Source organism: Centroberyx affinis, unplaced genomic scaffold (genome assembly GCF_046629955.1).
Source record: "Centroberyx affinis isolate AG114_WGS23_722 - 3 ecotype Tasmania unplaced genomic scaffold, CSIRO-AGI_Caff_v1 ptg004358l_1, whole genome shotgun sequence".
NCBI lineage: Eukaryota > Metazoa > Chordata > Actinopteri > Beryciformes > Berycidae > Centroberyx > Centroberyx affinis.
In genome coordinates, this window is record NW_027282054.1 from 1 (window position 1) to 101,368 (window position 101,368).

The following is a 101,368-nucleotide window of genomic DNA, read 5'->3' on the forward strand; positions in this document are numbered from 1 at the left end:
CTTTCAGTCATGTAATTTATTTTTAGATTTTGTTTTGTTCTAGTCAGCAAAATCACTGGGTATTTCCATTTTTTATTTTTTTTTTATTTTTTTTGCCACGTCAGTTTCAGTCAAATTGTTTTAGTTCTCTCCTGGAATGTCTTCATTGGCTGCATTAGGCCCACTAAAATATTCCAACCAGAATCTGAAACCATGTGCTTTGTGTCTGAAGAGCAGGGCGGGGTGAAGGAGTGAGGAGAGGTGGACAGTTTATTCACGCTCTCTCAGGAAAAACACAAGCATAATCCAAGTGGAAGATGGCTTCATCACATTGAATGTCCATTGATCTCCAAATAAATGTTATTCAATTTTTAATTAAGGAAAATGTAAAATCATTTAAGCCTTGTCACTGTGCATCGAAGTTCATGGTGTCACGATTTTGCCTCGGCTTACTATGCTTACCTATTACCTCTGCTTCTAATTTGGCAAGCCTGTACCATACAAATATATATAACATTTGACAGTATTTATGGACACATGCTAAGAACAGTCAGCACAGTGACTTCTGAAAGAGTTTGTTAGCCTGAGATGTTAAGTACCAAGATATGGATTTACAACATAACATGACTTTGGTATAGGGCTACTACATGTATGAGCAACAGTTCAATTAACTGCCTCTTTGATCCTCAAATCTAAATCTTTATGTTCCCATGTTTTTTTTTGCATGGTCCATGGCTCCGCTGACTTCCTATTAGAATCTGTTCAGCATCAAATCCTGAGTTAGGACAAACCACTGCGCTCAGACGAGTCGGTGCGTGATCCCAGTAATCTAAACATCCTGTTGAAATGAAGCACGCCTTCATTTCAACGACACACGACAAAAATAGTTTCTAAATGAGGATTTTTTTTTATATCTCAGCAGACAAAACGTTTTCGGCCATGCAGGCTTCCTCATTTAGTAACTGTTTTTTTTGTCATGTGCGACCCCATCATTTCAACTACATGTCAGCATCAAATCCTGCCATAAATACATATTGAACAGCTAATCTACACACTGTCAGTAGGTATCAACAGGTCGTTTATTTCAGCTTGGTTATAGGTCTGAGACCAGCAGCACCTCAGTCAGGTGGTAAAACATGATGCACCACAGTTAAGACCTAAAACTATTTCAGTTTGTGTGTAATTATAGATTTTTTGTCACTAGCATCTGTTCAGCTACAGACAAATTACAGCAAGTTAAAACTACTAGTAGCCAACAGTGAGTGGGCTAGTGAAACCTCCATCCCACTGGCCTTCCACTGCATTTATTTCAGGCTAGTTAACTTACAAAACATTCCTCATGCTTCTGATGTGATATAAGAAACGTGATAATCAAACGTCTCTTATGCTCAATAATTTACTGCTACCTAATTGCAGAAGTCATACAGCAATTTTACATTCCTGTCATCCACCTGTATTCATTTTTGCACATACTTCTCTGTGTATATTAGTCTACATGGATTGCGTTTGGAAGCTAGGGCTGTTTTTTTTACAGTATGTGAGAGCCTGGATAACATTTGTGTACGTTCAAAAGAAATAGTGTAATGTCAGTATTAAATTCAGGGCCTAATGACGCATTGAAACATCAAGTTGTTCATGTTTGACCATTTCTAGCTGACATGAAGTCTGTTGTCATGTTGTCCACTAGGTGTCACTGTGGTTTCATACACGCCTCGTCCCCCCCCCCGTTCAGCTGCCATCCTCCTGGCTGTCCAGTGTCTCTCATGTAGTCTTGGTGTCGGTCTCTGTCATCCATCTTGTTACACCTCATTGTGCAAGAATCAAGCATTCCATATGTTCTGCTGCCATAGTCCCATCCGGTGAAATGTGATTGGCCCTGTCAGCAGCAGGCCCAAAACCGCGGCGTTTCAGTGCATGCTGGTCCGTGAGTGTCTTGTTGGTGTCGTCTTTTGTCTTCTGCTGGAGCTTCTTAAGCTTAGAGGGGCTCCAGTCTAAACCTGGTCTTGTCCACCGGTTGAAATCACTCCTCGTTGCCTCTGTCACAGTACATGGCAGAGAGGCTGAATGGCATTTATGGAACTATTTACTGGGACAATCGTGCACTTCGCCGCTGCACTGCATGGTTAGATCTCAAGCAGAAAGAAGGGAAAGGGAAAACGGGAAGTAGATCTGGATATCAAACACCTTTTTTTTCGTCTCACCGTTTTGTCTTCATCTCCTAAATTGAAATCATTTCATCTCATTTTGCCACCAGAAGATATTTCACCCATGTGTTTCCCTAAAAAAAACACTCCTGTATTTGAGCATGAACTTCCTCCTGGCCGCTCAGTCAGAGCTTCTTCATAAACTGCAACAGATATTTGTTCTTCTACTCATTTGTGTAGCAGCATTTGATTCTTCTTCCCACTGTTGCGTTCACATCAGAAAAGAGTAGGGATTGATTCAATATGCTGTCCGTTGCTGTGGCTCATGGTAACACTAGTGAACTTTTTTTATTTCAGAGTTGTTGTCTATGCCGGCAGTAAAACGATTTTCTGTGTCGTTTGCAAAGCATCCGACTAATGGTACGTCTGCTTCTTTCAAGTATATTTCCACTTCTTCACCTCCCTTTGTCTTGCATGTCTTGAAACTTTGCTTTTTGACCTTTTTTGAGTTTTATTTCACATGGTTACTGCCATGGCCCTCCAGCATTCCAGGTTTTCAGTCTGTTTCTGTTTTTTTGTTTTTTTTTTGTCTCCCCATATGCTTGGACTCTTACTTTTCTAACTACCTCACATTCTCTTTCTAACCAGGGTTCCCACTGGTCATGGAATATGAGGAATATCATTTAGAAGAATATAGTGTTCTCCAGACAGAGAATGCCAGGGAATATCAGGGGATTTTACAAACATAGGAGTACACCAGAAACTAAACTTCAGCTTCGTTCACACACAGTTATATTAGATATCGGCTTGGTATTTATCATTCTTAACATTAAATGGCTACTTCTCTACCACAAGGCTGAGTCAGGTTTACAGCGGACTCAAAATGTTTAAAATCTGGGATTGAAAGCACCGTTTATTTATTCAAAGCTGCAGGTCATCTGAAAAATAATCTCTGTAGGTAACAAGATGTTGAAGGTATCACACCGTTTTTTGTTAGTGGAGAAACTGAATAACTTCATTAATTAGTAAACCCTTTGGTTCTGTACTAGCAACCAGACCCATCATCCCTTTTAAAGCTTTAAAAAACTTCATTGTCCCTTTTTCAAACTATTTTCATCTTTAAAAAAAAAAAGCAGCATAACCATACCAGGAACTAAAATCATAGAATTTGACACTGAGCCAAGGGTGGGAACCCTGTGTAACATCCTGCATAAAGTTTGTAAATTTGTCACCATCACCCAATGATGAGTATTTTTCAGTGGATAGATGTGTGTGTGCGTGTGTGTGCGTGTGTGTGTAAAGTAATTACTTAAAATGTGCACATGTGACCATCTTTGAGGATGTGAATTGAACCCATCTGTGAAAACGCCACCAGCAGCACACCAATGTTTAACCCTTCCCCTGTTTCTTTGACCTCGGCCCCATCGATTCTCACTCAGTAATGATTTTATCACTGCTGCCTGTATTACTTGGATTTACAGAATCAATACTAATTAAACTGGGAAAGGGTTAAAGCATTGCTCATCCCATCTCCTACTGTATGTGCGTCCGTCATGACGTCTGACTGATCTTTCTTTTTGAAGGTTCACATGCCTCCCAATGTTTTCAGTGCACAAATGTGGGTGTGAGGCGCGTTCAAGACCCAAAACGAGGGCAAATGTTCAACTCGATTATTTAATGAACATTTCTGATGTTTTCTTTGGTTTTGAAAATGTCTCCTACTTTGCACATTGCTAATTTTATTGATTTTTGATCACTTAAGTATGGATGGTCAGAGGGCAGGGGGGCGTAAACAGTGGGAATTTGTATGTTACTATAGCAGCAGATCTTACATTGTCAGTGTGTATCACTCAGCTGTATGGTCTGAACTTAAAGCAACACCTTTTCTCTATTATTCTTACCCTTTTTTTGCTGGAAAACGGACTGGTTCGAATGGTTCAAATGAACAAGCGATGGTCAGTCAAGAATCTGCGTGTCGAGTCATGTCACGGTGTCTGGGTTGAATACATAACCAAGACATAGACGGTTTGCCTGCAGATACGGAAAGTTCTCTTTCTTTTGTGCATTGAACTGTTGCTTCCGCTGAATATTGTTGTGTTCGTGCAGTGTGCCGGTGGAGAGTGGCTGTGAAAGCTGTCTGTTATCAGGGAGAGTGGTGAACTGTGTGTGATACCTGCCTCGTGCTTTCATTGTCAGCTGAGTTCTCACAATTGACAGCAATCTGATGCAATTTTCTCACTGAAAACAACCAGGAGCCCTTACAAACACATGATCGTCCTGGATCGGCTGCAGTGTTTAACTCAAATTACCCGACTAAATGAATACTTAAAGAGTAACTAAACCCCAAACCCAAATCTGTGTAAAACCTGACATCTGATGGAAAAAAGCGTGCTACTGAAATTGCCGTCTGCTATTGGCCAATCTCGGAACCCATCGTCTATCGGTCTGACGACAATTAGACTCTGGGGGCGACGGCCAATATTTCGGGGTTTCCGGTGTGGCCAGTGGACATCCGGGCCAAGACTTCCTCTTCCGTGAGCCGGTCATTGTTTACAGTCCGATTAGCAACTTGAGACGAGTCGGAGTTGAGAGACGACGTCTCATATGCAGATATCTGTTTATAGAGATTAGCCGAAATGTCGTCTGGACCTAAAACACCTACAAAAAGTATCGATGTTTGTGTATTGTACTCAACTCCAACTCCATTCTCGCGTCTCAAGTTGCTAATCGGACTGTAAACAATGGGTTCCGAGATTGGTTATTGGCTGATGTTTGGTTCCAGGTGGTGTCACCTTCTGCAGAGTTCAACGGGTGGTGACATCATTTGGCACAAAAGATCAGCCAATAGCAGATGGCAATTTCAGTTTCACGCTTATTACCATTAGATGTCAGGCTTTACACAGATTTGGGGTTTAGTTCCTCTTTAAGTATAATACCATGCAAACTCGTTCAGTCCTAATTGGAATTCCACACACTATATTTAGCTCAGTATGTTTTTCTGTATATGTATCATTCACTTTAGGAACACAGGATGACACGTCTGCCATAGCAGTGTTTCCGTCTCTGTGGTGGGCGGTGACAGGTACGACAGCCCGGCGCTGCAGCTGCCTGTTTACGCCCGACATCCAACCGCATCTTCACAGAAACAAAATCGATTATCCAACGAAATCGATTATCTTAATCGATTTTAATGTGGCAACAAGCTTTCTCTGCATGTTTAACAGCTTCCACAGTGTGTTGTTCTATTATTATTTTGGCGAGCGAAACTGAATGGGTGGCTGCAAGACTGTGTTAAGTTTTTGAATTGTCATTTTGATAAACACTTTGTGGTCTTTATTGCTTATTGTAAATGTAGCTGATGATTGTCATATCACAGTTGCTCCTCCGTGGGTTCTCAGTATGAAATGGATCGATTTTTTTCGTAGTAGCAGCTTTCTTACTCAGATATTTAGACATTTTGAAGTAAGGGATTCATTGAGACTCTGCAGAGGAGCAAAGTGACGTCCCTGTTTTCAGTCTCTTGCTCTAAGCTTTGCTTGTGACGTTGGAACGGTCGAGGTTCTGCAGAGGTTCTGCAGAGGTTGTGTTGCCGTTGGATGGTTTTTAGCGTAAAATATTGCTTGAATGTGATTTGCTGCTCTTTCGCTGTCTGGTGGCCAGGATGAGCTATTGGCTGCATCTTTCATCATCCCCTCCCCCCCCCCCCCCCCAAAAAAAAAAAAAACACACACACACATACACCACCACAACCCCCTGCCTTCCCTCTCTTCTTACGTATCCCTTCCTCACTTTACCTCCCACCTTCTCATTCTCTACATCTCATCACCTCTCATTTGTATCGTACTTCTTCTGTCCTCTCATCTGTCCCTTCCTCCCAGTTTGTATTCTATCGTTTCATCTCCTCTGCACTGTCCCCCCTCCTCCTCCTCCTCCTCCTCCACTGCTCTGTCCTTCCTCGCTGTCCCTCTTCTTCCTCAGAGCCTCTGGAGGAGCACCATGTGGCCCAGTTGTTGAGGCGTTTCTCCACCGACCTCAGCCTGGGCCGGCATCTCCCTCTGGACGGGGCGCTGGCCCACCACCTCCACCAGTGCTCCTACCACCTCCGCCTCTTCCGAAACTGGCTCATCTCCGGCCAGGACCCCCTAGAGTACCTCTACGGTCAGCCCTTGGCCCCCCCGCCCTCCTCCTTACCTCGGCCCCGTCAAACCGCCGCTCACGGTTTAGTTGGGACTGTGCTTGTTCTGCAGTTGGCTCTTGTGCTTTTGCCCCTTGATGTTTCTGCATGCTTGCCTGATGCTGTGATTATGCAGATTGCCAAACTGGAGTGGTGTGAGTTGTTTCATCATTGGATTTTGGGGCATTTGTGTCGCTATAGCAACCGCTGTCCTTCGCCCTCTGCAGTGTTCTAGCTTTTTCCCCCTCACACTAATCTGTAAACCCTCACAGGAGTCGTAGCACAGAGTTTGTAATTTTGCTCATCAGATGGAGTTCGTTAAAGCTAATGAAATGAGAAACCACATTTTGTGAGTTTTCATGGAACTCGAAAACAAGTTAAGAGACAAGTCTAACTGGCCACCTGATGTCAGTGCCAAGGGCTGGTAAACTACAAAAAATTACCTGCCTAGAATATATTATACTGTCCAAAACAATTAATATAGATTTTTCATAGAAATATGTCACCCTGCCTGTTTTCAGTACTATGTTGTGAGTAGAATCAGGTGCTGTATGTTAATTTAAAACTTGCTCACTGACTTATACCACAAATCAAGTTTGTAATTCATCATGAAGTGCAGCAGAATTCACATGTAAGAGAACATTTTGAAGCGTAGTTTCAAAGTTAATTTCAGACCCTGTGTTGTGGTCCTTTGCTTTCTCTTCCTCCTTTCCCTCCCTCTTAAACACACATGTACACTCACAGAACTACATGTAACAACGCTCCATAACAATGGCTGCTGCATCGTGTGTTTACTGCAAGCTGTTCCAATACAAGACAATCTGGCACGAGTGTAGTAGCAGGTAGTAATTATGCACACAATGAAACAGCAACACAATTTTGATTACGTATTTTATGTTAAGTCAGTGACGACAAATTACCCTAGTAGGTATGAGAATATGCACAAGTGAGGCCCGTTCCTGCTCCCAGATAGGGTAAAGGAATGGGACGGGTGCTTTATTAATCCTGGTAGGAAATGGAATTGTCACCACAGCAGCAACAACATAACAATAATAGAAGCTAAAAAGAGAAGTGAATAGTATAATCGCCCTCCTCTACAATCACCTGACCTACTGACATGTCACCATACTGTATAACACAGTGATCACAAGGATTGAACGCTATTCCTATCAACATTCGACACAGTGAGAATTAAAACTATAGAAATTTTGTGTCCTTCCCCATATTCACTAGAGAAATCAAACAAAAGAAACCTATTTTATGAATCCATATGTGCATATTCCTCCATATACACAATATAAATCAAGATATTGCACATAGTGACATATTGACGCAGTGGCACCTTTACAACATGATTTATTGGTGTGACTGTATTTGAATATTGGCATTTTTACACAGCATAAAAACAGATTGCTGCCATCGGTGCGGCACCATCTCAGCATCACACTGCCTTCAGGATGATTATAAAAATGTTTAACTCGCACTAGAGATAGTGGATCCTACTGTATATGCCGATAATCCAGTATTACTAGCCTGCACACCCATGATTGTTCAATACTCATTGTGGAAAGTGGTATCAGTAATCGAGCTAACATTCAAATGTGTGGTCTGAATTTGGAATCGGTGCCCCCAACAGTTCAGTTTGAGTTTAATTTGAACTCTAACCAGCATGTGAGTTTGCCTGTATATCTGTGTTATACTCACACCCCGAGTGGCTTTGCAGTTGAACATAGTAAAAACATCTTCAGAGGTTTAGATAACCTAGACGAGGTGTGGTTTGGTGCTGCGTGACTGTAAACGGCTCTCTCCGCGATTGATGTGAAATGCGCACTGATCGTAAACTAACAGTGGATGAACTGCCTCTCAATAAATCTGTCGGACTTCTGCTGCAGTATGGACAGCTTTGACTGCTGTATGGTGCTGTTAGAGCTGCAGTGTGATGGTGTTTGGACTGACTAGAAAGGACTGCTTGACAAAAGACGAACGGTATGTTTTTCTTGAGATCTGCTTGCTTTTGTAAACGGAGTGAGGCATTAAAGACGTGTAGACCTGTCAAGTGTTTGTTGTGGTTTCATGTTGTATGGACATGTAGCATGGGTTTCTGCGACTTGCCTGTGTGGAAACGAACCGAGTAGAGGCTGGCAGGGATTCACAGTAGGTCTAGTAGTTTTTTAGCTGTTACGAACCGACGTGATTATACCTGATTTCACCAAGCGAGATCTGAAAGGTGAGATTCTAGACTGGAGCCAAGTGTATGGAGGCTTACGGGTGGCACTGGGGTGGTAGTGTTGGGTGGAAGTGGAAGTGGTTCTGCCTGCTCCCCCCCTTCTGCTGGTCCAGGCTAACTGAGGCTGACGCTCCTGTGGGCCCGGTGTCTCTCTGTGCTGCAGGTTTCGAGGGCTGCTCCATGGTGCCCTCCATCTATCCCCTGGAGACGCTGCACAACTCCCTGTCCCTCAAACAAGTCAACGAGTTCCTCACTGCCATCTGTGAGAATGCAGGGGACGCACACTCCAGGACCAGAGGTAAGAGGCGAACACGAATGTCAGAATTAGCATTCCTCGCTCATTAGCGCGCACTCTTGATCCGTGGTCCTCGCTGTATCCCCGCAGCTCTGTCCGCCATGTTTGACACCCAGAACCAGCCGTCGGTGGACTCGTACATCCCTCAGAGAGTCCTGTCTTCCTCCATCTCTCTCAGGTCTCGTTCCGACAGACCTCCTTGGTGTGAGTATCACCACGTCTCCTCGTTAACGCCCAGATTTGACACTTCTAGGTTGGCCACTCTTGGCTTGCTCGGTTGCTCAGGCCTCTGTGGATTATTTATGGAATACAAGTCGCCCATTACAGTCTCTGCTAAACCGGGTTCCCAGTTTACTCCCTGTCACTGCTTTTCTTGTCATGTTTTGTAACCCACTTCTCTGCCGATCCCAGTGAACGGAGAAGCTTGAAGACACAAAACGCTTTGGTCTTTTAATGATGTTTTTTCTTGCAAATGAAATCCCATAACTTGTTAATTATTCACTGTGTAAAGATTGTATTTTTGTCAGTGCTGAACTTAATGCCTAGAGATACTACACTACCAGTCAAAAGTTTGGACACACATGTTTTTCATTCTCTTAAAGCCATTTTGATCTAAAGGCTTATGCTTAAATGCTTGAAATTTGTTTCTTAGACAAATATAAATAGCGAAGTTGATCCTATGTATGAATTTCTTTCCAAAGCCTTTGCCTTTCCATTAAGGCAAATGGCAGCTACTTTAAAGAATCTAAAATATAAGATAGTTTTGATTTGTTTAACACTTTTTTGGTCACTGCATGATTCCGTGTAAAATATAAAAAATAAAGAAAAATGCATGTGTCCAAACTTTTGACTGTTTGACTTTTGAAGTTTGTTTGTTCTGTCTGGTCTCTGTGTTCTCATTCATTTATCCTGGTACGATGAGTTTGTTTTCTGTCCCTGCAGACAGCAGCGGTCCGTCCAGTACAGTGTCCAGCGCCGGGCCGTCTTCTCCCACCACTGCAGACACTTCCCCTCGCTTCAGCTTCAGCGACAAGGTCTCCCTCACCCCCCAGAGCAGCGAGGAAGCCCACTCCTGTCAGCACATCTCCTCCCAGGCTGCACCCGCTGTCGGCTCGCAAGCTCTCGACCCGACTTGCCCTGAGCTTTCTACTCCGACTAGCCCCACGGAAGACCCGCTGTCTCCCGGTAACGCACCAGAGGACGCTGCTGAGCGCTGTGCCGATACCAGTCACCAGTCCTTGAGTCCCGAACGCATGCAGGAGGAGCCGGATGAGGCGCCCGCTGCATCGGAAGCCTCCGGGGATGAAACTCCAGACCCCGGCCCGAGACCGCCCTGCTCCCCGCTCGCTGAACTCTCCCTGGGTCGGATGGACGGCTACTGCGTCCTGCCCGGTTCTCTCCCGGTGCTGCTGGAGCTCAGAGAGAGCAGCAGCGAGGCCGGCTCCAGCTCCCAGACGCCCCAGTCTCCCGAGGGGCCCGACGAGTTCTTCGACACCCAGGAGTCGGTGGAGTTGTGGCGGGACAGTCCGGGCGGCCTCTCCCATCCCGGGACGCCGCTGGAGGTCGGAGCCACTCACACAGCGGCAGAGCCTTAGGGGGTTTTCCTGGGGCTTGGAGAACTACAGAATAAAAGCCTACATTTCCTCAAAGCCTACACGCCTGTCAGAAACTCCTTTTGGTGACTGCTATAACTACTGTAACTTTTAGAGCGTGTTTGTTTTCGATCGTGAGCAGCGGGGCATTGTAGTGAGCTACAGCAGACTGAGCCTTTCCTCTCCTCTGGCTTGGTATTGACTGTATGTTTGGTAATTATGGATGGGCAGCTGATCCTCAGGCTTCAGGCCACAGTTATGTGTGAGCAGCTCTGTATACTAGGCTCAGTGTAGTACTGCTCAATGCCTCTGAAAATCACTGGTGACACACCGGTGGCACCACTGAGCCTCCTCTGACAGTCCATTTATCTGTTAGGCTGTAGAAAGCCACTTGTTGTAAAGTGAAGCTTTAAAGTCGTGTTTAACTTGAAAGTCTCTGTGTTGCTGTTGCTTCCATGCTGTTGCACACGTCCCTTTCTTTAAATCATGCAACGTCTGACAGTAAACTCCCTTTTGTCCTTGTTACTCATGGATTTCTGCCCCCTGAAAAGCCACAGTAGGTGAAGCCTTAACCTTGTTGTTTCCATCATGTTTCTTTTCAGATCTGCCGACACCATTAGGTGGCGGAGTTGGGGTTTGTTTTCTGGCATGGGGATAGTCTTAAAATAGTTATCCCAGCTGTATGAACCGAGACCTTCCTGTTTCCCTGTGTATGATGGGATATAGTGACTTGTATACTTGCTGCTTTAATGAAAAACACAGGCAGTGACATGCAGAATAAGTGAGAAGTGAACGTGTCAGAAATTACAATCGGTAGCTGGCTGATTGCCCTTTTCGGTTCTTTTGTTTTTAGCAAATGCCGGCGTTCGTCCTTTACTGTGCTTCTGTGGTGCTGCATGTTTAGAACCCGCCGTGGTGATTTTAATTAAAAAGCTGAAACGCAGAGTTACAGCTGTTGAATGACAGCAGCCCAAGCTCTATTACTGCCAGTAAAATAGAAGTGTTCAAATTCCAGGTCAACCATATGTGCACTGCTTACTGCCAAAGTCCTTAAGCCTCATCTAAGATTTAATATAATCATTAGGAAATCATAGAGAGAGAAAAGTATATTTATTTTGAAATTGCATCTTGGAAATGTTTGGTATTTTTTAATGCCGCTGCGTCAGATAAACAGATTTAAATTGTACCATAGCTATTGTATATTTTTGTAAAATCACCTCATTATGTAGAAAATCTGAAATCTGAAAGCTAATCTGTCATTTTATCACTGAACAAACAGGTGGGGCATTTTAGATGGTTTTCTGTGGTTTTATTGTGGCAAGCACAATACTGCAATTATGTAGCAAGGTGTGTGTGTTTGTGTGTGGGGCGGGGCGGCGGGGCAGCGGGGGGAGGCACATGCTTATGAGGCTGTACAGATAGACTAAGCTGAAATGAGATTCTGTATTTAAATTGCTGGGATTTGATGTTTTCATCATGATGTACTGTTGAGATGACATTAGTGACGCATCGTGTCAGCGGCCTGCAGCTGTACGGACAAAAACGACAATCTGATCCTGTGTCTGTAGCGTCTTGGGCTTTCTCTGTGGGCGATACTGTTTCTGCTTAAAACCTGCTTCATTTTGGTTTGGGAGATCCACCTTTTAATCAGCGAGGATGAATCAACTAACTGTGTACTTGGTAATCTAATAGAGAACTCCCTGCTGAGCTTCTGCAGCATCTCTTATGAAAGCTTTGGGAATTGAAATGCACTTAGATTTGAAAGGTCTGATGTTTCAACCTGGCCTAGAACACAACTTCAGTTCAGATGCACTATGCGTGTTTTCCTCAACTCCTAGTGTAAGTGGGTAGAACGAACTCCTGGGCTTTGCCATTTCTACAAATGCAGTTTTCTTTCTAACATAACGATGTTGTGAATAAAATGTCCTTCTGGAATGATCAGAATCATCGGTGTGTAATCGATCTTTTGGTTTTGGTTTTACGAAGATCATTAAAGGGAAAATCCACCCTAGAGACTTCAACTGTTAAAAACAGCTATGTCCATTTTGTTGTTTGGTGTAGATATTTCCAGCCGCTATAATGGAGTTCAACAGCAGAAAAACCTGCAACTGGTGTCAGTCCCTCAGAATCAAAGAGCGAGGGCTTCTTTCTAGAGCCGCCATTTTGCACCAAGAGACGTTCAACAATCATACAGGGATTTCAGGCCCGTTCTCAGGTCGTCGAAAGGCATCCTGGGAAACGTAGGAAATCACTAACTGAAGTAGAAGTTGACGAAGCAAGTGGGTTCACCAAAAAACTAAATTACAACACTTCAGAGATGATTTCTAACAGTGTAAAAGTATTGAAGGGTGGATTTTTCCTTGAAGTTTACAAATCAGCTGAGATGGATCCACAAAAGTGACAAACAGGACATCAGGTTTTCACGAGGCGATATCTCACGGTGTCTTATTTCCCACTGATTATATTACTCAGACATCAGACTCTGACAGGTTAATAACTGTAACAGTACACAAGCATTTTCTCTGAGGTCAGATAGCGTTACACTGTCCAGTGAACCTTACAGCCAGATGCCTGGAATCAGCATTATCACGCTGTGCTGCTGTTCCTGTGAAGGTCACTGTGAAGGCAGAGCGATGTTCAGCCTGATCGTACATAAAGCTTGAGACGTGAGATGTGTTTATGATTTTGATCCATACAGAGCGTGTTACATTCAGCACAGCGTCAGCCATTTATAATCCTCCTGTTCCATGTGCCATGTAGTAGAATGCCGAGAATTATTGTCTACAATTCGAATTTGCTTTGTGCACCTAAGTTTAAATAAGCATTAGATTCATGACACATAAAGTAACAACACAGAAATATCTTTAATAAGAAAAGTTGGTATTAACTAAAATATTAATTTATACATTATTTAATAGTTTATAAAGATGACTATTAAATCATGTATAAATTAATACCTTAGTTAACATGAACACCATTAGTAAATGATTACCAGACACATTAGTTAACTGTTAATTAAGACTTAACTTAACTTAGTGACCCTTATTGTAAAGTGTTACCGAAAAGTTAAAAAGGATAAAAGATCGGCTGATTAGTCAGTCAGTGGTTTCATCTCTTTGCAGTTGGGTGAATTTGGTGTGGACACATCACACCCAATATATCAGTCCAATGCAGCATCTAGCTGTTTATGTCATTGCTCTACTGTAGAAGAAAATAGATAGTAAAGGAGTAGAAGGAAAGTAAAGAATTTTGAAACGATTCATGGAAGGCTAATATGAGAGGTCTTCCCATCTTTTGAAAGCCGCAGTGCGTTTATGTGCTGACACACTGCACATTATCATAAGTGAGTGTTTTCTGGCAGATGAGAACACCATGCCGGGTTGCTGTAGTGCATTTTAAATGTTTACCAGAATCACTGACTGTAAAGTTCAATCCAGTGATTTCCCTCTAGTGCAAAACAAATAGAAAGAAAATTAAAGCATAAAACATTAAACAGCATACTGCCACACAGGTTTGATTATCTGCAGTATCTGTGTTGGCCCGGACAGAGTCTGCTGACCAAGTCAACGTTGCTTGAGTCCCAAGTCAGTCTCAAGTCTTGAGGCACAAGTCTCAAGTCAAGTCACAGGTCTAAATGTAGAACAGCAAGTCAAGTCAGAACAAATCAAGAGTCCATTACAATTTAATATCTTAAAGAAAACTAAATATCTAGGACTTTTCAATGCAATATGATTTTAATAGGATAAAAACTTGGTAAGAGCATCATGAGTTTGATTTCTATAATCAGTTTCAACTTCAACAAATTCAATCATTCCATACAAATTCAGAAAACAGAATTTAAATTCAGTCGTCTGCTGGAACAAATCTCATCACTTTCAATCTAAGTCATTTACACAAACACAAGATCTCAAGTCAAGACTTTAGAAACCTTTTCAAGTCATCAAAGTACAAGTCAAAGTCGAGCCCCAAGTCACCAGAACCCAAGTCAAGCCTTACGCAAATAAAATTGTGACTCGAGTCCAAGTCGTGTGACTCAAGTCCCCACCTCCGCATCTCATTAAAGAAAAGACAACAACAACAAAAAAACGGCAGTATAACAGAAAGAAAGGGGAAAGTGTCCCTTGGTAACATCTGTTGCTTCACCCTGCCCATGTGATGCTGGAGGTGATGTCATCGTGGCGTCCATTCAGCCGGTGCCAGCAGTGCTATTCAGCAGCCTGGTGCTCATTCAGCAGCCTCTCAAAGCGGGGATTGTACTCCCAGCATGCCTCGGGACAATCCCCGGCTCCTTTCTTCCAGCACACTATCTGCTTCACAAAGACACAACAGTGGCTGCTTTTCTCAGCTGCAAAACAAAAAGAGGAGAGTTGATGCTCCGTGAATCACGGCTGGCTCTGTTCATGTTGTTTTGCATGATAAATATGTGAAATGGCTGCAGCAGGGGCTTAGATGCTTCACTTCTGAAGCTTCCCACTCTGTGGACTTTCAAACTGTGGAAAAGAGTTTACAACCTGGCAGAACAAACCGCACACTGTTCTTCTGTCAGACTCCCTCCGGCCCTGCAGCATTACATCATGCCTGAACTCAGAGGCTTCTGGGAAGGGGAGCAGCAGTCTGTAGAGTGGTGAATGAGACTGAAGACCCACACACTTTATAGGATCCATTCTAACAAATGATAGAAGCTAAAACAAAGAATTTTAATCATTTTTCTCACATTGACACATTGGCTATATCTATACTTGAAATGTTATATCTGTACCTGTATGTTGTATTTTTTGGGGGTGTTTCTGGTATTGTCTTTGCCCTTTATGCTTTTTTTATGTTTTAAGAAAATCATTGATCTTATGTTACTTTTTTACTCTGAGACAAAAGGAAAGATGGTTGTTGCGCTCAGATGAAGGTAACGCAGGTGCAAGAATCCAAATATTGTTAACTAGAAAAATGGGAAAATAATTCTGCACACTGCAAATAAAAGGATAGAACAAAAACATTTTTTTTAGTTCAGACAAACTAATTTATTGCATAAGGTGTAAGTGAAAAAAGAATCTGTATATAATATGTACAAAAGAACTAAGGAGCAAATGTTTCAGCTACCTGCTTTCATCAGTGCTCTTCTTTTTTGTCATAGCCTTTTATTTGCCGGAAGCCAAAGTATTTTCCCGTTTTTCTACCTTTTTACACTTTAAATGCCATAAAATGCAATATAATAATCATTTTTGTATGAAAAAATATTGATCAGTGATATCATTTTAATGTTACGACATGAAAAGACAACAAAAAAGGGAGTCGTTTTCCTCAATAAATGATGTGTTTTATTGGTGTTCACCACACTTTTCCCTTTTACAATAAATCTGTTGAAGTTCAATTTTTTTCCTTTAAGCGTTTTAAAGAGAGATAGAGAAGAATATTGCACTTAAAACAAGAGATGAAAGTAGAACCATGAAGCAAAAAGGAGGGAAACGATCACAATGCTTTCTTTACAGCACAGCACAGCCAGGTTACATGTGCCTCCTCAGTACCAGACAGCTTAGCTTCTTAAATATACATCTTTTAAAATAGCATTTCTATGTAAGTCAGTTTTCTTTAACTATTACAATACAGGAGAACTCAAAATTACACATGCACATACAAGCAGGGCTCACTGGAAACCAACAGTCTTCATGATGATTTGTTTACACCAGGATTCAGACGAGTCCGAATGCCACAGACAGTTTTTTTTTTTAATCTTTTTTTTTTTTTTTTTTTTTGCACAATACGAAAATGTAACTGCTATGCGTGTTTGTATTTAGTTTTATCTGGAAAAAAGTCAGTGTGAATAATAGGAAATCCTCTAGATAAAAATGTAGTGACAGAGTGAGCTGAGTCGCTCTGTCTGGCAGTCTGGTTTTTTTGGAGTGATCTGCTCATATGTGAGTCGTGTTAATATTATTAGCCTTGAGAAGGATGCAGTATTTAGTAGGAATGCACAGATTATATTGTTCACACCGTCATTCTGGTTGAAGTGTCTGCCTGCTCAGCACAGTGGGTACACAGGCTGCACCCTCTGCTATCAGGAAAACACTAACGTCATGATGATGTTTTATCAAAGCCAGTAATGCAGCTGTGTAATTCATCAGGCAGGAAGAACCTTGACTCTAAACCCCTCTCACCTCAGTCTGACAGACACGGCTGTTTTGCCATCTTCTCTACAGATAGAAATCGTAGTGTTTGTTTGTCATCTGACTAAACTGCATCCTGCCACTCACTGACTTGTTCTCCATGATAAAATAAAGGAGCCGTGGGTTCGTCTACACACAGGCTGTGCAGGAGACGTAGATGGCAAAAGAAGAACAAAGTTTAGACTTTTTCTGCCCTGCACAGAGTTGAAATGTGTTGCAGGCTACAGTAAGGACACTGCTGTTAATGCCAGTGTACAGTAACTGATGAGTCAGTGGGATAGAGATGTACGATATGATGCGCAGTGACCAAGGCAACCAAGAGATCAAAGTCCTCCATGGAGAACGTAAAGGTAATCTGCTTCTTCACATTCAAATCAACCGGAACCACCGAGTTTCAGGTCTTTCCCCAAAACCTCTGCTCCCTCTGCTCAGCATTCACTGGAATCTGTTGTTGTCTTATTAAAGAGCCAAAGCCATTATTTACATGCATTTGTCACTAGACGTGTTGAAGAAATGCAATAATATGTAGCAGAATATTTGGATTTCCATTGCGGATCGTAAAATGGCACCAATGTGCACCAGCGAGTTGCGGCTTGTTGGTCCTGTAATTCGTTAGAAAGTTGATTTTGAACCTTGTTAAAAATCTATTAAATTACGCAAAAACCAAGAAAATATAAAATCATCAATATCAAATTAGAACACATTTACACATAACAGTAAGTTAGTAAATTGTACTGAAAATCATCCACTGAATTACCACTGAAATTAAAATTGACACTGGAAATACCAACTTAAATGGTACAATGAAAAACAATGAGGCAATGAACTGAGGTGATTGTAGCTAAAAACAACATGGGGCTCTGGTCCCACAGATAAACGCCCGAAAACCGCTATCAGGACACCATTTATCTTTTCCAGTAATTAAAAAGTAATCAATACAAAAACAGACAAAATAATAAAAATAGCGCAACTTTTCAGTGCAATTTTAGGTCACTAAATTAGCCAACAGCAAACACTGATCCTAGGTTTGAGCATTTATAACTTTTAGAATTACAAGTTGTCACACTGGTTGCTCTGTTTGGAATAGTTTGTGCTTCTTGGTGAAAAGTGGCTCCAGGGAGTCGAACACGCTGTAACTGAAATACTGAATTGATGCCAGAAAGTGCCATTTTATGCTTAATATGTACAAATTGGACCTTTGCTTTTTTTGTGTACTGATGATCTTAACTGACACGCTCACAACAACAGTGGAGACCAGCTCGCCAAAGCCTCTACCGATATACTGCACATGGATATACGTTAAGTTTCTAGGACTCTGGCGCAATAGATCTGCCAAACAAATACACATTACATTACATTACATCTCCCTTCCAGCACACCAGGACAGAAAGGCACATGTGGGTGACAGTCTAACCTCTACCGTCCACCAAACCAGCCCACATCTTGTTCATCAGGCAAACAGAAACTCAGTCGAGTCTAACTCTCCTCACAGCCACATGTTCCTATTGCTGTAGTGGAATACATTCTTCGTTCTTTTACACAGCTTTTATATAAAGGTCATATCGACGCAGCGACCGAGAAGAGGTTTTGTCTTGTGTAACAGCTTGCAACAGTCTTCTTTTCCTCAATATGAGCTTTGAACGCAATGAGGAAATGATATAAATAGGTATAATCCCAAGATCTGACGACATCATAGCCTCTGTCAACACCTCTTCTCATCTGAACTTGTATGCTGTTCTGCATCCTGCCCTTCACCACCAAAACAAAGTCCACTGCGATGATATGGTAACTTGAAGTACACTGAAAGAATACAGCTAAGACTACAGAAACAATTAGAGAGAACGCATTAGTAGAATCCACCGTAAGAAATAACAGCCACTGAGAAGGTCGTACTGTAACAATTGATTTTTCACTTTGAGATAATCGTGGAAATATCATGATTCACTACTACAATACAACTTTTGAATATGATGTACCCTATGCTACAGCAAATATATTCAAAAGACATATTGAAAAGACCGCTGGAGTCTACTTGGAACATTTTCTATGTCACTATGTCGATAGTAGGCACAAAGTTCAACAACAGGACTATCATTGTTTTAGATGACGGACGGACAGAAGTAAGTAAGAATGACCACAATTAGCGGTCTATAATGGTCATTTTAATCAGCACACGTCTTAATTTTCATCCGTTGTATTGTGACAAGCTTTACGTCTGGGCCTCAGTAGGGGAAAAATGTAATATGTTGCTGGCTTTAAGGTTACAAAGGGCAAATTTGTGCTTTGATTTAGGCCAATTAGAAGACAAGCAACCAAGCATCACCTTTTATATTGTTTCCCAAATATAAGTGATATTTTTTTTACAGCAACTGGCTGTTTCCCTCTGTTAACTAACTGTAACACAGTGAGCAAGTATTGTCTTGGCCAGTAGATAAGAGAAGTCATTGTCTCAAAGGTTTAGGAAAAAATGAGTTAAAGGACAGAAAAACTGCATTCATCCCTTTCCCAGGATAGAGTAATAATCATGGACATGGTTGTCAGAAAAGCACCTTTGTAATACAAATGGTGATGATAGCCGAGACAAGCTTATAAATAAATAAAAATCTAGAAAAAATAGAGTAGACTGGTAGCCAGATCTGCTTCGGCTTTAGGCCAAACGACCAAGTAGGTGCCCAAAGCAGAGACAGATTTGCGTATCAGGCTATAGAAAAGAGCAATTAAAAACAGATCTACACTGGGGAAGCCGGGTGTAGCATCATAGAGAGGGGGGGGGGGGAGAGAGAAAAGGGAAAGGGTCTTAAAACTCGATCTTGCAGGCGGGGAAAGACTCGTCCTGCATGACGACGGTGCTGCTGGAGGCCAGGACCATGATGTTGAGCTCCTGCTGCCTCTCATGTGTCTGCTGGTACCACTCACGGGTCACCTCAGTGTCATGGGTGGGGATCAACGTCACCTGGAGGGGGGGGGGGGGGGGGGGATGGGTGGGGAGAGGGGACGGAGAAAGAGAAAGACAAGAGTTCAGGAAATGTCAAGTCTGATACAGCTGGAAGAGAACTTCAGGAGGAAAAGATGTCAAAGTACAATAGAATAGAATGGAATAGAATAAAGAACTGTATGGTGCCTTTGTCTTTGTCAAACCAGAATACACATTGAATGCTTTAAAAAAAACAAGTGTGTGTTAGCTTTTTGGCTCACCTGCTAATACCTGCTAAAAATACCTGCTAATAATGATTTTACTGGCAAAATAATTAATATACATAATATACAATCAGGAGCGTTTTTGATACAGAGAGTTTTACTTTGATTTGATTGGCTCATGGTCATTGAGAGTGTACGTTGGCCAGGAGGGACAAATATTGAGAACAAGACCAAACACTGTATATAACCAAGGTATTCAAATGTTACTGTCTCAAAAAGTTACCGCCTTTGTCGCAGGTGACCATTATGAATCTATCTGCCATAGACGTTTTACCAGTATTTGGTGCTTACTATAGGTAATTTCAACCCTGAAAAACAACATACATAAGTAGATCATCTTAAATTAACTCTTGACTGAGTGCAAAATGATGTAGGTTCTGAAATGTTACCTGTAAGTTTGATCCCCACTGAGCCTTGCCCTCCAGAAGTGAGTCCAGGACTCCTCGGCTAGGTTCACCACTTCCTGCGTCATTCCCGCTCACGACGTAGTACGCAGAACGAATACGTTTGAAAAACTCCTGGTCCACGTTCTTGGCACTGCAGTGGTTGGGAATGTAGGCCAAGTCCACATAAATAGGAAGACCAGGGGCGACCGCTGAGCCGGACTTCTGAGAACCTGGATGGGAGACAGGAAAGAAGAGTCCATATGTTCACCATCCTGTACAAACTTTGCCGTGCAAAAATGTTAGTAAATTCTCTTTTGTTAAATGTCACTGATAGCTAAAAAGGTTTCAGGATTTCTGTGAATTTTACTCACCAGAACTGCTCTTGACACCGTTAGTCAGCCCCCTGCCTGGGTTGTAACTGGACCTGGAGAGGTCATCGTCTCTGGAGCCTTGTCCGTCCGACAGACGAGACATCCTGGAGCTCTTGTCTGCCTCCTTTTTCTTCAGTGAGGCGCTGCGAGGAGAGGATGTCTGCTTGACAGGCATGGGAGACCTCTTGCGCCTGGCTGGAGATGATGATTTGGTTTTCCCCGAGGCCTTCTTCAAGCCTTTGGGTTTCGGCTCTTTCTTAACTGAGCCCTCTTGGGCCCGAGTCTGGTCGTTGTCCAGAGAGTCGGGATCTACCATGCAAACATCTGGGTGGGGGGGATGAGGGTAAGGGTCCATGAGGGGTGCGGGAGGAGGGTCGCGGCTCCTAGAGGCAGAGTGATGGCTGCCTGCTCCCATAGCAGAGGCTTTATCTACAGGCATGTAGTCTGCATCCTCATCTGAGTCCATGTTGCCATCTCCAGTGACAGAGGGGCATTCTTCAGTGCCTGGAGGCACATCTGAGTCTGACTGAGAGGCTAGAGACTCACTGACAGAGGTTGGCGGAGTATCCTCAGTAGCCAGACCGAGCCCTGCTGACATCCCACCAGGCTGGTGCAGAGAGCTGCTCTCCTTGCTCTGGGACTGGTGATGGTGAGGCTGTTTGTGAGCCCTTCTCTTCACTGACAGGTCGTGTTCATCGCCCTCCTGTGATTGGTCGCTTCTGCGTCCTTGCTCCTCATCGTCCTCGTCGCTGGACAGGTGCTGCATGCAGGGGTTGATGAAGGAAGGTGAGAGGTCCCCTTTGCGCTGCCTGTACTCGGAGGAGGAATATCCTGGGGAGGTACGGCTGGTATAAGAGGAGGTGGCTCCCATGTGTGCATCAGCAGCGAGGTCCTGGTCGCTGTCATCATCGTCATCCCTCCCTCCTCGGCTGCACTCCTCTGTGTAGAATGGAGAGCGGAAGGATTGATCAGTTGAGGAGAGAGAGAGTGGGCGGGCAGGGCGCTCTGGTTCCATCTCACACTCCTCTTCAAATTCATCCTCGTGGCGGTAATGAGGAGGGGAGTCTCCGGGAACCATGCCCATCTGGGGCTTTGCCATCTCCCACTCATAGGAGCTCCTGTAACCAGGCCCCTCTCTGGGCTCAGCGGCCTTCGCCAGGCCCGAGGCGGCACTGCTGGCTACCGCTCCGGCAGTGACAGGGGAGCTCATGCTGACCTCTGTGGGGCCGTTGGCTGTGTCTGGCTTGCTGGCCTGGAGAGGTGAGGGCATGTAAGAGCTCAGGACATCAGGCAGTGCGGCACCTGTCTTGACACTGGTGGTAGGAGCGCTGGGTTTCTCGGAGAACGAAAGGCTCTCAGCCAGGTTGCTGGAAGGTGACCTCTTGGTCATCTCACGCATGTAACCTTCCTCATCCTCCTCTTCCTCACTGCTGTCAGTCTCCTCAAAGTAATGTTTGCCTGCTACGTCTGGGCGTGGTGAGGAAGTGATGCCAAACAGAGCTGCGCTGGCTGACTCTTTCTCCCTGGACGACTCAGAGGACTGAGAGAACGGTCCTGCTGAGGCCCCAAACCCACCAGCGGTGTCCAGCTTGGACCCCGCAGACCACTCAGGTTTATAGAAGCAGTCTGACTGAGGGCCTTTATCCATAACTCCACCTAAGGAAGTTGTATGCTCCTTCTTGTCCTCAGTCAAGGCAGTGGAAGAGAGCGAGGGGAAGGACTTGACCTCCTCGAAGGGGCTGAGGGGTGAGAAGCGGGCTAGGCTGGAGGTGGACTCAGCTGTGGTGGTGGTGGTGGTGATCTGCTTCTCAGACACTTCCAGATACTCGTCTTTTGCCCCACCGGCGCTGGAGAAGGGGGAGTCCATGACCAGCGAGTGTTCATCTTTAAAGGAGGAGTACTCAAACAGAGGCTCAGCAGTGGCAGGCGTCTCCAGCTCCTCTCCAAACTGACGGCTGGTGGAGAGAGAGCCTGAGGTGGAGGAGGAGTAGCTGTAGGCAGAGGAGGAGGAGTAAGCTGGAGTAGCAGTGGTGGTGTATTGGAAGCTTGTGTCCAGCGTCCTCTTACTCAGAAGGTCTGGTGTCTTCTGTTTCTCAAACTCAGCATCAGCTTTCTCATTCTGGAAATAACTGTCCTCTGTTGATTTCAGAGAGAAATCCTCTTTGCCTTTGTCTGTGGTCTGACTCGATATAAATGAGTCTTTCTCTTCACCTCCATATGAGTATTCAAACCCAGAGGAGTAGCCAGAGAAACCTGTAGCCCCTATATCCATAGGCTTCCCACTGAGGGATGAGGAGTCGACTTTAGCCTCTTCTGCAGCCTTTGTGAGTGGGCTAGGGCTGCTTTCTTTGGTACTTGGCTTCCCCTGGCTGTCATAGCCATAGCCGGCCATAGAAACCATAAATTCGGGCCTATTTGAGCCAAACATTTCACTGATTGGACTTTTTACTTCCTTCTCAGATTTCTCTTTGGCCCCTTTCTCAATATCTGAATCACCAGCACCTTCGTCCTCCTCCTCTTCTTCCTCTTGCTCCTCTTCATCTTCATCCTCATCATCATCATCGTCATCAACGACAACTTCATCATCATCATAGTCCTCCTCATCCCTTGCTGTTAGTTTTCGCATGTCAATCTCCAAAGATGCTCCCTTCTCAGGGTAGCTCGTGGTAGCAGGTTTGTCTGCGCCAAAAGCTGTCATTGAGGAATATGTAGGGGACTTTGTACTGTCAGTTTGGCCTTTAAAGGAGAAAGAGTCTTTTTCTGATGATAAGGTGGTGGATGAGGCCTCAGGTCTATCAGCCATGGAAGGGAATCGGGTCTCTCTGCTGCATTCAAATGTCTCCTTTTCTTTGTCATCTCTTTCAAAAGGAGGTGTAGCAGAAGTGCTCTTGGAATCGAGCCATGAGGAAGCGGAGAAATCTTTTCCATAAGAGCCGGTAAATCCCTCCTTCTCTGACATCTTGTCTGTAGCTGTGGGTGGGGAGGGAGGCTTGTGCTTCTGTGAATCCATTTCACTCTTTGCACTGTCTTTCTCCATCTTATCTAAGGACTCCTGTCTATATGAATCTGAGTCCATGGAGCTTGTTTTGCTGTCATAAATGTCACTATAAGAAAATGTTTTGCCGTGCACATAGGGGGTGTCTTGCCTCATGTCTCTTTCTGACCCCTTTGGTTTGCTCTCCCTTTCTGGGAAATTATAGAGACTGAAATGAACACTTTTCTCAGGCTCTTTAAATGCTACATGGTCTGTTTTCTCCTCTTCGTCATTTTTAAAGTCTGTTTTGCTTTGCTCCGGTGATAAGGGCTTAGATCCTACCCCACTTGGGAAATCATCTTCTTCTTCGTCTTCTTCTTCGTCATCTTCATCTGAGTACATCACTTGCGGTTTGGGTTTTTCATCTGTGCTACCAGAGACATGTGTCTTGTCTGAGGCCTTGGCTTGAGTATCCTGCACATACTTGGATCCGATGTCTTCCTCCTCTGAGAGTCCTTTGTCTTTTTCTGTCTTCAGAGACTTTGCCTCACAGGTGTAGTCATCGTCGAGGAACCTCCCCTCTTTCTCCTCCATAAGCTTAGCCTGAACAGTGGGCACCAGATCCTTTTTGACATAATAGTCATCCTCTTCCTCATCATCTTCATCAGATTCTTCAGATCCTTCAATGGTTGTCGGGTCACCAGGCAAGCCAATAATGGCGCTATTGTCTAAAATAGTGACAGATTTTTCTGTTTTGTCAGCTTTCATGTTGTTCACTGTGTCATCCTTTTCCTCTGTCTTATAGGGCTTTTCTTCCGTCGGAGAGTAACCACTGCTTGTTGGCACAGACTGCGTGGGTGAGGCCAGTTTCATGGTGCTGTCATCTGGACTTAGACATCTTTCCTCGCTCTCAAACCCAGTGGCGAAAGATGGAGGGGGTGAGAAAAGCTTCATCTCAACATCAGTCTTTGACCCCTCTTCACTAAAAAGAGCCTGGCTTTCTCTGTCAGCCTGTATGGGAGAATATTGTGTGGTAGAGAAGGGAGGAGAAGCCATGGTGGCAGAGGGAGATTTCTCCTTCTCCTGGAGCATCATGGAGGCGGCATGTTCGTAGCCTTCTTGGAGCTTACCCAGAGGAATGTCAACGTTAGGAGTTTGGTCCTCGTCCTCATCTTCCTCCTCATCTTCTTCTTCATGGACCGGTTTGACCTTTGCACCAGCCTCCATCTCAGGAACAATGGGCTGGTACTCCTCAGATGGGGGAGACTTGAAACATTTGTCTTCTTCCAGAGAGGAGGTGGGAGAGATGGTTCCTGCTGAGTGGAGATAGTCTTTCCCATGGGTGGCCTCAGTGCGGGAGGGGATGCTGTTGACGGTGTCCAGCAGGAGAGAGCTCCGCCCAGTCTCCTCAGTCTGAGGAGCCGTCACTGACGCTATGGACTGGTCCTCTGCCATGGATGTGGCGAAGGAGGACAGTTTGTCATACTCTGTGATGGATGTTGCTGAGGAGATGTGCTCTTCCTCTGCCAGAGGAGCAGCAATGATGCTAGGGTAGGCTGCAAGCACAGGGTCATGACCTCCCATGAAACCTTTGGGTTTGACATCTGCTATATCAGACATGGCTGAGCTCCTCATCTCTTTTATACCATGCATGGAGTCAAAGGTGCCGGGCACATCGGGTACAGAGATGTCGTAGGAACCCACATCGTAACGCAGCTGTGGGATCCGATCCTCTGTGTCCTCATGGATCTCCTCATCAGAGATGGTCTGCTCAGTCTCGGAGTAGCCAGGGATGGTCTCATCTTGAATGAAGGAGAACTGTTCTGAGGCAGAGGCCGCTGCAGCTTGCCCAGATGGGGATGTGGTTGATAATGGTTTGTGCTCAGTTGGCTTGGTGTCCCACTCTTTTCCAGATTTCTCCTTTTTAGCCTCCTCTGTTTTATATTTCATCTCCTCGTCATCTTCTGTTCCCTCTAGTTCGGCTTTTTCAATGACATCACCCTCCTCCTCCGAGCTCTCACTCTTCTTAGATCTGTCTTTCATGTCGTCCTTTGTGGGGTATTTGTCATATTTCTCCATTTTCTCCTCTTCATACTTCCTGTCAAAGCCATTGCTTGCTTCCTTCTGTCCCATGTCTGCAACCTGCTCTGACGCACCCTTATCTTTCTTGTTTTCTCCCTGTTCGACTGGAGATTTGGGCAAAGGAGACTTAACCTCAGTGTCTGTGGATGTGATTTTCTCATCAGGGAAAACTATGGAAGGAAGTTTAGTATCTGTGAAAACTGGATGCCCAGACATCACATCATTCTGGATGGGCTCACTCCTAAGTTTGGAGAGCTCATCTTGTTTCAGAGCCTCAAAGTCCTCTGTGAGGTCCTCAGGAGAGGACACAATGGACCTGTCTGCCAAGGCTGCTGCCGCTACCTCTTCAGTGGCAGTGGGTTTCTTCGGGACTGGCTTTTTCTCATTTGTTTGCTCTTTCACAACTTTATTTTTGTCCGTCTTGGGCTTGGCCTGAGTCTTGGCCTTATGCAGAGTTTTTCTCACTTCAGGGGTGAGAGGCTTTAGGTCAGGTTTGGTAATTTTCCTCAGCTCCGGCTTGTTTGGATCCTTCTTTTTATCCTCCTTGGCTTTACTTTCTTTTTTCTCTTCTTTTTTAATGTTGTCATCTTTCTTTACTTTTTCTTTCTTGATTTCTTTCTTCTCTTTGTCTTTCTTCTCATCCATCTTGGGTGTTTTTTCCTTCTTGGCAGTCTTTTCCTTGGAAATTTTCTTTTTCTCTAATTTGGCTGCCGCAGGTGCCACCTCGCTGTTCTTCTGTTGTTTGGTGGCTTTTGCACTGTCACTTTTGATTTTCTTTTCTTCTTTCTTTTCTACTTTGTTCTCTTTAGTCACATCACTCTTGGACTCTTCCTCCTGCCCACTGGTCTCTTTCTTGCTTGTTTTAGAGTGTGGTTTGGGTGAAGATTTGAGGCTCTCTTTGCTATCAGTTCTTGATCTCATTTTAGTTTGTTTAATGATTGGAGGCGGTGCACCGGAGGATATGTCTTTTTGGGTAGCCACTGGGTATCGCAGGAAGTCCAGGTGTTTCAGTTTCTCAAGGCCCTCAAAGATTTTGTTCTGTGGTGCATTTCCAGGGAACAGCACCCTGACTATCTTCTCCGTGGGACTATGAGGAATCCAAACAATGAGGGCTGTAACTGATGTTAAATAAGGAACAGATATTTCTCCTTCTTTTCCATTTGCCATCGTAATCCCCGTCTTGGCCTTGCTGTTTCCAGCCCATTTCTGCATTAGAAACTGCATCTCTTTGCTTTCTTTTACAGGGTTTAGAACATACATGTCTAACTTTCCGACACCAAGTTTGTGGAAAAGTGTGATAGGTTCAATGGTGTTGCTGACTACCCTGTAGAGAGGCTCTGGCTTGATACCAAGCTTGTTGAGGTACTGCAATGTAAGCGATGCCTCTTCAATGCTTCGCTTCACTTTCAGTGTAGACTCAGGCATCCGGAGCTTCTCCGGGACATTGAAAAACACGACCCCGAGCTCAGGAGAGATCAGGTTCTTCATCCAGTCACCATAGGTGTTGGAGCCAGATCCCTGGGTCTGCTCCTCCTCCTGCTCAGCAATCTTTCTCTGGAACAACCCATTGATACCAGGGAGGTTGTCTGCCCCAATATGGGTGAGCAGGACGGAGTCTATCCTGTCCAGGTGACGAACCAGCTTCCAGAAGCAGGACTTCCGCTCAGACCCTCCGTCCACCAGGATGTTGAATCCATTGACAGCGAACAGAGCCGAGTCCCCCCTGCCACCAGGGAAAATGTAGCAGCAGGGTTTGGACAGCTTCAGAAAGCCACCAGAGGTAGGGGGCTCCAGGAGGTCAAAGGGTGATGGGACATCCACTGTCTCTGAGACGTACTCAGTGAACTCTGTGACTCCGTCCATGTCGGGAAGCTTTGGGTCGGGGTTCAGGCGGTAATCCAGAAGGTTGTGGAGTGGCTGCTGCTCCTGGCTGTGGCCCAGGGAGCTCCAGCCCCCGTCTCCCTGGCAGGAAACAGTTAGCCTGGGCCGCTGCTCTGAAGACGCCCTGGACAGGACCTCTATCACCTGGGAACACAGGCACAGAAAAAAGAGTTCACCTAAGACAGGCGTATTTATGTAACCCGTACAATCGCGTTGATTTAGTAGAGTAAGTACATTGTAAGCAACTATCTGGACAGAAAGTGCACAAGGCTTACTTGAGGATGAGAGATGATGTCAGAGAAGTGTGTCCAAGTGAAGGCTCCACCTTGCAGTAGGATGTCACCTCCCTGCTCGGAGCTCTGGCCACTCAGCACCAGCAACTTATGTCCAGCAGAGTCGGTGATCAGAGAACGGATCTGGGTAGAGTAGAGAGCAGCCACTGGTTAATGCTAAGGTTAATGCTTCATATTATCAATCTTTCCATAAATCTGTGTGGAGTGTCCAAATGCAGTAGTGAAGTAGTTTAAATGCAGGTCGAGGTGATTTTGACATTTGTTAGACAGTACAATAACTTATTAAGGGTATGTCAGGAATCACATGTCTATTTCAGAGTATCATTTGCATTAAAATACAGTAATAAAAATGTCTGAATGAGATTTACAGGATGCTTCCCCAAAGAACAAAGCTGATATTATCTCTCACATGGTTGAAATTGTTTGAACTGGAGAGTTATATATGCAAGATATGGAAGAAGATCTATGGAAAATTCCTTTTGGGGAACGATTTATAGATAAAATATGAATCTAGTGGTCAAAAAATACTTTGTTCATGTCCTAAAAAGTCACTGCCATTCTACACCTGAAAGGAATTGTTTGGAAATGTAATGTAGAGTACTGCAAAATGTCCATTCAGTGATACTTTACAGGGTCTTCAGAATAGGCTGCAGTTGCTGCTGCATTACCAATGAATAATAGATACAGAATAGATATACTGTATACTGTAGTACAGTGTATGTCGAAAAAAGTAGGGCCTCACTTTAGGAGTAAAAGGTGTATTACAGCTATTCTATCTGCCTATTCTAGGACTCATATGGTACCCTAAAAAATTCTGAACAGCAAAAAACTACTGTATTTGTAAGTAGTTATTGCTTTAAAATTCTTATTTGTATTTCACCAGTTGCCAAACCTCCAAACAAACACTGACTCTTCACTCATTTTCACACTGACAGTTTGCAAGAAAATCTGTAGCACTGGAGTGGGTTTATTTATAGACAGAATATCACAGAAGTCAGTGTGTCTCACACTGTGGGGCTTCAGCTGACTAAGAGCTAACCAATGAACTACAGGCGTGACGATCACTAGTGGATTAGACTGACAGCTGCTTCTCACTGGGATTCAATGCTGAACGGTTGGTGCTGCTGTATTCTTCTGAAGTGAACCCGACTTTTTAAGAGAGACTGAACACTTTGGTGTAAAACTCCTCACGGTGAATTTTATGAAAGTACAGTACATTCCTTCTGGTCGAGTGACGCAGGGGAAAAAGTCAAAATGAAGTGTCTTGCACTAGTCGGAGCCTCTGGTGATCTCCGCCCTGCGGTGAGCTGTCTGCGTCATCCTGGTGTGACTCACCTCTGAAGCAGCGGTCTCTTCTGATGGGTTGACCAGCACCACTGTCTCTAGGACATCACTCTGGTACTGGAGGATTCGCTGACCTGCGGGAAACAGGCAACAAAATGAGCTGTGTAAATACCAAATACAGGAATCTGCCGTGTTAGGAATAGAAAACAAAATATCACATGTACAGAGGCATTCTTCTGATGCAGTGGTGTGACGTCCATAACAGCAAATGAATCAATTCATCATTCATTACATAGATCTTATTAAAGTAATAGACAACTACCGCCCATTGGGACTACATCAAGGTTATTATCGTTAATGAAAACTAATGAAATAATGAAAACTAGGCATGAAAAAACATTTTCGTTAACTGAAATAAAAATAAAAACGAGGCTTTACAAAATATAACTATAATAACTAACTGAAACTGTGTGTTTACAAAACTAACTAAAATAAACTAAAGTTATAGAGAAAATGTCTTTAGTTTTCGTCTTTGTCAATTTATTTCATACATAAGCCTAGTATTTTGAATTTTTGAATCTCGCCCCTGACAAATACCCCATATTACAAAAAAAGACTAAAACTAACACTGAAACGAATAAAAACTAAACTAAAACTAAGCATTTTCAAAAAATAAAAACTAAACTAAACTAAACTAGCAAACCCGCTTTAAAAACTAATTAAAACTAATCTGAAATTGAAAACAGAAGTCAAAACAGAAGAAAGTCAAAACGAAATAAAAATAAAAACTAATGAAAAATGCAAAACTATAATAACCTTGGACTACATAGGAGGAATACATAGATCTTATCCACCCTAAAACAACAAAATGGGTCCAGGAATGAGCTATTGGCGATGCACGTTGCATTCCTGAGCCCCGTTTGTTGTATTTTTCTTATTCCTGTGGATAACTGGCCAAACGGTGTGATGTCATGTCGAGATATTTCCAGCAGCAACAATGGAGCGTAATAGTAGAAACACTTTAAACTATCAAAAACATGAACTTCAGGTTTTAGTGTCAGTCCCTCAGAATCTAAGAGTGAGGTCTTCTTTCTAGACATTTAGAGTAAAAGGGGCGTGGCCGCGATCAAAGACATACTCATGTTCACAAACTCATTGGCGAGTTAGCTATGTATATATATGGCACCTTTGATTGAAAGCAACAAGTTCACGCCCCTTCTCTGGGGGGTTTCGAAAGGCACTATGGGAAATGTAGGAAATCAAGAAAATGGATACACCAAAAAAATTCATTATAACACTTGATCACAAAACAACTCCTGGAATGTATTGAGCATCACAAATTGATGATATCGAACAGTGTACGAGTATCTGAGGGTGGATTAAGTGTCTGTAAGATGTCTGGCAGAGATTTCCTCCAGCAGAATTATTACAGGCAGAGCCGCCTTTAAACAGCACTTGGTGATTGGTTAAATTAGACAGCTAATCCACAGGAAGAACAACAATGTTTCCCTGTATGAAAATATGACTGGAGCCAGTTACTGGCAATACAACGCCCTGTCTCCCACCATTCATCAAACACAATTACGCTGCACACATGGCTCTGCACAAGCATCCTCAACCCCCCCCCCCCACACACACACCCCCTTATTTTGCTCACTTCGCCATCTCATTTCTCCACTGGTGTTAACTAAAGCACCCCGATGACTTTAATCCTGTGACCGCACTCTCTTCCCATACAACCACAACAATAACGCGAAAATCCTTCAGCCACAGACCTCATTGGCTGTTGCCATGGGGACGCTTATCAGGCTGTTGCCGGCAGCCGAGTTACACTGACCCAGTCTTGGCTGAGGGAGACGCATTGCAGCATTTCTGAGAGAGGGAGGGGAGCGGGGCAGAGACGAGGCTCATGCTGCATGAGAGTATATGCACACAGCATCGCGCCGGAGGTGAAGGCGAGTGCCACGGCAGCAGCAGCAGCATTACGAGCATGCAGGCGCTTCATCAGGGGAATCTATATTTAGCATGAAAGATCTTATTGGCTCTCTCCCCCCCCCCCCCCCCGCCTCAGAAATGCGAGAGGGCCATCGCAGGGTGTTTCTCCCTCTCCCGTCCCCGCTGGAAGAGAGGAGCAAGGGCATCGAGGGGAAAAACTAAAGTACCCAGAAGGAAGACGACATGCCTCAGCATCCGGCGGGGTTACATGTTGGGTCAGAGGATGTACGGGGCGCCCTGACATGGGTGGCACTTAACATTGTAATAGCTTTTCCAGCATCTGGGGGCTTGTGTCAGCCAACAGCTCAGAATCATAAGCCAATTTGTGCATACAAACGACTAAAATTAGATCAGCAGCATATGTTTAGTGAGTAAACATAGCGTGGCCTAGTTTAAAGGCGTAGTTGTAGTTGTATTGTCACATTCTCTTCTGAAATAGGTTAACAATTTGACTTTGTTCAGCTTCTGAGAAAACAAATAGAGTGGAATTGATTGGGTTGCTTTTTTTTTTAACCCAAGAGACTGAGTGAATGTAAGAATAACAATACCAGAGCAAAGGCCAGTTGCAGTATGCACATTGTATCTTTAATGACTAGTGCTGGGAGAAAAAACAAAACAAAGCCAATATTGACATTCTGGCTTTTCATGCTATGAATGATAAATCCTTTTCAGCATGTTAATGAGTCACACTTAAGCTAACTGTGATGGCATCATGGACTCTGCACCCTTTTGTTCTTTGGATACCGGTTCATAATGCAGTGGAAGACATCTTATATTCTGATTATTCTGATATTATGATCTGAACGAAAAGTAGGGCTGGGAAACGAAGGTCGGTACTACCGACTAATTTTTTTTAAAACATTCAGTGCCAAATGTCTGTGTAGATTTATCTCAGTCATCCAGGTAGCAAGATGTTTAAAAGAAAATAAAAAAAATCCACTGGACTTAAAATTGAGTTGAAGCAACTCTTCAATAAAAAAAATAAATAATAAAAATAAATAATAAAAAAATATATATATATAAAAATGTAAATTAAAAACTAAATCTACTGGACTTAACTCTTAAATTTTAAGTCCAGTGGATTTTGTTTTCAGTGCCAAAGTTCGGTGCTTTAATGGTTCATCTTCCATCGTCTTCCATCCAATCACCAGGCCTGTTCTAAAACCTAAATGACTGCTGATTGGCTCGATCGGCAGCGACTCAAACTTCACTTTCATGTCTCGCTTCGCTCACAGTAAGAACACAATGTGGCAGAAACGGTCCGGCTGTTTAAAACGGACGGCGACAGCATGCGGTGTCAAGACAGTAAACTGCCAAGTCCAGCGACACCTCGAACCTGATGACTCACTTCACACACAGTGCAGACCAGAGGCCAGAGAGCTGGACCCTGTTGGACTGCAAGAGAAAAAATGAATTTTAAACCGGATTAAAGGGCATTTTACATAAATGCATAGAAAATTTACTAGCACTTGATTCTGATGAACAAGTTCTACATGTAAAGTATTGTTGACATACAGTAGTTTTAAATATTTAAAATTTAAGCTATTCTAGTTATAATAAGGCCTTGGATCTAATAGTTTTGATTAAACCAAAGTGTGATTTTCTTTTATGCTGTAAAATTTCATTTTGAACAAATTAACACTTTGTTTATAAGGGCTTGTTTTATACTGTGAAAGCGAAGAAGAAAAATATATACAAAAAAATGTCACACTTAAGCAAATGTTATTTCTCTTGGTTGGGAAAACTAACAGCAAAAATTATATGACAGTCACAAAAATTCAGGCTGTTGCATTATACAATCAACTTTCATTCAACGCAAGTATCAAAAAAGTTCCTCTTTGGTTCTAGTGTTGAAATCAAGAAGTAGTTTCACTTCTGGGGAAGGTTGGCCAGACGGGAAAATGCCTCACATTAGGTTCTCATCTCTTTTAGTAGCTGTAAGTGTTTACAACTTTACACTTAGCTCTGCCCTCCAGCCAGCAGAGTGATCCGGCTGAGAAAGTGTGTCTTGCTGGAGAGAGGATAAAACTGTGTCTGTGTTACACAGTCAAAATGGGAATCAGTAAATGTCTGTCTCTACGCCTTTCACATCTTCCCAGAGGAACGGAAAGCAGATAATAACGTTTCTTCTTCTCCGCTCGACTCGCTCTCTCCCCGCTGACAGTGAGGAGAAACCTGCGTCTGTCAACCAGACGAAATACTGAACTTGCTGTCTTTATCGACCAAAGTAATGGGATTTTTACAAGAGCTGCTAAGTCTAAAATGATTACATCAGGTACAGTATATGTTATGACTGGGGTGCCGTAGAGGGGGAATAGAGGCACTATAGTCTGGACTAAAATGCCTTTTGTGGTCCTCATGTATAGATTTGTAAATATTTGATACTTCTTTCACACTGCTCTGGTTTTGAAACAGGGTTTAGATTAAATCTGCAAAACTGCAAACAAATAAAACTTTCTCAAAACTATGATACAGCAACTGTTTTATCTGAGAGAAACTGGAACAAGCAGGAATAAAATTTGACTCAGTTTTTCCTGTACAGACTAAAGCAAAATAGAGCTGCAACGATTAATCGAGTAATCGATTAGTTGTCAACTATTAAATTGTTTGATTATTTTGATAATCAATTAATCGGTTTGAGCAATTTTTAAAGAAAAATAAGTCAAAATTCTCTGATTCCAGCTTCTTAAATGTGAATATTTTCTGGTTTCTTTCCTCCTCTATGACAGTAAACTGAATATCTTTGGGTTGTGGACAAAACAAGACATTTGAGGACGTCATCTTGGGCTTTGGGAAAACACTGATCCACATTTTTCACCATTTTCTGACATTTTATAGACCAAACAACTAATCGATTAATCGAGAAAATAATCGACAGATTAATCGACAATGAAAATAATCGTTAGTTGCAGCCCTAAAGCAAAACTGTCCTCCCTGGACAGATTTCCAACAGGGGACGACTGGTGAAAGTTTGGGTATGACAGCTGATTAGCTATCAGAGCTCTGAATTTCAATCAATCGATCAGTAAACGAATGAGCGGAGGAGTGTTTGAGTTGTGGACGGGTCGACAGATGTTTCTCATAGATGGAATAATGGTGGTGTGAGTATGAGAGGAAAGCGGAGGGGGGGCCGGACTCACCTCCTGTGCAAATCAGGACCCATAATTGCTAGCTCCAGCCCTGTGTTGTGATAAAACGTCGCCCACTTCAACCATCCAATACAAAGGATGTCTGAGAAGCCTATTAGTCCCACTCCTATCATTCCTGTTTCAAGTCATCGACATGTCCGAGCACGATCTCCTGCTCAGCCTCTTCTGCCCACACATTATTCAGACTGGTATCATAGAAACAAATTTTCAACAGCCTTTGTGGCTCAAACTCAGCTGGCTGGCCATCATGCACTATTAATGGAAGGATCACTAATGTGTTGGAGAGGGGGTGCTGGTAAAATGGTGACATTTTGGCCTGTTGGCTCAGTGGGATGAAGAGCATACAGCACCATCATGCAGGTGAGAGAAGCGTCAGACATAGAGCTGAAACAATTAGTCAATCGACAGGAAATTCATCGATCATTAATTAATCACTTTAGTCGTTCATCAAGTAAAAATATATAAAAAATTATAAAATGAGTCAGAAGCAATCTCAAGAATCACTTTAGGGTCTGCTAACTTTTGATGAGCATTTGTCATTATCTTTTATCTATTTATTTATTTATGGTTTATTTGATAGGGACAGATACAATATACATAGACAAACTGAGAACAGCTATCTGATGCAAGTATCATAGTGTTTATAGAGGATGCTAATTTGCAACACCCGTCCCTAGAAGGGCTTTTGTGAGAATAAGAGATTAAAACAGTAAATTATATTTTACAGGCTGAATGATTCATCGTTTCATTGAAAAAATAATCAGTATATTCATTGATAATGAAAATAATCATTAGCTGCAGCCCTAGACAGACGGATACATGGAGCCGATATTGGCCTCTCAGTATTGATCGCACATTGGCCAATCAGTGCTGCCCACCACCGATAAGATGGAGGTGAGGATGTGATTTTACTCAACAGCTGACAACCTGCAGTCAAACCTGCCTCATCCTGCCTTAAAGCTGCAGTGGGTGACTTTTATCGAGTAACATTTATTTACTAAAGTATTAAAAATAAATCGTCATGTTCGGTGGCCAAAGACGAGCAGGACAGTAAATCAGAATCTCCGAAACAGCGGACGCCCCCGTTCCTCTGCTTTTCTCATTTCAAAGTGAAATGAGCAGAAAACCGATCCGACCAATGAGGAGAATTCTGAGGCAGAAGGCGGGACTCCGGCCTGTCAGTCATCCTCCTGTCACTCACTAGGCGTGTCGTACCTTGTGTGGGTTCGAATGTCCGGAGATGTGATCACTTTCCTCCCAAACTGACCTTTTCCCAACATAAGAATTTCATCAGTCTGGGTTTCAGTGGAGAGTTTTAGTGTCCCATGATGGTCTAGATGCTGTTTCAGAGGCTTTTCCACCCTGGATTTTTTTTTTGTCATGAAAATGGTTATTTAAATTTACAGAATATCAGCTATCGGCAGCTTCAATCCAAAAATATCGGTATCGGCCTTCAAAAGCCCACATCAGCAGCCTTCACAGCCTTTGCTGCATGCCATGCCCTCTCCCCAGTTTTTCTTTTCATCTTCCATTAGACACACTGTCTAATAAAGCAGAACGCCTTAAAAATAATCTGTTAATAAATGCAATTTTATCATCCGCTGTGGCGTCAGCTCTCTGCCTTGGAGGAGTGTGAAAGACTCTGTGCAATGCCAACATTTCCCTAATGAAATATAAATGAAATGGAATCCAATCATACGTTCAAAATCATCTTTACATTATAATCTTCTTGGTGCTTTCTGTGTTGCCACATCTTTTTGTTATGTTCTGCTTACCGTCTCATCTTAACACACAGTAACAGACTGCATGTATGCTAATAATATCATACATAATTACATACATGTGTAATTACATTTCATATAGTTAATGAAAGTAAACATTGGCTACTGAGGGAATGTGAGGGTAAACAAATAATGAAAAACAATAGCCTTGTTTTGCTTGCATTTCATTACTAATTTTAATATTTGACACAGTAGTTTATAGCTATACAGCTATAAGCTATACAGCTTTTTGTACTCTGCCTATCCATTTGTATTTATAAAAAATCTAATTCCTTTATCTTTCTTTGTTTGTTTGTTTCTTTGTTTGTTTCTTTCTTTCTTTCTACTTCATTAATCTATGCACAGCTCTCTCATCTTTTCAGGTTTTCCACATTTCAATGTTTGACACATGGTTCTTAAAAGATGTTATTATTTTTAAATAGCCTTCTTCTCTTCAGTTGTCCATTATTATCTGTCCGGTCGGTCAGAGAGGAGAACATTTATTTTTACTGTCATGAGATGAAATATGCCAATTCTGTCTTGGTGAGGAACAACAACCTCACTGAACAAGGTGTCATCATATTTCGTTGTTCTTCTACTGAAACTCTGAAAACACACTGTTTCTTTGGGTTTCTCTCTTCAATAGTCTAGTTAACTTTATTTTATGAAGATTATTTTCACAAACACATGCCAAGGCCAAATGTTCCTGCTTTTCCATTGTTGTTTTGGTGTTGTTTTTGTATTTTGTACTTTAAAAGCACATTCACAAGGAAATGTCCATGTACTTGTGCTCTGTCTACACATTTCACACTAGAACTATCTAATAGCTTTTATTTTGTAATATGCTTTGGCTGGCCACTTGTTCACTGTTACTGCTTATAGTTTGTTTTCAAATTTCATGCAAGAGAATCCATTCCAATTATAAATCACTGGGTAGATCAATTATGTTCTGAATCTAAAATGATTCAGTAATTAGACTCATACCTGCTGAGTCATACGGCTTTTAGCATTCTGCCCATATGGTTCCATTGTACTTAATATTGTTTAAAACTCTCTTAACACTTTCTTCCTTTCTTTCTTTCTTTCTTTGATGAGTGCTTACTCGTCATTTCGTTTTTTCAACTTGCCTCAAATCATACTGAATACGTTTGTATTGTGTCAATGCTTTCTAAACTTGACAGAGCTATATGAACTATTACAGAGTCCTATCATACTGTATATGAAACCACACACACACACACACACACGCACACAGGCACAGTCCTTCAGAAAATGTCTTTTTGTCTCACTCACGCTTCACAAAAAGAAACACGGTGCAAAACAAAAGCCACACGCTGCACTTGGAAATGTAAGTGAGATGTCTAATAGTGAGTGAGTGGGTGTTCACAGGATTAAGGAATAAAATGAAAGCACAGCAGAGCCTACACACTCGTGCCTGTGGTGCATGATGGGAAGCGGTGTACAGCCGCTGCCTCCCGAGCTGGTACAGACGAATTTTCTGCCCACTCATCGCCAGAGCTGCGTGCTCTGATGCCACCCAAGGCCGAGGGAGATGGCAGCTATGAGAGCGTGTGTGTGTGTGTGTGTGTGTGTGTGTTTGTTAACTTCACTGGCAAAAGTAGACCATGTCCCATATATGTCACTCAGTGTGACTCCACATGGCATGATTCTCCTACTAACCCGGCCTGCCCAAACACATTTGGCAAAAGTGCGAGAGGAAAACATTGCCTTTGGCGGTTTAGCATTTCCATCCCTAAGAATACATGAAGAGCCGATGGAAGAGCGAGGAGTGAGAGAATGGAGGACAAACAGGAAGTCAGGCAGACAATGGTCAAAAAGAGAAGAAGCCAGTCAGTCTTACAGTAATGACTCTGGAAAATACAGTATACAGCCCTCTGGTATTGTGAGAACATCACCGTATTTAGGAATTTACATAGTTATTGTTTGATCGTCTGAGCAATAGTTATGAATATGAGCAATTCTTTCTTGTCTTTGCCTCATTATGCAACATGGTCTCACGGCAGTTTGTGAAATAGTCACTAAAATTAAATCTATTGATTTGTGTACATGGACACGATTTTGCCATTTTTTTCGTGAAATGAACACGACCTAAAAAACGTGCCTCCACCACGACCTGAATTACGTTCCTCCACCACGAATTTGAAAACGTTAAGTTTTGGCAAATAAAACTACTTGTGTTACGGTTATGGTTAGGCAACTAAAACAACTTGGTTAAGGTTAGAGAAATGGTTTGGTCATGGTTAAATAAGAAAAAAAAAATGTAAACGTGGCTTACGGTTGAAATGTACTTTGAACACACTGGGAATCAAACCTCGGTCATTGGCATCGAAGGCAAACGTATCCGACCACAACGCCCTTACTGGCCACCGTTTTATTTCAATGTCACACTACTTCCTGAGTCCTGACTGACAGAAAAAAAAAAAACGTGTTGCAGGCACGAAAGATACTTCCAATTGAAATACATTAGTTTGAAAGTCGTGCTGAGTGTCACGAAAAAAATAGAAAAATCGTGTCCATGTACACGAATCAATAGATTAAATTTCGTGACTATTTCACAGAACAGCCTTGTGTTCAGCTTGACCATCGTGCATTTTTCAGTTTGTCCAATGATGTTTGAAAAGGTTTCATAAGACCAAAGGATGTTGAATTTTCTCGAGGAGCATGTGATCCTTGAATTCAAGTTAAAACATGAAAATAATCTAGGTTTTCACATGACAACAGCGATATTAATGCTTTGAATTCAGATAACCAGTCTTCCACATTTTCTGTTTCTAACTGGAGCTGTACACCTATATGACATCAAAGATTAGAGGGACGAACAAACTCTGCTTATGGGAGATTTTTAGTAAAAGCCGGAGTCAAATTCCTTGTATGTGTACATACTTGGCCAATAAAGCTGATTCTGATTCTGATAATACAACCGGAATTAGAAAGAACGTGTTTTATTGTTGGAATTCAATGCAATTTACTTTTTAATATTGTCTGCAGATTATCATTATGTTTATCAGAACAGCAGTGATGAGCGACTTGCCCTTGTTATGACTGGTTAGAAGCCTCGAGGGGCAATTAGTCACAGTCGGGATCATTGAATGTGGATTTAATGGAGTGGGGTTACTGTCACTGTTCATGCTACAATGGATAAGAACAAGAAATATAATCATTGTTTGATACATTTAAATCCACCCTCAGATCCAGGAGTTATTGGTGTTGTAATTTACTTTTTTTTGGTGAACCCACTTTCCCCCAACCTGCCTCGTCTACTTCTACTTCACTAAGTCATTTCCTACATTTCCCACAATGCTCTTCGACAACCCCCAGAGAACGGGCCTGAGCTTGTTGCATTCAGCTGAGGGTTATACGTGTAGGTGGAGAGAGCGATACCAATTGCACAGAAGAGCGAGAGAGAGCGAGAGTTTTGCCAAACCAAGAAACCAAGAAAGAGTGAGAGTCGAGGCCTTTTTGCATTCTGGTCTCTCTCCTGCTCCTGTGGGTGGAGAAATTGGTCTCTCTCCTCTTCTACGATGGATTTCTCCCTGTATGATTGTTGAACGTCTCTTGATGCAAAATGGCGGCTCTAGAAAGAAGCCCTCGCTCTTTGATTCTGAGGGACTGACACCAGAACCTGACGTTTACCGCTGAGGTTTTACATCCTGAAACATTTTCTCATATCAAACTCCATTGTAGCTGTGCTGGCCAAACGTGATGATGTGACAAACATATTTGACCAACTGTAGTTTTCACTGTAAAGCCAATTCTATCTGTCTAGCTGGTTCATGGGTGTGGACATCTTCTATGTGTCATTGAAGCAGAGGTAAGGGTCTTCTTTAGGTGTGGGGCAGCATGATTGATAGCGATGGCTAAATCACTGTTGTGTTTTGCTTGATCAATTAACTCCTCATTCATCAGGCTGTAATAATTGATCTGCAGAAACCAATAACCTGAGACTAGTCCAGCGTACAGAAGCAATACTGTAGGGGCAAGAGACCGAAACAGCAGAGTGAATCATGAGTCCAAGCAACAGCGAGAGGGATAATAAAAAAATTGCACAGTGTTGTTCGTGCCTCAGAGAGACATAAGAGTGACATGCAGATGATTTGTACCCGCTCCTTGCTCTGTCAGCTGCATTATACTGATGGAGTGCTGAGGAGAGCCAGGAGGGGAAGCATCAAACAAAGGGTTGAATTAGACCCGGGGGAGCAGCAACACTCTTCACACTATTGAACGCTACCTGACTATTTGATTGCTGTAGCCAACCTGCCATCTTAAAGGTCCCATATAATAAGGATTCAAATTTTTCCTCTATTTATATATACATTTGATCAAAGGTGTAGCCATTGTTTACATTTACCGTTGGTTGACTGGTTAAATTTAAAGTTATTGCATTTTTTCCAGGCAGTTTCGGACTAACTCCAGGAAACGCATCACAGCTGGACTTGTTCCTGATTGGTTCCCTCACTTAAAGAATTACTGAAATCCGTCCAATCAGGCCAGTTTCAGCATTAGAACTGGAAAGCCTCCGCTCAGCAAGTTTACCTCATTTGAATTAGAGGAGCTGTAGTCAACGGTGTGCTGTAGCTCGGAAAAACGATCGGGCCAATCATCGCCTTTTTGGGGGCGGGACTAAAGTTTGAACCGTTGGCGTTTCGGCAAAATAATATTTGCTGAAATCATTCTTTACCCAACATATTATCTTTGCAAAGACAATATTTTTGTCAAAAACAACCAACATTCTTGGTGAAGTTAGTAAATATGCCCAGCGGCAGTGTAACTGAAAATAACGTCAGAGCGGCTGGATATGTCAGTCACTAGTGATTGGTTCAGGGAAAATCCCCCCCCCCCCCCACACACACACACAGAAAACGGCTAACGAGGAGGAAATCTCTGACTAATGGAGTGGAAACTACATTACATAGCCATTCAGTCTGAATATCAGCAATATCTCAGCATGCCAATGAAAAAAAAAATGCTATGTGTACTCTTTGAGCCTGAAAGATCAATGATCAACGCTTCCTCCATTTTGAATTTGGTGAGTGTGACAGGTCAATCCCGCCCGCTCACTCCTATTGGTTGAGAATTGTTGAGTCACGGCATCTCGCACCCTCCTCCGGTGAAATGAATGGATTTGTTTTCCCGCTGGTATGACTGCAGCATTAGTCTTCACATTCAATCAGTTTAATTAATTCAATTCAACTTTTAATCAAACTAATTTATTTGCAAAAAATCACAAAGGACATCATTCTTACCCTGAGCCGCAGTATGTAACAAAATCACAGAAAATGAACACTGTGGCACCTTTAAAAGAGGGCAGCTTGAAAACAAACAGGCTTAATTAAATGAGCGTATTTGCTTTTTTTTGTCTTAGCAGAGACCTCGAAGGTGGTCCATCAAAACGTGGTCTGTGGGAGATATATAACATGCAAAGCTGCAGTGTGAAGAGGCTGTGGGAAACAGATCACAGCCTAATTACAGCTCACAACACCAAACACACACTGAGCTGGAGGCTCTGAAGGCTACTTCCCTCCCACCTGTGGTCTTAATAGGCTGTCCAACACTGAGGCCGGGCAGGAGGCAGCTTCCCAGTAGATGTCATTAATACCGCCGCCTTTTGTAATTGCATGGTGTGACATTATAAAGTTGGGTGTATTTCACTTCTACCACTTGTCACCTGGTGGGAAAAATCTATTCTTACTTCAGGTGACCAAGAAACAACGTGTTAACATCATTAGCAACCGCAGCGGAAACCAATTTGCACTGTTAACCCAAGTGCCAATATAGAAACGAAAAAACGAAAAACGCCCGGAGACGTTTAACAGCAGAATTAAGTAAAATCTTTTTTAGCCCCATAGTCTTTCACATACAGCACCATATGTTGTATGTTATGGAACATGTTATATGAACATCTCGAGCACAAGGCATCAGTTTGACCTGTCTGACTGTCGAGGTCTAACCAGTTACATCTTGATGTAACTCCATGATAAACTGACAACAACCTAAAAGGACACTGTCTTTCTATCAAAGAGACCAGGTTTGTGCCGAGGTTCAGTTAAAGGAAAAATCCACCCTAAGATCCTCTGACACTGTTCGATATCTTCAATCTGTGATGTGCAATGAATTCCAGGAGTTTTTTTGTGAACCCACTTTCCCTCAACCTGCCCTCGTCTATTTCTGCTTCATTTCCCAGAATGCTTTTAGACAACCTTCGGAGAATATGCATATGAACGTGTTGCATTCAGCTGAGGGTTATATGTGTAGGTGGAGAGAGTGATAGCGATAGTGATAGTAAGAGCGAGAGAGCGAGAGTTTTTCCAGCTGAGAAAACGTGAGAGTCGCCTCTTACTAACAACACATCGTGTCTCGTGGGGCTGCGTTGCATTCTGGTCTATTGAGGCTGCTGTCAGTGGAGAAATTGGTCTCTCTCCTCTTCTACGATGGATTTCTCCCTGTATGATTTGTTGAACGTCTCTTGGTGCAAAATGGCGGCTCTAGAAAGAAGCCCTCGCTCTTTGATTCTGAGGGACTGACACCAAAACCTGCAAGTCCAGGAATGCAAAGGTACATTGACAATCGCTGTTTAGAGTGGATTTCTCCTTTAACAATAGCAGTATCATACTGGTGGAGCGAACGCAACACCAGCCACACCTCTAACAAACCAGCATACAACAATCCTGTCTGTGGCTGTGAATCCAGTCTCCTCCACGCTCCACCCCATCCAGTCCTGCTGAGCTCAGCACTCAGCGCTCACACGCCCTGAAGCATCCTGGGACTTCTCCAAACACACTACAGGGCGGAGGAGGGGGGTGAGGTAGGGGGCGGGGGAGCCTACAAAAGGGGGAAGTGGGCACTGTGGATGGGTTTGTCTAAAGGAAGAACTGAAGATATAAAAATACAATCTGGTCCCATTCAGTCCTGCATGACATTGAGTCAAGGTCCAGCATATCTGTTGGGTTATCGCAGACGACCTGAGCTCTCTGTCCTCTGTGCTCCTGCAGGCTGATGGGAAATTATTCAGGTCTTGAGCAAAATGAAGTCTGCTCAAGGTCAGCTCAAACACAGGCTCCAGTGAGGGATGAGAGCCAATAAACAGCTAGAATAGATAGTTAACGATACAATGCAAATGCCTGTTGGTTGATCTTAACTAAGAGCTACCCGAACAGAACAGAACATTTCCATAATTTAAATAAAAAAGACCATAATCACTCACAAAAATCATATTTATCAAACTTTCTCAGGAAAAACAAAAATCAAGTCATGATCCTTCACTTTAGTTAGTACAGGACTTGCATGTTTTTTGGCACACACAATGAAAGAGCTGTCATTTAATTCTGCCTTTCTATTTTTACTCGGTTGCATAAGTTCAGGTTAATTGTGAGTGAAATCAGTCTAAATCCCCGTCCCTACAGTGTGAACATTTACGACGTTAATCTGCTTTATCATCCCAGTCCTGTGGACGGGGATTCTGCTTCATATGAATCTCAGCTGTTGCCTTCGGGTCAGGAGATGCGCCGCTTTCCCACCTTATAAATCAGGTCACCCAATTTTACTGAACCGAATTAAAACCATGTGCAGAGACAAATGCGCATACATTGTGTGTTAAGACTATATAGTGCATTGGCAAATATATGTTTAAACTGGTTGGTTTAGCAGAATCTGACCAATAATCCTATCATAGGCTACCTTTTAGAACAGGCTATAGGCGATCCCACCAAAACTGTAAACTGTATTATCCAGTGCGAGTATTATAGTGATGCCATAAGAAATAAGGAAATATGATAAAGTATAAGGCCACTATAAACTTACTATAGAGAACCACACTGTAAGTCCCGACAGGAATAGCCTAGGAATATTCTAGTGGTTTTTCGATAGGATGGGCTTTTCCATCCACAGCAGGGTCGAAGGTGTGAGCAGCCATAGGTTGTGAAGGTCTGATTTATCACGAACCACAGGATTTTACTCGCATCTGATGTAGGAGTCCACGGCCTCCAAAAACACCGAGCTGGATGCGCATCGTCGCCGATCCTGTCATTAATAATAAACTATTAAAATCCTCTCGCCATGCAGCCAGATTCCTCCACTGATTTCGACCGTTTACATACAGCGTGACGCACCAGACCTTCTAACCACTCAGTGTTATAAAACAAGTAAACAAGCCGGATATTATTCACATCCACACCGCCTACAGTGTTTAGTATTTTTCTCTGCCCGCAGCCGCCCGCTTTAACCGTCTAACATCACGGCAGACAGAGGGACACCGGCCGAAAAGAAGCCGATGTCCGCCGCCTTCCTCCCGGCGTGCCTCCATGATGTGATGGAGTGAATATTGTTGCATTAAACCGCGGATCGTCTTACCTTTCTGTAGCGGAGCTGGAGCAGCGCAGCAGCCCGGCGGAGAGGCAGCGGGTCTGGATGGAGAGCGGGAGGGAGGGGCGGTGATGCTGCTGCTGGGAGGAGGAGGAGGATGAAACGGCCTGGTACCACGGAACACCTACACTGCTGTCATGTGGCGCGTGCTGCCTTCAAGGACCCGGCATAGGCTCCGATAAGTCTGAAATGACTCTGCTTTCACGTGCTATTTGGATAAATCGGGAAAACGCAGTTTGCTACAAGAACGCCATTCAGAAATGACTGAAGAAAGACTGAGAAAATTTTGCGACCCGAGTTTAGGAGTTAGGCTCTGATACAATGATAATCTTTATAGAGCTGCAACAATTAGGCTAATCGATTAATCGAACAGTTGTCAACTATTAAATTAATCGCCAACTATTTTGATTATCGATTAATCCGTTTGAGTAATTTTTTAAGAAAAATGAGCTTCTTAAATGTGAATATTTTTTGGTTTCTTTACTCCTCTATGACAGTAAACTGAATATCTTTCGGTTGTGGACAAAACAAGACATTTGAAGACGTTATCTTGAGCTTTGGGAAACACTGATTGACATTTTTCACCATTTTTAAACCAATTTTTGTAAACCAAACAACTAATCGATTAATCGAGAAAATAATCGACAGATTAATCGACAATGAAAATAATCGTTAGTTGCAGCCCTAAATCTTTAAGCTTCTCAACATCCAAAAAAAAGTTGTGTGAGTCAGCGTTATATGTCAATTCTTGAAAGAAGAAAATGACACTTGATTTGAGAAAATTCTTGAAACAAGTGAAATGATCTCACTCAGGGTTGAAAGAAAAAATATTATTTTAAATCTCAATAGGCTACCAGTGAATGACGAGTTAGCTAATGTGTTCTCAGTAGCGAGTTTACAGTGACCTTATCACACTAAAACATAATATTCACATAGAATATTATGTAGTCTATAGGCTAGTTTATAGTTTTTGTGATATTTGTATAGTATCATTTTAAAATGCATTACGATTACTATGGTTTCTTCTGGACTTGCCCTGAAATGTAGATAGCTAATTGTTATTATCTAGCCTGTCTGCTAGTCTTTCGCAGTATCTCTGTACAACTCCAGGAGGCTGTTCTGACTCGGAGGCTGTGTGCAGGATGAACAACAGCACTGCAATTTGGTTGTCGCCTCGTCAGCTGTGTGGTCTGCTAATAGATTTTGGTACTAGTGGAACACAGCTTCAAGAACAAGGGCCTACTGTGCATGTGTGTGTGTGTGTGAAAGAGAGAGAGAGTGCATGTGATTTGTTGTGACTTGACAATAGATTTTGGTGTCACTCACACACTCAGGCTCTTCACTTTCTTACTTACTTACCCTAAAACACTAAAACACGGTAAACGTCAGGTTTTGGTGTCAGTCCCTCAGAATCAAAGAGCGAGGGCGTCTTTCTAGAGCCGCCATTTTGCACCAAGAGACGTTCAACAATCATACAGGGAGAAATCCATCGTAGAAGAGGAGAGAGACCAATTTCTCCACCCACAGGAGCAGATTACTCTATTGCTCTTACTATGTTATTCCTATCACTATCACTCTCTCCAGCTACACGTAAAACCCACAGCTGAAAGGAACAAGTTCACGGGTTGTCAAAAGGCATTCTGGGAAATGTAGGAAATCACTAACTGAAGTAGAAGTAGATGAGGCAGGTTGAGGGAAAGTGGGTTCATCAAAAAAGGTAAATTACAACACTTTGTCACAAAATAACTCCTGATATATAACAGTGTAAGAGTATCTGAGGAGTCAGATTTTCCCTTTAAATGGCTGCTGTATATCAGCAGCTTCCATGTGCATGCAGATCTCAAACAGGATGAAACCAGATGGATCTTGAAACATCGTCCTTCATCTGCCCTAAAGCTCTTCATATCTCTGCATGCCTGCCTGTTAATGAAGCTGCGCTCAGCTCCTTCACAGCAACACACTGCTTTGATTCTCCTGCTGAGGATTACAGCAGTGACCCTCAACACAACACAACACTGACCCGCTCTGCTGTTGGGTGGATGGAGCTTAATCTGCAGCGGGTGGGTGGGCAATATAAAGCAGAATATGACCGGTTGATAGGCAATAGTGCAAATCATTTACAATTATTCAGCTGTTATAGTAGTAATTGTACTACCATGTTTCCGATTAGATTACATGTATAATGGAATAATCCTGTATGTATTAGGGTCAATGACATGATGAGCATTTTTTGTGTCCAAGTCCATTATTTTACAAAAAAAGGAACACATGTAATATATCAAATTATTCTGCAATATCTGCTTATAACAAACCACATTAATTTTATTGAAACTCAGTTCATTTTTGGAGTTTATAATGAGAACAAAGCTGCAACAGGACAATTTTCTCAATACAATCAAATAGTTACATGCATTTTTGATGCTCCAATTATTAATGCTTTTAGGTTTTCAGTGGTTGTAAATACAGTGAAAGTGCATTATTTAAAATGTTTATACAGTTGCTTCACATTTTGTGGTAAAATCAGAAATCTTGGAAAAACAAAATTGTCATTTTAAAAGCTATGAAACAAATGCTGAATGTATACACAGAATACATTCATCCATTTTACTCAGACTGTTTTCCCTGGACATGTGAGTCAGATTTGTTTTTGTCTTCTGGAAACCTTATTTGTCATTGACCCATTATATAATATTATAATGACCATATTGTTACATTATGCTGCTTTCTTTGTGGAAGGTAGATCTCCACATACTAGCATCTTATTGTGGAAATGAGTCCCAAATTATAGACCAGTCCTATATGGGAGGTTGACAACATACAAATATAGTTCAGCTATATAAATACAGTTAGTTATTATTATTCTATGGGAAGCAAATGGATTGTGTTCTGGGAAGGGGATTTTTCAAGCAGCTGTGACTCAAACAGCAGCTGCTGGGTGGGACAGAGCCGAATCAAAATAGACTGTGAGCTCTGCCGACCCAACCCTGAACCATGAATCAGAACATTTGACTTGGCATGAAGGAGAGAGAGAGAGAGAGAGATAGAGAGAGAGAGAGAGAGAGGTGGATGACAGTGTTGTAGTCTAGACATTTCATTATCGCTTTCTCCATCGGAAACACTGTCTCTACTTAAGATTGTTTCCTTTGATACAGAAATAGCTCACAGAGGCGGGGAGACAAAACAAATTCACAAAGTTATATGTGACTTTACTGTCATTCAACTGCTTTGAGTTGAGTCAAAGTTTGAGTCAAGTTTCACTGCAGCAGGGATTTTAAAACTTTTCCATCAAGGTGCATCTTAGCAGTTTAGTGTTTTTATTACATCTAGCATTTTGGACAGCTCAGTTTAAATTTGACTACATGAGCAAGTCATTTAAAAGCAACAAGCAGCAGAGCCACACTGCTAAATATAAAGTTCATTTTGCTGTAAAAGCAAATACCGATTGGACTGATGAAAACCGTAGGATTAATATATTTGAATTCTGTGACATTTCCCTTTAATTATGTCTAGTCAAGGTAAATTTGATACCCAAAACGTTAAAGATTAGTGAATGTTTTTGAGAAATAAACCCATTAATGGTATGGCCATGATCCTTACATATACAGATTTGTCTTCATAACTATCAAAAGAATCAACTGTGGCAAACACTACAACAATGATGCAGGCGTCCCTTGGGCCAGTCAGAAACAAGATGCATCGTCCCTTCAAGCTTCATCAAAATTGGACCGGTGGTGTAGCAGTTATGGCCTTTCAAAGTGCTCTTGTTGCATAGCAACGCAAAAGAAGCTCATGGATTTGTTTACACAGCTGTTACTTCCCTAAATGTTACTTCCCTAAACTTTGACTACAAATGCTATTTTGTCTTAACACTAATCAGATAACACTTTCTTATTTCAAACAAGGAACAAAGCATACGCTCATATTGACTCTAAAGTAAAGTTTTTCATGTGTTCAGGTTCACCAGCAGGTCTCTATAGCATCAAAGTGCTGGTCTTCCACTGACTTGTCAGTGGTCTTCCAACAGGTCCTCAGGTATGGTTGCTATGGTTTTTAAAATCCTTCTGCAAACGGCCTAATACAGAAATTCAATGCATCACATCCACAGTGATGCAGCAGCGTCTCAGATGACACCCAGTCTCCTCTGAATGTCAGGCAGCTGCTGGGTGCTCGGCTCAGACGCACGGCTGCCACGCCCTTCTCTCCCCGAACATCTCAACTATTCCAGCCTTCCTCCTCTCCCTCCTCCTCTCCCTCCATCACACACCGGCTCACGGCAGCTGGCCAAGCTCACATGGCTGCTCAGTGTTAGTGGAGTAATGTGCTGCAGTGTTAACACCGTCACCGGCTGCTCTACCTGACTGACTTCATCCTCTGTGTCCTGTGTGGAGCGGCTCATCTGTATTCAATTCACTTTTCTGAGCATGAGCTCCATTAAAAATACATTTCTGAGTGAGATTTGAATTAAAACCCAAGGTCAAGTAAACATTTCTTCCCCCATGAATGGTGCAGGCGCCCCTTGAGCCAATCAGGAACAAAATCGTCCCACCGAGTTTCATCAAAATTGGACCGGTGATGTAGCGGAGTAATTTGTAAGGATAGCTGAATTTTGATCGCAAATTCTATGTCAATCTATGCCTTCATCTATATGCCTTCAAAATTTTGACCGTTAACTATAGCGCCCCCATCAGGTCAATCAGTGTAATTTTTGTTAACGCCAGAACACAGTGCCAAAAGTTTCATCAAAATCACATCAGTTCTGTCTGAGACGTCACACTGGTGTTCAAATCTTTACCTATAAATATATGTTGCACCCTTGAAACAAACTTGACAATACTTCGTTTTCTCTTTTGGCAACTTTATTCTCCCCGGCGCTATTCCTTTTTTGTCTTTCTTTCATGAAGCAACCAGCAAGGCAACTGAAAACTTCCCAGAGACTGACGATTACACAATATCACGTTCCTCGTCTCTTAAAGCAACAGTGCACTTTCTCTACAGATCACCAAGAGTTCATTAAAATAATAAAGCAATGCATCATGATGAAATAAAATAATTACTTCTACTCTTGTGGTCTGTTATTTCTTTCATACTGGTATTTACAATGTGCATATAAATTCTAGCCTGCAACATATAGCGCCCCCATTGGGCCAACCAGTGTAAGTTTTGTCAAAGTCGGTCCAGCGGTGTGACAGACGGACGGACAGATGGGTGGAAACGCCCGATGTGGATGGACAATAAGAAGACAAAACAGGAAAAATAATTTCAAAGTGAGCAGCGCTGACTCCCAGAATGCCTTAGTGAACTGGCACATTGTGTAACTCTCCACTGCTGCTGTGCCTTAGCTTCGATGGGATCATGTTGTACTTGTATTACACCCCCTCCCCCCCTCCCCTTCCCCTTCCCCTTCCCCTTCCCTCTATCCTCCCCCCCCAAGGACATTATTAACATCCCACCAGATTCTCTCCTTTCATAAAGCAGTTCACATTACAGTCAGTTCACTTCTTCATTACAGTCATTCGCTTTTGATTTAGGTCTTACGTACATGTAGCAAGTATGGTGTGTGTGTGTGTCGGTGTGTGTGGGGGGGTGTGTGTGCATGTGTGTGTGTATAGGCGTGTGTGTTATCATAGATGAAAGGCACCGGAGCAGGACTGGGACCCTCCCTGTTGATGTACGGCCTCCACTGCAGAGAAACGGAGCGACCGATCAATAACGGCCCCTGAATTATTAATCAGTCCAGCGGCTCCCACACCCCACCCCACCCCACCCGGGACGGGCTCTGTTGTGACGACGCCTGCCATTTTCCGAGGCACGTCGTTAAGTTTTTAACAATGCATCAGATGAACGAACAATGACACAGATTGCGAGTCGTCCCCTCTGGTTATTTATTTTTTTTCTTAACGACAGTAATCAATAACCTGCTGGTTGGCGTGGTGGAATTGCTTTTCGAAGCACGTCTTTGCGCTTTGCTTTGCTTTGCCGTACGTATGAGTCCGTCTCAGGCAGAAATCAATAGAGAAACACATTACTGTAAGCCAGGACAGAACACAAAACTCATAACTAGCCCTTCTGTTGGCTCAGCATTGTTCTAAAATCGCCCAAGAGAGGGAAAATGTATATGAACGAGTGTTAGAAAAGGAATTTTTAAAAAAGCCCAAGAGAGAGAAATCAAATAGACAGTAAGTGTATTTAATAATACAGTGTGGTCGTAATGCAGCTGTCAACAGGAACGATATGCTTGCTGACTCTGCAGTAGCATGTTACTGCCCACTCATGATGCATCTGCCTCCATCACTCTGTGAATATTGTTGGCTCTGCCCTTTTTCCTCACCGCCAGCATGTCTGTTATTATGTGCACATGGGGGGAATGTAGTAATAGATGTGCACTATACCTGTGTGTGCTCTGCATGCATGAGTGTGTGTGTGTGTGTGTGTGTGTGTGTGAAGGGTCTTTAATATTGAGGCTCAGCTCCCTTGGCAGCCTCTGCTCTGTGGCGGCCATCACTCATCTCTCCCTGCCTGTCATATCCAACCTGCTATAATGTCCGTCACGCTCCACGAACACCCAGTCAGCCTTTGTGTGTGTGTGTGTGTAACAGTGTGTGTGTGTGTGTGTGTGTTTGTTTATGGGGCATTCAAGTGTGTCACATGTGAACACTCCATTCACGTGCTAGCGGACATATTGTAAAAATGTCAGTCAAATTTGGATGATGAAATCGGAAATTCTGAGGAAATTTTGCTATCTAAGTTTCTGAGTTAAGATGCGTTGATGACCTTTAACCTTCTCAACATGGTATAAAAATCAAGTTTCACAGGAAAAAAAACACTTACGCACCTATACATACGCACCTTTATTACATGTTTGTAGTGAGCCAGACCAACCGTCATAGCTAATATTAGTTGAAATTAAGTTAAATTAGCTTGTTAAGCTGCAGGACGGCCATGTTTGTTTATTGTTTGTCTACCAGGTTTGATTTTTACACAAAAACGCTGTTTAGCAGTCGACTTGAAAATCCTGGATATCAGATTTTCCCTCAGCACATGAGCGCAAGCACTTCTGAGTCCATGTTTTGGATGGTTGCAAGTTAGTTAGTCAATTCAATTCAATTCAATTCAATTTGCTTTATTGGTTAGTTAGTCACTTTAGATCATTAATTGACCTAAAAAGTAACTAGTTACGTTACAAAGTTACTCTTTATTAAAAGTAACTCATTACAGTACTTTTGCATTCCCCACCTCAAAACATGCCATAGCAATACAGCTTGTGCTGCCAAGTGTGTTTTAAAATGCAATGTAAGACTGCTCCCCTGTTTTTAAAACAGTAAGCCATTCTCATTTATGTCAAGCAGACTTAGATTGTGTTTTAGCAGCATGTTGTCTGTATGAAATGTTGATCCATTTTCACTTTTAACTACTATTAAGCAATAATTAAAACTATATGAGAGAAAAATTAAAGTAACAACATTCTAATTTAAAAAAAATAGTAAAGGCATGAATTGCAAAAGTAACACGTTCAGTTACTAATTACCACAGAAAAGTAATCTGAGTTTCCCTCAACACTGGTGACCAGAGAGGTGGATAGATGGACATGTGGGTGAATAGATAGTAGTAAAACTGCAGAGATGTGTATATACAGTATGTGTTTACAGGTACTGAGTACCGAGCCACATGCTAACATCCAATGAGCTTCACTGCCTACTGTTGAACACATTTCCCCTGAGAGCCTCCTGATGAGGGCTGGATGTGACCAGGTTTTGTTTATCCACCATCAGTCTGGATTGTAGCACCATTGAGTCTTTATTAATTGCATAGTGGGGGCGACAGCTGCATTCATGGAGCCCATTACTGCCCCCTCCTCCCCCTCCTCCTCCTCCTCTCCTCCTCTCCTCCTCTTCCTCCTCTCCAGGGATGAAAAGTGATCTCTCATGTTGCCAGACTGTCCCTGCGCCTCATCAGTCAATCGCTGCAAAAGGAAACCCAGCGGTGGGCGAGGAGAAGGTGTGCTGGGGACTGATACGCTCTCTGAGACGCCACTGACTAATGGACACACAGTGATGGATGGACTGATTACCTATGTGTCAGACGTATCAATTTCATCATGACGTAACAGTCCATCAGTACTGTATGGCTCCTTAGGGACTCAGCGAGGGTCTTTGGGGGGTTACAAAGGGCCACAAATGGTTTCAAATTGACAAGAACACTCTGTTGTTGAGGTTCTCTATTGGAGTCATTTCTTTTTTTTTTTCTTATGACCATATAACTAATTCTACTGGTTGATATGAACACTGATTTAAAGGAAAAAGAAACCCTCAGACATTCTAATACTGTTATATATCATCAATCTGTCATGTTCAATGCATTCCTGGAATTATTTTGTGATGAAGTGTTGTAATTTACTTCTTTGGTGAACCCACTTCCCCTCAACCTGCCTCATCTATTTCTGCATCAGTTAGCGATTTCCTACATGTCCCAGAATGCCTTTCGACAACCCCCAGAGAAAGAGGTGTGAACTTGTTGCATTCAGCTGTGGGCTATATGTGTGAGAGTGATAGTGATAGCTAAGAGCAAGACAGCGAGAGTTTCTCCAGTTGAGAAAAAAGTGAGCCTGTATTGCATTCTGGTCTCTCTCCTGCTCCTGTGGGTTGGAGAAATTGGTCTCTCTTCTTCTTCTATGATGGATTTCTCCCTGTATGATTGTTGAACGTCTCTCGGTGCAAAATGGCGGCTCTAGAAAGAAGCCCTCGCTCTTTGATTCTGAGGGACTGACACCGAAAACCTGGCGTTTACCGCTGATGTTTTAGATTGCTGAGACATTTTCTGATATCAAACTCCATTATAGCTGTGCTGAGTGGATTTCTCCATTAACTGCCCCACTGTAGCTCTCAAGATCTCATCACTTCCCCGTCCTCTGCCTGCCTTGAATGTCTCTCTCTCTATGTGTGAATGTGTGTCTATGCAGATGACTGTGTATGTGCTCGCCATAGTGTCTAATGAAGGCAGGCAGAGTGAAAATAAATGAGGAACTTTAAGGCTGCGAGGCTCAAGGCCGCTGGCCGTGTTTCAGCACATATGCCGCCCATCAGGGAGGTCAGTGGCGTTTGGCTGCCTGAGCCCCTCCACGTCTGCAGCCAGGGAAACGTCTCATCGGATAATGTTATTTTAAACTGTTAATTTACCGAGGCGCTGGTGATATATAGGCCTCTCTAGCCCCTAGCTTCAAGACAAATTCAAAATCAATGCGAGGGTACGGCCAATCCAAGAGAGCTCTCCAAGTGGAACAGATGACATAAAGATTTGGACGCTGTGTTCTGATCGCAGTGTGACCTGGATCTAAATCCGTCTCTCTGTCTCTGCTGAGGGACTGGGCCTCTTCTGCTATTTCAGTCCACACACACAAAAATGTGATAGATGATGTAATTGCTGAAGGAGAAAATGAAAGCCAGTCAATCAGTTTCAAAGAATTTACGAAAATGAATAAACTACCAACGTTTCATCTGTCAATATTTTTTCTAGAATTCTGGATTTAATGGAAACCAATTGATTCTGTGCGATCACGAGAGTCTCCCCCCTGCCTTCTCGTGCTATAGATTTTTAGATGCAGACTTTCCTTTGTGTTCTGTGTGTCTGAGACTGTCGGCCATGATGACTGTGCACTCCTCCACTGGCTGGGTATTAGTATTCACAGCACAGGCTAGGAGGGGCTGTAGCATGGAGGCAGGCAGGCAGGCGGGCAGCAGGCGGGCGAGCCACTCCTGCATCACCTTTTAGACACTGGGAGAGATTTTCCTGAAAAGTGGGAACAGTCCTGACTGGTGGAGAATATCTTCAGGAGTGAATTTTAAATCGCTCTCACACTCTGGACACTACGAGCATGAAAGGAAGCAGTGGAGGAATGCTTTTAAGAGGACTGACCTTTGATTTGAGGGCGCTCTCCCTCTCTGAATAGATATTTTTACGGCCTGGATGTGATCAGTGTTTCCAATGTGACCTTTCTGTGCCGGTAACCAGCGCAGCACCCTATTGTCTCGTCCCACCTCGCTGTCTGCCAGCTGAGCTGTGAAATAAGGTGTTTCCTGTGGGCTTGACAGAGATCCAGCCAACCTCACAAGGCAATAAAGACACCGATATACCGTAAAAACACATTATGTTTCCTGGAACAGCGGGTCACTATAGAGGATGAAGCATATTAATAAGCAAAGCAAGCTTCTGTTTATCAGCTACTCTCACCAGCACTGCATCTCATGGCGCCTTCAGGTCCACAATTACTGAGCTATATTACCCACACACACACACACACACACACACACTCATTCAGCTCAGCCTCCTACCCCGCCTCCTGATGCATTGAAAAATTGATTAATGTCTCGGTTCACTAATTTTTACCCAAACCACCCACATCAATATGAGCCCTCTGAGGTAATTCAGGCAACACAGCCCCAGGAAAGCATCACTGCCAATCCCAAAATTCCCACTGTGAACAGCTGCTTTGCCCCCTAACCTTTAAAACTCTCTATGCCGCACCAAAACAAAATGTCAGCATGCTAACTAGCCAAATTCCAGAATTTCCTTTATTCTCCTTTTCGTTTGAATCACAACTTTCGCTTGGCTTTCGAAGAATGCGACCGCGTCCTCTGGCCCCACGACTAGAAAAGGCGTCGGTAAGGCAGAATGGGGGTTTTGCTGCTGCCATTTAAGCCGGGGCCGGTCTCTTGATGTGCGCCTGTTTGAAGTCGTCCCCTCAGGGTGGGCCCGTTCCCACGCGGCCGTTTGAATCTGCTGCCTGTCAGAAGTTCAGTGGAATGGTTACGGGCTGAAAGTTCACAGCCTCGCTCTATTTACACGTGCCTCAGTGTCCTCACTCTGTCATTCTGTCCTCTTCAACCTGTCCTTCCTGTTTCTTTCATGAAGCCATCTTCAACCCGCAGATAAAAAAAAAGAGATGCTCCAGCTCTCTCTGGCATCAAACTTGCGGTGCACTTTCTCACCACCGGCCTTTCTGTCTTCGCATTCATTCAGTTACACTCGCTCACTGCTCATAGTACAACTACCCTTCACGGGAGTGTTACTTGCTCACCTCCCCCACCGGCGACCTTTACGGACACAAACCTGCCTCTCTAGCCTTTGGGTAAGGAAGCTGCTCAGAAGCTGCTCAGGATGATGCTCTCGAAATGCCATTTCAGTGTGACTTAAATGCTCTGCAAACGATCGTTTACCACTAGCTCGAGCCTTGTTATTTTAGATTTTGGGAACTCGTGTGTTAAATCAGTTAATTCGGGATGGAAATCAGGGTTGTAGAAAAGACCGCCTTGGAGTGGAGTCCAAGTCATTTCCAAGACCAGGTCCAAAGGGGGTCGAGACCGAGTCAAGACCGAAACCAGAGCAAATCAAGTCCTATTCAAGCCCAGAATAGTCTACATGTCTTTCCAAATGTCAAAATAATGCTTAAGGATTTAGTTAACGATCAACAGAGATGTAGATCTATCTGCAGAAGCTCTGTACTAAACCCTTCAGCATCCAACTAATCAATGCATCAGATTTTGACTAATCAATGTAGAGAAGAAAGGAAGACCATTACATACACAGGTTTCTACAGGTGAAATCCTTCAAATGATTTGTGGTGTTGGAGTGAAAATTACTCCTTTTTTTATATTTTAGATAGGCAGGAACAAGTCAGAAATGTGCTTAGACCGGACTCAAGTGCTGCAGCCCTGGTGTAAATATTTTGAAGCACTGCAATGTGTGGATAATCTTTGAGTAAACCTGACTGTTCAGAATCTGGACAGGCTGACGAGTCGAGCTCTCTGCTTATCGACAGCATCCGCGGACAATCCAGAGCAAATCCTGCAAATGACTGAAATGCAATGCTGCTGCTGCTGCTGCTGCTGCTGCTGTGTGGCTTCAGCAGGCGGAAGACTGCGGCGCTCTGCCTGTAATCCTGAGGGACGCTCTGTTAGCTTCAGGCTGCACACAGCTATGCAGTGGATTTCAAGATTGTGTGATGGATACAAATTCATTCAGCCCGAGCAGTAAGGCAGAAACCATAGACCTGAACCAGCAGCACTCGAAGACAAAGCAGAAGTAATCAATAGCATCGATGGTTCAGTGTAGGGTTTCATTGGGCCATAATTGTGGCACAAAATCAGTTTTATTAGCTGGGTAAGTCTGAACATTCAAGTAATTTCTACTTGTTGGTTTACTCCCGTATTCACATTAAGCATAAAACAACATAATATTATAGAAGTTAAAAGTAGAAATTAGGGAATAGGTCTCTTTTCGTGTAGTATATAAAAAGTAATCACCGAATATTACTAGTGCAATTATTGTTAGGAAGTAGTATAGATAGTGTATAAAAAGAATAGAAATTTAAGAGATTTGTTGTAATCTATAGAATATGCATATGGTTCTCTTTTGGAACCTCAAATGGTTGGACTGATGGGAAGCTATGGAAGTCAATAGTAAAGAAAAAATAATAATAAACCAAAATATATACAGGTCTAGAGAATGTTGCACTGGGTTACAGAGTATAAATAGGTACTAGCCTGATATTCAGACAATTCAGAAAATATTCAGAAAAGTGAGTGGGATGCGATTCAGGAGTCTGGAACCAGGCTAAATAGGTGCAAATATATAACTATACAGCCAGAAGAGAGTATTTTAAGCATTATTTTTGCTAAACTACAGTGATGACACCTTCTGTCCTGGCAGTGACAGGGTTAACTCTCTCCACCAACAGGAGAAATATTTTGTCCTCCACCACGTTAGGATGCTCTCCATCTCTGCTTCTCTGAGCTTCTCACAGCGCCGAGTCGCACGTAACAAACCCCTTTCTGTGCTTTAGTACATCTTTACTCCACTTTGAGTCACATCAGGAGGGAGAAGAGCAGCAGGAGAGGAGAGGAGGGAGCGTGTTGAGAGAGGGTGGGGGGGGGCTCAGACAGGTGATGAGTCTGCGAGAGAGGTGAGATGGAAAAAGTGGCAGTGCTGGCGATAATTGTTATTTGTCAGAGAAGAATAATTAATGCAGACTGTTGCATTATTCATAAGGTTGGGGCATGGATAGACAGAATGCAACCGGGACAAATTAGAGTCAAGGCACAAACGCTGTGAGCTAATGGAAGGATGGTAGGAAGGTGATAAAACTGTTAAATATTCCAAAATTTAAAGTGTTCTGGTAGGATAACACGGTTGTGTGTGGTGTGTGAGTGTGTGTATCCTGATCAAGTGGATTTTGACAGCGGCTTGATGTGAAATTATGCAGAGCTGGGTGGAGTTAAAAGCCGGCAAACAACATCAAATCGCTCGTAAACCACAAACAACCATGCAAAGGTTTGGGCTTATATCTAACAAGAAAGGTGGCACATCAGCCACTCACATTTCAAATTCACTTTCTACAGCTATGCCTTTATACTCCATGCCAAGTGTTTTGTGCTTTTTAAATCCAAATTGACATTCTGCATGACAACATGAGACGATCTGCTTATCTCACGATGGGATATGGGTTTCACGATTCGATACGACCAACGATCCGATGTAATAAATAACAGTTCAATGACAACAAAGTCTGACTGTGCAGAATTATGTTTATTTCTGAACCACAAATCTTTCTAGCGACGCCATTGGCTGCTAGAATGTAAACAACAATTTTAAAATGTCATTACAAAGTGCAAATAATCGAATTTGGATGGAGAGCTTGTGAAATTGTGATGGGCAAGCCGTCTCATTTGTGATTACCACAGCAGAATAAAATGGAGCTAATATCACGATTCATTTTTCTGCCCCGGGATACGTATTGTTACATTTTTGTATTGCGATATATTGAATTTCGATATATCCTCCCATCCCCCCTGGGTCCAGTAGAACATTCTCAATGGAATGGTATCAGAGCCGATAATGTTCACTATTCATGTTTTCTCAATAGTAAACCGTGACTTGTCTCCACCTGACTCGGCTCGACTTCTTTAAGATGTAATTCCATCAATGACTGGGTGATAATGAACTGGTTCGACCCTGTTCTTAGTCTGTGATACCTGGAATACACACAGCATAGATGTCAACAAACAGAAGTGCTTATATCTCCTCTTTACGTAACACTGCCAGTGGAAGAACTGTGTGGGAGGATAGATGCAGAGCAAGATCTAACTGCTTTTGTGTCTTTGCTCAGTGAACATAGTGCGATTTATTCTGTACTCTTTATTTTATTTCTTATTTTTCAGCCTTGAATAGCTCAATTAGCTCTATTCAGATGGTTATTATAGCTGCGGGGTACACAAGTGTTTTTTTGTAATTACAGAGCAGTGAGACTCCTTCACAGCAGCACCATCCCATCCAGCTCCACATCAACACCGGCTCCATTCTCTGTCTATCACGGGGGCCTGATTCCTGACTCCTGACTCCTATTTTCCCCCAAAGCAGATAGTGTTCGCTCTCACATTAGGCCCATTGATTCACCGTCTGACATGCAAGCCTGCATATGAGAGCCTGATCGATACGGGCCGTATCATCTCTCAGCTCCCCGGGAAGCGTCCCATACGTGTCTGGAGGAAAAGGCTAAAGAGCTGCAGAGGAGACGGAGCATGTCGCTGTCAGGCTCCGGAAGCTCACACTCAACGCAATCTGATCCTCTGTAGTGTCAGTGCGTCTTTCAGCAGTCGCAGCTGCAGACCGGCTGCAGTGGAACAGACGTCGGAGATAAGAGCGGCACGAGACAGTACAGCCAGACTCTGATACCATCGCAGCTCAGAGACCAGCAATTATTGTCTTGAAGCAATAAAAAAACAGATAAAAGCTCGTGATGTACGCGTGCCACAGAAACAGCTGGAAACACACGCTGCAAAACAACTGCTTCCATACAAGCTTCCATTACATCATGCAAATTCAGTTAGCTCACACTGACCTTTGACCTGTGAAGAAAACTGAGCCAGGTGTCTGGTCTCAAACAGCTGCAGTTCCTTGTTCAGGTCACAAACAGTCAGATCGATGTCCCACGAACGCAAACCTGTTAGATGAAGCATCGTTAATACAATTTCAAAAACATAAATTATGCACATCTTTTCATTCAAGTATCTATCAATGCCTCAAACAGTGCCAGTATCATCATCAGAGAATCATGTGACTGATGGCTATTGCCTTTAAATAGAGTTTTATCATAATTTATATTTTGTCTTTATCAGTCCAGGTCCAGTCCAGTTTTAAAACTGATCTAGTACAGAGTGTACTTTGGCAGTAGAGGTATAAATTAGTAGTATCTTGCTTTCCTTCTCATTTTTCATCTTAATGATACATATTTCACATCAATACCACGTTGTACCAAGTGAACATGGAAACAGGGTAAGCAAGTTAACAAGACAACACCATCTAATGTCCAAACTAACCATCTGCATGTGGCCTGTCATCTATGTCTGGACAAGAACTGCTGTTTGATTTGAAAAGACTCAGTCTCCATGCCCTGCTGTGCGAGAGGAAAGGCTGTAATTTTCATAAAATAATATTTAAAACAGTTCCTGACATCTTAAGAAAGGAAAGGGGATTGATAGAAGCATGACTGGAGGGCCCACATTTGACAACACTGTTTCTTTAGAGCAAATGAATATGAATATTGGATCTTGAAGAGTTTCATTCCAAAATAGGATATTCATCATTTTAACAATGATACGTACTCTTACTGTATTATTTACTATTTTACAAATATTGAACAATGAACTTAAGATTTTTGTTTTTTTAAATTAATATATAGATTTTCAGAAATTAACGCTCTATACTTTGCAAACAGATGTACTTAAATTGAAAAAAAAAAATACTTGATTACAGCTAAGATGAATTAATCAGGCTGCCATAACAGTGAGATATTCTGGGCACAGTAACCGCTTCACTTGAGGAAGTTATTCCTCGCGACTCATGGGCTTCTGCCTGCTCATCTGCCGGCTTACCTTGTGTGATCTGTTGCCTGGCAGCCTGCAGGTGATGACTGGTTGAAATCTCTCCCACCACTATGAGCATGCGGTAGTTAGTGTGCTGGAGCGGCGCTGCGGCGCGGTGCTGTCCAGGGTGCTGAACAGGCTCCTCCGGCTCGCCTCGCTCGACTGACACAGCTGCTGCGCCGGGGATTTCCATGGTAACAGTGCCGCTAGTGGACGCCGAGCCCTTTTCCATCTCCATGACAACTGCATCCGGAGCAAGCACCATGACAGTGCAGGATGAGTGGGGCGGGACCGGTGGGTGTGGCCCTGTGGGAAGTGAATATTTGATTGGCTCTCAGGCGATGTGACTATTTGATGTCACAGCTTGTCATTGGACAAAAAGAAAAGAGGGATATGGGAATTTATGTTTACCATATTTCCTATATGAGACTGCTGAAGCTGACAGTGCTGATAAAGACGATGGTGATGGTGATGATGATGATGATGATAAAGACACTGTTTTCTATGAGCTATGTAATCACTATCAGTCCCAATTTATTTTCCACACACAATGTCTTAAAACATTCATAAACTATAATGAGCCCACACAGCCAACAGCGTGTTTCAAATGTCCTTGTCGAGGACTATGGGGGGTAATCAGTGTCACTTACAGTCTCCCTGCTGTTGTTCCTATATTAAACTCCGCCAGACAAGACAGGCTGGAGATAAGAAGTTTTTAGCACATAAAGGTTCTATTTATATCAGTGTCACTGCAAGTACCAGGCGATGTGCTGTGGTACCAAACTGACAACTCTTTGTGCCCATCGAGAGCAAAACAATGATTCATCTGTGCAGAGTGACAGTGACAACAAAGGCCTACAGTTAGCATCGAAAAACAGTTATTTTAGGCTTCATACGGCATTTGAATTGGCTCATTCTGCAAAATGAAAGTTACAAGTTGGCATTACATGGGCCGAAAATTGTGCAGTATAAGTCTAATAACAGGTATCATCAGTAATATTATCCTTAGAACAATATTATGATATGTGTGTGGCTGTTCTTGATTGTTACATGAATTACTGTGGAACTGAAGCTAGTATGACAAACCTGCATTATTATTTTAATGCTCATATTGCAGCACAAACGATATTTGCACTTGGGACTTTATAACAAATTCTTCCGTCATGCCACTGATGGATCAAGATCACCCTGCACTGCAGAAGTCAGTGCATTCTGGGCAACCGTCCAAGCTAGGAGGGAAGGGAAGAGACAGGAGTGGAGAGGTTTGGAGAAAACAGTTTTTCTCAGATGTGATGTAAGAAACGATCCTGAGGCTTCACTTGTTGTAGCAGCTAGTGCTGAACATGTAAACTCTGCATGCCTGCTCCCTGCTGTATGTTTTGTTTCACCTTCCTACATCTGTGGTGCTTAACTTAAAAAGAATGTGTGACTTCAGAACTGTCTATTTCTAAATGAAGCATCGTTATCTCGGCTGCTGAGAAAATGCCTCTGACAGCCTGTTATGTTAATCATTTAAAGTGCGCAGTGCAATTTTGCTGTGGCTCAATTCAAATGTTTTTTTGATGACAGAATGAGAAGATGTGAGACAGATGAAATGAAAAGTCCCTACTTATGCAGAGGTAGCAAATACCTGTATGATGAACAGAAGCATGTACAAGTTCTTGCAGATATTTGCATGATCATATAAAGGCTATAGGTGTTGTCATAGCCACACAGCAATTTTGAGGATGCATAAAACACATCATACAGATCCATCACTGTGGTCATTTGTCCAAGTAGCCTCATGTTAAGAAGGCTTTCTTGGGCTTTGAGGGCAAGGAAACAACCTACAAATCTTGAAAAAAGACATAATGCCATTTCTGTACAGTGTTTGATTAGGAGAACATTATGAAAGGGATCGTCTTTACGACATCCTGAATATTTTTTCAGGTTATTTTTGGCCATTTTCTTCTGCCTAAACTGCAGCTTTCTGAAATTTGGTAGAGGGGGGGGGGCACATAACTGCCTCTCATACTCACATTCAACACATTCAAGATAGGTTAGAGTCTGTAAGATAACTCAGCCAAGTAGAGAGAATTAAAGTTAGACATTTAGCAGTATAACCACACACAAGACATAATGACATGAACACACGCTTGCTGTGTTCATTTTGCCCGCAGACATTTAGAGAAAAAACATCAATCTGTTACCTTTTTATATGACGATAAACAAAAATATCGAATAATGACTCTTTAGCTGTGGCAGGATTAATATAGTCTGTCATTTTCCTCCAAAAGAGTGACTGGACCAAAAACCATATTAAAAGACTAACAGATACTCAATTATTTATTTCCTGTAGAGATGTCGAGGCCAGGGACACGACATAATAAAGAGACTTGGTGCAGCTGGATGCTCCTACGTCCTTCTGTGTCAAACGTTCTCGCCTTTATTTGACAGTTCAAAGTGGAGACAGAAAAGGTTGGGAGACAACATGCAACAAAGGCCCTGGACTGGACTTGAACCCAGGGTGTCACATTCACATGGTACAAGCCTTAACCCACTGAGCCACCAGGACACCAGTCATCTAGTTTTGATAAAACTTGCAATGATGCATCTAAGACTCCAGTGCTGCCTGCATCAGTCATAGGGAGGACATGTTTACCTGTTACAGGTGTAATAAACTGGGTGAAAATCCAAATATGGGGAGTTTTTTCTTTGTTTTTTTTTTATGAGAAGAGTCACAGTTGTCATTTTTAAAGGCAGCAACTCTTCTGTACTGTTCCTCCACATTGATCCTTAATCTCCTACCCCACTGAGCAATTCTACATTGATCAGCCGTTTAAAAGACGTCTAAATGGTTATAGATGTCTAGGCTAAAATGAGGCTCCATAGGGTTTAAAAGTGAAAGTTTAGTAGACTTCTATGTCTTGGACTACATCTTCTGGGGTAAATTACAAAAATAAATCATTATCTTGTACATACGGACCTCTCTGTTGCATGTTTTTGATATATTTTAGATATTTCCAGGTGTTATGTGTTGTTTTAATATGTAATAATGTATTTACTGCTTGGTCTAAAACTGGCGTATACATAGCCAAAAAGATCCTGGGCTATATGAGAGCTAAAGCATAGAGACAACACTGAAAACACACAGTGCTCAGTGGGCTACGGTTCCCTTTATATTCATGTTGTTAGCGGTGCACAGGACGGGCTGTGTGGCAGTCAGTGTCCTCTCCTGCAGTGCTGATGGATCACAGGGGGGGGTTCATCTGGTTCAGCTCTGCCCACTGTGTAAATCTCTCTCAGGATAATTTGTGCAGCCGGCGGTGAGTCAGCACTCCCGGTGTTCCTCACACACACTGAGAGTGTCTGCTGGCCTCTGCTGGGCAGACAGGGAGCTGCAGAGATAAACTCCCCAAGATGATGTTTGGCATGATTAAAGACATAATCACCATAGACTGTTGATGTAAGTGATTCCAACAGCAGCTTGAAACGCCATGACTGTGTTCTGAAACCAAGAAAAGCGGTGCAACCCAGTTGCGATCTGCTATTTGCAACCCAAGAACCCAACTGCAGGTGTGTTGATACACTAAATATGATCTTTTTGATAGCTAAACAGTCTTGTTAAACATGAATTTTGATGTTTGGAAAGTCTATTCAGTGTTTGGTACTCTACTATACTAATTCTATAGTAATATATCATACTACACAACTAAATTTCTAATTGCTAATTTAATTCAGTTGTTTTTTAATGTTCAAGCATGAGTTTGGATGATCAACCTCTCGCTTTTATATCTTTCTCTTATCTTTGTTGAACCTTTTTACAGCAAGAAATGCTGAAGAAGGCTACTGTCAAATACTCTTCAGATGTCTTAAAGGAAAAATACACTCTCAGATACTATTGCACTGTTAGATCTCATCAATCTGTGATATTCAATTCATTCAAGGAGTTATTTACTTTTTTGGTGAACCCACTTTCCCTCAACCTGCCTCGTCTACTTCTACTTCTTTTAGTGAGTTCCTACATTTCCCAGAATGCCTTTCAACAACCCCCAGAGAACGGGCCGAACTTGTTGCATTCAGCTGTGAGTTTTACATTGTAGCTGGAGAGAGTGATAGTGATAGTGGAGCAAGGTTTTCTGATTGAGAAAGAGTGAGACTCGCCCCCAACTCAAACCCCAACCTGTCTCTCTGCTGCATTGCATTCTGGTCTATTTGGTCTGGTCTATCTGGTCGTCTCTCTCTCCTCCTCTATGATTGTTGAACGTCTCTTGGTGCAAAATGGCGGCTCTAGAAAGAAGCCCTCGCTCTTTGATTCTGAGGGACTGACACCAAAACCTGACATTTACCTCTGAGGTTTTAGATCGCTGAGACATTTTCTGATATTAAACTCCATTGTAGCTGCACTGATAATATCTCAATTTGACGTCACACCATCTATGTTTGGCCAGTTATCCAAATAAAATTCACCACCAAACAACAAAATGGGCCCAGAAATGCACGGTACATAGCCAATAGCTGCTCCTTTTTACAGTTTCAGGGTGGATTTTCCCTTTAATGCTACTTGTTGCTGTATATGCTGCTGTGTATAATGTCATTTTATCAGCAAAATAATAACATAAAAAATGCAGCTACTTCATTGGCCCGGTGGTTAGAGTGTCCATCCTGAGAATGAGAGTTTGTGAGTCTATTATAAATCTACAGTCTATCAGGTCCCCCAACAGACCAGCAGCCTGTCTGTTGGCTCTATACTGAAACTAAAGATATCAAGTTTTAAATCTTTGTGGAGGAGGGTGTTCCAAATTTGGTGGTTCAACACACTCAGTTTGTTAGTGTCCCAAAACATCACATCATTTAAAAAAAACTTCTTATGTTCTGTGCCTTAATTCAGCATTTTATGTCTCCAAACAGTGTGTACAGTTAGATTTTTATGTTCCAGTAGAATGGATAGGACATGATGGATAGGACATTACAACAGACCAAAAACTCTTTTTCACTCTATAAATTACACAAGCTTTTTTACTTTGAGCCTATACATGATGACTGGGCTACAGCATCTGTTAGGCTTTCATTTAGATTTGACATTACTGAATGATCTATTCATTCCATAAATTCTATTCTAGTCTATTATATTCTATTCTATTCTAAATCATATACTGCAAACATTGGATGCACATTACATTGCATTTTAGTGGCTTTATTCAGAAGTTAATTTAAGGTACGGTAAGGTATCCAGAGTGACATTTAAGGGACGTTTTTTAATCCAGAATAACAGCGAGAAAAGGCTCGTTTGAACCGAGAGGAAAGGAGCATATTATCTACATTGAAAATGCCATTGCATCTTTACGTGCCATGCGTGTATCCCACACCCTGACTCTCAGGAAAACAGAGGCAAGGCAGGACTGAGCGATGTTGGACGCGTTATTATTGCAACCGAGGGGACAGTGAGACAAATTGGAATATCCAAGCGCCAAAATATTAATTTCTAAGGTAAAGCTCTTTATGTTCCTTTTGCATTGCAGGACAAAAAAAAAGCCCTAGAGTGATAGGATGGCAGCGTGTAGCGGCGTAGCTTCCAGTGTGTGTTCAGTGTGAGGGTGTTTGCTCCAGCAGAGGTGCTTCAGATTAGACATTTTGGGTAGTGGCTGCGCATTTCTTAATGTGGCTGTCAGCCTGCGACCTGCAGAAAGCACGACGTAGCGCTGAACTTTGCGGTGCCGGTGTGCGGGTCGGCTGCGGGAGGCTGAAGCCCACCAGCAGGGAAACAGTTGGGACTGAAATGGGCTTTTTTTTTTTTTTTTTTTTTTTTTTAAATCATGTCGAATGAATTCAGCCAATTTGAGCTGCATATCAGGCTGATTAGCCGAATCAGCTTTTCATTGTTGCATTGATACCAGGCTGGATGATGCCCCCTTAATGCACTCGTGGTCAGTAATATCTCTGCTGCTGATGCTTCCCTGTGTCCAGGCCTGCAGCTGCTGTACTGTGATACACCTCGAATTGACTTGGAGCAGAGTAAAAAAGCCCTGGAGCCACCAGACACTCACACAGGCTTACACCCTCCATACTGAGGAGGCTGGAATCATTCATATCGATGGCATGGAGTCTGTATAAATGTGTTGGAACTGTAGGAGAAATTAGTTTGCAGTAGCCTGGGCCTAGCTGCAATGTCTACCCTAATGAAAAATCACTATAATATTCCTATAGAGAATTGTATGTGTCTGTGGTAAATCAATAGAGCTGCTACTACTTTATTTGATCTCCTATATGGTCTCATTATCTAATTCATATGACATTCTTGTAGGATATCAGTTCAGACTGTAGTTCATACTTTTGCTGTGATATCTGTATTATTTACTTCTAAAAATGTATTCCTGGATTGCTGTAGTTCTTCGTTGTGAGTGTAAATGGTTTGAGAAGATGGATCTCTTCTTGAGCCCTGGAGGAGCTGAAGGCACCAGGTGGAAACCCGACCTGCCAACAGCAGCCTGGGATCAGTTTTTGTCTGCTGAGCGTCAGTGTTGCTCAGTTCATTCAGATCAGAGGGCATTTTGAAGACTTTCTGCTCAGCAACTCACTTTCCCAGAATCCTTGAACTACATATCAATCATTAGGCTCGTTTGAGATGATCTACCTGCACGCCTGGATAGAGGAGGCATAGACGAGAGTAGCCGAACAAGCCGAACACTCCCGACTGCACACTCGCTGCTCTTTTTCTTCTTCTTCTTCAGTTTTGTTTAACGGCGGTTGATAAACATTTTAAAAGGTGCATTACTGCCACCCACACTCACTGGTCTAACAACCCAGACCTTCACGTTACTTATTTTTATTTTAATGTAGTCATTACAGGTGGCATTTACGGAAAATATGACATGTCTGTAGCGTTCTAATAACATGGCATAGCCTATGGACTGCTCAGACATCTTGGAATAGAAAAACTTAAGTCTCTTCATGTCACTGTGGGTGTGTGATACACCTGTGATGAACCAATAAGCGCACGGCTCGAGGCGTTTCCCATCATCCTTGGAGCTGTGCAGTCGGTGCCTACTTGGAGCATCCATGACTTGGAGAGGAGAGCAGCTGCAGGCCTCGCTCCAAGAACTGCAGCCGCCTCGGTCCCGCGAGATTCCCGTGGCTCGCGCGGTCGGGTCGGCGGTCGGCGGAGCAAGTCGGACAACTTTTCTAACCATCATGCATGCAACGGACCAAGCAAGTCGCTGGTCAAAACTGCGCAGGACTTGCTCATCTCAAACGAGCCTGTTTTATAGTTCTGGCCATAAAGCCTTTTCTCAGTGGTGTCTCCATAGAAACAGAGGCCGTGGAGAGTCAGATATAAGTGAGCAATATTTGAAAGCTATATTTTCTTCCAAATTGTGAGCAGTTTAGTATGTAGGTCACTAAACGCGCATAAAGCAATTCCATGTACAATAATTAATGAGGCAGAATCAACGGTTTAACCTGATTTTGTTTGCGTTTGCAGTTTAAATCCAGACTGCATTCATATCTGTCAGCAACTGAAACAACCACCTATACTGTTGGAAGATAGGAAAGGGATGGGGCTGGGGCTCTGCAGATATTCTCAAACTGTTCAAAAATATTAAATATAAAGGCTTTAGGCTACAAGATTAAATCAAATGTTTAAAAGCCATAGTCTTAGTCCATCCTCATCATTGGCTCTGTCAGCTCAGCTACAGACCTGCTCTGAATTAGTAAGTAAATCAGTGTTTGTGTTCTTGAACAGCCTAGATCAGTTGTTCCCAAACTTTCCACATCAAGGATCCCCCAAATACACACACATTAGTCCCGGGACCCTGATTTGATTGGACTGTGTCCCAAGGTTCCCAAGGTTGAGTGTAGAATTACAGCAGGGAGAATGAAATGTCTGATCCAAACACTAAACATCCTTATACATTTTCTTCTTATGGTAACTTGTTAAGGAGAAATAACAGTGACATTAACCTATATCTCATTTTGCCGGAGCCTCTGGAAACCCCTCAAGGACCCCTGAAGGTCCTGAGATCCCACTGAGGGAAGCACTGGCCTAGATTTTACTCTTTCACACAATGAATCACTACAGGGTGAAAAAAGCTCTGCACAGTACAGTTTAACATGTAAAATACTGAAACCAATTGTAAGATTGGAAATACAGGAAAACACCAATAAGCAAGAAGGCATCAATGAATTTGCATATAAGGACAAAACATGGACAATGAAATAAAAGAAGACAATAGAACATAGTAAAGGAAGATGCTGAGAATAAATACAAATAAAAAAAATACAACAAACATCTTATTTGTAAACAAAACTCAGTCATGTAATGCAGTTAGTTAGGATCTCATTGTAACTCACTTTTATCAAAACACTGTGATGTTGAAGATCTGTTTTCATCTTTAAAACTAAACAGTATTTTGCTGTGACGTCACCCCAACTGCTGGACCAATGAAATCGCTTCTGGCCAGTTTTGCCGCGCGACCTGGGTGAGCTGGAGTTGGAGGTGTGTGCGTGCCTCTGGAGAGAGTTCAACCGGGATGGCAGCTGTAAAGTACGAAAAATAATACGTTGGGTAGTCTTTCTAGCTTATTGGTTTAGTTACACCGCTGCATAAGTGCGGAGTGTTTACTTCGAAAGACACCGGCCGGCACTGTGCTGCGTTGCACCACGCTTTGTTGTTGGGCGGAGCATACACCAGTGTGTGGAGATACTAGCTTTTAAGTTTAGCTAACATGCTAGCGCCGGCTAGCTAGGTACCAGTAGTTGGCTGTAGACTCTCACGCCCCCCTTCGTTGTTTTTCTGCCTGGTTAGCTAGCAACCCGACTCTTATCTTCGCCCTGCCTGCTTGGCCTGACCTCATGGATCCCGGCGGAAGTGAACTGGACTCCAGCTTGCCTCAGCCTGAGAACCCGTGTCTGATCGTGGAGGACTCCCAGCCGGACAGTGTTGCTCTGGAGGACGACCCGGAGAGCAGCTACCGAGCCTTACTGTCCCGCCGCTTGTCCAGCCTGCAGCCCACCGCCCGCAGCCCGGTGCTGGTAAGTTGCAAGTCAAACCGTTCGTGCAGTGCCATTTACCCCAAAACATAGCATTAACCTGAGGGCGAACTATATCCTGTTTCTGCTGCGGCATTGACCCACTTTCCCCACGGTGTTGGGACTCTTGAAGTGTGGAAGGTGCAGAATAAAAAAAACGACTGTATTTTAAGAGGTTTATTGATCTCGATGCATCATTAGAGAGATCAAGCCAACATGCGAACAAGCATCAGCCCTCTCTGCCTGGCCGAGGCCAGTCAGCCTTTTGTTTCCCTTTCACAAGAGTTTCTTTGGCTTTCTCTGTCCCACCCCCACTCACCAGCCCCATCCTGCACACAACTTGTGCATTCCAAGATGTGGGACAAGGGGGAGGGGGATGTTATCTTTACAAATGTTATGTGATATATATTCTGAAATGTTGTGTTTTATTAGCAGTCATTAACATGCATGACTGAACCATATTCCTAAACATAATATGCAGGTTTTCTTTTACAGATTCAAATCAGTTTTACTAAGATATAGCATAATCTTCTTTCACAGTTGACTGTGAAACCTAATCCTGCTTTATGACCCCCCCCCCCCCCAGGTCAGAGGAACAGAGGAATGCAATATGCATCAGATGACCAAATCCTGCGCCACCTCTATTTATCTGAGATTCTTTGTTCTTGAACTAAAACTTAGACATTTTCCCTCCTAAGGTGAGGAGGGAGAGCGAGTATAAAACTTTTCAACAGCAGGGGTCATTTAAGTTTGATCTTACTTTCTGTTAACATGAGACAAATCATTTATTTTGATTGTTTACTTCAGGGTGGCAGACTGGAGTACAGCGACTTACACTGAGCAACCAGACTGCCCTTGAATCAGAAAAAACTATTTACTATTTACATATGACTCAGATCAATTCACTTATATAGTAGTAATAGACCAGCATATCTCTATACCACCTTTGATATTTTCTAACAAAAGAGCAATAGGTCTGAACTTTGGACTTTTCTACTTTGGGCCCACCTATGCTGTAAACATCACTGATGACAACAGTGTGACTTTTCTGCTTTATTATATTAAAAGTTTGGAATAATTCAATATATCTTGTAGTTTGTGTGGCAGTTTGTTGTTCTGACAGATTGGTTAAGGTGTTTTTTCTTTCCCAGGAACTGATATCCTCGCCACTTGGAAGCAGATGCTCTCAGACTGACAGCCAATCCGAGAGCTGCCAGAACAACAGCCAGGCTGGACCAGGTGAGCGCATTTTTCTATGAATGTGAACTAACCTGTACATGTTACTTAACTGTTTGAAGAAAAAAAAAAAAAAAAACCTGGGTTGCTTTCTATTCTTAGGCATTCTGGAGGCCGCCAACCCCAGTTCAGCATTCCAGGAGGAGAGTCAAGTCATAAACATCTGCCCTCTTCCAAACAAGAAAAAGTATGTGGTGACCAGATTTTTTTGCTGATTGATCCATAGACATTCAGACATTGATGTGGTGTTTTTACTCTGGCACATAATCTTTCAGGTGTGCAGCAGAGGACACTGATATGGATTCTGGTGCTGATTCCACCACACACTGCGTTCAATCTGAAGGTAGGAGCTACTCTCACACAACAAGGAAAAATAATTTCCACGTCCAATTTTTCACTTTTCTGGATTTGAAAACAATCAGATTTAGTTATATTCTACCCCAATGACATTTGTATCCATGTATTTCAGGGGAAGCCTCTCAGTTTGGTTTTCTTGAGCTTTCTGAGAGCCAGGCTGTGGGTGGTGAAGTGGTGAACAGTCAGGAGGAAGAGGATGATGTTGTCCCTCAGTCAGACAGCGGGAGGCACACCAAACTAGGTAACAAGGCTTTTATTTATAGATGCTCTGTTTTTATTTTTGATCACTTTGGAAAGCCTCTGTTCGCATGGCCACAGTGAAAGTATGACTTGCACCTCGATGAAGGGTCTCCACATTTATGGGGCAGCAGTCTGGCCTGGTAGTTAGAGCGAGAACCAATATGTTCAGCTCTGTCAAAGTGTCTTTGAGCAAGGCACTGAACTCCTACTTGCTCCAGAGGCAAGGAAAATGGCTAACCATGCAGTCTGATGCCTCTGGTAAAATGCATACATGTATTTGTGGCTAAGGAGGGTATGTAAAGTAATAAATTCCTAATTACACTGGATGCAGTGTGGCAACTGGGTGCTTACAATTCATTATTTAGTATCTGATCAGAGCATTTGTACTGGCATCCAAGCTTTGCAGCCATCTGTGCTAACTGTCACCTCTGCTGACAGTAAATCTGATTTACACCTGCTTTTTCTCACCAGCTGAACAAAACATCAGCACCGGGACTTCAGGGAGTCAGGACAGCAAATCAGTGAGGTATAGGTCCATGTGATTTACATTCTACGTTCCTTAGAGTTGTCCATGCTAGCCTTGTGCTGCAGCAGTGTTTGTCTTTCCTCCTCCAGATCTGAGGTGAGCTCCAGCAGCTCGTCTGAGCCTCCGGGTCCGAAAGGCAGGCAGCTGAGCGTCCAGGCTCTGCTCCACTCCCAGGGCTTACAAACCTCTGGTGACCAGGACAAGGAGCACTCTGAGATACTGTCCTCACAGGAGGACATGTTCGACGCTGACAAGACAGGTGGGTCGATCTAGAAATAGGTTGTGATCATGTAAATCTCACCCAAACTCCAGGCCACTGTCTATCTAAACAATACAGACCAATTGCTTAATACTAATTGCTTAATGCTTAATGATGAAAAGTGTTTGTGTAAACCGTCCAAATGTGAACATATGTGAACATGTGCAAACGCTGTTTGCACTGTGACATTTGCCAGAAGGACCAAATGATGTCAGACCAGGAGGCTACTGCCTTCAGACCCCTGGTCCCAAAAGGTGTTTCTTCTGGAACTTTCACAACTCCCATTTTCTCTCTCTTTATATCTCATTTGTTATGTCTCTCTTGCTCTCAGGTGCTGCTGTAGACAGCACAGTATCTGAGCCGGATAACCAGGGTCTTCCCACTCCGACGCCAGCACACACCCTGCGACTGCTGCATCTCTCTGGCCAGGCCACCCTGGTGCAGGAGAGCCTGTCCCAGTAAGTCACAAGAGGCCACTCCCACTATGTAGACCCATCACAACCCAGAAAAATGATCTGACATCTTTATCTCTTTGCCTTTTTTTTCCAGAAGCTCTGTTGACTATGTAGCCCCCACCCCAGACAACTTCAGCCAGACTCCTTTAATTGTTCCCAGCTCACCAACTGGACCAGAGAATGAACATGGTACCACCTTAACCTACTTGAATGACAGTTGAATTGGAACTGATGGAGGTAATCAGCTGACGAATGTAGCTAAATTGTTTGTTTCCTCAGGTGCTGATGAACCAATGGATACTTCACTGCCCCCAGATGACCGATCAGGGGAAAAGGAAGAAGAGCCGATGGAAACGGACGCTATCTCTAAGCCCCACCCAACCGCATCTACTCCTGTGTCCCAGAATTCCCCTGGTTTTGTTTTGGAGAGGACTCTCTCTTTGCCCTCCCAGCCCGAGTTCTCTCATGTATGTACTCCTTTTTTGCTAGTGCTGTGATTAAACCACGATGACTTGCCCCATGGTTTATGATATGTCGTTTCTTTGTTTGTTCTGTTTTCCCAGGATGTGTTTGTCCCAACCCAGAGCCAGGAGGCTGGGAGCAGCAGCGCGGCTCCACAAGACACACATAAGAAGACGGTGACACCAGCCATTTCATTGCCTCGTGAGTCACAATCTCCATCGCTGGAGTCGGCTCCTTTCACTTTGCCTTTGCAGCTCTCTGTGAACACGGAGAGCAGCAGCCCGGCTCAGCAGACCTCCGAGCAGGTCGAGGAGGACAGCCAGGCCACGCAGATAGAGGGACTGGAAGAGCCGCCGGGCGTGGACACCAGCGACTCCGTGGTTTCACGCTGCAGCCAGAGGAGCGAGAGCAACGGTGTCCCCTCAGAATCAAAAGCTACCGCTAATTCCAAAGCTCCTACGGTTCCTGACTCGCCGAAGCATCGCAGCGAACGTGCCGGGATTGAGGAATCCGCTCCATCGCAAAAGTCTGACACACTGAAACGGACAGCAGCAACGGCTTTGAATGTACAAAATGTGAATGTAAGTGACAGTAACACTGGGGGCAAAGCGGTGAGCTCTGCAGACAAAGTGTCCTGCTCACAACCAAGGTTTGATTCAACAGACTTGACTGTTAACAGCTGTGTGCAGGAGACCCCCTCAGATGCCGCACCCTGTAGCTTGGACTCGCAGTCTGTGTTCTCTCAGACATCTAGTGTGGATGTGGTGAAGAGTCTTGAGAGTGCTGCAGACTCAAGAAGAGGAGGAACTGTGAAGAGTCAGTCAGTACAGTCATTGTCACAGGAGCGTGGGCCGGTTGGTAACAGCCAAACAGACAAAGACATGATGGATGAGAGAGATGAAGAAGTAGAAGAGGATGAGGAGGAGGTGGTGATGGAGGAGGGAGAGGAGAACACAGTGGCAGCTGAGTCCTCAGGTCTGGGTCTGGCTCTCTCCCAGAGCCAGGTGTTATCTCCTGAGCCCATGGAGGAAGAGAGCGAAGAAAGGGAAGAGAAGAACGGCAGCGTCATTGTGCTTAAAGAGAGCGAGAGAAGCTCTCAGACCCTCGAGAAAGAGGCGTCATCGCAGTCGAAGAGAAACAGCTCCCAGCCAGTCGGAAGTAAACTATCTGTCTCCACCAATGGCCACGGGTCCCAGTCTCAGGCTAAGAAGGACCAGTCAACTCCTGATAGGCTCTCCCAGACTGGCAGGGCGGGGCCTGAGCCAGAGGGGCTCAAAGACAAGAGCCTCAGTGATAGCTCAGGAGGTAAGATGGGCACAGATAAGCCTCACAGGTTTAAGTGGAAAAATCCACCCTAAAACACTGTGACACTGTTAAAAAACAGCTATTGGCAACGTAACTTGGATCCATTCCATGGGCCTATTTTGTTGTTTGGTGGTGTATTTTACTTATTCCCCCAGATAAACGGCCAAACATACATGACGCCATCTGATGTTGAGATATTTTCAGTGCAGCTACAATGGAGTTTGATATCAGAAAATGTTTCAGTGATCGGTAAAAGGTAAATGTCAGTGAACATTACCTGCAGTTTAATGAAGTGTTATGTTTAACAGCCAAGCTAACCTGCAAAGATATATCAAGAACTGGTGTGTGAAACAAAGTGTAAGAGGAGTTGGTGAGGTTGCATCAGCCCTATTTGTGATACAAGTCTGGGATATCTGGCTTTAACATTAACAATGCACTGCAATAGATCTAATCTCTATATCCAATCATGTTTTTCTACTGCAGAAATCCCCTTCCACTTCACACTTCCTAAAGAAGGGGAGCTGATTGGGCCTGTGGTCAGTGTCACGCCCCCTCTGGTCAACCAGCTGAAGCAGACGCCGAGACACAGCACTCCCATCGGTGGGTTTATCTGCCTGTCAGAGAAACTATAGTTGCATGACAACAAGGGATTGAGAAAAAATCTAATTGCAATTATTTGACAGAATATTCCTATTGTAAGTTTTTCTTGTCATCAATTTTATAAAATGTTTTAATTGTTTAAAGAAAAGTGATTTTGTAAAAAAAAAAAATATTTGCAGCCTCTGCGATTTGGAAATTGCAGAAGTTCATATTGCGATTTCAAATTTTTTTTTGGATAACTTTTCAAGTAGCATAAGCTGATCTGATGCAAAGTAATTCAACCGCCTGCTGACACTTACTCAGACTCGAGACCTTTCACCTGGCGCCTTTTCAGTCACACAAAGAACACTTCTTTTCCAGAAAAGTCAGGCGCGGTGGGCGATGTCTCTGCGGCAGCCAGTGACATTGTGTCTGGGGAGAGCGGGGACGACACGGTGGAAAAGGGAGACGGGAAGCTGAGTCTGCGGATGAAACTGGTGACACCTGTCGAAGAGGGCAGCTCGGAGCGCTTCAGCCTGCAGAGTACGAGCCTTCCCTTTCTTCCTCGCCCTCTCTCCCTCCATCCTGAACACTAGGCATATGTGTGTTCTCAGGAGTGACAAGATGGTATCCATGGCGACGTTGCATGCACTTCTGTGCTCGTCACTGTCTCAGTAATGTGTTTCTTTCCCCCAGAGCCGGCACTATCAGACGAGGAAGGATCTGTCGTCAAGGTTACCGCTGTTGCCAAGGCTGTAACCAGGTAACCTGCTGCTATCTCTATGCATATCAACTGAATTTAAAACGTGAGGGTTTTTTTTTTCTTCCATTTTTGAGCAATTTGCCAAATGGATTCATTTTTTACGGTCTGGTAGACATCAGACGGGTGAATTCTAAGTGGATTTTAAATGAGTTTCATATTCAGAGCAGCGTAATCGTCATACAGAAAAGTGCATCAATGGAAATGCATTAGCTAGTGATAATGTAGCAGTAAGGACTTTCTTTACTGGAATTATAGGTGTGATGGTGATTTGGCTTGGTAAAAGGCATGTACCATAATTCTTCATCACCAAAATAGCCATAATCACAAAAAGCCCTGTCTGGTATTGTTATGTTATCACCACCTCTTAGCTTAAACCAATTGCATTTTTTAACACAGCTAGGCTCATAAAGCACAGTTGAAAGGCCTTTCTGACCAATCAGATCACTTGGCTGAGACCGCCAGCTCTATAATGAGGTATATTGTGATGCTTGTGTCCTTGGATAAAGCTTGCATTGTGTGCCTGGGGCTGACTCATCCTCTCCATCAGAAGTGTGTCTCTGCCTCCCACCCAGGCTCCTGACAGCAACAGGAAGCTGAAGGACATTGCATGGCGGCTGTTTATCAGCCAGTACAGCATTGCTTTGAACAGAAATCCATTTATGTATCCGGTCGTTCACAGATGGCTGCGGCCGTCTAATGACTGTGGAAACCTGATTCAGCAGTCAGAATCATGAATTATAATGTATAATTATCTCAGACACCACTGGTGCGATTTTGATGAAACTTAGACACTTTTTGGCACTCTGTACACCAGTCTGGCTGGTCTTGGCCTGATGAGGGCACTAATTAAAAGTCAAAATTTCTAAATTTTAAAGCCCCTAACTACCTACTGACCTACTCAGACCTACGCTGTAAGTCTGATTGACATGAAACTTGCTGCACACATCCAGCTATCCTCACAAGTTTCACTGTTTGGCCTAATGAGGGTGCTATAATTAAAGGTCAAAAATTGTAATGCTACAATAAGCAGCTTTTTGACATTACAATAAATAGGATATATCATACCATATATTTTCTGTGGCCGTGGCCAGCAGTGAGCTGGGTTATGGCTATCGAGCGCAAGAAAGTCATAGCAGCAACAACAGCAATGGCGGAAAGCAATCAGAAACTAGAAGGACACTCGGAGAGCGCAGACCTCCGCCAAGGTTCGTGCTATTATTGCTTGTTCGTGAGTCTGATCCGGATCCGCTCCAAAATGTAATGGATTCTTCCTTGGCCCATGCTACACCCTTCCATGAAGTTTCATGAAAATCGGGCCAGTAGTTTTTCCGTAATCCTGCTAACAGACAAACAAACAGACAAACAAACGGTACTGAAAACATAACCTCCTTGGCGGAGGTAACAAAAGAACAACAAAGCCTGTTCAGAAACACTGGTGAATATCAGTGTTACTTTTTTGCTTTTTCAAAATGTTTGATTCCCTGCATTCACTGTCTGTTTCTTCAACGCCTGTTGTGGCTTTATGGATGTCGGTTAGCTCAGCCTGAGGCTGGATGTCGTTTCAAGGTAGACAGCTCATCCAGATGAGTGACAAGTGTTGGGGGCGGGAACTTGACCAAGCTGGAGGAGGACGGGACTAACAATATCCTTCCTGTCTCAAAACAAAAAGATGCATATCTTATCTCAAGTTCACATTTGTTTATTTCTATAGCCCTTTATCACAAGCATGTCTCAGTGGACTTTACAGAGAATGAGCCTAGCTAGATCTAACTGATCAAAAATCAGTTGTGAAGAAAATGATATAGGACAAACATAGCGAAAAGCACAAGACACAAAAGCAGATTTTAGCAAGACAAAGAGCCTACCTGTTCGACATAACCTAACCTTCCCGGCACCACCAGCCTTAGACCCTCATTGTACACAAGGAAAAACTCCCAAGAAAACACAACACTCGCTTTCAGATTAATGAGTTATTTTACCAGTTTGGGGAATCTGTTTGTGGCGGGCCTGTCTGATATTGTGGCAAGACACCAGCAGTAAGTGTGTGCATAGGAAACACAGTGTTGATGTGTTGTTTTGTGTCCCGGCAGCTCGTCTGTGTTCAGTCGTGTCCGACAGGTCCACAGACAGCTGGAGGCAGAGGAGGGCAGCCAGCCGGCCAGCAACACCGCTCCTGTCAGGTAAACACACACAATTTAATAGTACAATTATATTGACCAAAATTATCTTGATATATTGACTTTCTTCTTAAAAAACAAAATGGTAAAATGCTGGTTTAGCTGTAAGGATAGCTTTAAGTCAGATGACTCAAAGTGTTACTGGTCTGCTGTTAACTCAGTCAGTAACATGAATATAACTATTTATTAGAGCACTCCCCCTTTTGTGGAAATGACAGATGAGAGCTGGCGGTTGTCACGGTAATAAAAATTAGGGGCGGTGTCAAAATCGTTGTTTTTTACCGTGATATATATAGTAATATCGGTTATTGTCCCATCCCTATGCTATAGTACCAATGAGTACATCCACTACTGCCTCCGCATTTATATATGTATATAATAGTGTACGACTGTGAAATTTTATATACTTTTAATTTTACTTATTTTTTTTAATTTATTTATTTATTCATGTTTGTTCTGTTGAGATTGTCAGTTTCTTTTATTAATAATGGACAAAGGCTCACATGTCCGTTTGACTTAGGGAAGTATGAATAGCTCTTCCCTGTTGTAATATATTTCAGTAGATAGAAGTAGGTCTGCTGGGGTACCACTCTGTCTGTCTGTCTGTGTGTGCGTGTGTGTGTGTGTGTTTCAGAGAGAGAGAGACCTACTTTTTGATTCTGGAGGTGGGATGGATGGTTATTTTTGGCATCATGTATACCCTCCTGAGACATGAGGAGAGGTTATGTGTGGGTTTGTCCTCCCATTTTGACAAAGCAAGGTCGTTTTACAAAATGTCTGCTACGTGAGCCATCCAGTTCTCTCTCTCTCTCTCTCTCTCTCTCTCTCTCTCAGTAAATAGTCTGGGAGCTATGCTGTTTTTGTGCTGATCTTTGATAAAAATACTAATAAGATAACACTTTATAACAGCGAATAATGATTGACATAACATCCAAAAATCCTCTTCTAAAATCCTTGTCTGTGTGCAAAGGCAGAAAATCAAGTTGCCTTGCTTTGATTTCTGACTTGTTACAGGTGGCTCTTGGTATCAAATTTTAGTGGTGGTGAAATTCTGATGTTGCCTTATTTTTGTATGGTGTCTGCCTAATATCACATAGTATCAGATAGAGCTGAACAATTAATTGAAAGAAAAAATTGAAATCACAATATGAACTTCTGCAATTCTAAACAAGGTGTTTTAGTGCTGCAGGTAATCTTTGGTCCATGAAAGTACTTTTCAAATTTAAAGAAAACTTGTGATGATATGAATCGCAGTTTAAATCGCTATTGCAATATTCTGTCAAATAATCGCAATTAGATTTTTTTGTGAATATCTTTCAGCCCTACTAACCGTCCTGTATCTTTAAACTGTGCAGGGGGGAGCTGTTCGCCTCGCCACAGAAGAGTTCCCAGGCATCGTCGCTGGGATGCAACAGCCTCCCCAACAGCCAATCAGAGCCTTCCTCCTGCGCACACCAGGAAGCGTCGGCGGCGCCTCCGGAGACGCCGAAGGAGCCGCCTGTCCCCGGGTCCCAGTCCGGTGCCGCCGCCGAGGAGAGAGAGGCGCCCGAAGCTCCGGAGCCGTCCGTCCCGAACAGGACCGCCGCCAGACAGAAGGCGGTTTCCCAGCAAACCAGCTTTGACAACACCGTCACCCTCAGTCCCTCCAGCAAGGTAGTTTACAGGACATCTGTGTGCTCCGTAGCACAAAGAGGATAAATATGGAAAGACATTGGCGCAATTTGGGAACCAAACTTATAGCAATAACTAGAGCTGAACAATAAATCGAAAAAAAGTACGAAATCACAAAATGAACTTCTGCAATTTCCAAATCGTAGAGGCTGAAATTAATTGCTTAAGAGAGAGAGAGACATTGTAGAGCTGCAGGTAATGTTTCATCAGAACTGACATCTATTTTTTTTTTGTCAAATCACTTTTCTTGAAACGATTTTAAAGTTCTAAAAAAAAAAGAAAAACTGTCAATCGAAATTCAATTTTTTTGTCAATATCATTCATTCAGCCTTAGCAATAACTTAAATTCAATAATAATCACATTCATTTTCAAGCCATTGCATTCAATATCAAATCGTGTCCTAATTATCATAAAAGAGATTGTGTTCCCAATAACCTACCTGGTAAAATAAAGGAAATAAATAAATTAATTAATTTATTCAACAAATTAATTTTGTCAAATTCAACAAGACAAATTCATATTTACACATTTGAAATACAATCTCCGTTGGTACGAATCTCTTTCCATAGCATTCAGTCATAACACATAACAGCATTCAGAGGTCGTGGTTTATGTATGTATTATGAAGACACTTCTAACTTGTGTCTCTGTCCCTCAGCTCCGTCAGCGGACGGTGTCGCAGCAGACGAGCTTCGACGCCCCGGGGCTGCGCTCCCCAACCAGCAGGGTGAGGAGATCCTGCTAAATTACAGCTTACATTAAGTCAAGTCAAGTCATACTTTATTTCTATAGCACATTTCATTCACAGGAAAACTCAATGTGCTTTACACTAGGGCTGAACAATTAATCGAAATTTTATACCATACTTTTATACCATTTTTAATTAAATATTGTGGTGCTGCAGAGATGTCCTGGCCTACACATCATATTCTACAGACTTAAGAAAACATCTTTGTTTGGTACAGAACCCCGCAAAAATCACACCATAATCATTTTAATATGTTTTTCAATGAAAATGAGAATAATGATGTAAAAATGATCATTCCCTCTGATATCACAAATCATATCACAATTGCAATATCAGTCAAAATAATTGCAATTAGATATTTTTTCAAAATCGTTCAGCCCTACTTTACACGCAAAAACAATGAAAATAGCAAAAACTACAGCCAGAAACATATATATAAAATGTGATTTAAAAAATACACCTATATTTAAAATATGTATATACGTATATAGAAACACATACTTGCATCCACATACACACATACAGCCATATGTACATGCACACAAGGTTAGTCGAAAGCTTGGGGAAAAAAGGAAAGCTTTGAGCCCACTTTTAAAAGAGCTTAGAGTTTTCTCTGGCAGGCTGCTAGTGAATGTTGTCCAGTTCTGACTCTCACTCCTCCATCACCGACTGACAGGGAGAACCAGAGTCACCTTTGTTTAGAAGAACTTCTGGCCCCTCCCACCGCAGACACGTGCGCACCATCCAGGAAGTGCGGACCACCATCACACGCATCATAACAGACGTATATTATGAAGATGGAAAAGAGGTGGAGCGCAAAGTCACTGAGGTAACCAACTTAGATTGATGACATCACGGACTAAAGTTTTATCTCATTGTTTTCTGGTTTTGGAAAAGGTTTGCGATTCAATTGTCCACCACAATAGGAATAACCTATCCATGAATTATTAAAAAGGGGTGTTTTTCACTTTCGTAGCAATTTTATATCATTACCTGGTATCTAGTTTTTTTTAATTTATATTGCTGCACTCTTCTTCAAAGAAATTTGCAAGGCATTTTGGGGACTTCACACAAGGAAAAATGGCTGGCTGCATTGGAGGTCCACCTACCTTCTGTAGCTCCATTCTTATTGGCAGGCTGTTATATTGAAGACTGTTTTATGAATTTCTATATAAAAATTGGGAAAATTAAAATTTTGTATATCTTTTTGGCATGTATTGTTCAATAGATGGTACGTTATGATATGGAGAATTAGCTAATAAGGTGAAAAAGCAATTTTTCATTTCATTGTGACTTTAAATTGAGTGGCATTCCCCTTTTTGTAATGTAACTGCTTGGGTTCCCCAGGAGAGCGAGGAGCCGGTGGTGGACTGCCAGGTGTTGGACAGCGACGTCTCGCCGTGCCGCACAGGAAGCTCCATGACCTCCGGTGACCTGGGGGACGTCAGCTCGCTGTCGTCCAAGGCCTCCAGCCTGCAGCACAGCTCCGGAGGAACCAGCGGCAGCACCGGCCCCGCCAGGCCCGACTTCATCATGCCGCTCAGCCGAGGGGCCAAGTCCATCAGGTACCGCCCCGCCCCGATGCCATCTGAAGAGCGGTTTAATATCACTGTAGAAGAGACTAAATCAACAGGATTACTATTTCTCTCACTCTTTCAATTAGCGTCTCTGCTTGATCTCTATCCACTGGTTGCATGCTGATGCCTGTATCACTTCTTCACTTTCTTTGACTTTCTAACACCTCAGTTTCTTACTGCAACCACCCTGATTTACTGAACCCTGCCTGCCTCAGGTACAAGTTGCTCTTAGGCATGAATCTAGGGTCACTAGCCACCCCTGAAGGGTAATTTATGCTTCTGCATCGAACCTATGCCATCGATACAGTGTAGCCCGCATAGGCTGAATACCTGTGATTGGCCCGCTTCGTATTTCCTCCTACCGATACCGAAGACAATGGAGCAGATGGAAGAGAGACGAGCTGAGGAGAGCTTCAAATATCTTGATTTGAAGGACACCTCGTCTCCAAATTCTAAAGATTACCAGATGTCACTGAATTCGTTGTGAGAAATATCCCAGAACATGAGTTTCAGAGAATGTAAACACTACTTCTTCTGTTGTTACTTCCGTGTTAACAAAGCACGCTACCGCAGTCTAGTGTTTCTGTGATCTAGACGCAGAATCACAGACGCAGAACCATAAATGCTCACACCACCATAGGCTATGCCGGCAATTCGATGCAGTATAATTTACCCTCAATTCATAAAAAAGGGTGGCTTTTGAATTTGACAGTAACCCTAGATCCGTGCCTGTGCAACCTGACCGGCCCCGTTCGTCCCCTCTGTGTGTCTGCAGCCCCAGGAGGGGAGGCGGGCAGCAACAGAGGGGTCACAGGGGTCACAGGGGTCATAAGGCAGGGTCAGTGGTCACACTGGACAGAGGTTTCAGCACCCCGGTGTCCCGGGCCCTCGTCCCGCTGACCTCCAGAGGAAGGGCTAGGAGGGGCCGCCCCCCGTCCCGCTCCTCCCTGTCCAGGTGAGTCCTCTCTGGGCTCGCCTCGCACTTAACTGAAACCACGGACGAAGCAGAAATAAGATCCAAGGCAAACTGACTCCACACTGTCTCTAGTAACACTTCACCTTTCCTCTTTTCACTAATCTTCTTGTACATAACGTTCTCAGTGATTGTCCGCATTTAGTTTTCATGATTTTGTTGACTCAAAATAAAAATAACGTTCTTATTGGTGTTTTGTAAATACATATAGTTTAGTTAAAGGGGTATTTAGTGAATGAATTGGGAGAGAGAGTCCTCACAGGCAGAGCAGTCACAATACAACACCAGCTTTTCTAGTTCAAATGAGGTAAACCTGCTGATTGGAGGCTTTCCACTTCAAATGCTTCAAACTTCCCTGATTGGAAGGATTTTAGCGATTATGTAGTAAAGGAAGCCAATCAAGACTAAGTGCAGTTGTAACGCCTTGACTGGAATTTAACCACTCAAACAAAATCTAATTTTAATAATGTCTTCATTAAACATCTTTGATATAAAAAGGATACTAATAGGAGGGCTACGGTGTTCTGAGACGGGTAAAACACTACTGTAAGAAGGTGCTCTTTGGTCGAAAAATGGCGAATCCAAGGCACTCTTCATATGATTAAAAAGCTTTAATCAAAAGCTAGTTCATGGTCGAACAGATAAAATCAAAGCCAACATGTTTCGGCCACACACAGCCTTCATCAGGGCATAGGCTATGCCCATGTGTGGCCGAAACATGATTTTATCTGTTCGACCATGAACAAGCCTGTGATTAAAGCTTTTTAATCATATGAAGAGTGCCTTGGATTCACCTTTTTTTTTGACAATCTTTGATATAAAGTTTGAAAATTTGAATTCCTATAGTAGGGCCCCCTTTTAAATCAGCGTCTGATGCTGCTTGTAGTGTGAACATACTCTCCGCCCTGTCTCTCTCCAAGGGGAGGTGGTGCCGGTGCACTCCCGAGGGCGAGCGGCCACGGCCAGCTCCAGTCCTCCTCGGAGGACGAGCCCTACACCCGCGTCTTCCCCCCCCGCCTCCCGGACAGCCCCACGGACGCCGAACCGCCCAGCCGCTCGGACTCCCTCCGGTCGTCGCCGGAGGAGGCGAGCTCGGCCGGCAGCAGCTTCGTCGGGCTGCGGGTCGTGGCCAAGTGGTCCTCCAACGGCTACTTCTACTCCGGCCGCATCATCAAGGACATCGGGGAGGGCAGGTTCCGCCTGCGCTTCGACGACGGCTACGAGTGCGAGGTGTCGGGGAAAGACATCCTGCTGTGTGACCCCATCCCCCTGGAGACGGAGGTCACCGCTCTGCTGGAAGACGAGTACTTCAGCGTAGGTGAGGAAAGAGGAGGGGGGGAAGGGTGAAGGTTCGGGTGGCAAAACGACTTCTGAGCTCCGCATGACTGTTTAGTTTTAGTTTGAGTTTATTGAGTTTATTTATATCAGGGACCATGTACAAAATACATTAATCTCAAACAAAGAGAGAAGATGCTTTGTACCAGATTTAGCTGCTAGCTAATTTCCATCTGTAGTCCCTGGGTAGGTGAACAGAAACAATAAAACACAGAGCAAAACCTATCATCTCCACTACAAATGGACCAACAACCTATTGACATCCACGCAGGCATATGCGCACACACACACACACACACACACACACACACAATAGCACATTTCACATTTCAGGAATAAATACAAAGCAGAATACAAATATCAAAGTATTATATAAAAACAGGTCGTCAAAATGTCAAATTAATGCTGACAATGACTGGTGAGAGTGTTCGGAATAGGGTTCAACTTACATGGGTTATTGAAGGTGATGTTTTTATATTTAAGCTGCCAATAGCTGATATTTTATGCTGGTATTAAGCATCTTTAAATTTGACAAGTATTCAGTGTTTCCTCAAGAATTGTTCTTGGCAGGATGGAAATGCCTCCGAAAAACCATATAGACCATCATGGGACACTAAAACTCTCCATTGAAACTCAGACTAATGAAATTATTTTAGTGTCAGCAGCTCTTTAAGGCAGAGACACCCACCACACCTATTCAATGGTAGGGAAACTGGGATACATTAGGCTTTTAAATGAAGAGTGAATTTACAAAAAAACAAACATTATACAGCAATAGATGAATAAATAAAATGTGAAAAGAAAATTAAATGCCATGTTAGGTTTTCATGTAGTTGTGGTCAGGGAGGAACCTCCATCATATCAGAGGTAGACAACACTGACTGGACAATATTCAATATTTAATAAAAGAACTATATCAGAAACCGATAATATCGGTCTAACCCTAGTTTGTAATAAGTCTTAAGCCAAAAATACTGATGATCTTCTAACTTTTGCCTCATTTTGCGTGTCTTTAGGCATTGTGAAGGGCCATAAGACGGAGGCCCAGGATCTGCTGTACAGTGTGGAGAGGGAGGGGCAGAGGCAGTGGTACAGCAGGAGCTCGGTCATCCTGTCTCTGGAGCAGGGGAACCGGCTGAGGGAGCAGCACAGCCTGGGGCCCTACGAACCCTCCACCCCCCTGGCCAAGGCCTCCGACATCAGCCTGGGTGAGACGGCCGCAGCCAACCATGGAGATGTTTCTCACACCATCCACCTTCCTCTAGGAATATATTTCTGTTGATCAATCCATTGAGTAAAATCAACAACATTTTCCAAAGAATTTTCTTCATTTCTCTTAGGGAAAAAAACCCCATTGCATTCATTAAGTATTTTACCGCTTGGTATGGTTTCTTAGTAAATCAAACTTAACTGAAGCACAAGCTCATTTACCATCTCATACTGATTTTGCTCTTTGTGTTGAATTTGGCTCAAATTTCAAATTTTTTTCCAGAACATTTCCTTCCTCCAAACAACTTCCATTTCTCAGTGATTTGGTTAAACAAGGCTGTAGTATATTGCACTACAGGCTCTATGGAGAAATGAACAGATGTACAGTATTCAAATAGCATCTTTGAGTCACAAAACTTATGGCACAACACATGCATCAGAAAAGTAGCACATGATGTAATTTATACATGCTTAATATTTAGATATAGTGTAGAGTAGTTTTAAATTTTGAATTTTGAAATTTAGAACGGACAATGGAAAAGCTTTCATGAACTGGATATATGTTGAATCACTATTGTGTTACAGCAGTCAGCAATAGAGAGTAGCGAAGCAGACATTTATATGAAAATGTCACAGATTAATACTTCAAGATACAATATATGCGATACAATATATGAACGATTCTCACACGAGGCCCATTGTTTCAGATCATGTGTTATGTCTGGATCCTTGGTCAAATGTGACTCTGGAATATTCTCCACAGATAACCTGGTGGAGGGGAAGAGGAGGCGGAGGGGGGGGGGCGGGGGCGAGGCCACGCCCAGCCGCAGCTCCTCCGGCAGCCCCCGCACCCCCGGCCCGTCCGGGAAGAGGAAGCTGATGAGCTCAGAGGAGGACCGGACGCCGGCCAAGAGAGGCCGCCGAGGGCTGGGCGCCCGAGCCGGTACAGACACACGCTCACCTAAACCACCAGCATGACCGCTTCTGAGCCGGGATGGGGTCTTTTTTTTTTTTTTTTGCCAAGAGTTCAGGATATTTTTAATACATCCCTCCCATGCTTTTTGATTCTTGAATTCATAATCAATTCTAGGTTTACTTCCCCCATAGTTGACTTTAGTTTTGGTGTGTCCTGATCACATCCTCGCCAAACTAAGTCACAGCTTGATTATAGCCATCAACAGATTTTAATCATAATGCAGTATTGTGGTGTGAATGCATTTGGTTTCATTAGATTTTAATCAGTTTTAACTTTCTGTCTCAATATGTGCTACATTGGTGTGATTACACTTGATTTTAAAGTATTTTTTTTAGAAAATTTTAATCATTTCTAAATATTTTATACATTGTACTCTATGGTTCTTTTTGAACAGGTGTTTTAATCTTTGTTATAAATCTTGAACGTTTTAAATGAACTGGTAACACTTTATAATAAGGGTACATTAATTAAGGGTTAGTTAATGCTTAATAAGCATTAACTAACCCTTAATTAACAGTTAACTAATGTGTCTGGTAATCATTTACTGATGGTGTTCATGTTAACTAAGGTATTAATTTATACATTATTTAATAGTCATCTTTATAAACTATTAAATGATGTATAAATTAATACCTTAGTTAACCTTAGTAAATTACACATTAGTTAACTGTTAATTAAGGGTTAGTTAATGCTTATTAAGTATTAACTAACCCTTATTAAGCATTAACTAACCCTTAACTTAGTGACCCTTATTGTAAAGTGTTATCAATAAACTTGAGTAACTTACATTGATGGTGGTTTTTCATTTGTGTAGTTACAAGAATATTAAAGCCCTGACTTGTCAGATTCCAGATTATTTTATTAATGTATGATGATATGAAATCAGTAATATGTGATTCTTGTATTGAGCATGACTAAGACATATTTGACCTCCATGTTGCCTGTGTCCATCCTCTGCTGACGTTTCCATCGCCCACTGAGGCTGACTTGGTAACTACTAATCTGCCGCCAGTATTATCTTGGTGTTGGTCCACAGGTAGCGGGGAGATGGGAAAGGTGTAGGTCTCTAAACTCACTGGTGTATTTGCTTTGAGTAGCATCTTAATACAGTCAGTTCATACAGTTCATAAAGTGATGGTGAAATTTGGTAGTATCTTGGGTTGTGTATCTTCCTCCATAATAAAACCCCAAAATCAGCGATTCTCTGTTACCTGTTGCTCCGGTAGAGGAGACTGGAGAATTGTGTTTTTTTTCTCTCTCCATTCACTGACATTGTATGGAGGCAGAGTCTGAAAATCACACTTCTAGCACATAAAGGAACGCCGACAAAGCAGATTCTGTGCTGTCGTGTGGCTGAATTGTGGTTAAGTGAATCACTTACTATATGTTTATTAAACCTTTCAGTGTAACATAAATCTGATCAGAGGAAACTTATGCCGATGGAATGAAGAAAATAGTATGTTTACCAATAATTGTAAAATCAATGGAAAAAAGGTGGGAGACAGAACTTTGACACTTTTTGCCAATATATAAAAAACGAGTCTCTCACGTTTTAACTAACAAGAGCAACAGATAACAAAGAATCAACAATTTTGGGGTTATATCATGGCCAGGAAGCTACACAACCCAAGCTACTACCAAAGTCCAACATCACTTTTAAAGTCCCGGCTTTTTCCAGATCCCGACCGCCTCTTCTGCTTTAACGTGTGGTTTGTGTCCCCCCCCCCCCCCCCCTCCCCCCCCCCCTCCCCCTCCCCCTCCCCCTCCCTCAGCTCAGCGGGCCGGCGTGTGTAACACCTCCGGCAGCGGGACAGACCTCCCCGGTCCGTCCTGTGACCTGACCGAAACCCACGGCCCGCTGCCCCAGAGCAGCTCTCTCTTCATGGGCTTCGCCTTCATGCTGACCGCGTCCTCAGAGAGCGACCGGCTGACCAACAAGCTGACCAGCGACGACGAGGAGGGTGAGAGAGGCTTCCACCCGACGGGATGTAGCTGTAGGCTTCCCTTCTCAGCTTTCCTTTTAACGGTCGCAGGATTGGTAATTACTGTGTTCCTTCAACAGATTATGTGCAGACAGGTCCGTATAACAAAGGCTACACTGAGTCCCAGCTGCAGGCAGGTGGAGGCTTCATCCTGCTGGACTTCAATGAAGAACAGGTAAACACTTCCAATGATGACTGGGGCCTTAATTACCACAATAATAGAGAGCACCAGGCCTTTATTAGAGACAGCTCAATATTTCTTTCCTGATATGCCTAAAAGTGATAGGATTTACCAATATTCTGTAAAAAATCATCCTCAAAATGATATACAATCACCTATTAATAGCTTGAAAATATACCTAGTATAGGCAACTGATCTCATAATATTATACTCTTTTAGAATTGATATTGAAATGTCTTGCAGCACCCCATCCCGACTTTTGCTCTGCATATTGTAGAGCTTGCAACTTGAATTTCAAGTCAAATATTCTCTGAAGTGCCCTGCTATTCTGCTGCAGGTTTGCTCACAAAGATACCGATGCTGCTGCTGCTTATGTCGGATATTGTTTGATATCATTTTCTATTTTCTTGAACACTCAAATCAATGGCATGTTCCATTATATTCAGCATCTCTTTTTGGTAATATATTTTGTGATATTTTAGTCATTTTAATGATATTTTAGGCTGTAAATAATGTATGCATTGAGACTCCTTTCTGGTAGTTCTGCCATATTTTTTTTTTACCCAGCTTTTATCAGGGACCGGCCTTTATTTCAGCTTACACACTCAACACTCCCTGGCTTTGGTGTGAAATTGAGACTCTATTTGAGACCGGGTCTTAATTGGAAGTTTAATGTTACACACCCATGGTGATAAATCTCCTCTGAGACATAGGAAATCAAGCTCAAGCTGAATGAATAATGCAGGCATGTACTCATAACCCGGTCTGACTCGTCCCTGCTGGTTCCCTCCTCAGTGTAAGGCAGCTTATCAGAGCCTGCTCATCGCGGACCAGCACTGCCGTACCAGGAAGTACCTGCTGTGCGTGGCCAGCGGCGTGCCGTGTGTCTCTCACATATGGGTGCGGGACTGCTGCAAAGAGAACAAGCTGCTCAACTACAGGAACTACCTGCTGCCTGCCGGCGTCGGCCCGGACGACGCCATAGTGGAATGGTGAGACGAGGCTCCGTGTTGTGCTGCTCTGTCTTGGGGTTTGACCTGGGGGATCTGGGAGGTTACATCAAGGATTTTTTCTGATATGTGGATGTCTGTTTTAGGGCTGAACGATTTTGAAAAAAATATCGAACTGCGATTATTTTGACTGATATTGGCAATTGCGATATGATTTGCGATATTAGAGGGAATGATAATTTTTACTTCATTATTCTCATTTTCATTGAAAAACATTAAAATGATTATGGTGAGATTTTTGCGGGGATCTGTACCAAACAAAGATGTTTTCTTAAGTCTGTAGAATATGATGTGTAGGCCAGGACATCTCTGCAGCACCACAATATTTCATTTAAAATGGTATTTTGACACACATTTCGCCTTTAACAAATATTGCGCCTCCTGCGATTTGAAAATTGCAGTAGGCCATATTACGATTTCGATAAAATTTTGATTAATTGTTCAGCCCTAGTCTGTTTATAGCAGGGTCAGAAATGAAATGGTGGTTCATAACATGGCTGTAAAAGTAAATATAAGGGTGCAAAAAAAACCCCAGATAATTAGGAGTACCCATTTTGCATTTCACCCTGTGCTCATTTTATTTGTTGGCAAATATTCATACATGAATCCAACTACTGTCCCTCGTGGGCCACCATTGGTGATTCATGGGAACCTAAGACTGGCTGAGTACACAGCCTGAAGCAGTAGAAAATGTTTCCGCCACACAGCCAACAGCGGTAAACAGCGGTAAACAAACCGCTGTGTCAACAGCATAACATAACAATCGAGGGGTGGAAGATGGGCCGTGCAGCAGTGGGAAAGAAGTGTGCGATGTGTAGTGTATTATTATTTTAAATAAATCTTAGTAGTACAAAGTGAGTGTTTATTTGCCAACATACTATGCAAATGTATTCTATATTTAGATAGAATTGCCCCAGAAAAAGACCAGAATCCCCCTAAAAATCAGATCACGGGGTAAAAAATGCCCTCTCAACAGTGAATTTCTTACCCTGGAACGTCATCATGTCTTAATGTTTTTTTTCCCCATCAGGCATCCCCGCTGCAGCCCATTCAAGGCCCTGCGGATCCTGCTGGTGTTTGAGGAGCCGGTGGAGCTGTGGGCCCAGCTGCTCACCATGAGTGGAGCTTCCTCTGTGAGACAGTTCCAGTCCGACAAGGATAGTTCTGGTACAGGACCCCCCCTCCACCCCCTCAAACACTTTGTACCAACAGTGGAAAGAGTACTAAAATGTCCTACTCAAGTAGAAGTACTGTTACTTGGCTAATATTTTACTTACTTAGAAGTTAAAGTACTGCTGTAAAAATCTACTAAAGTTTAAATGTTTAAAATGTACTTAGAGTAAAAGTTACTGGCTCCACAATTGGCCAGTTTACAATAGTCCAGTTTGTGTTGCTTATGGAAATATTACAAATACACAAAAAAGCTACTCAAATACAGTAGCATGAGTAAATGTAATCAGTTACTGACAGCCTGTTTTTTTTTTCTCATCTGTAGACATCCCTGCAGGCAAGTTTGATGTCGTGGTGACGGATCGTGCCTGTCCACCATTGGTCCAGAAGAGTGTGACATCACAGGAAGTTCCCCTGGTGTCTCCTGAGTGGCTGATCCAGAGTCTGATCTGCGGGGAGCGTCTGGGTTTCCACAGCAAGCCGCAGTATCGTCATGACTACTCCTCATAGTCTGACTCCACATGTTAATTCAGAAGGCCTTCAATCATGTTCAATGTCCAGTATTAGTTCTGTTGCATGCCTCTGTTGTATATAATTTTAACCTGTCTGTTTTTATGGAATAATAAACTGTGACAGTTGTCTCTTTTTTACGGTTTGAAGTTTATTTGCTCTGTAGAAAATGATACACACATTGAGGTTTTAGTATTTACAATATATACAAAAAGTAACATGTTCTGTAGTTTAAGATAATTTAACAGGCACACTATATTAAGAGTACTGTGGCAATAACAAAAGCAAAGGATGAGACTGTCAGGAGTGATGCTCAGTTCATTTCTTCTGTCCAGTGTGAGAACTCGGGGTCTTGCTCCAAATCTTAATCCCCTTCTCCCACTCAGAAGCTGAAATGAAAGCATATTTCAATTTTAGTTCAACCTTTGCCTGTCGACCACTGTCAAACACTACATGCAAATAATTGTTTGTGTGTTTTAATCAGCTTGGAGTATCAGATGGGTGGAATGTTCTGCACCAGGACAAGTCATAGTGTCAGACAATTTGGCAATCACAGAAGTTCACTAAGTTAACTTTCAAACACTTCTATCTTAAATTTTAAGTTAAATTCATTTCCTTGTCCCTGCAAACACATTCTTAGGATTTGGAATCAAGTCTCTACCTCTGTTAGTTTTATAGTTATGGCTAAAAGACAATAATAGTCTAATAGCGGGAATCCCAGATATGGATCGCCACCAACATCTGACTAATTGTTCCTTGGCACAAAGCCGATCTGTCCACCAAATTTCATGGAAATCAATTCATTTTGAGATATGCTGCTGACAGACTGAGACAAAAACCAAACTTTCTTGGAGGAGGTAATGATTTCCTGTGACAGTCTCAACACTCTGACACTCATATTATCCTAAATAGCAAAAAAAAAAGGAAGTCTTTGTGAACAGCATATACTCTAGGTCAAGAGGTACTGGAGACTGCAAGAAGGTCAGTAAAGCTAAAGTGAAAAAGGTATATGTGTGGTTGTAACTGCAGTCAAGACCCACGACTATGGAGCCAATACAAAGAGGAATCTTTACCGAAGAGCATCATGAGCTCATCCATAGTCCTGGGCCTTGACTGTGCAGTTACAACCTCACATAGTTTGTGTGGAGCTTCTTGCTTTAACTCATATTATCCTATGTAGCCAATGTGTGATTTGGCAGCTGAGTAGGTAAAAAAAAATGCTGTTCTACCCTAGGTGTACAAGTAAATGAGTGTAGCTTGAACTCCCAAACACTGATTTAAGCAGGTTTGTGTCCTACCTGCCCAGAGTGCCTCCAGACTGGGTGTAGTACTTGTTGTAGTCCAGTCTGAGCAGCAGCTGGGCCAGGTCTGAGTTGATCTGGTGGTTCCTCACGCTGGACAGGATCTTGAACAGCAAGAAGGACTGACGGCTGAAGCCCTGAAATTTACACACAGGTGGAGAATTTGACAAATCATTTCCAACACTCGTGGAAAAAAATGAGGAGCCGGCTGTTGAGTCGGACCCGGTGAGCGACCCCACCCACCTTGACCAGGATGTCCAGCTGAGCGGTTCCCCTCTCGTCCAGCGGAGCCACGTTCTGACTGACCAGGGAGCAGAAGTTGTGGCACAGCTCCAGGATCTCATTCAGACAGTGGAACACCTGAGGACAGGAGGGGTTATGCAGACCAGTTTATATTATGTGTAGTTATTCAGTGGTTGAAGTACAGATCTGTCTCAACCTGAAATCAGAATTTTCATTGTCCGAATAAGTTTGCACATTCAGTGAATTTGGCTTGATAGGCAACATTAAACATAAAAACACAAAATTATAAAACAAATAGTACATACAATTTTAAAAGTAGAATTAAGGGAGTAGGTTTCTTTTTGAGGTGATATCTAAAGAAGTAATATATAATTAATAGTGTAAGTGGTATATACTGTATATAGTTAGTTTAGTTTATTTTTATTTCTGTGTCATGCCAAACATCTGGCCCATCCCACATGGGATTACAGGACACCACCATTTTATAAAACATACATCTTCCTGTGATACATATAAGAGCAAGAAAAATAAATAAAATAAATTACCACAAGTACTACTATATTCTTTCAAATAACATATTTGAAATGATAGGTTTCAAATGAACAATACACTGAAAAGGTAACTAGCTAATCTAAATGTTTCATAAGCGAACAGCCAACTCAATCTTTGTGCATCATCCATATTTACAAAATCAATATCTGTTTTTTTATCTTACTAAACAAAGTATTGTATATAAAAGAAATAGGTTGCTTATCTATACAATATGCACATGGTTCTCTATAAACTAATATAAACAGGTCTAGAATATTGCAGTTGGTTCCAGGGTATAACTACATATAAATACTATAATAACTATACAGCCAGAACTGACTGTATGACAGGAGGTGCAGATGCGGGATGCCAGCAGCAGACTGTTATTGTAAATAGACAGATAGGTAGAGGCTAACCGGCTTGAGCAGGATGAAGGACTGGGCCAGCAGGTTGCTGAGGAAATGGTCGTGTGCCAGTCTGATGCTCTCAAAGTCTCTGGTGGAGTTGATCAGCTGCAGCAGCTGAGAGAACTGAGACTCCAACACATCCACCTGAGGAAGGACAGAGGAGAGGGAGAAACAGTGGAGCTTAAGTCTTAAAAAGGAAGAATCCCTCCTCAGATACACTTCCACTGTTACATCTCATCAAGCTGTCATGTGTAAAACATTCCAGGAGTTATTTTGTGATGAAATGTCCATTGTAGCTGCTGGAAATATTTTGATGTGATGCTACGTTGTCTACGTTTGGCCAGTTATTCAAAGAAATACGATTTTTTTTCTTTTTCTTTTTCTTCTTTGTATAATTGCAATTTTACTTTGTATGTACTCAATATCCTAAGCCTGATTATTTTACATTTAACTGGATATTGCTACTTTTATTTTTATTTTTAGAACCTGATCACTCTGTTTTGTGTGCCCCTTGGAGGGAGGGACAGTAGGTGGGAGGGGGGTAAGGGGTGAAATGTAATGTAATCTGTACTATTTTGTATGCTCCTATGTATGTCATTCACCCCCTAAAAGGGAAATTAAAAAATTAAAAATATTTAATTACAAAAAAAAAAAGAAATAAGAAAAATACACCAAACAGCAAAATGGACCCAGAAATGCAACATACATCACTAATAGCTGTTTTTTTTACAGTGTTCAAGTGTTTTAGGGTGGAATTTTCCTTCACTTTCACAAATTCAGTGTGCCTCCAACATATACTGTACATAACAATTCTTTAACCAAAACCAGATCTGGTGCGCTCCATTTCCCTGCATGGTTACTTACCTGCAAGTAGTACTGCAGGTTGTCCACCAGGAAAGCCATGTGGTTGCGCAGCCTCCATTTCACAGCATCCGTCTGGTTGGACTTGAGGTGTTTCCTCTGCATCTGCAGCGCCCAGCAGTGCTGCAGCTCAGACTGCACCCGCCGCACGCTCAGCAGGTACCTGAACACAACGTTGTACCTGGAGACAGAGACAGAGCGGACAGACAAGAGAACGGGAGGCTTAACGGCCGCACTTACAATGAACACACCCAAACAGGTAAAAGCTGGAAGCCGGATGGATACAGACTTCTCCAGAACAGCAGGAGTGAAGAGGATGTGCAGGGGCCACTGGACCTTGTAGGCCAGACCCAGAGCCGCCCAGCCGGTGGGAGGGATCTCGCGGGGGGACGTGTCCTGCGGCGGCGTGGCTCCGTCCCTGGTGCCCGTCGCCTCTGAAAACACAGGTGTACTGGCTTGAAATGCAGAGCAGGTGCGCTTCCTCTTGTGGCCCTTTTTTGGCTGAGCGCTCTGCTATCACTAAAACATGAAGAGAACCACGGGGAACATGGGATAGCGGCACTCCAAAAATCCAGAAAACAGCAAGACTTGGTCTCAGTTTGCCATTTTTTTTTAAATTTTGGCTTCATCAGACTAACGCGTTTCGGCATAAAGCCTTCATCTGGATTTATGGATTTATGGATTTAAGCCCTTCCTGGCTGCATGTCCGCCCCACATACCTGTCCTACTAAACACCTGTAGTGCTCTCTACTGCCACCAGTGTTAACACAAATAACAAAAAACAAGGTCCAAAAAACATAGAATTAAATAAATAGAAATATTCAAAATAAACAAATAGCTCCTACAACAGACATAACCATTACCCACTAGAGGGCGCTAACATCATGGATCAAAACCATAGAGATAAAGAGAGTGAGAACTCATGATGCATCTTGTTCCTTGCTGTACAACACCGTATGAATCACATGACCATATTCCACAGAGTGTTTAGGGAGGATAGACTGTCCTCACAATGTATTTCACCACATAATGGCTCTGAGTTTATTCTGTAATGGTGTGTCTGACCTGAAGCATTTGCTGTGATGCACACCTTTCCCTCTTGCACGCATTAGCAAGGCTACAACCAAGTCTGCACACTCTAAGATTAGGGCTGGGTTTAAAAAATCAATTTTCCGATTCAAATCGATCTTCATTTGAATGATCCGATATCGATTCATAAAATCCCAAGATCGATATTTTAATATATGCCCAATATATGCCTGTAGAGTCTGTAGAGTTGCACAACTTGCACTATATTGTGTTGACTGCTGTAGTGTGTTGGTCATGTTAAATAAAAAGTACAAAGTAATGTAACTGCTTTGGGGTCAATTCTTAATGTAAACATTAATATTTTTAATAATGCATCAGGTTAGAGGGTTCCGTGTGCAATTTACAGCATTAGAATCTCTTTCATATCCAAGCAAAATGTATATTGTAACTGAAATATCCCTAATCTGATATATTTATATTATAAACTTATATAAACTTTATGTCAGCAACAAACCTTTGCTGTCTTTGCCTTGGTAGTCTATAGTGAGGTGCAGCAGAGGAAGCAGGTTGTCATCATCCAGTAAGACCTTATGAGCAGCCTGCTGAAAGGCCACATTGACATCTGTGGACAAGAAAAACACAATGGATGCCTTTCTTCAGCCAAGTTATCAGCATAACTGGTAAACAAGTCCTAAGTGCAAATACATTTCATTAATGGAGGAATAATGTACGGAGAAAGATTCAGTCATGCACGTGTACCGTGCTCAGTGACGGCTGTTGGCGGCGTCTTCAGCATGTGCTGCGCGTGGTCGATGAACACCTGGTAGAGCTCGCCACGACCCAGCAGGTAGAAGTCCTTAATGATCTGGAGGAAAATAGAAAAGATAAAGTATTCTGAACTATTCATTTTGAGCAAATCGTACAATCCAGAGCGAAGCTTGCCGGGTACAAACCTTGAGCTGTCCCAGCAGATCCGACTCCTCCACCATCAACGTCCACAGATGCTGCAAGTCAGTGGAGACGCATTGTGACTATTTCATTTAAGGGGTTAGGGTTCTATGCAGCAGGGTTGGAGCAAATCATGAGCTGAATTGAGAATGCATAGTAAATTCCAATTGAATTCCTGGAGTTGGAATGTGAATTGAATTGGAATGACAGGAAACAGAACTGAATTCCATTAAATTCCACTTCTAAGAGAGTTTGTCTCGAACTCACTAAACATTATAAATCAAAACATTATGAATCAAATAAAATACAGTTCAACACATCAAATACATTCAATCATAATGTATGTATTATGATAACATGTTATGCATCAAATACCACCTGAAAGGTTCCTTTAACATTTTATGATATTCAGTATTGATAATATATAACACTATGTTTAATCTCAGATATATGGTAAGAAAAAAACTAAAAACATGGAATTTCACAGAATTTCACTGAATTAATTTAAACTTCCTGAAATTTCAATTCAACTCCAATTCTGTTGCCTGTAGGTTTTTTTCAAACTCCAATTCCAATGCCTCAGTTTTGGAATTGATATGTTCATTCATGAATTGACCCCGACCCTGCTGTGCAGTAGCTTAGCTTTGACTAACCCTAGATCAATGATTCTCAACCTTTTTCCTATCAAGAACCCCTAATTTAGTCCACATTAGAGCCACGGACCCCCATTTGATGAGAGATGATTTTGTCCAGAATTCCATGACTATCTGTATTGTAGGTAGAGAGATAACAGTGAAACTATGATCAAAACAGTCATTCTTCTACATTCTCTAACTGTGTCCACTTCTCGTAAAATTCAGTAACGGTGAAGTTTAACAATTCATCAGTTTGCCGTGGACCCCCTGGAACCCTCTCAAGGACCCCCTGGTGGTCCCCCCGGACCCCACGCTGAGAACCACCGCCCTAGATGACAAGAGGAAAAGGCAGCAGTAAGACGCTTTTCACATGAGCTCACCTCGGCCACTGTGCTCCTGATGCCGTCAATCAGATTCTCAAAGTCCACCAGACTGAAGAGAGGCTGCTGCTTGAGTCTGTGCAGCTCGGCAGCGAACGTGTCCTCCTGGTGCTTCAGTATGGAGCCTGGGAGAGGGGGGGGAACCAAAACAGGAGTGTGACACAAAGAACAACGGAGAGCATGACAGCAGAAGAGTCCCACTTAGATCACAGCAGAGTAGACTACCGGCTCTGGACGGACTGTGGTTGTGGTTTTCAAACATCTGCACGGATTCCCCCACAAACAGGATTTTCTCCGCGACCCGGATGGGGATGTAAGAAGGCAGCATCTCTGTCCGCAGGGAGAACTGCTGCAGAGAGGGAGCCAGCATGTTCTCCTCCTCGATCAGCCTCTGCACGACCACACAGCAGTGCGTTAAGTATCACAGAGAAGTACTGAGATCTTGTCTTGACGCCGGATGTGTGTGTGTGTGTGTTTTCCCCCTCACCAGGTCCTGCAGTTCTCGGAGCTGCTTCCCGCTCAGCCCCCCGATGCCCAGGTCCTCCTCCTCCTCCTCCTGGTTGGCGGCGGCCCCTCCTGCGCTGGGACCCTGCTTCACGAAGAACTCCTCGCTCTGGTCCAGCAGCAAGCCGTGCAGCATCCAGGCCGCCAGCTGCTTGTACATCACACCGTGGCACACCGCAAGAATCCTGCATTGGGTACAGCGAAAAAAGAAGTGAATAAATGATGTAAAAACGACTCTAGAATTTGGATTTTTTTTTTTTTACCCCACAGGGAGGCGACTTACTTCTCCAGAGCCATGCGGACGGGGGGAAGCCCCCCACAGCTGTGTTTGTACACCGTCTCCAGGATCTGACAGCCGTGGATCTAAAGCAAGCAGAGAAGACAAGGAGCAGACGGCCATGTTTCTGTCAGCTGCTGTTACCCAGCTGGTGCTCCGGGTTCATCATCTTTTCCGTGGAAGAGGGGAAACTAACTGAGTGAATGAGGGAAAGAGCCTTTGCGTGTTTCAAAGTTGAAAATCCACTCATTATCTGCTCAGTAGTTGAAACTCCATTGAAGTTAGTGTGACCACCAAACACAGCATAGCGAGTTAGCTCCTGTAGCTCCATATCAGTCTTCTAACAAACTATTGAAGTTAACAGGGCCATCTTTTTACTCCAAAAAAAAGCAGAACCTGTCCATCAAATTTCTCCAAACAGCTCTTGCAGCATAATCCAAGTGTTTTGTAGCCACACAACTGCATTGTGGATCCAAAAGTCCAGTATATACCTCATTATCGCCTATATTTTGCTCACTGACAATGAGTCTTCCACCAGAGCACATGACTGAGCACTGTCAGAGAGGAAAATATAGGAAATAAAGAGGTAAATATTGGAGTTTTGGACACACAGTGCAATCGTTTGGCTACAAAACACGTTGACTATGATGCACAAGCCGTTGGGAGAAATTTGATGGACATTTTATGAATTTTTCGGGGCTGTAAAAAGACGGCTCCGTTAAGTTCAGTAGTTTGTTAGAAAGCTGAGATGGAACTACGGGGGCTAACTTGGTGTGTGTTTGGTTTTCCTACCAACTTCAATGACGTTTCTAACATGGGGGTGAGGAGATAATGACTGAACTTTCATTTCGGGGTGAACTATTCCTTTAAGCGATCCTTACCTTCTGTGACTTTATTGTCTCCACCACCACCATCACAGAGGGAAAGAGCAGCTGGAACTAAACAGAGAAAAATGAGGCAAACAGGTGTAATTCACCTGTAGGAAAGATTTTCCACTCTGAAGGTCTGTAGTACAACTTCAACAAAAAATAATCTTACTAATGACACTAAAACATTATCTGCTCAGGAATTTCATTAATGCTTTACCTGATCAAGCACATAATTCACATGGGATATTGACAGATGTGGATCTCCAAGGAACTGAAATACAGAACACACATATTGATTGAGAGAATGCAATACCTTACATTGATATGCCTAACTGTACATGCTGTGAAAACACGACACATCTGTCTGTGTCATCCTTCATACCTCTTGCTCAAGGTCCAGCAGAGCCTGTCTGTAGGGCTGCAGCATGGAGTCCAGTCCAGTGCAGAAAGCCCGCAGGTAAATCCCATTGAGTCCAGCCTGGTTGGGCTGATTTGTGTGATGTTCCTAGAGAAGAGGCCATGGATACAACTTTTCATTCTATTTGTTTATTTGAAATATATTCCCTAACAATGACTGATGCCTAAATCCTTCCAAATTGAAGAAGAATTGAAGAACAAAAGATGGATAGCTGAAGTCTTTTGGGGTCTGTTTTTGTTTATTTGTTTTGTGTTGTATATTGTTGTTTTTTATGGTATTTTAAAATGTATGCATGGTTGTATGTAAGTGTATGGTTGTATGTTGTAAATACATATGTATACAATCATGTATAGATATATTTCTATTTTTATTAATGTGAATTCTGCTTCTATTCAATTGTTAAGTGTGAGCATGAATACTAATAAACTCAAACTCAAGTCATAGAAACTTTTTTTTAACCTTATTAATTTCCTTTTTTTCCTTACTAATGTGCATTGTCTAGGCAAACAATCATCCTGAAAACACATTTTCTTGTTTTGCAGGAGCATGTGGGGAGTTTTCTCACCTGTTGATGGACATGGGCAGTATGTTGCTCTATGAACTCTGTGAAGCGAATGTAATCTGATCCCAGTTTACAGAGGCGGTTGAGGACACTGGTCTCACTGGGGTGAAGGAAGGGAAGGTCCTGGGACACCTGAGGGGGAAGCAAAGGGTTTCATGTCAGTAAAATCCCTATGTACTTCTGACACAAACGGCTTACTGTTAACGTACAAGCCAACACCCTATATTTACTCTGCCTTAAATCCAGTGGTGGAAGAAGTACTCCGATCTTTTACTTAAGTAAAAGTAGCGATACCACAGTATAAAAATACTCTGTTAAGTAAAAGTCCTGCATTCAAAATGTTACTTAAGTAAAAGTACAAAAGTATTCGCATCAAAATGTACTTAAAGCAACAAAAGTAAGAGTACTCATTATGCAGAATAGCCATTTCAGAATAATACAGTATATATATAATTATTGAATTATAATTATTGATGCATTAATGTGTAAGCATCACTTTAATGTTGCAGCTGGAAAAGGTGGGGCTGATTTCCACTACTTTATATACTGCTAGGTAGCTTACAGTAATCTATAATAATACATCACAATTTATTAGGTGATTACATTTTGTATTAATAATCTGAATCTGCAAAGTAACTAGTAGAAGTTATCAAATAAAGGTAGTGGAGTAAAAAGTACAATATTTCCCTCTGAAATGTAGTGGAGTAGAAGTATAAAGTAGCATGAAATGGTAATACTCAAGTAAAGTACAAGTACCTCAAAATTGTACTTAAGTACAGTATTCAAGTAAATGTACTTAGTTACTTTCCACCTCTGCTTAAATCTATGGACTGGTAGGATTAACAAGCGTGCTCTGAGTCTGATAAAAGATGCATACATCATGCACAGTAAAGCTGGCACAACTAGCTAACAACTTGGCTATAATGGCAGCAGAAGCAATACCATTAACGTATTTTATGATTTCGATATGTTGTGATTATAATAACCCTCCTATGTTTTGCATGTTATGATAAAAAATAATGAATGAACGCGCAAACGCATCAAGTGGGAACAGAGCTAACCTAGATCAGAAACGTTATTCTGTCAGCGAACTGCACTGTCTTTCGTTTTACCTGCAAACCTGTTCGTTTGTTCCATGTGAAAATCGTCCCAGGATATCCACTTAATGCCAACAGCAGCTCGTGAATCATCTTAATTCACCTCAGATGAATGAAAACTAATAATTTAGTGTAGGGCTCTTGTCATTCATCCACCAAAACAAACTGTCGATGGCGCTGTCGCAGTTCGTTTACGTCTGCGCGCAAAGCATTATGGGACAAGCCACCAACTGCCGTGTCGCCGTGTCGTCTCTCGTTTCTATTTGACATTCCATGCTGTTTGTCCTGCCTTTGTGTACATATATATATTGTTAGGTTTTGTATCGCTAAATAAAGAAGGCAGCCAAGCGCCGATTCATTGCT

The 101,368-nt window shown here is 42.8% G+C and overlaps 4 protein-coding genes across 5 annotated transcripts; 2 read left to right on the plus strand and 2 right to left on the minus strand.

Moving 5' to 3' along the window:
• The first annotated feature begins 2,491 nt into the window (after positions 1–2,491).
• ppip5k1a (diphosphoinositol pentakisphosphate kinase 1a) lies at positions 2,492–12,355 on the plus strand. Its single transcript, XM_071543613.1, has 5 exons — positions 2,492–2,543; positions 6,102–6,281; positions 8,688–8,822; positions 8,910–9,023; positions 9,762–12,355. Exons 1-5 carry the CDS (start codon positions 2,492–2,494, stop codon positions 10,412–10,414), a joined length of 1,134 nt encoding a protein of 377 aa, XP_071399714.1. The 3' UTR covers positions 10,415–12,355.
• A 7,011-nt stretch (positions 12,356–19,366) lies between these two features.
• map1aa (microtubule-associated protein 1Aa) lies at positions 19,367–60,500 on the minus strand. The gene is made up of 7 exons (XM_071543617.1): positions 60,245–60,500; positions 59,212–59,313; positions 29,090–29,172; positions 27,737–27,877; positions 20,525–27,605; positions 20,157–20,383; positions 19,367–19,522 (listed from the first exon to the last, which is right to left on the minus strand). The coding sequence occupies exons 1-7, from the start codon at positions 60,498–60,500 to the stop codon at positions 19,367–19,369; spliced, it is 8,046 nt and encodes a 2,681-aa protein (XP_071399718.1).
• Positions 60,501–69,064: 8,564 nt separating this feature from the next.
• Positions 69,065–91,035, plus strand: tp53bp1 (tumor protein p53 binding protein, 1). Its single transcript, XM_071543614.1, has 28 exons — positions 69,065–69,244; positions 70,393–70,480; positions 70,580–70,664; positions 70,753–70,820; positions 70,947–71,075; positions 71,546–71,600; positions 71,690–71,859; positions 72,191–72,317; positions 72,409–72,503; positions 72,594–72,781; positions 72,878–74,081; positions 74,565–74,712; positions 75,016–75,203; positions 75,357–75,423; positions 77,514–77,603; positions 78,956–79,253; positions 79,931–79,999; positions 80,697–80,849; positions 81,368–81,585; positions 82,373–82,552; positions 83,491–83,888; positions 84,922–85,113; positions 85,878–86,057; positions 87,863–88,051; positions 88,153–88,247; positions 89,049–89,245; positions 90,294–90,430; positions 90,759–91,035. The coding sequence occupies exons 1-28, from the start codon at positions 69,065–69,067 to the stop codon at positions 90,941–90,943; spliced, it is 5,373 nt and encodes a 1,790-aa protein (XP_071399715.1). The 3' UTR covers positions 90,944–91,035.
• A 71-nt stretch (positions 91,036–91,106) lies between these two features.
• On the minus strand, positions 91,107–101,181 carry tubgcp4 (tubulin gamma complex component 4). 2 transcript variants are annotated; one of them, XM_071543616.1, is made up of 18 exons: positions 101,021–101,181; positions 99,912–100,040; positions 99,311–99,433; positions 99,146–99,199; positions 98,941–98,997; positions 98,066–98,145; positions 97,766–97,967; positions 97,504–97,669; positions 97,279–97,403; positions 96,269–96,319; positions 96,075–96,180; positions 95,830–95,937; positions 94,576–94,720; positions 94,290–94,467; positions 93,435–93,569; positions 92,488–92,604; positions 92,242–92,381; positions 91,107–91,332 (listed from the first exon to the last, which is right to left on the minus strand). In XM_071543616.1, the coding sequence occupies exons 1-18, from the start codon at positions 101,096–101,098 to the stop codon at positions 91,326–91,328; spliced, it is 2,001 nt and encodes a 666-aa protein (XP_071399717.1). In that variant the 5' UTR covers positions 101,099–101,181; the 3' UTR covers positions 91,107–91,325. The 2 variants fall into 2 exon arrangements, with proteins under 2 accessions (XP_071399717.1, XP_071399716.1); XM_071543615.1 differs by having other exon boundaries at positions 94,290–94,720.
• Between the last annotated feature and the right edge of the window lie 187 nt (positions 101,182–101,368).

Coding starts and splice junctions, on each gene's coding strand:
- ppip5k1a (XM_071543613.1), top strand. CDS start 2,492: ATGCCGGCAGTAAAACGATTTTCTGTGTCGTTTGCAAAGCATCCGACT. Junction 2,544..6,101: donor TGCAAAGCATCCGACTAATG/GTACGTCTGCTT, acceptor CTTCTTCCTCAG/AGCCTCTGGAGGAGCACCAT. Junction 8,823..8,909: donor CGCACACTCCAGGACCAGAG/GTAAGAGGCGAA, acceptor GTATCCCCGCAG/CTCTGTCCGCCATGTTTGAC.
- map1aa (XM_071543617.1), bottom strand. CDS start 60,500: ATGGTGCTTGCTCCGGATGCAGTTGTCATGGAGATGGAAAAGGGCTCG. Junction 20,384..20,524: donor CGGTGTCAAGAGCAGTTCTG/GTGAGTAAAATT, acceptor TCTCCCATCCAG/GTTCTCAGAAGTCCGGCTCA. Junction 19,523..20,156: donor AGTGGGGATCAAACTTACAG/GTAACATTTCAG, acceptor CCCCCCCTCCAG/GTGACGTTGATCCCCACCCA.
- tp53bp1 (XM_071543614.1), top strand. CDS start 69,065: ATGGATCCCGGCGGAAGTGAACTGGACTCCAGCTTGCCTCAGCCTGAG. Junction 69,245..70,392: donor CCGCCCGCAGCCCGGTGCTG/GTAAGTTGCAAG, acceptor TTTCTTTCCCAG/GAACTGATATCCTCGCCACT. Junction 70,481..70,579: donor CAACAGCCAGGCTGGACCAG/GTGAGCGCATTT, acceptor TTCTATTCTTAG/GCATTCTGGAGGCCGCCAAC.
- tubgcp4 (XM_071543615.1), bottom strand. CDS start 101,098: ATGATTCACGAGCTGCTGTTGGCATTAAGTGGATATCCTGGGACGATT. Junction 99,200..99,310: donor TGCTGGACCTTGAGCAAGAG/GTATGAAGGATG, acceptor TCTGTATTTCAG/TTCCTTGGAGATCCACATCT. Junction 97,404..97,503: donor CCACAGTCCGTCCAGAGCCG/GTAGTCTACTCT, acceptor CCCCTCTCCCAG/GCTCCATACTGAAGCACCAG.